This window comes from Schistocerca serialis, chromosome 6 (assembly GCF_023864345.2).
Source record: "Schistocerca serialis cubense isolate TAMUIC-IGC-003099 chromosome 6, iqSchSeri2.2, whole genome shotgun sequence".
NCBI classification, from domain to species: domain Eukaryota; kingdom Metazoa; phylum Arthropoda; class Insecta; order Orthoptera; family Acrididae; genus Schistocerca; species Schistocerca serialis.
The window spans coordinates 523,947,252-524,091,430 of NC_064643.1; the positions used below are offsets into that span (position 1 = coordinate 523,947,252).

Here is a 144,179-nt window from a genome sequence, read left to right on the forward strand (position 1 = left end):
TCTACTAAAACTGCTTCGTTCAGTCTCAGACATTTTTTGTTATAAATATAACTTGAATAAACTTGCCTCTGCTAAACTTTTATTGCACTGCAGGTAATCAAAGAAATCAGTCATCTTTCGTGTCAACAATTCTGTGCCAACTGGTATACTTTGGGCATGGTGACCAATCGGGTGTAACCCCCCTTTCTTTCAGTAGTGGAATTGTGCTTATAGTTGATTTGTGAAACTTTGAGATATTCAGAAAGGTACTATAATCAAGAGATTTTGATCATAAAACGCAATTCATTATTTCACGTTGTTCCGTTCATTTTTAAAGATGTTTTTTCTTCATTCCCACAACTACCCTTTTCCCGACGGTTACACTTATTCCGAATACTGTTATTATTTAAAACTAAAAATACAGAAGTTTCGCACAGATCCCTGGTCATTAAAATAATAATCATTTTATTGTTTCAGATTTTAATTTAAGCTGAAAAGATATTAGTTGTTTTGACTTGATACTCTCACAGATAGATATTGAGTAAATTTGTAGAATGAATTACATGTGTTAAAGGGAAACGAATCAATAATGATGAACCAGCATATAATGAATAATTTGTGACTTTTGAAATTCTGGACGACTTCCCCACTGACCAGTCATTTAATTTCAGGGAATTTCATATATTTCATACACATATACACAGCTTATGACAGGATAAGTATCTACCATTGATCTAGTCTGGTACTTCTGTGGTGCAGTTGTGATATTCGTGACTGTGAGCGCCAGTATTTTCTTTCGCTAGAAGCTCTCCTTGTTGCAGCTTGATACGTGTGAAATACCATATTGTACGGAAATGGTGTACCGTACTAGCGACAGATGGTACAGTATGTACCAGTCCCGTGGGAGAGTCCGTCAATTGTAGCGAACTTGCTCCTGATTGGTCGGCACGTTCGGGATTTAGGCGCTAAGATGCCTAACTTCTCTTGTCAAATATTTATATACTTTTCATTGCTTTTAACCCAGATTGTAGTATTACAATCTCTCATGGTATGTTTATTAATTTCACTAGTTCTGAGAAACATAAGAGTACGATATTGCAACCGAAGTGCTTCGGACACCTTACAGTCGCTTTGGCGCTCCTGGGAGACGAAGCACTTCGGCTGCGCTAGTCACTCTGTTTCGAGTGTTCTGGAGGATCGGAAACGTATGTTTCGGGCGTTGTGAAGGGCAACACAAAGATGTGAATATGTAATAGTCACTCCGTTTCGGGCGTTCTTCAGAGCCGGACATGTTGTACTCTATATCGGGCGTAACTTAGCTGTGAATATGTAATACTCACCGTGTCTAGTGTGTACAGGAGAGCCGGACATGAGTATCATATTTCGGAAGTTGGATGGATAAGTTACCTTCCAATTAAGAAAGCTATGCCGAGTGTTGTAAAAGAGTGTAAATGTGTCAATATTTGAATAACAACCAAACAGGATAAATTAATGAGAAGTGTCGCCTACCATCATAGTCAGTACTACAGATCTTGCCCTCTGTAGATCAAGAGACTAACCTGGGCAAGTGGCATCCAGCATCACAGTTTCGAATTGACAGCGTAGCAGCCTCCGTCGAAGAAGATCCCACGACCGAGGAGCTGTGTTCTGCGCTGCGGACACAACTTCAGAAGACGACAGGTTGGTGGAAAGAATGGCCACAGAACCCTTCTTCAGTCTCTCCAGATATCTCCAGCTTCCATATCTGACTTCCAAAGGAGCACGTAATTGTACAGTTCTCACAAGCCTCGTCGGAGAAACTCTGGCGGTAATGTTCATGTAGTTTTCTAGCTGGTGACTGTTATCGAAGTATATGCACTTCCGTCGTATCTCACACATGCTCTATCGGTGAGATATCATGAGGCAAGGCAGGCAAGTTAGGGGTTCGTACATGCCTCAAGGCATTTGTATGATGACCTATCATTATCTCGATGGAATATGCTATTTGGAACACTGGTCATGATAGGCTTACCATTCTTGACACATATTGGCGCGTATTCAGCTTCCGTTGAACACTTACCGAATCAGTTTTGTCGCCATATCCAGTAGTGTTTCCAAGAGTTGGAAAGACATGTGTCACAACAACTACAGCTACGTGTGACCATTCACTACGTTGCCTACGGAGACGTTGACGTCGAACTGGACGCCATAAACATAAGAAAATCCATCACGCAATTTCACAAAATGTCACCTAATGTGCCAGGTAACTCTCTCTCCACACACTGTGGTGTGGTGCCAGCAATAAATGACGTATGGGAACTTGAGATCTCAATCCTGCTACCATTAACCTGTTCGCGACGATTCGTACTGACCTGACTGTAACCTGTTCTGGGATTTCAGCAGTTGTCATCCGTTTATTGAGCTGAGCCTTTTGAATAATCCTATTATCCCTTCGTGGTGCAGTCCTATGACAAGGATGTCTGTCTGCTCCTCGCATCACTACTCAGCATCACACGACAGACACGTGTCTGTAAGATTCTCTGGCATGATTTTCTCACGTCTTTGATGCCACTGATTCAGCCTTCCTTGAAGGCCGACTGACGGCAATAAGGTGGGAGAGCTTTGTTGGGGTCTCCGTCTGCAAATACCGCTAAAGTTAGACAAACCTAATGTGGGACAGATGCTCACAGTACTCCATATTGACTTCAGGGAGGGGTTTCCACCGTCCAGAACGTCTGGCTAGTGGAAAAAAAAAAAAAAAAAAAAAAAAAAGGAGCTTACCGAGTATCAAACCATTATTCCGACTGGATTCGTGACATCCTTGAAGACAGAACTCAACTCGTCGCTCTTAAAGAAACAAAACCTACTGATGTGGAGGTAAATGACGGAGTGTCCTAAGGAAGTACGATTGAACCGTTACTATTTACAATGACTAAACATGATGTAGCAGAAAGCGTCAGAAGATCTTTTAGGCTGTTCGTATATGGTGCGGCTGTCTATAACAAACTAACAACGCCTCAAGACAGTATTGATTTGCAAAGTGATTTGAGGAAAATTGATGAATATTCAGATTTTGGCAGTTGAATCAGGGTGTAAATAAATGCAACACGTTTCACGTACATAGGAAAAGAGATCAACTACTGTACAACTACAATATCGATGACAAATGGCTGGAAACAATATCCACCGGAACATATCTAGGAGTGGCAATGCAGAGCGATCTTCAGTGGAATGACCACAGAAAACAAACAATGGGAAAACCTGACGCCTGACAGATTCGTAATAGAATGTTAAAGAAATGTAAGTCAACGAGGAAAGAAGTGTATTGCAAGGCGCTTGTTCAACCGATTCTTGATTGTTGTTCATAAATTACGAACGCTTGCCAGGTAGGACTGACAGAAGAGACAGAGGAGGTCCAACCAAGAATGGTGCGATGGTTCAACTGCACGAGAGAGTTACAGAGATGCTGAACCAACTCCATTTGTAGACGCTACAAGAGAGGCATTGCGCGTCACGGAGAGGTGTGCTACTGGAATTTCGAGAGAGCACTTTCCGGGTAGAGTTGTACAACATATTACTTTCTCCCACATACATCCCGCGAAATGACACCAATGAAAAAATTCCAAAAATTGGAACTAATAAAGAGGCTTACAGACAGTCATTCATGCCACGTGCCATTCGGTAGTTGAGTAGGGAAGCGGGTATCGATTAGGGGGTTCTACGAATAGCCTCCACCACACTTTGTATGGTGACTTGTGGACTACTGATGTAGATCTACATGTAAGAACGGCCTTTTTTCTGTTCTGAAATGCTGGAAATAAGTTCGCATAAAGATTAAATTCAGTCGCCCAGCAGGAATATAAAGCCTGACGTATCAATTTGGTTTCGGTCAATCTGTTCATGGCATAACACCTGTTTCCGTTAGTGTGTTATGCACTTGTTAATCGACCGCCGGCTTTTGTGACCGAGCGGCTCTAGGCGCTTCAGTCTGGAACCGCGCGACAGCTACTGTCGCAGGTTCGAATCCTGCCTCGGGCATGGATGTGTGTGATGTCCTTAGGTCAATTAGGTTAAGAGTTCTAAGTTCTTAGGGGACTGATGACCTCAGACGTTAAGTCCCATAGTGCTCAGAGCCATTTGAAACATTTTTGTTAATCGACCACAATGTTATAGTACATGGGACTGAGGGAGATTCGGGCCGCTTATAATGAGTCAGCGAGTAATCGGGTTTCATCTGAATACACTGACAGTGCGATACGTTTTCCTGGTCTTCACTGTAATGTCACCGTATGTTTCCGTTAGAGGCCAAGTGCAATAAAATCGTGGCTAAGTAGTGCACACATGCAACTGGCGCATCAAAATCTCATATTTTATTTGTGTCACATGTCAAACAAAAGCGAATAGTTTTTGAGCCGTGGTAAAATTTGCTGTTTTGAAGAGCGCGCCGCAGCGCGTTGCGTGAAGCAGTCGCCCTCCGTATCTTGCGGTGGCGCCGCTGTGGCAATCGCAGCTTGGGTGTCTCCCTCTGGTGGGAAAGGGGGAAGGTAGCCTGTTCACGTGCATTTAAGGGGCGCTATGAGTATGTCGGTCTCGGCGAGTCTGGTCAGTTAGTCAGCCGCATCAGTGTGGGGCTGTCAGTGTCTGTCGTCTGCAGTGCTAGTATGTGTTAGGCCGCCATTCTGCTCGAGTTCAGGCAATGGTCATTAGTGGTTGGATCGAGCGGTTGGTTGGTCGGCGTGAGGCTGGGTCAGCCTCGCGTCACCAGTTGCTGGTCTGTCTCCCGTTCGCATTTGTGCGGCAGTTAGTCTGTCGTCGGAGTGCTAGTATGTCTGTCGTTTGGATCAAACTTTAAAGCCATAAAATGAGAGCCTTGCCACTCTGCCAGTAACAGAACTCAGCGAGTGGTCGCCCAGACGGGGGCTTAGTTCCTGCATATGAGTCTGCGCGTTAGGGCACCAGTCTGCTCGAGTTTGTTCAGGCAATGGTCATTGGCGGTTGGATCGATCGGTTGGTCGGTCGCGCACTGAAACACAAGATGATTTGTCCGCCTTGAGAGTCGCCGCATGTGAGGTCCCCACGTGAGTCCAGTGGGCCGCGCCGTATAGAAAGGGGTAGTGGCTTCGCGGTCGGCACTAGACATCGGTCTGGCCGGTGCGAGCGGCGACGCCGTGAGACGGGAGATCGGCGCGCCTTCCTGCGTCCGTTGAAGCGGCAGGCAGCGGACCGTTCGGGAAAGCGTTGGGGGTGCTCCGCCAGGTCTTCGCTAGACATCGCAGTTTATTAGAAGTTAAGTGATTCGTGGTATGTTGTTCAATTTACTTGTTAAATTCTACTTGTTTTCTTGGTCAGTCTCTCGTCCCCAGCTTGCTCGTCTGTCACCCGTCCACATTTGTTAGGTAGTTAGTGTCTGTCTTTTTTTTTTTTTTTTAAAGGCAAGGGTTTTTAGGTATAAATTTTCCATTTGTTGAAAGAAATTTGTTTTCATCAGTTACCCACTGGCAACTGCTTCCACGGTCACATAGTGTGATTAAATGTGTTAACGTTCTTGATGAATCGCTAGTAAATAAAGTAAATTCTTTAAGAAAAGATTTTGAAAGTAAACCTACGGTTCAGTTTTAAATGCTCTGATAGGTTGATCAGAATTTGACGCGTATAATAGTATTACTTATTATCTTAGATTGTAATTACCGTCAGTTAGTTTTACAAGCTGGGTAACAACGAATAATTCGTCTTTAAACAAAGTAGCATCAGACTGTTCACCACGAAATATATGTTGTGGCAGAAACGAGTCATTGACGTGGAGCTGTGGTGCGTCGGCTCGGTGGTCCTTGGCCGCGGCCCTCAGCTTGTCGTCTGCGGCGGCGCCACGCGGCCAGCAGCAGCTCCGCGGCAAAGACGGCGCCAGCGGCGCTGAGCCCGGCGGCAGCCAGCAGGAAGGCGCTCTGCAGGCCCAGCAGCGTCTGAGGCCGCGGCGCCGCCGTCGTCGTCTCGGTGCCCCTCAGCGCATGCGCCGTCGCTCTGCTCTGCCACAGCTCCACCAGCCCGGAGGACAGCATGCGCAGCACCAGCGAGCTGTAACAAATCGACACACACCCGCATTACTCGCCGGCGGCGGCAGAAACACAACGCACAGACTGCTCGCGTATTTGCCAGACTACACTACTGTGCCTTAAAACTGCAACAACCAGAAGGGTAGCATATAATGGAGTTTTGTTGGATGTGAGGTCCGACAGTTATGGAAAACGCCGTTTTTCTCAGTACCCAAACATGTTTCAGCACCACTGTGCCATCATCAGTGGGTGTTGTTTTTATTTATTCTTCAATGTGAACATTTTTGTTAAATGATAATAAAATTATGTGAATTTTTAGTTCGAACAACAGATCGTTTATTTTTGTAAATACCTTTAGGTTTGGTGTGCATGTATTTTCTGGGTCACTTATGTGTTAATTACTACAGGTAGCTCGTCATCTGCAACCAAATGATGTTGCTGAGATTTTTTTTCTGGGAGTTAACCTATCTTCTAGAATGTAATTATGTTTTTAGCGATGTTTTCGTGCCTATATTCGTTTTTACTTACGTTTTCTTGTGGCAAGTACTTCCATTCTCTGCATAATGCTGAGGTGTTGTGATGTACACGTAACTATAACAAGTATTATTCGCAAATAACGTAGTTAAACACTTCTCACTTCACCAGAACACAGTGTGATTGTGATTTGTTATGTGTCCCAGCCCAGTCAGTGTTCATTTGTTCACCAGAGAGTTCGGCGCCTAAATTTGAAGTTTGTACAAAAAAAAGGAAAGAAAGTCTCATCATTTGGTTGCAGATGACGAGCTACCTGTAGTAATTAACACACAAGTGATCCAGAAAATTCATGCACACCAAATCTAAAGGTATTTACAAAAAGAAACGATCTGTTGCTCGAACTAAAAGTTCACATAATTTTATAATCATTTAACAAAAATGTTCACATTGCAGAATAAATAAAAACGAAAACCCTCTGATGATGGCACAGGGGTGCCGAAACATGTTTGGGTACTGAGAAAAACTGTGTTTTGCATAACTGGTGGACCTCACATCCAACAATTTTAACTGCAAAAACGGCCAATACAAGGAGCTGCAAATCAAAATGATGGATAATGGAATTTTGCTGATGGGTGACGGGCGTAATGAAACGCAGCGAAGAATGAGTCCCATCATGAAAAGTTAGGCGCTTTCCGTCCAGACGCAAGTGAGTGTAGTGACGTCTAGTGACAGCTTCCGCAAGCTAACCGTAGCTAAGTCTTGAGCTGCTTCGGTGAGAGACATTTTCCCACTTAATAAAACAGTCAACATCGCAAATAGTCGTTTATTTAAGAAGGAAGACCTGTTTCGGCCTTTTGTGCTGGTCATCGTCACATGTACGGCACCATAAGGCCGAACTGGGCTGTGAACAGAGCACGTGCGTGATGACACGATCGCTTACTACTCGCAAGGGACACTCCGCATCGCACTCTCCTCAGATTTAGTATTAAATTGGCCCAGTGGACGGCGCCTCAAAAACTGAACACAGATCGAGCATGAAAACAGGAATAAGGTGTAGTGAACAGTGAGCAAAGCAAAATAGGAACACAGAACGATCCACGCTCAACATGTGAAACATCGAACACCGTGCAAGAACCACGCCCTCGTGGCTGTGTGGTCACGGCGTTGGACTGCAAAATCAAGAATGTGTGTTTCAGTCTCCCTCTTGCCCCCTTTTTTCATCAGATTATGAACTTTCCGTCCGGTCATTGATGTGTCTCTTCTCCTTCTGTATTACTGCCAATTATGATACTGCACATCGGTTGTAGAACGTGAGTCATGTTGTAAGAACATATTACTACCACGAGTAGATGTGATGAACAGAGAGTGCAGGCGAGACCCGGCCGCTGTGGCCGAGCGGTTCTAGGCGTTTCAGTCCGGAACCGCGATGCTGCTACCGTCGCAGGTTCGAATCCTGCCTCGGGCATGGGTGTGTCCTTAGGTTAGTTAGGTTTAAGTAGTTCTAAGTTCTAGGGGACTGGCGTGACAGAAGAAGTACACAGCCGTTTTTATTTTAAAAGATAAAATATATATACATGCCTTTAGCATCTTAGAATGCGTAAACTAATCTCTGCATTACAATTTCTCTACATGTTTTTCAATGATTCATGAAATAAAGAAAAATTTAAACTTATACACTGCAAGCCATCCCGACACTCCATCACATTAATTTTGAGCTGTACATTGAGAGAAGGAGAACAAGGGGAAGGAGGAAGATGGGGAGGAAGAGGAGGACGAAGAGAAGGAGGAGGAGCAGAAGTTGGAAGAGGAAGACGACGAAGGCGTCGAAGAAGAGAAAGAGGAAGAGAGGATGAGTAGGAAGAGAAGAAAGAGAAGGAAAAGGAGAAGAAGAAGGAGAAGGAGAAGGAAATGGAGAAGTAGAAGGAGAAGAAGAAGAAGGAGAAGAAATAGGAGAAAGAGAAAGAGAAAATGCCTGAAGAACGTTACCTGCTATCATCCGCAGTGCCAACAGTGTACAGAGGGGCAGTGTTATGGTACGAGGTTGTTTTTCATATTTGTGGTGTCGTCCCATTTTTGCGTTTAAGGAAACTCTAAATGCGGAAAGATATGAACACTTTTTACAGCTCAGTGTACTGCGTACAATGCAAGAACAGTCCGGAGATGATAACTGTATCAGCACAACGTACCCTTTCATAAAGCATCATCGATGCTTTTCCGTCTGACGTCTCTGTCGACAAAGCTAACGTTCAACGAATGAAGCTGTTTTAGGAATCGGCTTAGTTAAAATGTCATGAGTAAGTGAATCAGAAACTAAGCTGACAGATTCTAGGGAACAGTAACCATTTACTGTTACCAACATTTATGTATTCCAACACTGGTTTCGAGCGGAAAAGATAATTTAGAGATGTTGAACCATTTTTTGGAGACGAGATGCCGCATAGGTCTCTCACACAAATGAAAACAATAAAGGGTGTGAACTATGTTACAACAAGGGAATTCAGCAGTCAAAACCTGTAGAACAAATAGGAGATACATACGTCTGGAGGCTCCTTCGTTAAACATCGCTGGTCGGCTTGGTTGTCCGAGCAGTTCTAGGCGCTACAGTCTGGAACCGGGCGACCGCTACGGTCGCAGGATCGGATCCTGCCTCGGGCATGGATGTTTATAATGTCCTTTGGTTAGTTACGTTTGAGCAGTTCTAAATTCTAGGGGGTCTGATGACCCCAGAAGTTAAGTCCCATAGTGCTCAGAGCCCTTTCGACCATTTATTGAACACCTCGGTGTTGCAAACGGACGTTACATCACGATATAGACGCAAATTTGAATACAGTGAACGGACATGTTGTAATAGGTCCATGATTAAGGAATTTGTTGCTAGCGCACTCGAGCAGATGTAATTTCGATGGATTGCTCACGCGCTGCCTGCGATATGTAAGCTATAAGAGAATCTGAGACCAAAGAGCAGTGTTGACGACAGTAGGAACTGTGTGTTAGTAGCAGTAAGTTGTTGCTAGCGAGCAGTCGTGTGTGTGGAGTTGGCTGGACCGGTCGTGGGAGCGATGGCGGTGCCTGTGCGTTTCAGATGGTTCAAATGGCTCTGAGCACTATTCGACTTAACTTCGGAGGTCACCAGTCGCCTAGAACTTAGAACTAATTAGACCTAACTAACCTAAGGACATCACACACATCCATGCCCGAGGCAGGATTCGAACCTGCGACCGTAGCGGTCGCTCGGCTCCAGACTGTAGCGCCTAGAACCGCACGGCCACTCCGGCCGGCGCCTGAGCGGTATAATATAAGGTAAAAGCAGCCTCACGCATATGTAGTATTGTTATCTCAAGTCCCATGTAAATGTTTAAAAAAAATCTCTTAATAATAATCTTTCTCATAAAAAGTAACTTTTGACGATCATTCATTTCAATTTAAAGAATTTACTAATTTCTCCAATCCTTGGTCATCCCGATTATTGAAAAGAAAAATCAGTTGTTTCCTTTTATAAATGACAGCATTGCACAGGGCTGTGCCAGAATAATTTGTTATAGGAGCAGATATATATGCATTATCCGGCGACCTAATTGAGGTAAGATTTTTCAATTTCTTCAGAATGAATTTTCAGGGCCATGACGCAGCACTGCTTACGTTCTAAATTTACCAGTTTAAATTGACAGTCATTATTGAAAGGTTATAAGTGAGCGACAATTTTTTATTGAGAGATTGGTCACATTGTATTATTGGTAGGCTACGGAAGTTTTCTGTTGGGAGGTGACGCTAAATGTCAATAATGTAACTAATTGTATTTTTTACTGTTGGGAGGTTTATGAATGAATATTGTGGGAAGGCTACACTTGTCGACAACCGGCCAGGATCGTATTTTTGTGAATTTCTGAGAAGTAGTCAGTTATATATCTGCTCTTATTTACCTAATATTAAATGTAGTTTACATCTGGCGCGACGCATTTACTAACTTGTCACTCTTTCTTTCACAGATCATCGGCAATTTATTGCTCTTTATTGTTATTGTATTTGTTCCAAGTTTGCTTTGTCTTTGTTTCATTTTGTGTTTAACTTTGATTTAGGATAATGCCGCCAAAAATTGCTAACAGTACATCGCGATGGGCAATGAGTGAAAGAGCTGACTCGAATAATTTGACCGATCATACTAGCGACAGTCAGTGTAATAGTGATAATCCTCTAATTACAGATAACCAGTGCGTGCCGATCACTAGTAATGATTTTAATGCTAATGATGAGCAAACAAATTCAACTGTGTCCTCTGTTAATTTAACGACAACTGATGACGCGGCACGTTCCGTTACAATGAACGCTGCCCAGTTTAACACACCTGATTTGCAAAATTTACACAGTGAACAGACAAATGTTTCTAACGAAGATGAACAATATACACAAAACGCGTCAGATTTATTTGATTCCAATGTAGTGACCTACAGAGCACATCTGATTTGCAAACCTTTTCCTGAATCAGACAATGACCAAATGGTTATTCAAAACGTGTCACATGCAGATACACCAACACACAGAATAGAAAATAGATTCGCTAATTTTGGCGTGGATCAAATTATGGCAGTATTGCTACAATTTAATGAAAATCTCAAACAGTCGAAGAAAGAACAAGACGACAATTTCAAACGACTTAATGAATCGTACAAACAACTTAATGAAAAACTGGACAAACTTAATGAATCGTACAGACAACGTAATGAAAATCTCAAACAATGGAATGAAAAACTAAACAACAGTTTCAAACAATTTAATGACAAACAAGACAACAATTTCAAACAACTTAGTGAACAGATTGCAGCCGTTGCCGTGCAATGTCATGATACTAAAGAACAATTACGTGAGGAAATTAAGGCTTGTGCTAGGAATAGTAGTGAAGAAATTATATCTGTTGCACAGGAATTAAGTAATACACATGCAGCCACAACAAAATTACTTAGAGATGAAATTAGTGCAGTCGCTAAACAATGTCCTGAAAATGCAACACAGTTACGCGACGAGTTTAAATTAATGTCAGCAGAACTTTCACGCACTCTGGAAGCGAAAGTCGATAAGAAATGTGAACAACAGAACAGCCAAATTGACGAACGTTTTAAAGTGACAGAATTGAAAACTGTTTCAGCCTCTAACACGTCACAGCATACGCCACATTGTGAACATTTGTCACATTCACACAGCCAGAGTAATTTAGGTAATTTACAGAGTGTACGTGACAGATTCCGAACAGTCACAGATAAACAGATTATCATACAATCCTGAACCAGTTCACACATTCAGAGACGTTGATTATAAGCAATTTTTATCCGTGAAAAAATCTAAGGTACTTAATAATGACAGAACACAGATACACTCTTTGGACGGGATACAACGATTTACTTTTGAATTTTCACCGGCATTGCCTGTAATGCAGAAACTAAAATTTATTTGCAGCGTATAAGTGACTTCAGGGGATTCATTGCACTTCGATGAATACGTGCCGTAGCGTGCACAGGGCCCCGAGCCGTAGTACTGCTATTTCACCTTTAGTTTTCAGCACTGCTGCCTTCTCTTTTACTATCCTTTATATCTATCAAAACAACTCTTCAACTATCGATCTATCTAGGATTAGAAACGTGTAAAGAAAACCAGATAAGGCAAGTTTTACCGAAAGTGAGTTTTCAGTAGACACTCGCGAAATAAAAAGAAATACCAGCATAATTTTAATAACAGACAAAATTTTAATCATCAGTATGTACAAAATTTTCAACAATCGCAGACACATTTTGGCTACAATAGAGGGTTTTCTCCGCAACAGTATCAAAACCAGCCGGTAGCATACCTAACCAACAATGTAGTCTGCAAGGTCAACCAAGCTTTAATGTTTCGCCGCCTACACGTATAGAGTCAGCTCCACCAAATAGTAAAGCACAGCAACAGGGAAATCACTATGTACAGAAGACATATCATTTCAACTCGTATCGCAACGCGCCGTATAGCAATGATTATTGTGACAGACGTAAAAAAGTGATGAGCACAGTTTTCAGCGTAACAGTCGGTCCTATCAGCAGCAGAATCATCCGCAACAACAGATTATCATGAATGAACCGGACTGTCGGTATCATCCCGTACCTAATACGTCAGGAAGAAATAACAGAACAGTACAAATAGTTGAAATGCCACAGCATCCTCCCGCAAATAACAGCACGTAAGAAATAATTTGACTAGATATAGTACAGGTTGCATCTTCTAGCAACGTAAGCAATGCTTTTGACACACAGAATCTTGTTCACGAAAATTTTATTACTTTTGACGACATCCGAGACACACTTTTGCATGAAAAACCAGTAATTCAAAAAACCATTTCGCACCCTGTCATTGAAGTAAAGATTAGATCATCCACATTTTCAGCAGTAATTGATTCTGGATCACCTATGTCAGTTATAAATGAAGAAACCTTCAACGAATGCAACAAAGAGAACACCTATCTTACGTTACCATTAGGCAAAACTAAAGTAAAAGGAGCAGTATCTGGTAAAGGAGTAGATGTAAAATTACAGACACACTTATCATTTTGTATTGCAGGTTATACGTTTCACTCAAATTTTTGGATTGTTCCCTTATTGACAACAGACGTTATTTTAGGTATGAATTTTCTGGTACAACACGACGCAATTATTGACTTTCAAAATTCGTATTTAATGTTAAAGGATGAAAATGTACAACTGGCATTAGAATTTCAGCACGCTTTATCTGCAGACGAACAGGAAATTAATCGAACTGAGGTCATTTCTACATCGCGTAACATAGATTGTCATTCGACATTGTTCATCGATACGTGCGTACACAATTATAATACACCAGATGAAGCCGACTATGACGTTATACAGACAATTTCTGATAAAGTAAAACAAAGCAGTGCAAATACAGACGACGAACGTACTCAACTACGCAATATTCTTTTACAGCAAGCTCCAGTTTTTGACAACGTCTCTGGTACTATGTCCGGTTTCATGTATGAATTTCAAGTTAAACAGCACGACACATTTAAAGCCAAACATTATCCAATTCCGTATATTCACAGTGAACAAGTTAAGAAGGAATTGCAAGCTATGCGTGACCAAGGAATTATTGAACCGGCAGTTAGTCCGTACATAAACCCGCTCCATATTGTTAAGAAAAACGATAGCTCACTTCGCCTCGTACTTGATTCGCGCCATGCCAACGACATTATTATTAATGAAACAGATCGCCCACAGACACTAGAAGAAGTTCTACAGAAATTTCATGGTACTGCTGTTTATTCCACATTACATTTGAAATCGGGATTTTGGCAATTTCAGCTCCATCCGAACTGCAGAAAGTACCCAGCATTTCTCTGTTTTGGTGATTTATCAATTTTGTAAATTACCGTAAGGTTTAACAATTTCTTCAGCAGCGTTTATTCGCGGTTTGAATACTATACTTCCGACAGAATTAAAAGACAGAATCACAACGTATGTAGACGACATTCTTATTGTAGAAGCTAACTGGTCGGAACACAATCTGATTCTTTAACAACTGTTGCAAACTTTTCGTGCACAAGGACTCACAATTAATCTTAGCAATTCACACTTTGGCAAGACTTCTGTAAGATTTCTTGGACATGTAATTTCAGCAGAAGGCATTGCGCCTGACCTGGAAAAACTTAAAGCTTTACGTGACATTACTGTTCCAACGACAAAGAAACAACTACGCAGCTTTCTGGGATTAATTAACTTTTTCCGTAAATTTATTCATTACTCTGCTTTCGATATACCTAGATTATGCCAGTTGATGGGTAAAAACACTATTTGGTCGTGGGATAGCCAAGCACAGTCTGAATTTGTCAATCTAAAACAAGCTTTGTTGAACGCGCCACTTTTATCACACCTTGATCCTACCAGATATTTTTCCATTGCCACCGACAGTTCTAACACAGCTTTAGGCGGACACATTTTTCAGCAAATTGAAGAAGACGGTAATACAGTAATTAAAAACATCGCCTTTGCAAGTCGCATTCTGTCGCCTGCTGAACGCAATTATTCTGTTACAGAACTTGAGACATTATGTGTTTCATGGGCATTTACCAGATTTAAGCATTTTCTTTATGGAAGACATACTACCGTTTACACACACCATAGAGCTATACAGTTTCTACTTTCCGCTAAATTTACACATGACAGATTAAGCAGATGGAAACTTTATTTACAGGAATTTAATTTTACAATTGTTCACATTCCCGGTACACAAAATGTTTTAGCAGACGCACTATCGCGTTCTCTCAGCAACAATCAGCAAGACATTGCAATCAACTTCTGCCAAGCAAATTTTAGCGTCATGCATATCCAACAAGTTGCATTTGAAAATTTCATTTCGTCGTCATTACGAGACATAGCACAGGAGCAGTGCAAAGACAACGTTTGGAAAGAAATTAAACGCCTTTGGCAAGATAATAATAACGTTACCATTAGAAACCATTACACTCTACGCAATAACATTGTTTCGCCGCTCTCACCCTGACAGCAACAGTTGGTTATTATGCATTCCTGACGAACTTGTTAACAAATTAATTTGGTATACTCATTTAAGTTACGCACATTATGGAGCCAGAAAATGATTTCTTATACTGAGACAGAACTGTTATTTTGCTAACATGGAGAAACGTATTCGACGTATTTTAGCGTCATGTAAAATCTGCCAGAAAGCTAAATCAGACACGACTTCACATATTCCTCCGTTACATCGCATTGTACCCATTAAATTGAGACACATGGCCGCAGTAGACATTTTTGGTCCGATTCCCAGATCTAATAGAGGTTTTTGCTACATCTTTGTCGCTGTTGAACTCACTTCGAAATTTGTTACCTTCACTCCGTTATGCAAAGCTACTGCTAAAACTATTTCGAATGCATTTGTAAAAGATTTTTTATTTCATGTAGGGCATGTATTGGAAGTAATTTCTGACAATGGATCACAATTTCGATCTGCTATATGGGCACGTATGTTACGAGCAAGAAACATTTCTCCGATCTATATATCCAGGTATCACGCTTCTTCGAATCCTTGTGAACGAAGAATGAAAGAAATTGGTAAACTATGTAGAATATACTGCCATAAAAAACATATTGATTGGGATACATACATTCTCTCATTCCAGGATGTAATTAACTCCATACCAAATGAATCTACTATGCTATCTCCGACTGTTATATTGAAAAAATGTTGAACCACCTAACAAAATTAAAGAATTAGTATCCTTTCCTAAATCTCGTCGACTACGCCACCATGAAATAATTGACATTGCGCTCAACAACATCAAACGTGCCGCAGAGTGCCGGAGACGACAACAGAAATAGGTTTGTACACACCGTGACTTTCACACTGGACAGAAGATATTAGTACGCACGCATTATTTATCCAACAGAGGAAAGAGTAGATGCAGTAAATTTGAGCTTATATACGTAGGTCCATATAGAATACGAAGCATTCCTCACTCTAATGTAGTACATGTCGAAACTTTGAGAACCAGAAAAGCAAAGGCGATCACCATATTTCCAATATTAAACCCTTTATTGATTGAACATTTTTATTATTTATCACACTGTAATGCCATTTCCAGATATTTATATGACCACTTACTGATAATGATCGTATTTTTTCTTGGCAAGTGCCCAGCAAGGTAAGGTTAGCAGGTCGCTTTTCTTGTCGTTAGACATCGGACCGTGCACATTTTTCATTTTTTGTGTATGTATGATTGTTTTCCTGTTTTGTCTGTATGTACTACGTAATCTTTAAGATATAACAAACACCAGATGACTTTGGCATTTTTCCTTCTATCTCAATATCTTGACTATTCTACATTTTTTTCTACTGCATTATGAGACTGTGTGTACATTTTTTGCACCTGAACACTATGTTTTTGACCTAATACATTTTCTGTCATGCTATGCTGTATGCTTAATTATATCACTAGAAACAAGTTTTTATTTAATGAGTATATGATTTAGATGCAAGATATTAATCCTTATTCATCATTTTCTGAAAGCAATACTGTGAAAAAGAAATAAATGAAACAACCACAGTGGTTTACTATGAAATGGAAATTTCACCATCGGAATGAACGAAAGAAAATGCAATACCTTGTCATGAAGAGTAAATGGATCATAATTAACAAGCATTAACCAGAATATACTATACACATCGTATGATAGCAGTCTTGACTAATTATTTTTCTTTCAGAATACGAGGCGATTGATGCAAGCTGTCAGACAGAACTACACATGTTAATTTTAGTGATGAAATATGCTAGAAGTAAGAAACTCTATACTATGAATAGTTGTATGAAGTAAATGGTAATATGAATATGAATAATGAAGTGTCTATTTTTTTGCAGACGATAATAAATGATGGTGAATGGTTGTATGAAGAATATGGTAATGTGAATAATGAAGTTTTTCTTTGCAGATGATGATAATGATGAAGTTTATATATTTTCTATTAGTTAAGGAATGCTATGTAGTTATTTAAGTAATTGTTGCAGTTCCTTTTGACAGTATGTCTTATGTCGCATAGTATAATGATTGAATGTTTTGGGAAAAACAGCTAGAGTACATACATATTAAGTACACGTTTCATTACCTGTTAATTCGAAGTTTACTACTTTTCAGCATAATATACATTTTTTCTTTCAGGGCAATAATCCACTTTGTATTTTTTCCAGGAGAAGCTTTTCATGATACTAATATGCTATAAGCACTTCATTATTAAATCTGTTCTAGTACTTGCATTTTCTTTACCCAGTTGTGTCTATCATTTATGAATGCGATCACATATACTGCCTTTGTTTCATAACCTTGCTACAGCTGAGTCATGACGAATGACGTTATTAATCCTTATTTGCAGCAATAAGTCAAAAGCATATCTTTTCATGCCCCAGCAACTATCGATCCCAACGCAATGCATTGCTAGCACAAAAAAAAAAAAAACTTATTGCCAGTCCCAACTATTACCAGTATACAACCAAATAATGCTACCAGTTTAACATATATTTCTAGTCCTAAATGTAACGCAAATTTTTATGAAGTATTGATTCGCTTATGTCTATGTATTATTGGACTACAGACCTTGACTAATAGTTCCAATGTCTTATATTTTAAATATGTCTTATGTCACTTACATGATATCATATATAGTCACTAGCAGCTTGTTGCTACACTCAATAACTCCTGTTTTGAATGATGACTTGTGAATAATACTGAATAATGTTTTGTAAAACTATATGAATACTTTGTAAATGGCCAATGAGTGCCAATAATTACTGCGATCAGATGAGTTATGAATAGTGTTTTGTAATGCTCAATACTTGCTACATGTTTAGTAACTGGCCTATGAATGCCACTGTTTACTGTTATATGACGACTTATGCATAAATGCTATGCCATTAATTAATTCTTGCTTTGAATGATGACTTCTGAATAATGCATAAAAATGGTTTGTAACTGGCCAATGAGTGCCAATAATTATTGTAATTAGATGACTTATGAATAATGTTTGTAATAATTATTGTAACGAGATGACTTATGAATAATGTTCTGTAATACTCCATACATAGTACAGAAATGTTTAGTAACTAACCAATGAGTGGCAATAATTATTCAAATCGGTTGATATACTAGTGTAATTCTGAATGACGACTAGCGTAAGACTTAATTTCCTTCACCTTCTGACCTAATTACCAGAAATTACTGCAATATCCGTTAGTCCTGTCCATCCTCATGATCATGGAGCACTATATTTGGTTTTTGCACTAATTCTACGTTGATGTAAGAGTATGGATTCTACAAGAATGTGGTGTTGACGTAAAAAGCTGTCGACCACCTTGCACGATGGAGATGTTGTTATGGTCCTACTGTTTGGTGTACCTAATGTACTACCAAAATGATAACATTAAATATTAATACAACATTTCAGTGTCTTGGCTACACTGATAAATACTTCAGGGAAGAGAACTTCAGGTTGTCTCACTTGGTGTTGCGCTTCTGTAGAAAGATATGGACTTTCAGTGCAGCTAGGTGCAACCTACTGTGCTACAACCATGATGCAACCTTCCCATTTCTTTCCTAGTGCTTATAAAATGATAAAGACTTATACAGTGCATTTAAATTCTTGTAAAATTATAAAGACATATACAGTGCGTGTGCCCTTCATTTCATTTGTTAATAAGATCAGTTGTCCTAAATATGCTAAAGACTTCTACAGTGCGTGTGCGCTTTATTTCACTCCCTGATATATTTAATTATTGTAAAAATGCTAAACTTATACAGTGCGTGTGCACTTTATGTCATTTGTTAATATATTTTGTACTCACTGCATATACATTTTGTCATGTTCTGAACAGTGCTTGTGCACTCTATTTCATTTTTTATTATGTTCCACACTTATCAATAATGTATATATTCTGTGACTGTAGACTTAGTTAACTAAATAAATTATAGAAAAATTTGTTGCTCATGGCAAGTCCAATTGACTCACCATCGCTATCTGGGTGGTCAAACCATTCGCTAGAACTGTCCAGAATGTTCTTCAAACCAATCACGAGCAACTGTGGTTCGGTGACATAGCGCATTATCAGCCACAAAAGTTCCGTCGTTGTTTGGGAACATGAAGTCGATGAACGACTTCAAATGGTCAATGATCTGTTCATTTGGACGAGAGGACCCGGTAGATTCCATGTAAACACTGCCCACATCATTGTGGATTCACCACCAGCTTGCAGAGTTGCAGTGTTTGGGCTTTTTGTAATTACCTGACGTATGCGCAAACCATCACCATTATATTAATGGCTATTATGTATCCGCCGTATAGCGGTAACTTGTCTTTGCCTATGCTTCAGACACCACTCCATGCTAGTGTGCACTTAGTCTACATCATCTCACGTATTCAATTAATTTGGACTTTCTGTAATTGTTAGATTTTAAGGATCTAATTGTTTTTCTGTGTCGTGTATTCATCTCTTACTAAATTTCGTGTTGTATAGGACATAGTGATGCCAATGGCCTTGACACAGTCATAACCCACCGAAGTTAAGCGCTGTTATGCTTCGCTAGCACATAAATGGGTGACCATCCAAGCCTGTTGGCAAGTGGGCTGCACTCAGCCCTTCTGAGGTCAAGTGAGGATCTATTTGACTGAGAAGTAGCGGCTCCGGTCATGAAAGCTGACAACGGCTAGGAGTGCGGTGTGCTGACCACATGCCCCTTCATGTCCGCATCCAGTGACGCGTTTCGATGAGGATGATACGGCGGTCGGTCGGTAACGTTGGGCCTTCCGAGGCATGTTCGGACGGAGTTTAGTTTAGTATTAGAATATAGTGGTGATTCATATCCTTTGATTGCACCAAGAACCTGAACTTTGTTACTAGACCACGTGAAATCTAAAAAAATAAACCATTTCTTTCAAGACATTTCTGAGTATTATTGAGTGTTGAATCAAAGCTTTTTTGCCAGATCTCCTATAGATTTTGCAATGCAACACAAGTAAATTTCTGTAGGAAACTGCTTGTCTACTGAATTGATGGATTTGGATGAAACTGGTCATTTCATAATTTTTAGGTAGTAAGGTGACAGTGCGCTCATTTTTATTTGTTACTTTCTGATGTTTTCCTTTCTTAAATGTCAGACACGTGTTTCAGGTGTACGGTGGCGCTGACAAATCCATTTTCATGCATTCTATGTAGAAAGTGGCTCCGTTTTCTTCATTTGCTCCCGTTAAGTTTGCTTCGATTCCAATGTGCTCTCATAAGAACACATCTCACCGAATCTAACGAAGACAATTAGGACTGACGTCGAAATCTGGTGCAGGAAAGGAAGACAAACTAGAAAGACATCAGCCGGCCGCGGTGGTCTAGCAGTTCTGGCGCTGCAGTCCGGAACCGCGGGACTGCTACGGTCGCAGGTTCGAATCCTGCCTCGGGCATGGGTGTGTGTGATGTCCTTAGGTTAGTTAGGTTTAAGTAGTTCTAAGTTCTAGGGGACTTATGACCTAAGATGTTGAGTCCCATAGTGCTCAGAGCCATTTGAACCATTAGAAAGACATCATTACCATTAGTAATGAATCCGATCCTATAGACCTATTTTGAGTCAACAGTCTTCTGATTAGTTTGATGCGGCTCGCTTTGAATTCCTCTGGTGTACCGACCTCTTCACCTCATTTAGCACATGCACCCAAGGTCCTCGACAGTTTACTGGATATATTGCAGTCTCTATATTCGTCTACGATTTTATTCTCTACAGCTCCCCATAGCGCCATGAACTTTATTCCCTGATGTCTTAACACATTCTCTATCATTTGTTCTCTTTTCTTTTCAATGTGTTCCACACTTTTGTCTCCTCGTTGAGTCTGCGGAGTAGCTTCACATTTCTTGTCATATCACTCCATTCTCCACAATCATTTTCACACAATGCTTTATTCCAAACACACATTCACAGAAATGTATTCCTCAAATTTATTGACAATAGTAGACATATTTCGGCCATGAACGCCTTCTACGCCTGTACTGGTCTGCTTTTTATGTCCTCCTAGATTCGTCCATCATGTGTTATTTTGCTTCCAAGGTACCAGAAATCCTTCACTTCGAATATTTCGTTATCCCAAATTTGATGATAATTTTCTCTATAATCCCGTTATGCTACTACTCATTAGTTTCACGTTTCTTTGATTTACTGAGAACCCATATTCTGTGCTCATTAGACTTCTCTTTCCATTCATTATGTCCTATAATTCTTCATTTTAACTGAGGATAGCAATGTCGTCAGCGAATCTCATAATCGATATCTTTTCATCCCGAATTTTAATCCTCTTCATCATTTATTTTTTCCGTCATTGCTTTCTCCATGTATAGACTGAAGAGTAGGAACAGAGGATTGCATCCCTGTGGTACAAACTTTTTAATCCGAGTACTTCGTTCTTGGTCATCCATTCATATTGTTCAGTCTCGGTTGTTTGGTTGTGATACATATTGCATATGATCCGTCTCTTCGTATGATATGTTCATTTTTTTCTCTGAATTTAGAACATCTTACACAAGTTTACATACCGAAAGCTTCTTACAGGTCGACAGAACATATCGAGGTACCTAGTGTTTCGTAACTCTTGACACCACTGACGAGTTTTACATCAGAACTGCGTCTCCGGTGCATTCATCTTCCCTAAAGCCAAACTGTATGTCATCTAAAAGATCCACAACTTTTTCCATTCTTCTGTACAGCACTATTCAAGACGATCCAGACTTCTTCTAGTGACTGTAAAAAATGGTTGCGTTGGGGTAACGGGTTATATGATTATATGTATGGATATAAACAAGAAGTCAAGAAGTCATTTTCTCTTTTTGTCACAGTGGTCAGCAGCTCAGCCGCATGGCTGCTAGACCAACAGAAATGCGTTTTAAGTTACAGAGTTCTGCGAGTCCGCTGCTGCAGTGCGTCGGAACTTCAGGACTATATTTAACGAGGTTCCACCCGCTACACAGTCCATTTAAAGTGAGTACAGAAGTTTAAAGAAACAGGATCTCTCCGTAAAGGCGCACGTATCAGGGCAGCTGTGACTGACGTCAGTGCGAACACTTTAGGGCGAGTGCGGGCCGAATCTAACTTCAGACTTGACGCGTGACATGTGACAAACGGTTCACACCTTGAACATTTGTGAACATGACGCAAAAAATTAGTTGTTTCATATAATAATCATATAATACCTCACCTCAATATAAACATTTTGACAATCACTTGAAAGTATCTAAATCATTGTAAATAACCCCGCATATTGTTCTTGCCACCAACTTGTACGTATGGTATGTTAAGTTGATTGTGCGGCAAATGTCGCCCTCGTCTGCCAATGCTATCTGCTGGACTGTTTGGATGATATTTTTCTGAAAGTCTGATGACATGTCTCCAACCTCCCAGATTCTACATACGAACTTGAATAGTCGTTTGTCTGCCACTTTCGCCAACGATTTTAGGAATTTCACCTGTGCAGCCCCGCCTTGTTTCATCGTAATTCTTCCAAAGCTACTACTGACTCTAATATTAGATCTCCGAAGTCTTCCATTACGTCTTCCATTTCGACCCCATTTACTCTAGTGCCACTTCATCAGACAGTCCTCACACTCGCAGAATCTTTCAATGCACTTTTTCCACCTATCCGCTCTCTTCTGTGGGTTTAACAGTGGAGTTTAGCTCTTGATATTGGCGGCCTCTGCTTTTAATTTCACCGAAGGTTGTTCTGACTTTTCTATATGCCTAACCGTGTCTTCCGACAGCCACTTGTTTTTCGATATCGTTACGTTTTTCTCTCCAAAATTTCACCTTGGCTTCCTATTTATTTCATTCCTAAATGACTTGTATTGTTACATACCTCTCTTTTCCTGACTTTTTTTGGACATCTGCATCTACATCTACATGTATATGGATACACTGCAGATCACATTTAAGTGCCTGGCAGAAAGTTCATCGAATCACCTTCTCAATTCTCTATTATGCCAATCTCGTATAGAGCGTGGAAAGAATGAACACCTATATCTTTCCGTACGAGCTCCGATTTCCCTTATTTTATCTTGGTGGTCGTTCCTCCCTATGTAAGTCTGTGTCAAAAAAATATTTTCGCATTCGGAGGAGAAAGTTGGTGATTGGAATTTCGTGAGAAGATTCCGTCGCAACGAGAAACGCTTTTCTTTTAATGACGTCCATCACAAATCCTGTATCATTTCTGTGACACTCTCTCCCATATTTCGCGATAATACAAAATGTACTGCCCATCTTTGAACTTTTTCGTTGTACTCCGTCAGTCCTACCTGGTAAGGCTCCCACACCGCGCAGCAGTATTCTAGAAGAGGACGGACAAGCGTAGTGTAGGCAGTCTCCGTAGTAGGTCTGCTTCATTGTCTAAGTGTCCTGCCAATAAAGCGCAGTCTTTGGTTAGCCTTCCCCTTAACATTTTCTATGTGTTACTTCCAATTTTGTTCGTAATTGTAATACCTACGTACTTAGTTGAATTTACGGCTTTTAGATTAGACTGATTTATTGTGTAACCGAAGTTTAACGAATTCCTTTTAGAACTCATGTGGTTGATCTCACACCTTTCGTTATTTAAGGTCAACTGCCACTTTTCGCACCATTCCGATATTTCTTCTAAGTCGTTTTGCAGTCTGTTTTGATCTTCTGATGACTTTATTAGTCGATAAACGACAGTGTCATCTGCAAACAATCGAAGACGGCTGCTCAGATTGTCTCCCAAATCGTTTATGTAGATAAGGAACAGCAAAGGGCCTATAACACTACCTTGGGGAACGCCAGAAATCACTTCTGTTTTGCTCGATGACTTTCCGTCAATTATTACGAACTGTGACCTCTCTGACAGGAAATTACTTCTTTCATATACTGTGCTGTAGTTGATTTACTTGACAAGGTTCAAGGAAATAAAGGTGCTATCACGATTAATTCAAGAGCGTCATGGAAGCAGGCGAGACCAGGCCTGCCAGGTGAAGGTACATCAGGAGCGATCTCCTGATACAAAAGTACTGTCTCAGTGGCGTCGGGCAGCTGCCATATCACCGTGCCCGCCTGGGCACCAGAGTAATGATATCATCGACGCAACAGATAAGTCCGAGCTGCTGTGGCGTTGGTGAACAATTTGCTTCACGTCCGAACATTGATTCTGTTGTGGCCTACTTGAGGGGTACCCAAACAGGGAGGAACAAAGCCCATATAAATACTGCACATTTCTATATTTAGTATGCAATCCGACAGCCACTAGCTCCAAGGAGGCGGCTCTTGTGTTGGCTTACGAATCTTCATGGGTCAACTAGCTACCACTGCTAGCTGCAGCCCTCTATAGCCACTTCATACTCTGAACATCATCGGTTGGAATAGTTGTGCAGAGTGTATATGCAATACTATGAGATCCAGTATTTCGACAAATTTTATCACATTTGATCTCGGTATTACTGCGTATAACAAGACATGAACGATTCAAATGGTGGAGGATGGAATTCGGTCTAAAGGCAGTCGGTTGTGTGCGGTGTTATCGTGCGAGTACGTAGCTTCGCTGCAGATAGGAAACAGACACCATTAGTGGCAGAGCATATTGTGTATTCAAACCACAACTCTGATATAGCCACGTGGAAAACAGTTATCATGTCATGATAAAGCAAAAAGCGGTGAGTAGATGGAAATGGGACTCTCTTATCATCAAATCGCTAAGAAACTGAACTGTTCAGGTACAGTGATTTATAATTTCGTTTGATTCGGAGCACAATATGGACACAACGAAAGATGTGGGCAAAACCGAAAATTATCTGAGACAACGAAATCATTACTTTTGAGCAAAGGAAGATAACAACCTGTTATTCTTTTCAACTCGTTGCTGGTACACAGTTTCCAGTAACTGCCAGATATGTACGACAAATTTTGCAAATGACAACATCTTGCACTCAAGAAACGACTGCAGAAACCTGTTCTAACAGACCAATTGCTGTTTGCTGGAAAACGTTATTACAGATTTGACAATGGGATAAAGTGATCTTCAGTGATGATAAGAATTTTAATTTGGATGGTTCGGATGGTTTTCAATATGATTGGCGTGATCCGAGAACAGAGCAGCAGGTAGGAATGAGCAGAAATTTCGGTGGTGGAAGTGCTACGATTTGGACAGCATTTTGCACTAAAACTAAACCACGCATTGCTTCGGTGAACACTAGATTGAATTCAGATATAGATACTGAGATGCTAGAGACAGTATGCATTACAGACAGTATGCATTAGAATGTAGGAGGACCCAGGAGACGAAACATTAAGTTTTCAACAAGATAATGCATCTCTGCAGGTATCCGCACAACAAGAAAGTGGATTAAAGATAAAGTTACCGACGTATTGGCCTGGCCCGCACGTAGCCTAGATCTGAACACCGCAGAAGGCTTTTGGGGCATACCTGCGAGGCGTGTTTATTGACATGGAAGACAATCTGAGGTACTAACTACGCAATAACACAAAGGACAGTGAGTGCCTTTACACCATTGTCTATCCACGAAATGTAAACACCTTATTTTGCTACTCGTGTTATGAAGGAAACAATGTAACCCCGTCATAACTGTTTCTGTGACACGCATCTACCAGTTTCGTAATAAATTCGATGCCTGTATGCTTCAGACAATAGAGGAGTGTATTATTTCAGTGGGAACCATGCCCTTATACTGATTTCGAGGAGCCTTGAAGAAAGACATCAGTGACCTTTGATTTGCTGACGACGAAGAGTTGTACACCTGGGACGATCGTGGTTCCTTAGACAGTAGCAAACACTGCAGATAATAGTATTAGGAAACGTTTTGTGACCAAGAATTATGACGGTTTCGAAAAATGAAAATCTCCTCTATAAAAATCAACATGGATTCCGCAAGCAGAGAACCTGCGAAACTCAGCTCGCTCTGTCCGTCCATGAGATCCACGACGCAGTGGACAACGGTGGTCAGGTTGACGCCATGTTCCTTGGTTTCGGTAAGACATTTGACACCGTCCCGCACTGCCGTTTAATGAAAAAAATTTACGAGCTTACGGAGTATTGGAGCACATCCGTGATTGTATTAAAAAATTTCTTGCAGGTAGAACTCAACACGCCGCTCTTAACGGAACAAAATTGACAGATGTAAAGGTAACATCCGGAGTACCACAGGAATGTGTGATAGGACCGTTGCTGTTTACAATATACATAAATGATCTAGTAGAAAACGTCGGATGCTCTTTAAGGCTATTCACTGATGATGCAGTTGTGTATACCAAAGTAGCAACGTCAGAAGAAAGTAAGAACTTGCAGAACAACCTGCAGAGAATTGATGAATGGTGCAGACTGGCATCTTGACACTGGACATAAATAAATGTAACGTATTGCGCATACATACGAAAAGAAATACGCTACTGTACAGCTACACTATTGATGTCAAACAGCTGGAGACAGCGTCTACCGTATAATATCTAGGCGTAAATATCCAGAGCGACCTTAAGTGGAATGACCACATGAAACATAGTGGGAAATGCAGACACAGACTCACATTCATCGGAAGAATCTTAAGGGAATGTAACTCATCCACGAAAGAAGATGCTTATAAGGCGCTTATTGGCCCGACTCTTGAGTATTATTCATCTATTTGGGATCCCTTTCAGCTAGGACTGATAAAGGAGATAGAGAAGATCCAACGAAGAGCAGCGCGTTTCATCACGGGATCGTTTAGCTGGCGAAAGAGCGTTACGGAGATGCTAAACAAACTGGAAGACGTTACAAGAGAGGCGCCGTGCATTACGGAAACATTTACTATTGAAATTTCGGGACAGCACTTTTCAGGAGGAGTCGGACAACATATTACTTCCCACCACATACATCTCGCGTATTGACCACGAGGAGAAAATTCCAGAAATTGGAGCCAATACAGAGGCTTACCAACAATCATTCTTCCCACGCACTATTGGCGAGGGGAACGGGGTTGGAGGGATCAGATAGTGATACCGAAAGTACTCTCCGCCACACACCATTAGGTGGCTTGCAGAGTATGATGTAGACGTAGATGTAGATCATACTGCGTAGAATCCAACAAATACCTGTCCATCGATTAAATTTCTTTCATCCCTCCTATTTTTGGATTTATTGGAGATTAGGTGAGTCTGGGGTTCCGGGCTTTCAGCTTGCCACGTGTATCAAGTCCTGTCATTTTGGGTTGTGTCTCCAGTCAACTTACAAGGCACTTCATTACGATCAAAATGGCTACTTATTTGTACGGAAAGGTCCTTCCAGTTGCCGATTTATGTGTTTTTATCCCCTTCTTTTTTTGGTAACTGGAATAGCTCCCCAAGCCGGTGCGCACCTCAGACACACTCAATTGCTCTCTGGTCCCTCGAGTAATAGTTGATTACAGACGTTGCTGGGTTTCTACATGTGTTCATATGTGAGTGGTCTGAGTGTTATCCATTTTCTTTGTTATGCAGTTCTTATTTTCTAAAGTCGGGATGAAATAGTTTACATGTCGTCATTTGTTTTATCAATTCACTTTAGCCAAGTGGTTGATAAGGGAACATCTGTGAGAAGTTTGACCATATAATTCAGACAACTTTTAATCAATGAACTTTTCAGTCCAGTCAGTGCAATATGGTAATGATACATAGAGGTGCTTCTAGTTTTACCATGTAGAGAAATTCGTATTCTGATTATCAAAGCGTGTTCTATTCATAACGTACACCAAGTTGCACCGCCCCAGTATCTAATCCTCGTCCTATGATGCCCCAAAATATTAATATGCACGCTGTCCAATTGAGATTTCGAAACTGAGAAAGAGACAATGATTAGGCAGCGACTGAGTATTTGAAAGCCACTCATCGCTCTTGTTCCTGCCTGTAGCAGAAAAAGTCAGTTCAGTTCTTGTTATCCGTTGCATGCAGCAGTAACAGAATTACTTAAATTACAAAGCTGGTTCTATAAATAGAACCTAACTGATCGTGATGGACATGCAGAGGAATGAACGTGACTTAGACTAATGCGAATGCAATCCTAGACGACCCAACAGTCTAAGTATAGTCCAGGAAATAACCGCTATCAATGAAAGATTTTTGAAAGAAAGATATAGAAGACACATTCATTTTTAAGAACAAAACACCTCCTATCAACCTGTCTGCTTACTTAATATGCTTAAGGATTAATTTTGCATTAAACTCATGGACATTAAAGCAACAGCGCGCGATCGCCGCCTCTGACAACAACGAGTTAAGCCTACAAATTAGGTCATGCATTGTCCACTCAGAGAGTGGCCTGAAAAACTGCCGGTGCACTCGTAAGAGATTTCATCGGAAGCGAAAGTAGCGTTCAGCTTGTCTGAACACAATCATAAAAGGCAGGTAATGTATACGTTATATACAAAGAATAGCGTTGAAAACATCTGTAGCCTTATGAGGCTGTTCGCAAAAGACGCAGATGTGTGCAAGAAGGTGAAATTATTACGAAGTGCAAAGACACTTGTTGATTATTAGCAGTTAATATAAAAGATTGGCGCTGACTGTCAACAAAAATAAAGTTTAATGAAACGCAAGTACATAAATGAAGATATCTCATCTCGTTGGATTTCGGCATTAGTGATCAGTCACTAACCCGAGTCACAATCCGTTAAGTATCAAGGAATATCTATTCGGAGTGATCCGAGGCGAAACTGTAACCTTTGTGTAGCTTGTGGAAGGCAGACGCGAGGTTCTGGTATGCTGGAAAAATCCTAAGCCAGAGCAGCCTAAAAAAGATTCGTTCGGTCAGTTCTTGAGTACTGTTCATCAGGGTGAAGCCGTTGCCAGTTTGGATTAACGGGAGGAGAGAAAATATTCAAACGAGAGCAGCTGAACTCGTCACTGCTCTTTCTGTTCAGCGCGAGAGTTTCACAGAGACGTTGAGCAAACTGAGAAGGGAGACGCTCCAATAAAGGTGTTTTTCACAATCATTTGCAAGAATAAAGTTTGGTCTTCTGCGCTTCTATGTAGAATCCTTACGTTTTAGGTTGATTACGCTGCCAAAAACACATGTTGTTTGTTTATCTCCGCTTCTTTCATTGCTACGGTTGGCAGGTATCACGTACAAGAGAAGCTTTGTTACAAAATGCTTTAAAAATTGGGAAAAGACAGATCTTGTGAAAGAGGTTTCTTAAGAGAGTTAACGATGCACGGTTATGGAGCAATTTTAACAAAGAAATGCTCAAAGTAAGGAATGTAATTTTCTGTATTTGCAAATACAACTGTGGCCGAGCAATTCTAGGCGCTTCAGTCCGGAACCGCACTGCTGCTACGGTCGCAGGTTCGAATCCTGCCTCGGGCATGGATGTGTGTGATGTCCTTAGGCTTAAGTGGTTCTAAGTCTAGGGGACTGATGACCTCAGATGTTAAGTCCAATAGTGCTCAGAGCCATTTGTATTTGCAAGTGGACCACAGATGCTCACTGGCGAGCATTGTCGTCGCTCGAGGGATGTTGGAATGACTGCGGCCGCAGGCGATAAGCGGGAAAATCCGTGTTCTAGTCCCGGTCCGGCACAAATTTTCATTATCATCCCATTATACGGCTGATGGTTGTCCATATTCATGTACAGAAATTAGAGCTGTCCACAGTTACGATTACATCCATCCGTGACCGTTATATACACTGGTGTGAGAAATTAAAGGGCGAAAGTAACTTTCGCATGATGTGTCACTACCAAATAACGTAGCTCCCTATGACTTCATGAACAGACGGTTTCCTGATGTAGCCACTTAAAACTGAAGATAATCCAGGTGATCAAAAGATGTCATTTAATTACAACATTAAAAGCTAAACAATGAGCAACTGGGACTGAACAATAAGTGAGTGTTATTTTAAATATCAATGAAGTTGCTGATTCTCTCGAGACAAATATGTCGGCTGTAGTCAACTCGATATAACCTGGACGAAACATAGAAAGAACTGCTGTAGCGTAGTACAATAGGTAACAAAGAAATATGCAGTGAGACGAACTGAAATGACACTTTCATGGTGGTCCCCTGGACATTACATGTTTCTTAATAGAGTGTGAGATTCAACATGGACAGCAGTGCATGCTTTGCAACGCGCTCAGACGCTGACCACAAGGTTGGTAAGACGTTCCTGTAGCAGGGTGTTCCCTTCCTCCACCAGCGCACTTCACGACTACTGGCTGGTCGTTGGTTCATAAGGACGTGCTGCAATACGCCTCCCCAACGCATCTCACACGTGCTCCATGGGATTTAAATCAGGAGGAAATGGCAGACCAGTATATTTACTGAATAATCTCTCGTTGCAGGAGCTCCTCCACCTGCACAGTTTTAGAGCTGGTTGCTCGTCGTCATTCATGAAAATGAAATGAGTGAAACATGCATCCCTGAAAAATTGGACATGGGGAAGCAGTAAAGTGCCACAACGCTGACGGTGAGCGTACAGTGTTCAGAGATCTGGAGCTCAGTTCAACCACGCAACCTTATGCCTCCCCACACCACAACCCCAGGACAACAAAAACGATCGTGTGCGAGGATGTTCCTGGGTGCATTACGTTTTCACACCTTTCGCAATATGAAGGTACATCTAGCATGGTCGAACATATTCGTTTTGGTGGTGCAGGTGTTATGGTTTGAGGAGGAATAACGTTGTAAGGATATGTTGAGCTCGAAATCGTTCAGCACGGTACGCTCACCACTCAACGTTGTTGGGACACTACTATTTCTCCGTGTGGCTCTTTTCAGAGGTGCAATCAGCCCTTACTACATTTTTATGGATCGCAATGCGTGACTGCGTCGAAATGCCCAGATGGAGCGGCACTTGGATCGAGAGGATATTCGGCAAATGCACCTGTCTACCCGTTCCCTCGACTTAAATACCACAGACCTCGTGTGAGGTCCGTTGGGGAGACACGACAATCCAGCAGTCTTCAACCTCATTGGTAGAGGAATGTAACGCCTTACTACAAGAGCTCCTTACCAATAGCGTCGCCATTTTTGGAGCACATTGCAGACAACCCACTGCAATCTGCGGTGATCACACACCTTGTTAAGAACCATGCCCAGCTTTTATAATGTTCAGGGCAACATCATGAATCACGGTGATTTTAGTGCAGTTACTGTCTTTGAATAAAAGTGTCGTTTCTGTTGGTCTCGCTGTATATTTCTTTCAGTTGCCTTCTCCAATATACTGTACCAGTTCTTTCTGTATATGGTCCAAGTTATATCGGGCTGTGTTACTTGGTAGTTACACATCATGCGAAAGTTACTTTCGTCATTATGTTTGTACACCAGTGCATTTTGCCCGCAACTCTATACGAAGAGATCCTTACTCTCATAATTCTGAGAGTCAATACGTGTAAGCGGTATACAGCACTTTAATTTTCCAACATACCTATCGCGTAAGGGATACAACGCTAAGATTAAAGATACTGACTGAGGCTCTTAAAGAATGAAACCGACTGACCCTCGTCCTACGTACCATCCTGGAAGGGGACAGAGAAGTCGCATTGCATACTACGAGGGCTATTCGGAAAATAAGGAACGATACGTCGCGAAATGGAAACCACAGTGAAAATCAAAACTGTTTTAATTGCAACAGTTAGCTACAACTTCCAGCTACTTATCTCCATAGTCGCAGATCCGACTTAGTCGTTTGTCGTAGCGTTGTACCAACTTTACAATAGCCTCGTTATAGAAGACAGCCGCCAGCGCTTTCCGCTAATTTTCTATGATGGCCTACAGATCGTTGTCTGTGCCAAAATGTTGTCTTCATAGCCAGCGGTTCATGTGAGCAGAGACGGAATTCATAGGGAGAAAATTACGGGTTGTATTGTGGATAATCAAACATTTAAACATTTCCAACCGAAAACGCTGCAGGAGCATCTTCATTGCCCCTGCAGAATACCGCTGAGAATTCTCTTGAAGAAGGAAACGCACAACCGTTATGTAACGTTTGCTGCGTAGCTTCAGGCGAAATTTGTCACCAGGTCCTCGTACTTGGCTGGAGACACTATTGTTCTAGGTATCTTTACGTGCTCCCTGTGTGCCCAGAACTAAAAAGAACGACGTAACGCGATCGACGGGCATACTAGAGACACTGCCCAACACACCTGTGCGAAAGTTCATCGGATTTTCACTATGGTTTCCATTTCGCCACCGATCGTTCCTTTCTTTCCAAATAACCGTCGTACATACCTGATATGCACAGTTCAGGTATTCGTGCAGCTGCACAGTAAAACTGTTTAAATATGATACGAATTATGGAAAGGTAGGCGAAGAGCGATGTGGTCTGAGACCAAGAAACGAATTTTTAGACGACCCTATCACAGTCAACTAGATAACTAACAACAAGAGTTCAACATCAAACGCATCTGGCTATCATGGGTTATTCACAGTGTAAGAAGGAAACATGTGTAGAGAACATTAAAGGCAATGATACATCTCAGACCGAGTCATATTTTTAGAAGCTTAATCGGCCCGCATCTCATGGTCGTGCGGTAGCGTTCTCGCTTCCCACGCCCGGGTTCCCGGGTTCGATTCCCGGCGGGGTCAGGGATTTTCTCTGCCTCGTGATGGCTGGGAGTTGTGTGATGTCCTTAGGTTAGTTAGGTTTAAGTAGTTCTAAGTTCTAGGGGACTGATGACCATAGATGTTAAGTCCCATAGTGCTCAGAGCCATTTGAACCATTTTTTTAGAAGCTTAATCACCTAACCCGAATTTGTACAAAAATATAATGGATCAGGACACACGACACGCTGTAAACTGACAGCACTTTGATATCGACTACATCATAGGATAATCAAGGGATAAATATGATGTTTTTCAAACTGGGCTTAAGTGAAATTTATCTGCCCTTTTCTTTTTGCGGACGACGAAAAAGCAAAAAAATGGCTCTGAGCACTATGGGACTCAACTGCTGAGGTCATTAGTCCCCTAGAACTTAGAACTAGTTAAACCTAACTAACCTAAGGACATCACACACATCCATGCCCGAGGCAGGATTCGAACCTGCGACCGTAGCGGTCTCGCGGTTCCAGACTGCAGCGCCAGAACCGCGCGGCCACTTCGGCCGGCGACGAAAAAGCATTGGCAATATAGAACTCAAATAATGCTCTCTTGTCTTCCGTTTCAAACCCTCTCTCTCTCTCTCTCTCTCTCTCTCTCTCTCTCTCTCACACACATTTAGAGGCCAAGAATCTATTAGTAACAGATTGGTATGGACGGAAATTTTATAGGACAAGTAGCCTTTAACGTTTCAGTTACCGGGGGAAGGAAACAGTTATGACAGACGCAATATAGCTAAAAATAAAGTACAGAAATAAAAAATACTTCTCGAAACAATAAGAAAACTTCTGTGTAAAAAATTCGAAATAGAAACATGTTTGAAGTTCTATAGAATAACGTCAGTACCAGTGATGCTATGTATCAGTGAAGGTTAGCAATTAGTAAAGAAGGAAAAGCCATGAAAGCAAACGGCAGAAGTTTGTGTTTTCGAAAAGTCTGCTGTTGAAGAAACGTGATAAGGATCGAAAACATTCAAGAGTTGAATGGTCATACTACTAATAACAAACAACTACGATGTAAATTGCATACAGGAGTTAAATCTGCTGGAGTATTGCCGAATGTCATAGATAATGCACAACGCAGGCCACAGCAAGGAGAAAAGTTCGATAATGGCAAAGAGTAGATTAGAAGTGGAACAGGTGGAATGGATAGGATCTGCAATAATACATTTCTGGGTACCTGACCAGGCCACCATGTTCTTATACAGACCAAAGTGTTGGCCTTCATCGGAGTGGAATAATAACGCGAAATACTCCATAGTAATACAGAGTACTTGCAACATTATTCAAAACGTGTTTGTTAACGTTGTTAACGTTGTCAACGTTGGAGACAAGTGATCTGTCGTAATTTTTACATTAAGGGTTGAAAATCTTCGAACGAAATATAGCAAATATTATATTTATTTTCAATATTAGTTTCCGCTACACACGAGCCATCTTTAGATCATAAAAAACATGATTGATTAGTGTAATTGCCATGACGGCTCTACACACCGTTAAAATGTGTTTTTTCTTCCTTTTTTAAACTGACAACATCCATACAGAATGCAGTGTAGGTAAAATGACTTTACATCGTTCATAACCAATCGAGTAGAACGAAGGGCATAAAACGAAGGCGTTACGCCCTAAATCCTAGTAATTGACAGTCCCCTCTTCACTGCAGTACTGCCGAACATGTTTACGACGAGCAAGTCACATGTTCTGTTTCTCGATGGTTGTAATGGTCATCAACTGCAATACGGAGCTATACTCATATACCACGTTTAAATAACGTACTATTAATTATCTCTGCTATGAGATAATACAAATACTAATTAAGTTGGATCAGTTTCTATGTTTTGACGGCAAAACATCTCAATTTTCTGACCTGTGTTCTACTTGATTGGCTATGAACGATGTAAAGTTATTTTACCTACACGTTTTGAAAACAAAATACTAAATTTGCAAGGCTTTCAAAGCGGAAGAAATAAAAAATCCGGAACAACATGGACAGAAGAAAGGAAGAGAGTTCATGGGGAGAAAATGAGGGAATACTGGAAAATAGGAAACAAAAACAAAGGAAGAAGAGGAACTGAAGTTGTTAGCGTGATACTTGTTGGTCAATACGATTGAAAAAAAAAAAAAAAAAGCTTGCGATCTTGACTTCGCGTTGGTCAGTACAACAACATGCCGGCGGAGTTAATTTAGGATGTCAATAGTGCCGGATGCCTGCGGTCGCCTGAGGAGTGGAGCCGTTGGCTGCTGACCTACCTAAAGGGCGCGAACAGCGGCGAGTCCCTGGGGAAGACGTGCGCCACGTATGCGGTGCAGGTGCACTCGTGAATGCGGCGCAAGCCGGCGACAGTGGCTGCCTCCACGGACTCGCCCTCCACGAAGACGAATGCGCCCAGCGCGCCAGCCGGCACGGCGTACCGACCTGTCTCCACCAAGCGGGCGCGGGCGCCGCGCCGCTCTTGGCGCCAGCGAGAGGCCCACTGCGCGTGCGCCGGCTTCTGCACAGTTAAACAATTGTCGTCTCGATGGTTATAATGGTCAGTTTGTAAGAGCGGGTGCCAGGTTGAGATCCATTGGGAGAGTCCTCAGAAAATGTAGTTCATCAACAAAAGGAGGTAGCTTACAAAACACTTGTTCGACCTATACTTGAGTATTGCTCATCAGTGTGGGATCCGTGCCAGGTCGGGTTGACAGAGCAGATAAGATCCAAAGAAGAGCGGCGCGTTTCGTCACAGCCGGCCGGTGTGGCCGAGTGGTTCTAGGCGCTTCAGTCTCGAACCGCACGACCTCTACGGTCGCAGGTTCGACTCCTGCCTCGGGCATGACTGTGTGTGATGTCCTTAGGTTAGTTAGGTTTAAGTAGTTCTAAGTTCTAGGGGACTGATGACCTCAGATGTTAACTCCCATAGTGATAGTGCTCAGAGCCTTTTTTTTTTTTTTAGTTTCGCCACAGGGATATTTGGGAAGCGTGATAGTGTTACGGAGATGTTTAGCAAACTCAAGTGGCAGACTCTGCAAGAGAGGCGCCATGTCCATATGAGAACGATGTCCATATCTACAACAGTAGAGGGAAAGATGACCTTTATTATCCATTGTTAAAGCTGTCAGTGGCTGAGAAACGAGTTCAAAATGCAACAAAAATTTTTTTTCATCATTTGCCCAAAACATAAAATGTCTGATAGACAGCGAAGCAGGTTTTAAATCTGGCTTCAAATCACATTTGCTGGATTACTACTTCTATTCTATTGACGAATTTCTACTTAAAGACTGGTAGCTAATAAAAAACTTGTAGTGACATGACGAGGACTAAACATAATTATGTGTTTATTACTGTTAACACTAATTATGTATACATGTCTTGTAAGCTGACTTGTTCCACATTATTTGGCGAAAAGAATTGTTCAAATGACCTTGGAACTTATAACTAACTAATTCGCCATAGTGACAATGAATTGAAAGACTTGTAGCAGGCCATTGAACCCCATGGGAATTATTCTCTTAGCAGAGAAAGGTAAATTCCATCAAACGCCATATTCAACCACCTAATTCCATCAAACGTTATGTTCTCCCACCTATTTACAAATTTCTTCAATTGGACGTCATTTCGGAGACATCCACACTTCACCCATACCAGTAATCCTCCTGGGAAACAGTGGCCTACGGTTTATAATGGAATTCGGATCACGCATCAATCGTGCGTACAGTAGCTGATCAACATCATCCGGACACCTGTTAGTGAACAATAATGTGTGGTGTGTCCAGCCGTCGCCTTCGTGATGTCTTGACCTCTGCTGGGGACATTTTCACTGAGATATCTAAATACCTGTGGGCGAGTAGCAGCGTATGCTTCCTCAAGAGCAGAGACCAGAGAGAGTAATGACGTTGAACCCAGTGGTATGAAGCGTAGTCGACGTTCAAACCCATCCCAAAGGTGTTCCATTGGGTTCAGGTCACGGCTGGGCAGGCCAGTCCATTTCAGGAACATTATTGTCCACAAATCCACAAGCCATTGCCTCACGTATGCTGCTTTACGGAAGGGTGCACCGTCAGGCTGATACGAACAGACACCTTCAGTGAACTATTTCTCTACTGTACACGGTACACAATGCCTGAAAATGTGTTCGTATTCTTCCACACCTAGCGTTTTCTAGGGTGGAAGAAGAGACGACACTCAATCACCTTACAGCAACATCTCTTCCTATGTACACCACCGTTGACATTACAAGTGGTTCAAATGGCTCTGAGCACTATGGGACTTAACAGCTGCGGTCATCAGTCCCCTAGAACTTAGAACTACTTAAACCTAACTAACCTAAGGACATCACACACATCCATGCCCGAGGCAGGATTCGAACCTGCGAACGTAGCAGTCACGCGGTTCCGGACTGCGCGCCTAGAACCGCGAGACCACCGCGGCCGGCTGTTGACATTACACATTACGGAACTTTCTACAGGTATTCGCCAAACCCACGCCCTTCCATCAAGTGTGTAACGTGATTCATCATTGCAAATCACTAGGTAAGCGGAGAAGTGGACGACGCGCACTTAACCCATGCCGTAATAAAGGGCGACGGATTGTCAACGCTAATCGTGTACGATGTGTTACACTGTTCCACTGTTGCGCCAGAGTCAAGGACGACGCAGATCTGTCCTGCAATGCCATCCGGATGAGGTGTCGATCTTCTCGGGGAGTGGTCTGGGTGGTGCGACCTGACCCATCCCGTCGTGTTCTATGACCTTCCATGAACCATCTGAACACACCCGTTGCACTGCCGAAACACGAGCAGCAATTTCCCGGGTAGTTGTATCACATTCTCTCGTGCCAATAATGCGCCCGCTTTCAGACTCACTTGTTTGACGGTACGGTTCGCGCGTATATCTGCAAGGCATACCGGACGTCTGCTCAAGTCACACCAATCCATTATCTTCGGATTACAGCGGCAACAAGAGCCGCAGTCACATTTTACCGAAAGGTGGTGTCGTTATCTATTATTGCCAGTTTGTTTACGCAATATTTCGAGAAATGTGCCTTCGAGTCGGCGGCTTGAAACCTGTGTTTTGTCTCAGATACGTAGCCGATACTGAAAGACTTTTTAGAACACCTGATTTCGTTCCAACCGAATATTCGTTGACGATGGGGATGGAAAAGGATGGCCGTCTTCCCTTCTTTGATGGTTGGTCAGGAGGAAGTTGGATGGAACGTTGGCACAAGCTGTTTATAGGAAGACAACTCAGACTGACTTGTATCTGCAGGCTGACTCAACATTAAGGGGTGATTCGTACCTTTGTTCGCAGGGTCCATATCATCTCGAACACTGAGAGTTTCTCAGCTGAGTTAGCCCATCTTGAAGTCACCTTTCATCAGAATGCTTATAGTGAAAGGAAGATTAGATGTGTGTTGCGCTGACGACCAGCTGTGCACCGGGTGAGTGGTTATAATTACCGAGGTGACACCAAAGTCTGCGGCCTTTTTGACCAATGCCCACCACGACATTGGATGCCGTCTGGTGGCGTTCCGGGCACGTGAAGCGGTAACTAAAGTATGTGTGTGAGCGGAGCAGACATGGACGGGGGGAGGGGGTTACCCTAGAGAGTGTATGGGGTGAAAATGGGGTAATCCATTGAGATAAGCCACTTTGACAAAGGTTAGATCATTATTACGCAGTGCCTGTAAGCGAGAATCTCGAAAACGGCGGAGCTGGTAGAGTGGTCACGTGCTACTGTCGTGAGCATCTACGAAAACAGGTAGAACCGTGAAACTACCACTAGGCTTTTAATAGTTGGACGTTCTTCACAGAACGTGGTGTTCAGAGGCTTGTCTGCTCTGTAAAGTAGATTACATGATGATCTGTGGCTTCTCTGCCAAAAGAGCACAATGCTCTTTTACGGACAAGTGTTTTGGAGCACACCGTCCATCGTACATTCTTGAACATCGAGCTCTGCAGCACACCTCCACTAAGTTTGCACATGTTAACGTAACGACAGAGTTAATTACCATTGAAATGAGCACGGAACCATCGAGATTCCGACGGTCGATCAATGGAAACGTGTCGGCTCTTTGGTTGAATTACATTTTTTTCCCTAGGTCGAATGTTATCTCCACAAACACCATCATCGAGGTGAACGGCGACTCTAAATCGGGCAGCGCGCCACGGACGCAGGCTGGTGAGAGCCGTATTATGCTATGGGAGACACTCTCCTGCGCTTACATGGGACCTGTGGTAGTAATCGAAGACACGCTGCCAACTTTGAACCACCTGCTTCCATTCATGCTTGATGTCCTCCCTGACGACACTGTCAGGGTCTAGCAGTATATTCGTCAGTGTCTCGGGCCCAGAACCGTGCTACATTGATTCGAGAGCAATATAGCGAAATCACGTTGAGGCCTCGCCGACCAGATTCACCTGACGTAAATCCTATGGAGCCCATCTGGGTCGCTGTCGTGCGTCATCACCGAGTACGCAAATCAGAGGCCAACTATTTACGCCAATTACATGATATGTGTGTAGACATTTAATGCTACATAGCTCCACAGAGGTACCAACAAACTGTAGGATCAACGATACGCAGAATCAGTGATGTATTTGGTTCCAAAGTCGATTAGACAAGCTATTAATGTTTAGGTTCATCAGTTTACGTTCCGTAAAGGATGATCATGGTTTGCGTAAAGCGAGTGTCTTACCCCATTCCTTGCAGCTGTGGCATGTCATACATTGGTCAGACTATCAGGAGTGAGGAGTTCCAAGGTCCTGAGCATAAGAAGCACACGGGCTTAGAACAGCATAGCAAATCCGCCATTGCAGAACATTGCCTTGGCACCGTTTACCCTACGGTATGTAACAACACGGAGACTATAGCAGCTCATGAGATAGTGTTATTAAGGAAGCTGTTGAAATTAAATTAGCAAGTATCCTTGTAACTAGCGATGTTTCAACTTCTGCATGGAATCCTTCTTTCGCACTCGTCAAAAGACCGAGGGACAGAATTTATGCAGTTTATTGTCCCCCACACCCCCCACCCTCCAGCCGGCCGAAGTGGCCGTGCGGTTAAAGGCGCTGCAGTCTGGAACCGCAAGACCGCTACGGTCGCAGGTTCGAATCCTGCCTCGGGCATGGATGTTTGTGATGTCCTTAGGTTAGTTAGGTTTAACTAGTTCTAAGATCTAGGGGACTAATGACCTCAGCAGTTGAGTCCCATAGTGCTCAGAGCCATTTGAACCATTTGAACCCCACCCTCCCAGTTAATTTTTAATTTCACTGTCAACAACTTGTGACGTCGGTCATCTTCGGTTTGTGATGGCTCTAGTGTTTACAGTGCTCGTGCATGTGTGTGTTTCTCTCTCTCTCTTTCTCTCTCTCTCTCTCTCTCTGTGTGTGTGTGTGTGTGTGTGTGTGTGTGTGTGTGTGTGTGTGTTTTAGCGTTTATGTTTGTGTTTGTATTATCTTTACTTGAAACTGGCAGGGTGTGCTCCTTTCGAAATATCGGCGGTTGTAGACGTCGTAACCTGGTTGCACTCCCGTAAGTTATTTGAACATTGGCTACGCCGGGAGAAACTAAGGTCTCACAGGGACAACGTTATATCAGTATACACTGGAAAACATTGGTGTAGTAATCCTCTACGGGCATGGGTAGATAAATGAGAAACAAAAATAGACATAACAATCGAGCTTCGAACACGTACGCAGAAGTGTAAAGATCGGTACGTCAGCCACTGTGCAACCGGTTCCGTTTAACTACTTACTCACTAAAAGGTACATGGAGTATCTCGAAAACTTCGTCATTTTTTCAGAAACGGTCGAACAGCTACGAGTAATCGAGACACAGTACTCGCCTGTGAGTATATTAGTCCCTCTTCTACTGAGCGAAGTTTCTGGGAAATCGGCTTTTGGCACTTCTCGTGTTCTCTTCGTCAGTTTAAACGGGCCAGATATCTCAAGCACAAAAACATGCAATTAATGGGAAATATTATGTTACAGGGAATATGTAACCTCTGGAGTCACCCTGTAAGATCAATTTGCATATCAAAACAAGGGCGTACCCAGGATCTCTGGGGGGCGGGGGGGGGGGGGGGGGGGCGGGTCATACTAGTCTCAGGAAACAAGGACTCGAGACAACATACAGTACTTCTTATTAAATAAAACAGTAAACAAGTGAAAAACTGCTTTTAATAAGCATTTTAAATACAAGAATGCACTTCTACAATCCCAGAAAACATGCAGCATTTCTTATTAAATAAAACAGTAAACTAGAGAAAAACTGTGAATATCTTCTAGGGGTGGGGTGGGGGGGCAGCTGCCCCCCCCCCCCCTGCCCCTCGCTGGGTACGCCCATGTATCAAACCCTACATTGCGCTAACACAAAAACAGGGAAAAACATATCTTGACCGAGTAACTAGCACTCTCAAGATACATGAAACCGAAGCGGAGGCTCCAGCCTGATGCATTTCAGCATTTAGCTGTATTTTTAATGGGGATATGTATTATACTCGTGAATCTGATGACACATTCAGTATCATAATGAGATACTGCAGACGCGATCCATGGGTAGTCAAGTAACTAGATTAAATTAAACTAATTAAAGGTGTGTATTTAAAATACACGTTAAGTCCTACCATGGTGCTCAGTATTCATTCATCGGAATGATGTATTACGGCGTACAGTGCGCCGTAAATTGAGAGATTCATCCTCAGGTTATGTCATGTCTGAAAAACTGCAGAAGATATGTAGTTTCGCTGCACACGATAGTCGAGTGGGACAATAAGTTGTCCGCACATTCTGCCAGGTACCATTGGCAACTCTGCTATCAGTCAGCACTTCCCATATAACTACAGGATTTTTCTTATGTTACGTGCCGCAGGAGTTAGTCAACAAGTAATACAATCATTGTGTTTTATACCTAACTCATATTAAAGAATCGTGACTACTAATTTATTGACTTAAATACTTGCATATCCAGAACATTTAAAATAGGTAAAGTTATAAAGTATAAATTGTGACTTGAAGCGCCCTCCCTTTTCACGTGAGAGCTTCCCTCGGCCGGATGCAAACTGCTCAAACACGTACTTTGCACTACCTATCTGACTTGCATAGCTAGTGATTTCTTAATCTCTTTCTCAGTACTGTTTTGATCACAGGTATTCGCTGTGTACAGTGACCTATGCTATGGAAGTGAGAGTAAATCCTAATTTTCTGTGGATTTCAGTAGCCCCTGTGCCTGCAGTCGCTGACTAGGCCGTGATATTCGTGAACACACCTCACACTCAATACGCCCCAAAGCCCCATTTCGAGCTTAGACCGTGAGGGCATTCTTACTTTACAGCGGGAAGTGTTGTCTGCACAGACGTTATCTGCCGTAGCGACGTCATACGAACGCCTTGCACTGCTATAGAGACAGGTAAAATAAATAAATAAGAGGTAAAAATGTTAAAGATAGACATAGTGGCTCGCAGATATACAGAGGAAAATGCAAGTGTGAGCAGTCGTCACTATACTACCTATATGCCCTCTAGTAACTAGTAGATAGTGTGGGAAGTTCCATGCGGCTTTTCGCGGATGATGCTGTAGTATACAGAGAAGTTGCAGCATTAGAAAATTGTAGCGAAATGCAGGAAGGTCTGCAGCGGATAGGCACTTGGTGCAGGGAGTGGCAACTGACCCTTAACATAGACAAATGTAATGTATTGCGAATACATAGAAAGAAGGATCCTTTATTGTATGATTATATGATAGCGGAACAAACCCTGGTAGCAGTTACTTCTGTAAAATATCTGGGAGTATGCGTACGGAGCGATTTGAAGTGGAATGATCATATAAAATTAATTGTTGGTAAGGCGGGTACCAGGTTGAGGTTCATTGGGAGAGTGCTTGGAAAATGTGGTCCATCAACAAAGGAGGTGGCTTACAAAACACTCGTTCGACCTATACTTGAGTATTGCTCATCAGTGTGGGATCCGTACCAGATCGGTTTGACGGAGGAGATAGAGAAGATCCAAAGAAGAGCGGCGCGTTTCGTCACAGGGTTATTTGGTAACCGTGATAGCGTTACGGAGATGTTTAATAAACTCAAGTGGCAGACTCTGCAAGAGAGGCGCTCTGCATCGCGGTGTAGATTGCTCGCCAGGTTTCGAGAGGGTGCGTTTCTGGATGAGGTATAGAATATATTGCCCCCCCCCCCCCCCCCCCCACTTATACCTCCCGAGGAGATCACGAATGTAAAATTAGAGAGATTAGAGCGCGCACGGAGGCTTTCAGACAGTCGTTCTTCCCGCGAACCATACGCGACTGGAACAGAAAACGGAGGTAATGACAGTGGCACGTAAAGTGCCCTCCGCCACACACCGTTGGGTGGCTTGCGGAGTATAAATGTAGATGTAGATGTAACGTATTACGAAAAACAGTACAAACACCAAAGCAGTATGGCGTGCGAAGAAGGTAGCGAGGGAACACGAGAATAGAAGTTTGAATTACTGGCAGCGAACAGAAGACTGGCAAGGGAACATAAGAAATGAAACTAGGATCAGTGGCATCGCAAAGAAGTTTGGGAAGGCAACACCAGAAATCAGACTTGGATCATTGGCAGTGTGTTGACTTAACTGACGAGTCCTTGATTATCATGACTCCTGATGATCATTGTAATAGAGCGTGCGCATTTCGCGCGTGCTGTCCCACTCGATCAGCATCGAGCTGGATGTTTTGTTACTTTATTTCGAAGTACGAACGGATGCTGTCCGCCATTAACGTGTTTGGCACTCAGCCAGTTAGGCCGCAGCAGATTTTCAGGTGACTACCACTGGTACAATATGTAAACACCATATTATATTTCTTTCTGAGAACTTATCTAATCGGGAAGTTATTCTACTTTCGAAATTTATGAAGTACTAGTACATTCAAAGCGATGAGTGATATTAAATTTTTTAATTAATTCAGATGAGCTTACGGGCTGGACTGTAATTATCACAAAGAGAAATTAGTAAACAATTCCATAAAATTATTTACTAAGTGGTAGTATACCACAGCCACGTTTTCTTAATTTAAAACATTGCTTTCCGGAAACAAGAAGAAGTATCGTACACTAGAGGCTAGGTTTGTAGGATGTGTGCACACATAAATGTAAACGAGAGGCTATCTTATTAAACAGCTATGTCTTGATAGATATTAATAATTTATTCTAATCCATTGTGGCGCGGTTGTACAGCAATCTTCTGTTGTAATTAATATTAAAAGAGAGCCCTAGGTTGCAGAAAGCTCTTTATTGGTTCAAAAATGACATGTTTCACCCGGATAGGTCATCAAGCGTTGATCGGCCACCAGCATTTTTGTCCGGGGCTATGTTTACAGTTTTTGAACGAGACCTTACTCTGTGCTGCTATGTCTGACGGCCCACGTTGCAAGACATAGTCTGATGACTCACTGCCAGGGTGAAACACGTCGTTTTTGAGCCAATAAAGAGCTTGAGTTAATAAAGACCTTTCTGCAATCTAGCACTGTTTTTAATATCAATCGATGATAATAATGCCTCCACCCTAATTCATCATTCAGGTGACAAAAATCTGTAATTTTTACCTAAAACAGGAAATTGTAGGAAAAAGATACATATTATATACAGTTAGAAATAGCTAAGTAATCAATGTATCAGCAGGAGTTGGAGGAAATATTTCCACTGAAAAGTTATTAATAAATTTTAACGTAAGCCTACATATTTATTAAGGAAAGATGTTTTGAATCATAGTGAGACACAAACATTACATACGCCAACGTATTAGGAAGTCAAGTTAAAATACAGAAAAATGTTAACAAATATGAAATAAGTGAAAAGTATTTACCTGTAACAAACCTTTTGAAAAATGTTACATTTTCGGTAACAGCTAACATGTTATGAATAATTACGAAGCTGTGGCTGCTGGGTCACGGTCAATCTGTGCCATTCATCGTTTAAATATCGTCTTTATCTATTTCATACAGTTAGCTGGTGTGCTAGTCCAATAAATTACCTCCATATTATTCTTTAAGTGCCTGATTTTTGCAAATCTAAACCCATGGAACAATGAAATACACTCCTGGAAATTGAAATAAGAACACCGTGAATTCATTGTCCCAGGAAGGGGAAACTTTATTGACACATTCCTGGGGTCAGATACATCACATGATCACACTGACAGAACCACAGGCACATAGACACAGGCAACAGAGCATGCACAATGTCGGCACTAGTACAGTGTATATCCACCTTTCGCAGCAATGCAGGCTGCTATTCTCCCATGGAGACGATCGTAGAGATGCTGGATGTAGTCCTGTGGAACGGCTTGCCATGCCATTTCCACCTGGCGCCTCAGCTGGACCAGCGTTCGTGCTGGACGTGCAGAACGCGTGAGAAGACGCTTCATCCAGTCCCAAACATGCTCAATGGGGGACAGATCCGGAGATCTTGCTGGCCAGGGTAGTTGACTTACACCTTCTAGAGCACGTTGGGTGGCACGGGATACATGCGGACGTGCATTGTCCTGTTGGAACAGCAAGTTCCCTTGCCGGTCTAGGAATGGTAGAACGATGGGTTCGATGACGGTTTGGATGTACCGTGCACTATTCAGTGTCCCCTCGACGATCACCAGTGGTGTAGGGCCAGTGTAGGAGATCGCTCCCCACACCATGATGCCGGGTGTTGGCCCTGTGTGCCTCGGTCGTATGCAGTCCTGATTGTGGCGCTCACCTGCACGGCGCCAAACACGCATACGACCATCATTGGCACCAAGGCAGAAGCGACTCTCATCGCTGAAGACGACACGTCTCCATTCGTCCCTCCATTCACGCCTGTCGCGACACCACTGGAGGCGGGCTGCACAATGTTGGGGCGTGAGCAGAAGACGGCCTAACGGTGTGCGGGACCGTAGCCCAGCTTCATGGAGACGGTTGCGAATGGTCCTCGCCGATACCCCAGGAGCAACAGTGTCCCTAATTTGCTGGGAAGTGGCGGTGCGGTCCCCTACGGCACTGCGTAGGATCCTACGGTCTTGGCGTGCATCCGTGCGTCGCTGCGGTCCGGTCCCAGGTCGACGGGCACGTGCACCTTCCGCCGACCACTGGCGACAACATCGATGTACTGTGGAGACCTCACGCCCCACGTGTTGAGCAATTCGGCGGTACGTCCACCCGGCCTCCCGCATGCCCACTATACGCCCTCGCTCAAAGTCCGTCAACTGCACATACGGTTCACGTCCACGCTGTCTCGGTATGCTACCAGTGTTAAAGACTGCGATGGAGCTCCGTATGCCACGGCAAACTGGCTGACACTGACGGCGGCGGTGCACAAATGCTGCGCAGCTAGCGCCATTCGACGGCCAACACCGCGGTTCCTGGTGTGACCGCTGTGCCGTGCGTGTGATCATTGCTTGTACAGCCCTCTCGCAGTGTCCGGAGCAAGTATGGTGGGTCTGACACACCGGTGTCAATGTGTTCTTTTTTCCATTTCCAGGAGTGTATTTATTGAGTTAAATATTGAATGTAATATGGATTTAGAAATGAGCAATAATATGAAAATTACAAATATAATGTTCTTATGGTGTCAGTAGCATTTCGCAATATGAGCGAAACTTACACAACTCTCACTGTTTTCTTGGTTTTATTTGTATCCATAGGCAAGAGCTTACTTATTAGCAACAACTCTCCAAAGATTCGTGACCGATTTACAAGATCTTAACATGATACTCTAATCACGCAAGTTTTCACACAATAAAACACTGATTGTCTGTTAAAACGGATTACGAAAAAGAATATGTTGTGCTGTATTGAGAAAATTTGCGTTTCTGTCTTGTCTCTGGCAACCGACTATAGCAGAGAACCTATGTATTAAGTAAGTTGTGTATATTACTGACAATGCTTGCGTTTGCTCTCTTTTCGCACCGTTCTTCTTGTACGAAAATACGGTGTAACGAAAATACAATGTTGTCATACGCTGACTACTGTTTAACACGTTGTGACTTCTAATTCAACAGTCTGCATCGAATCCTAAGCGTCTCTACTGACAGTAGAGTCAGTGTCGTCGTAACTGCCGTCTGCTTCACGTCTGCTGTGCAGCGAGCTACCTTAATTTAAGTATTAACTGTATTTTTCTTACTTGTCACTTCTTCTTCCGTGTGTATTTGCTTTTAGGAAGCTTTAATTGTCGGGTGCTATTAATAGTGTTCCATAGATTTCGTGTTTGTTTTGAATACAGTCAGAGAGAGTCCCTTTAGTCAGCCATAGTGCCAGTAGAGTCAGTGTCGTCGTAACTGCCGTCTGCTTCACGTCTGCTGTGCAGCGAGCTACCTTAATTTAAGTATTAACTGTATTTTTCTTACTTGTCACTTCTTCTTCCGTGTGTATTTGCTTTTAGGAAGCTTTAATTGTCGGGTGCCATTAATAGTGTTCCATAGATTTCGTGTTTGTTTTGAATACAGTCAGAGAGAGTCCCATTAGTCAGCCATAGTGCCAGTAGTGCTAGTGTTTGTTTTCAATACAGTCCAGAGACAGGTAGTGCTATTTTCATTGTTTTCTACAAGAAGTGCCTAGCAACCACAGTTTAGTGAATAAACAGCCGCCTTTAGTGAATTAGCAGTCTAGTTAAAGGTTGATTAACTCTCTTCAGTAAATTGATTCCTTAGGATGGATAGGATGTGTGACTGCTGTGTACGGACGCAGGAGGAGCTGGCCACTGTTCGCGAACAGCTGAGCGTGTTGATGGCCGCGGTCAGCCGTCTTCAGGCTGCTGCCTCGGAGTGTAGCAGCAGTGGGGAGTCTGGTGCGTCGCAAGGTACACCCCAGGTGTTACATGCTTCACCCACTGTCCCTGCTGTCGAGACATCTTCGCGTGTACTGGGCGCGGTTGGGTCACCCTCTCCCCAAGGGGAGTGGCGGGTTCAGCGGCGTTCGCGGCGCACGAGGCGGAGGGTCAATGTGGAGGCTGGCCGTGTGGCATCGCCCGCTCTGCCTGTGAGTGGACATGTGGCTGCTCCTTCAGCAAGGTCCGAGCAGGCACACGGGGGGAGGGGCTTATTAGTTATTGGAAGCTCCAACGTTAGGCGGGTGATGGAGCCCCTTAGGGAAATAGCGGGAAGGTCGGGGAAGAAGGCCAGTGTTCACTCTGTCTGCTTGCCAGGGGGTCTCATCCGAGATGTGGAGGAGGCTCTGCCGGCGGCGATAGAGAGCACTGGGTGCACCCGACTGCAAATTGTTGCTCATGTCGGCACCAATGACTCCTGCCGTCTGGGTTCAGAGGTCATCCTCAGTTCGTACAGGCGGTTGACGGAATTGGTGAAGGCGGAAAGCCTCGCTCGCGGGGTGAAATCAGAGCTAACTATTTGTAGTATCGTTCCCAGAACCGGTCGCGGTCCTCTGGTTTGGAGCCGAGTGGAAGGCTTAAACCAGAGGCTCAGACGATTCTGCGGAGATCTGGGGTGCAAATTTCTCGACCTCCGCTATCGGGTGGAGAAATGTAGGGTCCCCCTGAATAGGTCAGGCGTGCACTACACGCCGGAAGCGGCTACAAGGGTAGCGGAGTACGTGTGGAGTGCACATGGGGGTTTTTTAGGTTAGAGAATCCCCTCCCTAGGCCCGACAAGACGCCTCCTGAGACGCAGCAAGGTAGGAGTAGGCAAAATGCAACAAGGAATAACAATATTAATGTGCTAATAGTAAACTGCAGGAGCGTCTACAGAAAGGTCCCAGAACTGCTCTCATTAATAAACGGTCACAACGCCCATATAGTACTAGGGACAGAAAGTTGGCTGAAACCAGATGTAAATAGTAATGAAATCCTAAACTCAGATTGGAATGTATACCGCAGAGACAGACTGGACAGTGAAGGGGGAGGCGTGTTTATAGCGATAAGAAGTGCAATAGTATCGAAGGAAATTGACGGAGATCCGAAATGTGAAATGATTTGGGTGAAGGTCACCGTTAAAGCAGGCTCAGACATGGTAATTGGATGTCTCTGTAGGCCCCCTGGCTCAGCAGCTGTTGTGGCTGAGCACCTGAAGGATAATTTGGAAAATATTTCGAGTAGATTTCCCCACCATGTTATAGTTCTGGGTGGAGATTTTAATTTGCCGGATATAGACTGGGTGACTCAGACGTTCATAACGGGTGGCAGGGACAAAGAATCCAGTGAAATTTTTTTAAGTGCTTTATCTGAAAACTACCTTGAGCAGTTAAACAGAGAACCGACTCGTGGCGATAACATATTAGACCTTCTGGTGACAAACAGACCCGAACTATTTGAAAAAGTTAACGCAGAAAAGGGAATCAGCGATCATAAAGCGGGTACGGCATCGATGATTTCAGCCGTAAATAGGATTATTAAAAAGGGTAGGAAGATTTTTCTGTTTAGAAAAAGTGACAAAAAGCAGATTTCAGAGTACCTGTTGGCTCAACACAAAAGTTTTGTCTCAAGTACAGATAGTGTTGAGGATCAGTGGACAAAGTTCAAAACCGTCGTACACAATGCGTTAGATGAGTATGTGCCAAGCAAGATCGTAAGAGATGGAAAAGAGCCACCGTGGTACAACAACCGAGTTAGAAAACTGCTGCGGAAGCAAAGGGAACTTCACAGCAAACATAAACATAGCCAAAGCCTTGCAGACAAACAAAAATTACGTGAAGCGAAATGTAGTGTGAGGAGGGCTATGCGAGAGGCGTTCAATGAGTTCGAAAGTAAAGTTCTATGTACTGACTTGGCAGAAAATCCTAAGAAATTTTGGTCTTATGTCAAAGCGGTAGGTTGTTCAAAACAAAATGTCCAGACACTGAAACAGAGAATGACAGACTAAAGGCCGAAATACTAAATGTCTTTTTCCAAAGTTGTTTCACAGAGGAAGATTGCACTGTAGTTCCTTCTCTAGATTGTCGCACAGATGACAAAATGGTAGATATCGAAATAGACGACAGAGGGATAGAGAAACAATTAAAATCGCTCAAAAGAGGAAAGGCCTCTGGACCTGATGGGATACCAGTTCAATTTTACACAGAGTACGCGAAGGAACTTGCCCCCCTTCTTGCAGCGGTGTACCGTAGGTCGCTAGAAGAGCGTAGCGTTCCAAAGGATTGGAAAAGGGCACAGGTCATCCCCGTTTTCAAGAAGGGACGTCGAGCAGATGTGCAGAACTATAGACCTATATCTCTAACGTCAATCAGTTGTAGAATTTTGGAACACGTATTGTGTTCGAGTATAATGACTTTTCTGGAGACTAGAAATCTACTCTGTAGGAATCAGCATGGGTTTCGAAAAAGACGGTCATGTGAAACCCAGCTAGCGCTATTCGTCCACGAGACTCAGAGGGCCATAGATACGGGTTCACAGGTAGATGCCGTGTTTCTTGCCTTCCGCAAGGCGTTCGATACAGTTCCCCACAGTCGTTTGATGATCAAAGTAAGAGCATATGGACTATCAGACCAATTGTGTGATTGGATTGAGGAGTTCCTAAATAACAGGACGCAGCATGTCATTCTCAATGGAGAGAAGTCTTCCCAAGTAAGAGTGATTTCAGGTGTGCCGCAGGGGAGTGTCATAGGACCGTTGCTATTCACAATATACATAAATGACCTTGTGGATGACATCGAAAGTTCACTGAGGCTTTTTGCGGATGATGCTGTGGTGTATCGAGAGGTTGTAACAATGGTAAATTGTACTGAAATGCAGGAGGATCTGCAGCGAATTGACGCATGGTGCAGGGAATGGCAATTGAATCTCAATGTAGACAAGTCTAATGTGCTGCGAATACACAGAAAGATAGATCCTTTATCATTTAGCTACAAGATAGCAGGTCAGCAACTGGAAGCAGTTAATACCATAAATTATCTGAGAGTACGCATTAGGAGTGATTTAAAATGGAATGATCATATAATGTTGATCGTCGGTAAAGCAGATGCCAGACTGAGATTCATTGGAAGAATCCTAAGGAAATGCAATCCGAAAACAACGGAAGTAGGTTACAGTACGCTTGTTCGCCCACTGCTTGAATACTGCTTAGCAGTGTGGGATCCGTACCAGGTAGGGTTGATAGAAGAAATAGAGAAGATCCAACGGAGAGCAGCGCGCTTCGTTACAGGATCATTTAGTAATCGCGAAAGCGTTACGGAGATGATAGATAAACTCCAGTGGAAGACTCTGCAGGAGAGACGCTCAGTAGCTCGGTACGGGCTTTTGTCAAAGTTTCGAGAACATACCTTCACCGAAGAGTCAAGCAGTATATTGCTCCCTCCTACGTATATCTCGCGAAGAGACCATGAGGATAAAATCAGAGAGATTAGAGCCCACACAGAGGCATACCGACAATCCTTCTTTCCACGAACAATACGAGAATGGAATAGAAGGGAGAACCGATAGAGGTACTCAAGGTACCCTCTGCCACACACCGTCAGGTGGCTTGCGGAGTATGGATGTAGATGTAGATGTAGATGGAAGGAATATATTGTGAGATAAAATAATTTATTCAAATAGTTAAAAGAGCCGAAAATTTAGTTGTCATAGGGAACTGAAATTCTATAGTAGGAAAAGGAAGAGAATGAAAAATAGTACGTGAAAATAGACTGAGAGAAAGGAATGAAAGAGGACGCCGCCTGGAAGAAATTTTGCAAAAGGCATGATTTAATCATTGCTAATCCTTGGTTTAAGAACCATAAAAGAGGGTCGTATATCTGAAAGGGTCCTGGAGACACCGGAAGGTTTTAGATTGCTTATATACTGGTTAGACAGAGATCTAGGAACCGGACTTGAAATTGTAAGATGTTTCCAGGGAAAGAGTAAACTCTGAGGACGATTTATTGGTTACGAACTGTAGATTAAAACCGAAGAAATTGGAAAATGGTAGGAAATTACGGAGATTGGACCTGGATAAGTTGAAAGATCGAGAGGTTAAGAGAGTTTCGGAAGGACCGTTTGGCTAGAACAGGGGAAAGGAATACAGCAGAAGACGAATGGGTAGCTTTAAGAGACAATTAGTGAATGCAGCAGAGGATCATACTGATAAATAGACAAGACCTAGTAGAAATCCTTGAATAACACAAGATATAATCAATTTAGTTGATGAAAGAAGAAAATTTAAAACTGCGACAGACGAAGCAGGCGAAAGGGAATACACACGCTTAAAAAATGAGACGGACAAAAAATGCAAAATAGCTTAGCAGAAATGGCCAGAGGAGAATACTAATGATTTGGAAGCATATTTCACACGAGAAAAGGTAGATATCGCCTACAGGAAAATTAAAGACGTCGTTGCAGAAAAGAGAAGCAGCTGTGTTAACTACAAGAGCTCAGATGTAAAACCAGCTGAAGAAAATCTTACAGGGGGAAGGAGTATATAGAGGGTCTATACAAGAGATATGAACCTGAAGGCAACATCATAGAAAGGGAAATTGACGTAGATGAAGATGAGATGGGGGATATAATACTGCGATATTCTTTCAGACCTAGTAACAGCCTGGGGAGAGCCAGCCACGACAAAACTCTTCCAACTGTTGTGCAAGATATATGAGACAGGCGAAATACCATCATACTTCCAGAAGAATGTAGCAACTCCAATTCCAAAGAAAGCAATTCCTGATAGGTGAGAAAATTACCGAAAGATCGGTTTAATAAGCCATGGTTGCAAAATACTAACACGAATTCGTTACAGAAGAATGGAAAAATACACGCGCGACAATACTGACCCTGCGAATTATCTTAGAACATAGATTAACAGAAGGCAAATCTACATTTATTGCGTTTGTAGACTTAGAGAAAGTTTTTGCCGATGTTGACTGGAATATCCTCTTTGAAATTCTCAAGGTAGCAATGGTGAAATACAGGGAAAGGAAGGCTATTTACAACTTGAACAGAAACCGGATCTTCCCTCAAGTGATATTCACTCAACGGTCATCTTGTAGGTAAGCGCTTCAGCACCGACGATGATCCCACATCAGCTTGAACAGTTGTTTACGAGTGCAGGTTCCTAATCGGTATAACAGTGCTCTGGAAGAACTTGTGTCACATTACCAAAAATGCTTGGGAAAATGTGGCAGCTTTGTAGAAAAGTAACAGAAGGATTGTACAAAGTCAACAAAATTATGTCGATATGATAAATTGTATGTTATGTTTTATATGTATTATTTATAAGACTCCACGCTTCATTAAAGAAGACGAGCCGACCGGAGTGGCCGTGCGATTCTAGGCGCTACAGTCTGGAGCCGAGCGACCGCTACGGTCGCAGGTTCGAATCCTGCCTCGGGCATGGATGTGTGTGACGTCTATAGGTTAGTTTGGTTTAATTAGTTCTAAGTTCTAAGCGACTGATGACCTCAGAAGTTAAGTCGCATAGTGCTCAGAGCCATTTGAACCATTTAAAGAAGACGAAGCAAATATTGCAGAATGCGAATAAAGAAAAGCTGTCAATATAGGTAACTTAGAAGTAAATATCCTCGGAGTAGTGAACCGACTTAAATCAAGTAGTAAAGTCTTCCGGTCGAGACAATATACCAATTAGGTTCCTTTCAGAGTATGCTGATGCGGTTGCTCCTTACCTAACAATCATATGCCACCGCTCTCTCGGCTGGAAAGTTGGACAGGTCACACCAGTATTCAAGAAAGGCAATAGGAGTAATCCACTAAATTACAGGCCCATATCATTAACGTCGATATGCAGTAGGAGTTTGGAACACAGATAGTGGTCGAACATTATGAAGCACCTCGAAAAGAACGGTCTATTGTCACACAGTCAACACGGATTTAGAAAATATTGTTCTTCTGAAATACAACAAGCTGTTTACTCACACGAAGTGTTGAATGGTGTAGGCAAGGGATTTCAAATTGAATCGGTATTTCTAGATTTCCAGAAAGCTTTTGACACCGTAACTCAAAATCGGCTTGTAATGAAATTGCGTGCTTATGGAAGTTGTCCGACTGTAGTCGTGATTTCTTATCAGAAGGACCACAGTTGGTTGTAATTGAAGGAGAGTCATCGTGTGAAACAAAAGTGATTTATGACGTTCCCCAAGGTAGTGTTATAGCTTTCTGCAGTTCCTGCTAGGACACAACATGAGCAGCCGTCTTAGCTTGTTTGTAGATGATGCTGTCTATTATCGTCTAGTAAAGTAATCAGAAGATCAAAAACAATCGCAAAATGATTTACCTAAGATATCTGTATGGCGGGAAAATTGACAGTTGACCCTAAGTAATGAAGAGTGTGAGGTAATCCGCATGATTGCTAAGAGGAATCCGTTAAACATCGGTTACACGATAAGTCAATCAAACATAAAGGCCGCCAATTCAACTCAGTATCTAGGAATTACAATTAGGAAGAACCTAAATTGGAGAGAATACACAAAAAATGTGAGTAAGGTGAACCAAAGACTGCGTTTTTTCGGCAGAACAAATCTACTAGAGAGACTGCCTACGTTACGCTTGTCTGTCCTCTTTTAAAATACCGCTTCGCGGTGTGGGATCCTTACCAGATAGTATTAACAAAGTATGTCGGGAAGTTCAAAAGAGGTTAGCACGTTTTTTACTATCGAGAAATAGGGAAGAGAGTTTCAAGGACATGATACAGGATTTGGGGTGCAAACCATTGAAACAAAGGCATATATCATTGCGGCGGGCTCTTCTCACTAAACTTCAATCCCCAACATACTCTCCAGAATGTTTTGTTGACGCCAGACCTACCTAGGGAGAAGCAATCATCATAATAAAATAAGGGAAATCAGAGCTCTTACAGATGGATACAGGAGTTTATTTCTCCCGCGCGCTGTTGGAGTTTTGTGAAAGAGTTCCACTGAGCCGTAGTTGTGTCCGGCTCTTCGAAAAGCGCGCCAGGCGGAGTGCTTTCGCTTCGCGTCTAGTGTTTGCGGTGGCGATTTCGGATTGGCGCGTTGTCTAGATCGCTACCGCCCTCTGGCGGGAGGTGGAGCAAGTGTACGGTCGCGTGACGACCTAGGCAGTACGTACTGGGCGGTGACCGATGGAGGTGGTGGCGCGAGCGGGGCCCTGCTGTTGGGGGTCGTCAACTGCTCGACATGGGCTTAGCCCGATCTCTTGGCTGTCAGGGGCTAAGTCTACCTTAGCTGCATGTACGTGGCATATAAAGCTTAGAAGCCGTGGTGCAGGAGATCAGCGCGTGGGACCGTATGTCTTCTTATCGGCCGTTGAAAGCAATGGCTGTGGTGGAGTGTGAGAAGTTGAGTACTGTTTTTAAGTAACAGAGTTTTCAGGTTCTGGTGAAGTGTATGAGTTTCTTCACCAGTGGTTTTGTTGGGGTCTTCCCACCACAGTTTTCGTTTGCCTGTTCGCGGGAATGTGGTAATTGCTTCTTGGTCGGGCCGTTTCATTCACACCACGATTGGGTGATTTATGGTCGGTGTAGCGTGTCTTTATGGTTCGGAGTCTGTGTAGGCACCGCCCTTGCTACATCTTCTGGTTTTGGGTAGCTCGGGGAGGTGGTGGCTTGTAATGGATGTTTTGGGGCTGATCTGCTGTGGCCCTGTAGACCACCAATAACTATTTCGCCTATTGTGATTTGGGCCCCTTTACACGTGTCACTCCCTCATCGAGCTAAGGAATTTTTTTTTTTTTTGGAACTGCCTTCAATGTGAAGGTTTGTGTGCTGGCTTATTCACATTTATCTAGTAACAACTGACAAGTGTAATATAAGTTATTTAACTGGCGAGAGACAACTATTGTAGCTCTAGTACAAACTAACTACTTAAAAGTTTTTTTTTTTGTGGGAATTGTTCTCTTATAGATATAACAAGTTATATATATATGACAAATTTTCTTTATCAACAGGAGATATACCTGGCAATCTCCTGTTGATAAAGAAAATTTGTCAGCTATTCGAAATTATTTTTTAAATTTTTCCTTTGAAATGCGACTTAAAAATTTATTATTGAGAAAGCCGTTTAAAATAAAAAGATAACCTTAGCAGTGTGTGTTATTTCACAAGCACCTCCTGGCCTCTACTTCCACGATAATGTTTTTGGAATAACACGTGTACTTGTTGTTTGTGAATCGCCCTAATTGACGGTTCATCCATGAACATTCTGCCAGACACTTGCGTGTGATTTGCGGATTATACATATAGATGTAGATGTAGCTGTAGATCAACTCATGACGTACAAAGAAAGTACTGACTGCACAAAAGCGAGCAGTAAGTGTGGGGTGTTCACCTTACAGACGTAGACTACGTAGAAAAGCGTTATACAACTCAAAGTGAATTATTTCAACATGATAAATCGTGTGTAATTTTTTCTATACAACAGGTAACTCACATATTAGGAGCCAGTGGTGTGGATAGTTTAAAGGCAACTCAGATTACCGCTACATGTACAACGTGTTACCGAGTGCACGTACCTGCAGGTCCAGGAAGATGTTTAGCGGCTGTCGGTACACGTTGCCCCAGGAGAGGCCGTGCCGCAGCATGTCGGCCACGGAGTCGAGGGGCGCCTCGTAGGCGGGCGCGGCCAGCGACCCCACGAGGGCGCTGCAGAAGGCGGTGGACAGCAGCAACGCCGGCAGCCGCCACGCCGCCGTCAGCGCGCGCCGCGCCGCGCCCCGAGCGTGCGGCGTCGGCTGCCCCAGCAGGGCCGCCACCGACCCCAGCAGCGCCGCAGCCAGCGCCCACGGTGAGCGCCGCACTGCGGCGTCGACCAGCCGTCTGCACGTCTCTCGCCTGGGCCGTCGCTCGTCTCCTCTCCAGCTCACAACGGAACCTTGCAGACCAGACAAGCCCTCATCGATATCTTCAGACTTACAGCATTTGAAGGTCAGTAATCGAAAATCTCCTTCAGGACGCAGTACGACGTAATAATATACACAGACTGTCCGTAGAAAACAACGAAAATAAATATAGTGAAATGGGGTCTAAAATGCCTACTTTATAAGAGCTATGAGTACTTGTTCGCCTTTGCTTGCATGCGACACATCTCCTCTACTAAATAAGTGCTCACAGCTTTTATGATGCATTTTAAAGCCCATGTTTACTACTTTTTTTCCCTTCCTCTTCCCAAAATATGGAACGCGCAGTCCTTGCAGTATGTATGTGTGTGTGTGTGTGTGTGTGTGTGTGTGTGTGTGTGTGTGTGTGTGTGTGCTTGTGCATTTGTGTGCTGCTCTAAAATTCCCCCTAGTCACTTCTAGTTGAGTCGACTACGTAGACAATATTTTGAATAGAAAAGCATGTCTGGAAATGTACTGTGCTACTGCCGTTTGGAAACATGTTTGCTAGGTAGGTATCCAACACGATACTCATACCCGGGGGTGTTTACGTGGATTGGCTCATGTCATTTGATGTCTATCCTACCTCTCTTGTATGGTTCGAGTCTCATTCGTGTACCTGTGAGCGATACAGCAACATGATCGAGTACACGTTAGCACAATATATCGACATAATCCTCTGTAAAAGTTGAAACGGTACAGTAGTTTCCGCTCTATAAGCAGCAGGTTTCGCTGCTCGCTCGCACCGGGAAATACAAACATAGGCGGCTCCGCCGCCAGTTTTATTGCACGACGCGGCCGGCCGCCGGTGTAACAGAACCCATGTGGACGAGTGGAAAGAAAGGTGTCGGGCTTCATAATACGTATTTATATGTGTCGTGTATTATGCATTTCTTGTACGTGAAAGTGAATCTGCACATGAACTTTCCTAATCCTCCTCACACCTTTCCGTAAAGCGTGGCCAAATCTAAGTTGGGAAGTAGTTCTGTACTATAGTAGTGCCAACCTTACTCCTGGGCAGGGGATCAGAGAGACAGCACAGGCAGGTAAAAGTCAAAGACTTTCCAGTGTCACAAGATTTGGGGTAGAGAGGTTGGTCACGTCCAATTGGTTCGACCACCCCCTCCACCGGGGCCCAGGAAGAACTCCGGGTGCCCGCCATATGCTGGGAGTGTTACAGAAGACCTGTAAGTGAGCAGACGTGCCCTCAGTGCGTCTGTCTCAATATTCACGCACGGAAGAGACGTATTTGAATATTTGTACTAATTCTTTTATTTCCAGCTTCGGATTGTGTAAGGAAATGAATGTGCTCGTTTAATTTCGGAAATTTCACCCACTGTGTTAATGTATCTGGTCCCAGTTTGACTGCTATCCTCCTCACAAGGTGAATGTCCTATGTAAAATATTGGGACAGTTTGGTGGTATACATTTGGCCAACGCAATTCAATCTTACCCGTAGAAATGTGCGTACAGATTAATATATAATATACCCGAGCTATAAGTTGTAAAATTGTAATATCTGTAAACTTAAACATTGCTGCAATCGCTGTAAAGTCGAGTGATAATGTTTAAAATAAATAGGTAATCAACTGCCCTCAATCTTTAACATACCTTAAAAATCACAAAGAAATCAAGTTAAGGGAATTGATTTAAAATAGAAGATGCAGAATGGAGGGACCCACACATTAGCGTGTGAGCCCTCCAGCCCCTTGCCTAGTATCGTACAAAAAGGGCACGCTCTCTAGGTAGCGCTCTCAAGCTCCCCTCCCCAGTTGTCCGTTGTGCAACTTTCATTCAGGACTTGACGACATCAACTTACATCTGGCGTCCCTAGGCAAGGAGGTTTGACGGTAATCTTTCAAAGTAGTCGCGTTAACAAGATGCTGTCAAATGGTTATAGTGCGGAAACAGCACGTTTCCCGACTTGGGTTCCAGTTCAAAATATTACTAGGGCTATTCATAAAGTAAGGCCCGACGGGGTGTGAAATAGAAACCAGACTGAAAATCGGATAAAGCTTTACACAGATGCGTTGGGCGGTAACCCCGCCGACCGCGTCACGTCGCTCCTATCAGTTTTGAGCACTCAGTGAGTACATAAAGAAGCTTAGAACAATTCTCCCGCCAGGTATGAAAGCGTGGTGTGACATTTCGCCTGATGTCATGCAGCCCACATAACAAAGCTGTCATGTGTTTCCTTCTGCATAACAATGCTCGCCGCGCTCTGCTAAGGCAATGAAAATGCTCCTGCATCGCTTTCAATGGGAAGTGTTTGATCACCCACAACATAACCCGTAATTGTCTCTCCCAGAGTTTTATTTCTGCTCACATGAACCGCTGGCTATGAAGACAATGTTCTGGCACTGACAACGACCTGTAAACGACCGTACAGAACTGGCAAGAAGCACAGGCGGCTGCCTTCTATGACGAGGGTACTGGGAAGTTGGTGTAACGCTCCGATAAATCTCTAAATCGGAGCCGCGACTATGTAGAGAAGTGGCTGGAAGGTGTAGCTCACTGTTGCAAATAAATCATTTTTGATTTTCGCAATGGTTTCCATTTTACGACCGATCGGACCTTACTTTCTGAATAGGCCTCGTAGCTACTCAGTCCTCTTCGAAGTCCTAGAAGTTTGTAAGGGGAGTTTTAGAGCACCCTAGATGTACACTGAAAGGCCAAAGACACTGGTATACTGGCATATCTAAGTACAGAGATATGTAAACAGGCAGAGTACTGCGAAGCGGTCGGCAACGCCTATTTAAGACAAATAGTCTCTGGCGCAGTCGTTAGATCGATGACTACTGGTAGAGTGGCACGTTATCAAGATTTAAGTGAGTTTGAACGTGATGTTATAGCTGATGAACGAGCGATGGGACATAGCACCTCTTAGGTAGCGATGAAGTGGGGATTTTCCCATACGACCATTTCAAGTATGTACCATGAGTAACATCAATTCTCCGACATCGCTGCTGCCGGAAAAAGATCCTGCAAGAACGGGACCAACGTGATAGAAGTGTAACTCTTCCGAAAATTGCTACAGATTTCCGAGCTGGAAAATCAACGAGTGTCAGCTTGCAAACCATTCAACGAATCAGCGATATGGACTGTCTGAGCCGAAGGCCCACTTGTGTACCCTTTATGAGTGCACGACACAAGGCTTTAAGCTTTGCCTGTGCAACTCCGACATTGGACTGTTGATGACTGTAAACATGTAGCCTGGTCCGACGAGTCTCGTATCGAGTGGATGGACGGTTAAGAAGACAACCTCAGGAATCCATGGATCCCGCATTTCAGAATGGGACTGTTCAAGCTGGTGGAGGCTCTTTAGTGATGTGGGGCTTGTGCAGTTGGATTGATATAGGACCCTTGATTCGTCCAGATACGACTCAGACGTGTGACACGTACTTGAGCATCATGTCTGATCACCTGAATCCATTCGTGTCCATTGTGAATTCCGACGGACTTGGACAATTCCAGCAGAACAAGGAGACAGCCCACACGTCCAGGATTGCCCTGAGTGGCTCCAGAAACAATCTTCTGAGTTTAAACATTTCCGCTTGTCACCAAACTCTCCAGACATGAACATTATTGAACATATGTGGGATACCATGCAATGTGCTGTTAAGAAGAGATCTCCACCCCTTCGTACTCCTACGGATTTATAACAGCCCAGCAGGATTCAAGGTGTCATTACCTCCAGCATTACTTCAGACATTAATAGAGTAAATGCCAATTCGTGTTGCAGCATTCTTCATGCTCACGGGGACTCTACACGATATTAGGCAGGTGTACGAGTTTCTTTGGCTCTCCAGTGTGTATAACCTCAAGGGTTATAACCTCGTAAATAGCCGTCTTTGAGGATTAGGAGATTCCCGAGTACTGTTAAACTCAAAGCATGAACTCGGTATAGCGAAATCACTGATAGATGAATCATTAGTTTATTGGTCTAAGACCAGTAAACACTAGATTCTTTAAAGAATCGAACTCTCATGTACCAAACAGCTGTAAACGTCTGATTACGTTATGTGAGGGCTATTCAGGTCCGATCGAGCGTCAAATGGAAACTACAGTGAAAATCCGATGAAGCTTCATAGTGATGTGTTGTACAGTGTCTGTAGTATGACCATCGACCGCATCACGTGGCTCTTTTGAATTCTGATCGCACAGTGAGCGCCCTAGACGCCTGGAAAACTTGTGTACCGCCATGTATGAGCGCCTGTGGGAGATTTCGCCTGATTTCATGAAGCTCACACAAGTAACAGTCATGCATTTCCTTCTTCATGAAAATTCTCGGCCCCACACTGCAGGGGCAATGAGGTGGCTCCTACAGCGTTTTCAATGGGAAGTGTTTCGTCTCCCACTATCCAGACCTGACTTGGTACCCTCAGAGTTCCTATCTGCTCACATAAACTACTGTATATGAAGGCAACATTTTGGCACAGACAACAAGCTGTAGACCAACTAGACAGTTGAGGGCAAGTATGGGCGGTTACATTCTGTGACTAGGTTACTGGAAAGTTTGTACAATGCTATGACAAATGTCTCAGTCAGAGATGAGACTATGTATAAAAGTAGTTGGAAGGTGTAGCTATTGTATTGTGTGGAACTGGGGAACTAGAAACGATGGAGAGGCTTCGTCCCTGCCGTAGCCCGCAGTAGTTCACAACCTTACTACAGGCTACAGCAATCCACTCACCTCACCACCGCCTCACACTGAACCTAGGGTTATTGTGCGGTTCGCCCCAAGTGGACTCCCCGGGAACGTCTAACACCAGACGAGTCTGACCCCAATGTTTGCGTGGCAGAATACTCATGGTGTACGCGTACGTCGAGATAGTGTTTGCGCAGCAATCGCCGACGTAGTGTAGCTGAGGCGGAGTAAGGGGAACCAGCCAGCATTCGCCGAGGCAGATGGAAAACCGCCTTAAAAACCATTCACAGACTGACCGACACACCGGACCTCGACACTAATCCTCCGGGCGGATTCGTACCGGGGACCGGCACGCCTTCCCGCCTGGAAAGCAGTGCGTTAGACCGCATGGCTAACCGGGCGGGCAACTTGTAGGTAACTCTAGCAAATAAAACATTTTTGATTTTCACTGTGATTTCCATTTCGCGATCAATCGGACCTTACTTTCCTAACAGCCCTCGTAAATAAGTTATTGTTTGTAATACGCTGTCAATCAGATTAATGTTTGACTGTTGAAAGCGAATAGGTTATCTACTATTGGCTTGCTTGGCGTATCGCGGCTCCACCAGAGACCTTGCACCTTCACTTTCCAGGGTTTCTGTAGGGCCTTTTCGGAGTTTCTGTAGGGCCTTCACAGCTACCGCAGGGGCCCCTGGGCACAGATAGTCCACACTGTACTTCGCCGTTCTCCCACGACGTAGACGAGGGTTTGGACTCGCAGCAGTTAACCTAAATTGTTTTGCCACATCGGAGATCCCTACAGAGGGGGGCGGCAACCAGTGAGGTACTTCGGGCACATGTGCAATCTACATGGGACATGCGTGCCTCAGTATCACGAGTTCTTCATGCCTCACACACGGCCTGACACCAAGCAACAGTATCAGCGTTGGCAGAGGCCGTCACTTCCGAGGGACCTATTCGTTTCCGCACACCACGTGACATTAGAATAGTATTACAAGTATTCCGCCGCTGGCAGCTATAAAGACCGGTGCAAGAACTACACTGACCTTTTCTTCCAGCCTCGAGAGGCTCTCCTGGCATCTGAGCGGGTGCTACTCACCTCATAGTCTCAGAAGCCCATCGTAGGGAACGACGCCGATGTTCTCAGAGTGCATCGTTGCTTCGGCTATGGACTTAGGCACAGAAAAGTCTGTCGTTAATGCAGTCTATGTTGGGATTAATCAGGACGGCATTTTCGAACTTCGATTGTTTCCTTGCAAGTGTATTTTCCTGCGAAGCTCCTAGTGGTGTTACTACGTGCTAGAAACCACCGGGCAATGTTAGATAGTAGCTCTGTCGAGCCACTGCACCAGAACCCAGTAAGACGCTGTATTTTGTGCCTTTTGTTCTGCTGTCGAAGCAGACGTGTTTCATTGTCAATAAACTTGTTAAAAGTTGGTCACTGTGTTCCCTGTGTCCCCGTGAAGGACACTTCAGATCTGGTCACATTAAAAGAATGGCAACACAAAGATTCCGAACAGAATCCTAGATTGGACCGAATCTGGATGAAGACCTATTGGAAGACAACGAGCAAGATGGAGAGACCAGATGAAGGATAATGTGAACTGAAGAGGGCTGTTCTGCGAGAAGATGCCAAATGATAGACTGTGGTGCAACAGAGAAGCTTGTAAGAGGCTCTGTGAACGACCTGCTTAAGGAGAAACGTTTCAGGAATAAGAAGAATGTCACCACATATGAAAACCCTGAATAACCACCTTTGGCAGTGCGGACCGCATCGTGTTCTGGAATGTATAGGCAGAAATGTGGAGCCATGCCGATTATAGCCCCATCGATGTGGTCCCGCAGATTCTCGATTGAGCTTAAATCCGGGAAGTATGATGGACAAGGAAGTATGATAAATTCATTCTGGTGCTCTTAGAACCTCGAACATATACTGTGTGCTGTGTGATACGTTGCGCTATCCTGCTCGTAGATGCGACCATACCTAGGAACAATAAATTGCGTGTAGGGATAGACATGGTCCCCGAGGACAGATTTATACTTTACTTGTCCATTGTGCCTTCCGGAATGACAAAATCATCCACGGAATGCCACGAGAATGTTACCCAGAGCGTAATGCACTCTCCTCGGACCGGGACCCTTCCGAAATTTGTTGCAGGTTATTTTCTTTCTGTTAGATGGAGCACAAAGCGTAATACATCCAAAAACGCCACCTGTCGGCACTCAGCGACCTTACTCATAGCATGTTGCAACGTCTGTGTGTCCACAAAAAATCTTACAGTGTGACTAACCATCTAAGAGGGCAGCAGCCGCAGCATGCAGCAACAAACAGACGGCAACGGCGTCCCAGACGGCGGGCTGCAGCGGCCTCCAGAGGGCGGAAAGCTGACCCACCAGTGGACGGGGACGCGGCACCAGGAACGTCACACACACCTGCGCCCACACCGGCGCTGGATCCGTCACATTCATCGTCATCTGAAGACAACACCAACACGAGGGCTGAGCACATTCTACTTCAAAAATGGTTCAAATGGCTCTGAGTGCTATGGGACTTAACTTCTTAGGTCATCAGTCCCCTAGAACTTAAAACTACTTAAACCTAACTAACCTAAGGACATCAAAAACATCCATGCCCGAGGTAGGATTCGAACCCGCGACCGTAGCTGTCACGCGGTTCCACACTGTAGCGCCTAGAACCGCAAAGCCACTCCGGCCGGCACCTGCTACTTACTGCAGTGGATGGGAACATTACTTGAAAAAAGTTTTTGTATTCCGCAGCCTTCCATCATCACAAAATCAAATGCCGAATATAGCTTCACGTCAGATGCATCCTTCAAAGTGAAGAGTGTGTTTTATTTCAGCTAGCCTTCATTTCGACCATGTATTCTTTCTACATCGATTGTGGGAGAGCTTTTTGCTTTTACTTTCTGATCGCATTTTCATCGGTTTCAATATTTTTCTCTGCTACGTGGGACGTACTTTACTTATGCACGGGACGAGAACAGTTAACGTTGACATGCATGCAGACGAGATATCAAGCGTCACGTGACACAGCGCCGTCAGCACATGGGGAACGTAATTTTGGGCCTTCAGAGCTCTCCACTGGTAACTGTCGACTTATTTGTTCACGAAAATGGACGCGCTAGATGTCCCATGTTTAACTCTATTAAAACACAGATTTCCTCTATTGAATATAAGATAGTCGTGTTGTTCTGTCTGTGATATACATAAATAAAGACTTCAGTATCCGTGAACACATAATTAAGTGGAAAGAAAAAATTCATGCTTCAGCTTATAAAAGTTGGAAAAATCTAACAAACTCACTTCTGACGGGGAGCACACTTGTATTTACGTGACATGAGATGTTACAGAAATTATTCCTATTAATTTCGTAATAAAGTCCCACAAAGTTTTAGAAAAAGCGAATGTGAAAAAAAAAAAAAAAAAAGAAACCAATGGTATAGAGCGGGCAGCGAAAACATTGAAAACTCATTCGTCGGTTTGGTACGTGGCGCTTCAACCAACTATGCTATGTTGGAACTCTTGTGTTAAACTAGGTTAAACTCCGTCCGAACAAGCCTTGGAACGCCCCAGGGTACCGACCGGCTGCCGTGTCATCCTCAGACCACCGGCGTCACTGCATGCGGATATGGAGGGGCACGTGGTCAGTACGCCGCTCTCCCGGCCGTATCAGCTTACGAGACCAGAGCCACTAATTCTCAGTCAAGTTGAAAGGTCTCTGTTGGATTCCTTTCATGTTAATGTTTTAAATCTGTTGTCATTCACGGCATAAATTTCTCTTGTAAATTTACTGTGGTGTTTCTGACTATCTGGGAGGAGACTGAGCAGTGAAACGTGTTACTTTTACACATAAACAAGAACGATCTGTCACACTACTACACTTTAAAACACGGGTTATATGTAATTCATGTCACACAGTCTCATACGGAACCTTGTAACCTCCCAACAAAATAAATTCCGTAACCTTCCAACAGTCAAAAACAATATAATTATTTATTTCATTCACATTCAGCGTAACCTCCCTCAGATAAATTCCGTAATCTTGCAATAATACAATGTGACTAATCTCTCAATAATAAATGTGACTCAGTTACAACCTTTGAATAATTGACTGTTAATTTAACCTGGTAAATTGTGGACGTCAGCAGTGCTGCGTCATGGCCCTGAAATATCATTCTGAATATAAAAGAAAAATTCTTACCTCAATGAAGTCGTCGGATAACGTATATGTATCTGCTCTTACAATACATTTTTCTGGCATAAGCCTGTGCAATGCTGGCCGATAGATTTGTCATTTATAAAAAGAAACAACTGATTTTTCTTTTGCAATAATCGGGATGATCATGGATTGGAGAAATTAGTAAATTCTTTAAATTGAAATGAATGGTTGTTAAAAGTTACTTTTTATGAGAAAGATTATTATTAGGACATTTTTAAAACATTTACATGGGACTTGAGATAACAATACTGCATATGCGCGAGGCTGCTTTTACCTTATACAATAATGCTCGGGCTCTGGCATCGCTGCACCACGACCGGCCCAGCCAACACGATACACCAGACCAGACCACACTGCTCGCTAGCAACAATTTACTGCTACTGCTACACAGTTCCTACTGCAGTCAACACTGCTCTCTGGTCTGAGCTTCTCTTATATCTTACATATCGAAGCAGCGCGTGAGCAATACATCGAAATTATATCTACCCGGACCTCTTACATAACGCTCCACTGGGGGGGCAAAAATTTGGCAGCGATGGTGAGTCCATTGGACTTGCCATGAGCAACAAATGTTTCTAAAATCTATTTAGTTACTAAGTCTACAGTCACAGAGTATATACATTATTGATAAGAGCAGAACTTAATAAAAATGAAATAGAGTGCACACGTACTGAGCACAGAATATGTCAAGAAATGACAGAAAGTATACGCAATGAGTACAAAAGATATTAACAAGTGACAAAGAGCACACGCACTTTGTAAGTCTTTAGCATTTTTACGTAACATATCATGAAGTGAAATAAAGTGCACACGCACTGAATACAAAATATATTAACAAATTACATAAAGTGCACACGCACTGTAGAATTCTATAGCATATTTAGGAACTGGGAAAGGAATCGGAAGGATTGCATCATGGTTATAGCACAGTAGGTTGCACATAGTTGCACCGAAAGTCCATATCTTTTACAGAAGCACAACACCAAGTGAGACAATCTGAAATTCTCTTCCCTGAAGTATTTATCAGTGTAGCCAGGACACTGAAATGTTGTATTAATATTGTATGTTATCATTTTGGTAGTACATTAGGTACATCAAACAGTAGGACCATAATAACATCTCCATCGTTCAAGGTGGTGGACAGCTTGATATGTCAACACCACATTCTTGTAAAATCCATACTCTCACATCAACAGAGAATTAGTGCAAAAACCAAATATAGTACTCCATGATCATGGTATGGACAGGACAAACGGATATTGAAGTAATTTCTGGTAATTAGGTCAGAAGGTGAAGAACATTACGTCTTATGCTAGTCATCATTGAGAATTACACTAGTCTATCAACCGATTTGAGTAATTATTGGCATTCATTGGCTATTTACACAGCATTTAAGTAGTATGTATGGAGTATTACAGAATATTATTCATAAGTCGTCTCAATATAGTAATTATTGGCACTCATTGGCCAGTTACAAAGCATTGTTTTATGCATTATTCAGAAGTCATCATTCAAAATGAGTTAGTTATTGGCATAGCATTTATACATAATTCATCTAATTATAGTAATCATTGGCATTCATTGGCCAGTTACTAAACATGTAGCAAGTATTGAATATTACAAAACACTATTCATAACTCAGCTGATTGCGGTAATTATTGGCACTCATTGGCCAGTTACAAACTATTCATATAGTTTTACAAAACATGCTTTTAACTTATTGCTGGAAAAAGGATTAATAACGTCATTCGTCATGAGTCAGCTGTAGCAAGGTTATGAAACAAGTAGAGTATATGTGATCACATTCATGAATGATACACACAAATGGATTAAAAAAATGCAAGTACTAGAACAGGTTTAATGACTAACTGCTTATAGCACATTAATTTCATGGGATAGCTTCTCATGGAAAAAATACAAAATGGATAACTGAGCTGAAAGAAGAAACGCAAATTATGCTGAAAAGTAGTGAACTTCGAATTAACAGGTAATGAAACAAGTACTCAATATGTATGTACTCTAGCTGTCTTTTCCAAAACATTCAGTCATTATACCATGTGACATATGACATACTGTCAAAAGGAACTGCAACAAACACTTAAATAACTACATAGCATTTCTTAACTAACAGTAAATATATAAACATCATTATTCTCATCTGCAAAGAAAACCTTCATTATTCATATTATCATATTCTTCATATAACTATTCATCATCATTTATTATCATCTGCAAAAAAGGACACTTCATTATTCATTTTTCCATTTACTTCATACGACTATTCATACTACAGAGTTTATTTCTAGCATATTTCATCACTAAAACTAAGATGTGTAGTTCTGTCTGACAGCTTGCACCAATCGCCTGTCTTCTGAAAGAAAAATATTTAGTCAAGACTGCTATCATACGATGTGTATAGTATATTCTGGTTAATGCTTGTTAATTCTGATCCATTTACTCTTCATGACAAGTTATTGCATTTTCTTTTGTTCAATCCGAAGGTGAAATTCCCATTTCATAGTAAACCACTCTGGTATGTTTAATTTACTTCTTTTACACGTCATTGTTTTCTGAAAATGATATATATGGATTAATATTTTGCATTTAATTCATATACCCATTAGATAAAAACATGTTTCTAGTGATACAACTAAGCATACAGCATAGAATTACAGAAAACGTATTATGTCAAAAACATACAGTTTTCAAGTGCAAAAAATGTATACACAGTATCATAATGCAGTAGCAAAAAATGTAGAATAGTCAAGATATTGAGATATCTTAAGAAAAAAATGTCAAAGTCAACTGGTGTTTGCTATATCTTAAAGATTACATACTGCATACAGACAAAAATTTTACTTTCGATAGGAAAACAATCATACATACACAAAAAATGGAAAATGTGCACGGTCTGATATATAACGACAAGAAAAGCAACCTGCTAACCTTACCTTGCCAGGCGCTTGCCAAGAAAAAATATGATAATCATCAGTAAGTGTTCATATAAATATAATTGCATAAGTGGTCATATAAAATTCAGGAAATGGCATTACAGTGTGATAAATCATAAAGTATATTCATTCAAAAAAGGGTTTAATAATGGAGACATGGTGATTGCCTTTGCTTTTTCTGGTTCTCAAAGTTTCGACGTGTACTACATTGGGATGAGGAATGCTGCGAATTCCGTATGGACCTGCGTATAGAAGCTCAAATTTACTGCATCTACTCTTTCCTCTGTTGGATAAATGGTGCGTACGTACTAATATCTTCTGTCCTATATGAAAGTCACGGCGTGTACAAACCTGTCTTTGCTGTCTTCTCCGGCGCTCTGCAGCACGTTTGGTGTTGTTGAGCGCAATGTCAATTACTTCATGGTGGCGTAGTCGACGAGATGTAGGAAACGATACTAATTCTTTAATTTTGTTAGGTGGTTCAACATTTTTCAATATAACAGTCGGAGTTAGCATAGGAGATTCATTTGGTATGGAGTTAATTACATCCTGGAATGAGAGTATGTGTGTATCCCAATCAATATGTCTTTTATGGCAGTATATTCTACATACTTTACCAATTTCTTTCATTAGTCGTTCACAAGGGTTCGAAGAAGCGTGATATTTGGATATATAGATCGGAGAAATGTTTCTAGCTCGTAACATACGTGTCCATATAGCAGATCGAAATTGCGGTCCATTGTCGGAAATAGCTTTCAATACATGCCCTACATGAAATAAAAAATCTTTTACAAATGCATTCGAAATAGTTTTAGCAGCAGCTTTGCGTAACGGAGTGAAGATAACAAATTTCGAAGTGAGTTCAACAGCGACAAAGATGCAACAAAAACCTCTATTAGTTCTGGGAATCGGACCAAAAATGTCTACAGCGGCCATGTATCTCAATTTAACGGGTACAATGGGATGTAACGGAGGAATATGTGAAGTCGTGTCTGATTTAACTTTCTGGCAGATTTTACATGACGCTAAAACTCGTGGAATAAGTTTCTCCATGTTAGCAAAATAACAGTTCTGTCTCAGTATAAGAAAACATTTTCTGGCTCCATAATGTGCGTAACTTAAATGAGTATACCAAATTAATTTGTTAACGAGCTCGTCAGGAATACATAATAACCAATTGTTGCTGTCAGGGTGAGAGCGGCGAAACAATGTTATTGCGTACAGTGTAATGGTTTCTAATGGTAACATTATTCTTATCTTGCCAAAGGCGTTTAATTTCTTTCCACACGTTGTCTTTGCTCTGCTCCTGTGCTATGTCTCGTAATGGTGACGAAATGAAATTTTCATATGCAACTTGTTGAATGTACATAACGCTAAAATTTGCTTGGCAGAAGTTGGTTGCGATGTCCTGCTGATTGTTGCTGAAAGAACGGGATAGTGCATCTGCTACAATATTTTGTGTACCGGGAATGTGAACAATTGTAAAATTAAATTCCTGTAAATAAAGTTTCCATCTGCTTAACCTGTCATGTGTAAATTTTGCGGAAAGTAAAAACTGTATCGCTCTATGATCTGTGTAAAAAGTAGTATGTCTTCCATAAAGAAAGTGCCTAAATCTCGTAAATGCCCAGACAACACATAATGTTTCAAGTTCTGTAACATAATAATTGCGTTCAGCAGGTGACAGAATGCGACTCGCAAAGGCAATGTTTTTAATTACTGTAATACCGTCTTTTTCAATTTCCTGAAAAATGTGTACGCCTAAAGCGGTGTTAGAACTGTCGGTGACAATGGAAAAATTTCTAGTAAGACCTGGGTGTGATAAAAGTGGTGCATTCAACAAAGCTTGTTTCAGGTTGACAAATTCAGACTGTGCTTGGCTATCCCAGGACCAAATAGTGTTTTTACACGTCAACTGCCATAATCTAGGGGTGTCTAAAGCAGCGTAATAAATAAATTTACGGAAAAAGTTAATTAATCCCAGAAAGCTGCGTAGTTGTTTCTTCGTCGTTGGAACAGTAATGTCAGGTAAAGCTCGAAGTTTTTCCGGGTCAGGCGCAATACCTTCTGCTGATATTACATGTCCAAGAAATTTTATGGAAGTTTTACCAAAGTGCGATTTGCTAAGATTAACTGTGAGTCCTTGTGCACGAAAAGTTCGTAACAGTTGTTCAAGAATCAGATTGTGTTCAGACCAGTTAGCTTCTGCAAATAGTATGTCGTCTACATACGTTGTGATTCTGTCTTTCATGCAAAAGTGTGTATCGAATGTCGTCAAAACTAATAACATTTTCGTGAACAAGATTCTGTGTGTCAAAAGTATGGCTTACGTTGCTGGAAGATGCAACCTGTACTGTATCTAGTCAAATTCCTTCTAACGTGCTATTACTTGCGGGAGGATGCTGTGGCATTTCAACTATTTGTACTGTTCTGGTATTTCTTCCTGACGTATTACGTTCGGGATGATACCTACTGTCTGGTTCATACGTGATAATCTGTTGTTGCGGATGATTCTGCTGTTGGGGAGACCGACTGTTAAACTGAAAACTGTGCTCATTACTCTTACGTCAGTCATGATAATCATTGCCATACAGCGCGTTGCATTAGGAATTGAAATGATGTGTTTTCTGTACGTAGTGATTTCCTTTTTGCGGTGCGTTACTATTTGGTGGGGCTGACGCTATACGTGTAGGCGGCGAAACATTAAAGCTTGGTTGACCTTTCACGTTACATTGTTGATCGCCAAGTGTAATCTCCCAACAAAATAAATTCCGTAACCTTCCAACAGTCAAAAACAATATAATTATTTACTTCATTCACATTCAGCGTAACCGCCCTCAGATAAATTCCGTAATCTTGCAATAATACAATGTGACTAATCTCTCAATAATAAATGTGACTCAGTTACAACCTTTGAATAATTGACTGTTAATTTAACCTGGTAAATTGTGGACGTCAGCAGTGCTGCGTCATGGCCCTGAAATATCATTCTGAATAAAAAAGAAAAATTCTTACCTCAATGAAGTCGTCGGATAACATATATATGTCTGCTCTTACAATAAATTTTTCTGGCACAGCCCTGTGCAATGCTGGCCTATAGATTTGTCATTTATAAAAAGAAACAACTGATTTTTCTTTTGCAATAATCGGGATGATCATGGATTGGAGAAATTAGTAAATTCTTTAAATTGCAATGAATGGTTGTTAAAAGTTACTTTTTATGAGAAAGATTATTATTAGGACATTTTTAAAACATTTACATGGGTCTTGAGATAACAATACTGCATATGCGCGAGGCTGCTTTTACCTTATACAACAATGCTCAGGCTCCGGCATCGCTGCACCACGACCGTCCCAGTCAACACGATACACCAGACCAGACCACACTGCTCGCTATCAACAACTTACTGCTACTGGTACACAGTTCCTACTGCAGTCAACACTGCTCTCTGGTCCGAGATTCTCTTATACCTTACATATCGCAGGCAGCGCGTGAGCAATACATCGAAATTACATCTACTCGGACCTCGACTGCGAGTCTCTTACAACCTACATCCGCTTTCTTTTATATACTCTATATGATAAGATACTGTCATCCCCCCCCCCCCTTCTGTGTGAGGACGAATGAGCAAATGTATTTCTAGTTGCATGCTTGATGGTAGCAGACAAGCCTGTCTGCTAGAGAACAGTAGGACCAACGTCGGAACAGGTAGCTATGCTTTCTAGAAGCAGAGAGGTTTCTATTTTTAGTATGGTCCTGTCTGTCCCTTGTCATGTTGGTATAGGAAGTTGCCTCTCTGGTCACTTCCGTTTGTATTTGGGAGGCACCCCTCAGGACGGACCCACGGCAGTCTGTCCGCGGCGAGCGTCTGAAGTAGTAAGATCTCCGGCTAAGCGCGTGTCTGCTAAGTCCGTAGGACAATGGATTTCTTAAGTTCAGCCTAACTGAAAATTTAATTACCTTTATTTCAGGTTTAGCTCTAAAATACACTCCTGGAAATGGAAAAAAGAACACATTGACACCGGTGTGTCAGACCCATCATACTTGCTCCGGACACTGCGAGAGGGCTGTACAAGCAATGATCACACGCACGGCACAGCGGACACACCAGGAACCGCGGTGTTGGCCGTCGAGTGGCGCTAGCTGCGCAGCATTTGTGCACCGCTGCCGTCAGTGTCAGCCAGTTTGCCGTGGCATACGGAGCTCCATCGCAGTCTTTAACACTGGTAGCATGCCGCGACAGCGTGGACGTGAACCGTATGTGCAGTTGACGGACTTTGAGCGAGGGCGTATAGTGGGCATGCGGGAGGCCGGGTGGACGTACCGCCGAATTGCTCAACACGTGGGGCGTGAGGTCTCCACAGTACATCGATGTTGTCGCCAGTGGTCGGCGGAAGGTGCACGTGCCCGTCGACCTGGGACCGGACCGCAGCGACGCACGGATGCACGCCAAGACCGTAGGATCCTACACAGTGCTGTAGGGGACCGCACCGCCACTTCCCAGCAAATTAGGGACACTGTTGCTCCTGGGGTATCGGCGAGGACCATTCGCAACCGTCTCCATGAAGCTGGGCTACGGTCCCGCACACCGTTAGGCCGTCTTCCGCTCACGCCCCAACATCGTGCAGCCCGCCTCCAGTGGTGTCGCGACAGGCGTGAATGGAGGGACGAATGGAGACGTGTCGTCTTCAGCGATGAGAGTCGCTTCTGCCTTGGTGCCAATGATGGTCGTATGCGTGTTTGGCGCCGTGCATGTGAGCGCCACAATCAGGACTGCATACGACCGAGGCACACAGGGCCAACACCCGGCATCATGGTGTGGGGAGCGATCTCCTACACTGGCCGTACACCACTGGTGATCGTCGAGGGGACACTGAATAGTGCACGGTACATCCAAACCGTCATCGAACCCATCGTTCTACCATTCCTAGACCGGCAAGGGAACTTGCTGTTCCAACAGGACAATGCACGTCCGCATGTATCCCGTGCCACCCAACGTGCTCTAGAAGGTGTAAGTCAACTACCCTGGCCAGCAAGATCTCCGGATCTGTCCCCCATTGAGCATGTTTGGGACTGGATGAAGCGTCGTCTCACACGGTCTGTACGTCCAGCACGAACGCTGGTCCAACTGAGGCGCCAGGTGGAAATGGCATGGCAAGCCGTTCCACAGGACTACATCCAGCATCTCTACGATCGTCTCCATGGGAGAATAGCAGCCTGCATTGCTGCGAAAGGTGGATATACACTGTACTAGTGCCGACATTGTGCATGCTCTGTTGCCTGTGTCTATGTGCCTGTGGTTCTGTCAGTGTGATCATATGATGTATCTGACCCCAGGAATGTGTCAATAAAGTTTCCCCTTCCTGGGACACTGAATTCACGGTGTTCTTATTTCAATTTCCAGGAGTGTATCTAATGTTATCTTAAATTGCAACGCAGTGTAATTCGAGTGTGAGGTTCAGAATATCTTCGGGTAGTTGCTTTGTCACTACTTTGTGAGTAAAGTGGAACCACTTGTTGATCAGTAACTCTAGCTAAGATCATCAATCTTAAATGCGAATGTGCGTGAGATTATAACGTCTCGTCTTGACAATATTTTTCAATATAGCAACTTCTCTTTATGTTCAACCCACGGGGGGTGTACTTTATGAGACCAGTACCACGTGCTTATACAATTGTTTGATCCATCAGGTTAATAGTAAGACGATAGTAACCAGTTCGAGGTTTTTCTTTTGTAAATTGCGTTTCGATGTAATTTATTTTAATTATCAAAATTATTGTGGAGTGTAAACCAAGTTGACCACGTGAGGCATGTGGTGTAAGCATCAAAGTAGCCCTCAGCTATTATTTTCGGGAAGATTTGACAGACAGTTAGTATGAATTTAGTATACCAGTATGTGGTAATTACATGACGGACAGGATTGCGCTACGAACGTACCTTCTTTGGGTGAAAATTGAATCGGTTGGTTGTGGTTAATTTCCTCTTGCATATGTTTCGACGTTCTTCGTGTGTTATCTTATGAATGCATTGTTGTATGCAGTCTCCCAATCTTGGCTCCATATTTGATGTGTTCTGTAAGATTACAATCTCACATTTTCACAGTCCTAAATAAGGCACCAGTTTAGTTATGAATCAAGTTTAATATGCTGAAATTTCAATGATCAATGTTAAAATAAATTTCCAAATATAAACTGATTTATTTTTATTTAAATTCTCTTTTATATATATATATATGTATGTATCACCGGTTGTCGTATGATTATTAAAAGATTATAATTAATGTTAGTCTGGTTGGGAATTTGGTAAGCTAGACTGGATACCTGGCGAAACAGTTGCTCAGTAATGCAAGGTAAACTTCCCCAGACAGCTCACAGCTTTTAACCCACTTTTATGGTCTTGAATATCAGCACCGCTTACACCTCAAATTACTGCAACAACATTACAAAGTACATCCTCAGTTTGCCTCACAAGAGCTGAGTGCAACCCGCTTGCCAACAGCGCTCTGCACACCAGATGGTCACCTGTCCAAGTGCTAGTCCAGCTCGACAGCGCTTAACTTTGGTGATCTGACGGGAACCGGTGTTACTACTGCACCAAGGCCCTTGACTGAACTCTGTTACTAGCCTATATTTTACGCTATAGTCTTTGAAGACTTTAATCGCCGAAATGTTATTAACTATCATTTAATTATAATAAATCCTAATAAGAACGGCACGTTTTTCATTGATTTTCAACGGGCCGTTGCCTCAAAACGGCATGCTCGGCTTACTATCATAACACGCGAGTTCATAAAGTATAAATAAATAAATACGAAATTTATTTAACCACTAATATGACGTGTCTCGTCACTTTATTACAACAAATCGTACCAATAACGATTCGCTCTCTATACACTCAATGTGCTGGTTGCTGGTGCTTAGAAACATCATGTATTCACATAGCGTGTAACGTATAACATCAGAGCTGTCGAATATGGACTTCTACTGAACACGACAAATACAATACGGCGTCTTGGTTTCTGCCTGTGACGTAGGGAGCATTCTTGGTTTCTATTGGTTCTGCCTTACGGTGCTCGTTCCCGAAACATCGCAGAACCTAGTTTACGTTTTACGTGACGAAAGGGATCCTCAACGTTAAATAGCAGGAAGGGACGTCACAGAACTCGTAGAGAGTGAATGTTAGCTAACTCGTCCCGTGTGCCGACGGCTTAAGGCGTCGTTGCGCAGTAGCAGAAGGTAGAATTTAAAAGGATGAAGGAGAGGCGGTTTGACAGCATCAGTGAGTCTGTTGTGGTCAGGCGTGGGCAGACCCAAGTCGTTTCGCCATATAATGCAGTATATATTATTGAGTGTTAGTCGGCGCTGATTGATTCAAATGGCTCTGAGCACTACGGGACTTAACAGCTGTGGTCATAAGTCCCCTAGAACTTACAACTACTTGAACCTAACTAACCTAAGGACATTACACACATCCATGCCCGAGGCAGGATTCGAACCTGCGACCGTAGCAGTCGCGTGGTTCCGGCGCTGAGAATTTTTACGTATGTAGTGCCTGTTATTGTGAGCTTGTGCAGGCAGATGACTGACCCGAAAGAGGCCGTTTGAAAGATGTTTGTATAAGGCAAACAGTGGTCTGATAGTTCTGCCGTCACTCAGGTGAAGAGGAGTGCACAATTCTGGAATTGGCATTGCGAGTGGCACCACTGTGATATCTTTAGAGAGCGAGCTACATTTTTTGACAAACACATGTCACTCACGTATTTTTATTGTTCTTAGCGCAAGGCGTTATTGTTTTCTTCACGGTTTGGTGCGTTATATAGAAGCAGTGTGACCGATTAGACTTTCCTACGACCCGTGTAGCAGAGATCAATATACAGCACTTTCATTACGTTCACGTCTCATGTTTAAACCGTGATCGACAATTCGTAAGACTTTTCATTCACCAAACAGATTGGTAATGTTTCTGTCCTTTTTTTAATGATGCCCATTAGGAATAGAGGAGAATGTGACAGAAATTAACGGTAATAGATGGTCTGAGTTGTATTAATCTACGTGAAATTATATCATAGTAATTATACTAATAAACCACAACTTCATTTGAAATTTCCGTTTTTCATTATCTTAGTCACACGAATGTTCCCATCTCATGCCTTTCTGAGGTAATAACAAACAAACAATTTATAACTGACGGTAGTCCACGTTTTTAACTTTTTCTGTCTAAGCAAAATGTCTATGACATTGTATAAGAAGATCAATTTTGAAAATGTGTGGTAAGTCACTCTGCAAAACAACAAACCTGTGCCTACCGAGTTCTTATGTTATTCTTTTCAGGAGGTGTGGCGTTGTCAGTCCCGGTCTGAGTAAACGTATCTTTAATTCAGTTTATTTTGTATGTAAGGATAGGAACTGCGCGTTAGTGGGTTGCGGTGGTTGTGTATTGGTTGACCCACAGCAGAATATTTTAAAAGTTTATTATATCCTTGCGCCACAGTATCTGTTTAAACGCGCTTGGATATAGTCAAATGCGCATCGAATTGATTACTAGACGAGTGCCGGCCGGGGTGGCGGAGCGGTTCTAGGCGCTACTTGTAACGTGCGCGTGGGGCACACAATACTCATTAAAGCCTGTACTATGGTAAGTGAGCGGGGTTCACTTTACGAGACAGGATTTTCGTATAGATATTGACCGCGTGTACCTGAATGGTGGCAAATCAGATTTACACCCACTCTGTAATAACAATGATCCGTCAAGTAAGTTCAAAATGCAATTACACGTCAGTATGTACCAAAAGCAACACAGAAGATGCTACCAATTTGATAATAATACGGTCGCCTGCTTAATTAGGCATTAACTGAGTTTCTTCACTGTACAAGTTGATGTATATTCATGCAAAACAACACGTAGTAACACTGCATAGCCGGCCGAAGTGGCCGTGCGGTTAAAGGCGCTGCAGGCTGGAACCGCAAGACCTCTACGGTCGCAGGTTCGAATCCTGCCTCGGGCATGGATGTTTGTGATGTCCTTAGGTTAGTTAGGTTTAACTAGTTCTAAGTTCTAGGGGACTAATGACCTCAGCAGTTGAGTCCCATAGTGCTCAGAACCATTTTTTTTAACACTGCATAATATAGTTAAATTTTAGAACCAGAAAATCTATTGAACTGATCGTTTCACGTTCTGTACTGATATGGAAAAACCATGAATTCATAACACTACACTATAATGTATACTACAAAGCTTCGTACTGTCTATTGATCTGATTAAAATCGGGCATAGGTTACCCTAGAAATAACACTTTCGAGCCACACACAAAATGTCAATTTTGATAAAGATAGAACACTGATAAATTTTGACTTATATATTGACTTTAACTTTTGCTGGTCAAACCAATGTGGAACACTTCAGAATTCAAATGAATAAAGGGGGGGGGGGGGGGACCTGAAACTGTTATGATCACTATATTAAAAATTTGATTACTGAAATTATCATGCGTTCAAGATTTCCAGTATATGAGTTACTACTCTTTTTATCTTATTTACTTCTCATTTAAATACCTTTATATCTGTCTCGAAATAATTAAAAAATAATTAAACTTCATTACTATATCAATATTAAAGTTACCTTTCAACTTCGTTAGGCCTTCGTTATTCATTTACTGGTTCATTAACAAAACAGTTCTTTAAACACCATTCTAACATAACTAGGTCTACAAGTAATTACTATTAACACAAAATTTAATTTTTCATTTCGGGATACTCGGATTGCACAACATTTGGAAAGGACCCTGTCTAGGTTAGTTGTGAGGATAATTAAATGAAGGGAAAGTTCTGGTAAAATTTAGGTTATTATTGAACAGTTCACTCTATGGTCCATACGAATACAGTACTAAAAGTTTCAACCTGCTTGTATCGATGCGGCGGTTGGCAGGCGGCGAGATGGCGAGGCACAGAGCACATATACAACCACAGCTATGGCTCTTGACGTATCGGAACTTTAATTCTTCTTAGCGTCGCAATACTTTTCCATTTAGTGCCTATGGAATTTTGCCATGCTGTGTGGGCGTTGGAACAGCATACCCGAGGCTCAGTGAAACTACGTCTTCCAGGAGAGCCTCCTCGCTACAGAATGTGTTGCTCAGACCAATGCCAAACTCCAACTATAACAGCTGAGCCCATTGTGCCGTACAGTGCCTTGCGCATTTTCCCGCGCTCGCCTGCCATCCACCTTTTACCGCTCCCTTACAGACAGGGTATTCACCCGAGGTTTTGCATTCTACATATCGTAACACATTGCCTACGTATGGACCAGACGCACAGTTACAATTTTCAACATCTTACAATAGTTTCAACATTTGTTACATTTCTATTCTATTACAATATTGCTTGACATTTGACATAAACATTAATATTCACATTGAAACTTGTTTACAGTTTTCTTAACACAATGGCATGAAGCAAAAACCAAAGAAAATCAGAACATCAATTACACTAGTTTATCGAAAAATCAGAAAAAAATTTAGTACAGCGTCGTTGTTCTTACATACTGTGTGGAACCGCACGACCGCTACGGTCGCAGGTTCGAATCCTGCCTCGGGCTTCGATGTGTGTGATGTCCTTAGGTTAGTTAGGTTTAAGTAGCTCTACGTTCTAGGGGACTGATGACCTCAGAAGTTAAGTCCCATAGTCCTCAGAGCCATTTGAACCATTTTGAACTAGACGAGTACACTTGACGAATAACAGCGCCACACATGTCGATACCCAACCTTCTAGTCACCGAGTGAGGTGGCGCAATGATTAGCACACTGGACTCTCATTCGGGAAGACAACAGTTCAATCCCGCGTCCGGCCATTCTGATTTAGCTTTTCCGTGATTTCCGTAGATCACTTCAGGCAAATGCCGGAGTGGTTCCTTTGAAAGGGCACGACCAATTTCCTCCCCCGTCCTTCCCTAATCCGAGCTTGTGCTCCGTCTCTAATGACCTCGTTGTCGACGGGTCGTTAAACGTTGGGAGTATTAATACTTGTTTACAATACTCAAAATTGCCTTTTGCAGCTTTACGTACTGCAAAAGTTGTTGACTGATATACCTTGTTATAAGTTATAGATTTCTGAGATAATTAGGAGATGATTACTTGTTTGCTCTTTGGTGAGATTTTTAATCAGTTTAAGATGAAACAGATCAAAAGTTCATCTGAATGAGACAACTGAGTTCAGTTTCAAGAACGCAGAGGTGGTTATAGATCACTCTCAGGCTTTTCCAGGAATTAACGATCAGTCAGGTGCGTTGCGACTAATGGTCATTCCAGTGAGTCACAGGTACCAGTAGCGTAGAAAAAGATAATAATCTAAGTAGTGGTGAAGTGTTTCTACCTCTGGAAATTAGAAAAAAAAACTGCATTGCGATCAGTCTATATCTCATAGAGCAACTAAAAGAAGAATGCAGCGCAATGACAGTCATTTTGAAAAGGTTATAGGGAACAGTTAAAAGTAATGGAAGCTTTGAGCGAGAGTAGTAGTAGGGTTTTAAGACATTGGATGAGAAACTAGGAGAGAAAATTAAGGACATGGAAATATACTTCAGCGTAGTATACAAATGTAGAGAGTAAAATTTGATATACGTCCTACTTTTACTGTGAATAATTTTAATTACATGGAACAAAAAATGGTTCGAATGGCTCTGAGCACTATGGGACTTAACATCTGAGGTCATCAGTGCCCTAAACTTAGAACTTCTTAAACCTAATTAACCTAAGGACATCACACATATCCATGCCCGAGGCAGGATTCGAACCTGCGACCGTAGCAGTAGCGCGGATCAGGCCTGAAGCACCTAGAAACACTCGGCCACAGAGGCCGGCACGTGGAACACAAACCATATCCAGTTCGAGAAGATATACGCAAGTTTCAGTTGGTGAGTTGTTAATCTAACTTTACTTCACTCCTAAAGAAACTGTCTGCGGCCACCGATGAAATTGAGCAGTATCAGCGAAGGAACAGCTTGCGCTTGTTCGGGGTAGCTGAAAACGATCGAGAAAACACCGACGACCTGGCCATTAGCTTCGTGCGTGAGAAACTTGGCGTGCAGATCGACGTGGCCGATATTGACAGAAGCCACCGTGTTGGGCGCAGGATACCAGGTGCGATGAAACCCAGGCCCATAATAATTAAATTTGTGTCATACCGGAAAAGAGCTGAAGTGTTTGCTCAGAAAAGAAAACTCGCCAAGAGTGGGGTTACCCTAAGGGAAGATCTGACGCGCGAAAGACTAAAAGTTTTGAACACTGCGATCACACAGTTCGGCCTTAAAAATGTATGGACCCAGGATGGCAGGATCGTAGTCAAGACGGAAGGAGGGAGGAAAACGGTGACGAACATGTCCGAACTGAAAGACTGAGCGAAATCTCGCGAGACACAAAGTCTCATATTGTACTCTGTCTAATATAAGTTAATTTTTATTCTTTATTTTCATTTTTTTACGTAAATATTGCTTCGTTATTTCTATATGTACCATAAGTACTCCATTTAAAATCAGTCAATTGTTTCACATACATATTGCTTCTTTATTTGTCTATCACAAGTGCTCATGTATATTCATATTGTCGGTCAAACGGGAATTAACATTCTCCATTAACAGGAACCTCCTTAAAACCGCCTTTCTATATCTGTTATTTTCATCCTCGTCACTACCACTACTACTACTATTATCTTTTTCGTAACCACTACTGCCACTTTCCCTCTTTCTTTTCGCTCCCTTCTCCGATACCTCCAGCTTGTCTTTCACCTTTAGCCCACAGACGTTTGAGTCAGTCACGACCTTGGACACACCTGTAAATATGTCTTCCCCCGCGAAATCCAGCTTTTGTCCCTCTTCCGGACAGCAGGTAGACGGAGCGCGCTCGGTCCTACAGGCGGCCACAATGGGACGGACCGGTTCCGGCGGCGGGCTCTTTGTGAGTCGTGTGAAGTTAGCACCCCTTTTTCGAGAAATATACATTTTTTTCAGAGTTCTTGATAGATATGGCATAGTTCTAGAGTTCTTTGTACAAAATTTCAATAGTTCTACAGAATTTAGCGAAGAAAACAACAATATTCGAAAAAATTTTCGTATCGAAAACGTTCTTTGGCAATTTCCGCAAAATGTAAATAAGTACAAGAGTTCTGAGCACAGTTCTGAACAGAACTCCAAGAGTTCTATCGAAAACCCTATTAACATTTTTTTGTGCAGCTAATAGTTTACGAGATAATTGCAATTTAAGGAGAAAATCTTTTCACTTACTGTGAAGTTGGCACCCTTTTTTTCAGAAATGTATACTTTTTTCAGATTTCTTGATAGATATGCCATAGTTCTAGAGTTCTTTGTACAAAATTTCAATAGTTCTGCAAAATTTAGCGACGTAAACAATATTCGAAAAAATTTTCGTATCGAAAACATTTTTCGTCTATTTTCGCAAATTGTAAATAAGTACAACAGTTCTGAGCACAGTTCTGAACAGAACTCCAAGAGTTCTATCGAAAACCCAATTAACATTTTTTTGTGCAGCTAATAGTTTACGAAATAATTGCAATTTAAGGAGAAAATCTTTTCATTTACTGTGAAGTTGGCACCCTTTTCTTCAGAAATGTATATTTCTTTCACAGTTCTTGACAGGTATGCCATAGTTCTAGAGTTCTTTGTACAAAATTTCAATAGTTCTGCAGAATTTAGGGAAGAAAACAACAATACTCGAAAAAATTTTTCTATCGAAATCATTTTTTGTCAATTTTCGCAAAAATTAAACTGGTACAACAGTTCTGAGGACAGTTCTGAACAGAACCCCAAGAGCTCTATCGAAAATCCTAATAACATTTTTCTATGGCGATAATAGTTTGTGATAAATTGATTTAATGTGGGACACACTTTCTCTACAGAAAATATAAATATATTCGTACAACAGTTCTGATGACAGTTCTGGACACCACGTGAAGAGTTCTATCGAAATTCCTAGTAGAATTTTTTAGTGCAGGTAATAGTTTAAGAGGTAATCGCAACTTAATTAAGAACCCCATAAGAGCTCCTACTGTGAAGCTGGGGCCCTTTTTTTCAGAAATATATATTTTTTTCAGAGTTCTTGATAGATAAGTCATAGTTATAGAGTTCTCGGTACAAAATTTCAATAGTTATGCAGAATTTAGCGAAGAAAACAACATTGTATAACAAAGCTGATTCAGGAACCCTTTCCTTTTGATACAATTCTTCCTGTTGCCACAATAAATCACTTGTGCATAGATTCCAACTGTACTGATCATTACAAAAATACAACCATTGACCAGCGGCGCACATTTCTTGCAGCGTTGTACAAAGCATTCGGCTTATCCGCTGTGAAAATACTACACTTAACGCTATTTTAAAATTTACGGTGGATGGCTTCCGTTTATCAATAATGTCAGCATCTATCGAATTATCTTCATGCAAACGTGATGCCTGGATCACTCACTTCCCCTTTTAGGTACGGAGGAAACTAGAGTTCAGTCTTGTGGAAGTCAAAAAAGGAAATGTGGGCAGCCCTTCTTTTACTGATAGCAAACTCTAGAGAAATCTCCACACTTGTTTTTCTTCATCATGCCAACAAAAGAAAAACTCTCCCTTCATAGCTCTATTATCATTCCAGTACTAGTAAACCAGTTGTCCGCTTTCACATTTCGACCTGACTGATATATAGGTTTACACAGTCACAGAACAACATCAAATTGTTTATTGCTCAGTTGGTAAATCCTTCTGGTTGTAACACAGCGTATATTTCCAAATTGTACAGGTAAAATACTTAAGAATCCACACTTAAGAATCCATACTCGTTTGTTTTGATTGATACATATTGGCGAAAACTGTACCTTCCACAGAATCCTTCCAGCTTCTTGCCTACTGTAACATTTTCTCCAAGGGTGTAAGATTTGTGGTAGTTGCGTACAAACACAGTAAATATTTCCCGAATAGCTGTTAGCTTGTCTAATTGTCTCCTTTCATCACGAATAGCGCGACTGTAAAATCTAAGGCTCTCCAGAATAAATTTGAAACGTTTTATGTTCGTTTGCGAGGTGAAATTTTTCAATGCCATCACCATCAGTTCCACACAGATCTTCCAGGCTTTATCTGTTACTTTTGTTAACAACAATTAAAAACAAGAGACTGATGAAGGCTTTCAATTCAATATCATATATTGATTTCACCCCTCTCTCACGCTGAAATGAGGCTTTGATGCTCTCAAAATTCTGATTGGAATACAAAACTACAATAGACAAATATCGTTATCTATGAGGTAATTACAGCATCACAAATGCTGCTTTGGCTGCACCTATTGGTACAGGTAAATTTCGAATAATATTATGCTCTTCGAACAATATGCTTCGAATTTCTTCAACATTATCTAGTACTTCCCACTTAAAATAATAAAATTCCTATAAAATAACGCAACCAGGCGCAGTGTATTAATCTGATATTTGACGTTCAGACAGCGGACACTGACTATTAAACAGTTCAAACAGAATTTAAGTGCAGTTTACATTCTGGATTAGCTTTGTACTACTTACTACGTTGATAAACAAATAAACTAATCGCTGAAATGAAATACAAAAGGGCACAGTGGATAAAAACGAGCAATCGGCTCATATCTCATCAAGAGAGCATTAGCGTCGATACTGAATCATACATACAACAATGAAAGGCACACATGAAGTGTATATTTTTAGAATCAGGAAGAACCAGATGAATTTTATCACGTAAAACAGTAATTGTTTTGAACTCTCATGACATCCAGGACCCACTAACAGCTAAAAATATGCCCAGGACCCTCATGGATGAAAGTTATATTGCAACATCACCAGCCGCTAGGATACATAAAAACATGTGCTGTGTGTAACGAATTAATTTGAAATTGATGTCGTTAATATTGTTGCAAACATTTGTTCTAGTTAGAAAGGAAGTGTGGAAGTTTGATGAGTTACACTACAGCGAGAGTTAAAAGTCTTTACAATATATAGAAATGTAAGTATATTTACTGAATATATCGTACAAATGAACTAAGTATTATGTTTAAATCCTAAATCAATGCATGACTGATAGAGGTGTTATAATGTTGAGGGGATACAGTATTAAAGTTAATAAGAAGTTCGAAATTTGTAAATAAGAACCTGTTTATTTGGTCCTCAATAATCCGGATTTCCGGTTTATCCGGATTCATATTTTGTGTCCCTTGGTATTTTTCTCTTTTTTTTTCTTATAACACGAAGATGTGTAGTCGGTGAGGTACATAGGCTGCTTATCACCAGGCCGGTAATTTAGTCTAGTACTGAGTGATAAGGAACTCGGAGTGTGTGAATGACATTGTTTCTCAAGTATTGTACATTAATATAACGGTGTATTGATGCCCATCAAGTAAGTTGCATAGTAACCACGCCAATAGCACTCCACCACAGCTCATTGTACCTCTGGTGCGATTCTCGACAGGTGTGACACCATCTGGTTAGTGGCGCGTGTGAATGTATCTGCTCTCTCAGCCATCTGTTTGTTTTGCACTGACGAGCCTTCTCTCCTTGAATCATCTAAGCGTGCACATCCCACGCTTCCACCTACAGTTACCACAGTCAGTCTTAAGAAGGTGTACTGGCATTTGTATAGTGCTGAACATTTAGACTTTTTGTATTTAGTAGAATATACATCCGGTTTTCGATTTTCGGTTTTCCAAAATAAAAGTGAGAATTTACGATCGTACTCATAGCTGTACTTCCAGCAGTACTTCATCTCCTGCGTTCCCAATTTCGTAGAAGTTGTCCTACGAAAATTGCAGAAGAAGCACTCCTGGACGAAAGGATATTGTGACGATATTCTTTGGTCACAGCCTGGGGTTAGAGACCCGGTCCGGCACACAGTTTTTATCTGCCAGTAAGTTTCACATCGGCGCACACCCACTGCAGAGTGAACACACAATCAATTTCATAATCTACTGGCACCATAAAAATGTTATGAGGGTTTTTAAAAGAACTCTTTCGGTGCTATCCAGAACTGGCAGCAAAAGGGTTGTGCCAATTTATTATAATGTAGACCAAGTGGGTCTCTCGAAAATGCTATTATCTCATTAACTGTTATCCCCACAAAAAATGTTATTACAGTTGTCGGTAGAACTCTTAGGGTCGTATTAAGAAATGCCGTCAGATCTTTTGTACGAATTTATTACTTTTACATGACAAAAGTGAGTCCCACATTAATTATATCATATAATGTCATCGTCACAAATAATGTTATTATAGTTTTTGGTAGAACTCTGTGGGTGATATTCAGAACTGTCATCAGAACTATTCTACGAATTTTGCTATATTAGATAAAGTGAGTATCAGATTAAAACAATTATTGTATAAACTATTATCGCCACAAAAATGTTCTTATCATTTTCAATGCAACTCTTCCAGTGCTATCCAGAACTGCCAACAGAACTGTTATACAAATTTATTTTTTCCAAACTGACAAATAATTTTTTACCATACCAAAATTTTGCCGTGTTATTGTTTTCTTCCCGAAATTCTGTAGAACTATTCGTGTTTTGAGCAGGGAAATCTAGAACTATTGCATATATATCAAGAACTGTGAAAAAAATTTATATTTATCGTAAAAGGGGTTCAAACTTCACGGGAAATGCTCATAAGCATTCCTTAATTATGGCAGTTACTACGTAAACAATTACCTGCACAGAATATGTTACTAGTTTTTTCGATAGAACTCTTACAATGCTATCCAGAGCTGGCATCAGAGCATACGAACAGACATAATTTTTTTTTTTGAGTAAGAGTGCCCCACAATTAATCAATTACCATACAAACTATTACAACCACAAAAAATGTTATTATGATTATAGATAGAAGTCTTGACGTGTTAACCAGAACTGTTCATCAAAACTGTTGAACGAATTTACTTTTTCTGTGGAGAAAGTGGGTCTAACATCAAAGCAGTTACCGTATAAACTATCATCGCCACAAAAAGATGTTATTAGGATTTCCGATAGAGCTCTTGGTGTTCTGTTCAGAACTGTTGTACGAATTTACTTTTTGCGAAAATTGACAAAGAATGTATTCGATACGAAAAATTTTTCGAGTATTGTTGTCTTTTTCGCTAAATTATGCAGGACTATTCAAATTTTGTACAAATAACTCTAGAACTATGACATTTATATCAAGAACTCTGAAAATATATATATATTTCTGAAGAAAAGGATTCCAACTTCACAGTAAGTGAAGAGGTTCCCTAATTAAATTGCAATTATATCGTAAGTGTTAGCTGCACAAAAAATTGTAATTAGGATATTCTATAGAACTATTGGGGTTCTGTTCAGAACTGCCCTCAGAACTGTTGTCCGAATTTACTTTTTGCGAAAATTAATAACGAATGTTTGCTATACGAAATTTTTTTCGAGTATTGTTGTTTTCTTCGTTAAATTCTGCAGAACTATTGAAATTTTGTACATAAACTCTAGAACTATGCCATATCTATCAAGAACTCTGAAAATAATATACATTTCTGAAAAAAAGGGTGCCAACTTCACAGTAAGTGAAAAGATTTTCTCATTAAAATGCAATTATCTCGTAAACTATTAGCTGCACAAAAAAATGTTACTTGGCTTTTCGATAGAACTCTTGGAGTTCTGTTCAGAACTGTGCTCAGAACTGTCGTACTTATTTACAATTTGCGAAAATTGACGAAGAATGTTTTCGATACGAAAATTTTTTCGAATATTGTTTTCGTCGCTAAATTCTGTAGAACTATTGAAATTTTGTACAAAGAACTCTAGAACTATGCCATATCTATCAAGAAATCTGAAAAAAGTATACATTTGTGAAAAAAAGGGTGCCAACTTCACAGTAAGTGAAAAGATTTTCTCCTTAAATTGCAATTATCTCGTAAACTATTAGCTGCGCAAAAAAATGTTACTTGGGTTTTCGATAGAACTCTTGGAGTTCTGTTCAGAACTGTGCTCAGAACTGTTGTACTTATTTACAATTTGCAAAAATTGACAAAGAATATTTTCGATACGAAAATTTTTTCGAATATTGTTTTCGTCGCTAAATTCTGCAGAACTATTGAAATTTTGTACAAAGAACTCTAGAACTATGGCATATCTATCAAGAAATCTGAAAAAAGTATACATTTCTGAAAAAAAGGGTGCCAGCTTCACAGTAGGAGCTCTTATGGAATTCTTAATTAAGTTGCAATTACCCCTTAAACTATTACCTGCACAAAAAAATTTCACTAGGATTTTCGATAGAACTCTTCACGTGGTGTCCAGAACTGTCATCAGAACTGTTGTACGAATATATTTATATTTTCCGTAAAGAAAGTGTGTCCCATATTAAATCAATTTATCTCAAACCATTATCGCCATAGAAAAATGTTGTTGGGATTTTCGATAGAGCTCTTCGGGTTCTGTTCAGAACTGTGCTCAGAACTGTTGTACAAGTTTAATTTTTACGAAAATTGACAAAAAATGTTTTCGATACGAAAATTTTTTCGAATTTTGTTGTTTTCTTCGCTAAATTCTGCAGAACTATTGAAATTTTGTACAAAGAACTCCAGAACTATGCCATATCTGTCAAGAGCTCTGAAAAAATATATATTTCTAAAAAAAAGGTTGCCAACTTCACAGTAAGTGAAAAGATTTTCTCCTTAAATTGCAATTATCTCGTAAACTATTAGCTGCACAAAAAAATGTTACTTGGATTTTCGAAAGAACTCTTGGAGCTCTGTTCTGAACTGTGCTCAGAACTCTTGTACTTATTTACATTTTGCGGAAATTGCCAAAGAACGTTTGCGATACGAAAATTTTTTCGAATTTTGTTGTTTTCTTCGCTAAATTCTGCAGAACTATTGAAATTTTGTACAAAGAACTCTAGAACTATGGCATATCTATCAAGAACTCTGAAAAAAATATATATTTCTGAAAAAAAGGGTGCCAACTTCACAGTAAGTGAAAAGATTTTCTCATTAAAATGCAATTATCTCGTAAACTATTAGCTGCACAAAAAAATGTTACTTGGATTTTCGAAAGAACTCTTGGAGCTCTATTCAGAACTGTGCTCAGAACTCTTGTACTTATTTACATTTTGCGGAAATTGCCAAAGAACGTTTTCGATACGAAATTTTTTTCGAATATTGTTGTTTTCTTCGCTAAATTCTGCAGAACTATTGAAATTTTGTACAAAGAACTCTAGAACTATGCCATATCTATCAAGAACTCTGAAAAAAATGTATATTTCTCGAAAAAGGGGTGCTAACTTCACACGACTCTCTTTGTGGCCCACGCGAACGCTCAGTCGCTAACGGCTCACTTCGACGAGTTCTGTGACCTGTTCTGCCAATCGCTGTTCCATATTATCCTCGTCTCTGAAACTTGGTTGAAACCAAACATTTCTTCCGACGCTATCCGAATCACTGGTTACTCTCTCCTAAGGGCAGATCGTGAAACACGACCGGGGGTGGTGTGGGTGCCTATGTTCGCTCTGATCTGAGACCTACTATACTATGCACATCGGATGCAAAGGGCGAAGGAGAAGCAGAGTTCTTGTTTTTCGAAATAGATACATCAAATCAGAAACTGCTAATTGGAGTAATCTATAAACCTCCAAACGTCGGTGCTATGTCCTCCTTTCAGTCTGCCCTGTCCTCGCTCGTGACAATGTATGAACACATAATCATTATGGGCGACACAAACATCGACTTACAGTTAAAATCTCCCTCTGCAGAAAAACTAAGGAGATTGTTCCACTCCAATGATATGAGTTTAACACCGCTGGACCCAACTCATCACACGCCACACAGCCATACACTCATAGATATAATAGCAACAAAGCGACCAGATAAAATAATTCGCGCCAATCAGACATCCGCTCCAGGAGTCTCTGCTCATGACGTGATATTCTTAAATTACTCAGTATATACTACCAAAGAAAAATCTCACCTGGTAACCTACAGAAACCTAAAAAATGTTAACCATGACGCTCTTCAAAAGGATTGCTCAGACATCCCTTGGCATGATATAAGCAATGAACCGACTTTAGACGGAAAAATTCGGGAATTATGTCGCAAAATTATTGCACTGTATGATAAACATGCTCCTCAACGCACTGTCAAGGTGAAGAGAGATCCCGCTCCGTGGCTCACCACTGCATTACGCCAGTTAATGAATAAACGTGATGCTGCACATAGGGCCTTCAAGCGTAACCCAACTCCCGAGGCGTACGAAGCTTATAGGAAACTCCGAAATAGAACCAAGCAAAGCGTGAGGAATGCCAAAATCAGACACGCCCGCTCTGTCGTATGCGGCATATCAAAACCTGCTGCACTGTGGAAAAAGCTGCGCAGTTTCGGTATAGGGAAGCGAAGATCTGACGCTGTTTATCAAGCGTCTGCTGAAGAATTAAACGATTTCTTCTCAACAGCTGTAAACTGCCACGCAGCGACAAATTACCAGCCCCAAGATATCAATCTCTCGAGAGACAAGTTTTTCCTAAAACATGTCACTACCGGCACAGTACACAAGGCAATTATGAGAATCTCTTCCGAGGCAGTAGGAAATGATGGAGTGAGCATTGGCATGATTAAGAACGTCGTAAACACTATTACTCCAGTTCTCACAGACATCTTCAACCTGTCTCTTGTCAGTAGTACATATCCTACTGAGTGGAAGCAAAGTTTAATTCAACCTATACCCAAGACTGACAACCCTAAGTCGCCAGGTGACTACAGGCCGATCAGCATACTTCCTGCAATATCTAAAGCCCTAGAATACATCGTCCATGAACAGCTGACGGATTACCTCAAAACTCATAACATCCACGACAAATATCAGTCAGGCTTTCGAAAGCACCATAGTACAGCAACTGCATTACTCAAAGTAACTGATGACATTAAACATGCTATGGACAGACGTGAAGCTACCATCCTAACACTGCTTGACTTTAGCAAGGCTTTTGATACAGTTGACTTTGATATATTACTAATTAAAATGAAGCAGCTGAATTTCTCAAACAGCGCAATACACTGGTTCGACAGCTACCTCAAAAACAGAAGTCAACAAGTCATTTGTGGGTCGGAAAAGTCATCATGGAAAAACGTGCGCTCTGGAGTTCCCCAAGGCTCCGTCCTTGGTCCATTACTCTTCTCACTTTACATTAATGATATTTCTTCAGTGATTCACTCCTGCAGCTACCATCTATATGCCGACGACATCCAACTGTACATAAGCGCAAGCCCCAAGAACATTGCTGACGCAGTAGCGAGTATGAACGCAGATCTTTGCTCTGTTTCTCGATGGGCACAGAACCTAGGTCTGAAACTAAACCCCAAGAAATCCCAGGTCATACTTATATCTCATCCAAAGTTAATCAGTCGGTACTTTCGCGAAACAGTCCCTCAAATACTCCTCAATGGTACCCAACTACCATACCAAAAAACAGTAAAAGACCTTGGAATAATCTTGGATGAACACCTAAACTGGGAAGAACAAACAGTCGCAGCTTGCCGGAAATCGCTCTCCTCCCTACATGCAATTCAAAAATTTAGAAAAATATTTCCAACCCATGTTAAACAAAAATTAGTCCAAACACTAGTCTTGCCTAATCTTTACTACTGTGATGTAGTTCAACACGGCACAAAGAGTGAAAATTCGAGATGCTTCGAGCTAGTGATGAATGCTTGCGTTAGATACGTATGCAATATACGGTTGTATGATCATATCAGTCCTTCATACTCCCAGCTAGGTTGGATACGCCCACATAAGGCACGCGATCTCCACACGATGTGCTTACTTCATCGATTTCTTAGCCACTGGTGCCCCCAATACTTATCTTCTCATATTAAACAGCTATCATCATTCCACAACCGCAATACCAGATCGGATACGTCTAGCATCTTGGCTGTACCTTTACATAACACAAAATCTTTCTCCGTGTCATTTTCCATCTCAGCCATACGACTATGGAACGCGCTCCCCTGTGATCTGCGTCTTATCCAAAACCACTCAACATTCAAGAGGGAACTCAAGACTTACATATTAGGGACGGTATAGCCACCATTGTTGTGCCCCTCTCATCTTTTTCTTTCTCCTCTCCATCATAGCTTCGAATCTTACCATTCTATTTCTCTTCCTCTAACCTATCTACCTCTTCTATATCTCTTTCACCCCACTCCATCGTCTTATGTCTCTGCTTGATGAGAATAACTCACAAGCTGCAAGAATATAACGAGAAAAATCCCAACTAGCAATAGGACTGACATTCATAAAAGAAAAATATGTTTACTTTCATATACATAGTCATTATTATTATTATTATTATTATTATTCTTGATTGTTATAATTATTTTTTGATTGTTATAATTATCATTGTACTACTTTTATAATATCTATTTTTTTCTTTAACATTAATACTGTATAACATGTTATATGTCCTCAATGTTCTGTAGAAACTGAAATTTGTTGAATCTGAGTATGCCTGGTTAGGTGTAAGAGAGGGCCTGAAGGCCCTAATCTTGCCAGGTAAAATAAATGCATAAATAAATAAATAAATGCATAATTATCTGAATAGTGATAAACATTGTCCAAAATATTTTTACACTTCAATATACAATAATGTGCAAAACTTAAGGTCGAAAGTAACATAGTTCGATGAAAACTGGATCATGCGTAGAAAGAACTTCAGTATAATACAATGGGTAACTGAAACAAACCCACAAAGCAACAGAAATAATACTTTATTCAAAGACAGTAATTGCACAGACGGTTCACTGGTCATTTAAAAAGGCGGGACGTGGTTCTAAATAAGGTGTGCGATCACCATGGACTGTAATGCATACTCTGCAAGGTGTTCCCATGCTAGTCTCAAGGTCCACGTGCATCAGTGATCACCCAGCAATTGTCAACTGCTGGTGTAGGACGGAACCCTCTACCGCAAGAACTCTTGACCAACGTTGTGGTCAGGACGGGATCACGTTGCAGAACATGGGTTACCGTCCGAGGTGACCACACACCCTGTTGATAGTCAAGTCTCTCCTTTTGTAATGTTCAAGGGGACGTTATAAATCGTGGTGACTTCAGTGTAGTTATTGGCTTTGAATAAAAAAGTCAGTGCGCATTTCTTTCAGTTACCTTCCATACTATATTGTTAGCAGTTCCTTCTGTGTAAGGTCCAAGATGCAATTCTAAAATTGTTACTTAAGCCCTTAATTTCCACAGTAGTGTACTATAGAAACACTGAAATTTCAAGTGAAACTTTACTGTTTTTGAAAGTTGTCCATGACTGTTTATTAGTCCTCATAAAGCACCAGTACTAGCTCTTAGTTTCTCAGAACCAAAGAAACTGGAACACCTGCCTAACGTAGTGTAGGGCCCCTGTGAGCAAGGAGAAGTACTGCAACATGAAGTGACATGGACGCGACTAATGTCTGAAGTAGTGCTGGAAGGAACTGACACAATGAATCCAGCAGGGCTGTCCATAAATCCGTAAGATTACGAGGAGGTGGAGATCTCTCCTGAACAGCACGTTGCAAGGCATCCCAGGTATGCTCAATAATGTTCATGTCTGGGAGTTTGGTGGCCAGCGGGAGTGTTTGAATTCAGAAGTTTCTGGAGCCACTCTGTATCAATTCTGGACGTGTGAGGTGTCGTTTTGTCGTGCTGCAATGGTCCAATCCTTCGGAATGCACAATGGACCTGAATTGATGCAGGGTTTGGCCAGGACGAGGACAAGCTTTAGAAACCCTAGCCATGTGCGGGGCGGACATTATCTCGCTGAAAATGTAAGCCTGGGATGGCTTGCCATGAATGGTAACAAGGCGGGTGCAGAATACGTCGACGTATCACTTGCTGTGACAGTGCGGCAGATGACAACCAATGGGTCCTGCCATGAAATGAAATGTCATCCCACGCCGGCGGTCCTGGTGGTGAGGCTGTATGGCGGGCGGCGGTGAAGTTGGTATCCCACCGCAGTCTTTGGCGTCGCAAGACGCGTCTTCGCTGGTCATCGAGACTCAATTCGAAGGTTCGCTGAAGACAATTCTACTTCAGTCAATGAGATTCCAGCATGAATGTGCCCGACACCACTGCAAATGGGTTTTTCGGCGTTCAGAGTTCAATAGCAGTCGGCGCAAGAGGCGCTATGAACTCTAGCCTCTTTCTCTGAACCACCTATTAATGGTTCTTGTGATCACTGAAGCACCAATTGCACGTAATATCGATGACAATGATGAAACCGGCATTCTGAGTGCCTCTGACGATTGCTCGCTGCTTGCATTCTGTCGTCTCTTTAGGTCGACTGCTCCCTTCTTAATGCTGTGTTGATACATGGTTGACCCATTCCAGCCAACATCCATCGAATAATGGCATCGCTCCTTTTTAAATGTCGAGTGATCCGCCGATTAGTCCAGCCACTTTCTAGGCGCTTCAGTCTGGAACCGCGCTACCGCTGTGGTCGCAGGTTCGAATCCTGCCTCGGGCATGGATGTGTGTGATGTCCTTAGGTTAGTTAGGTTTAAGTAGTTCTTAGTTCTAGGGGACTGATAACCTCAGATGTTAAGTCCCAAAGTGCTCAGAGCCATTTTAGTCAGCCACTTTCTTTGAGCCAGCTACACGACCTGTCTCGAACACTGACATCTGCATATATTGTTCACGTGCTTGTCTGCGAAGCATAGCTACTGTCCAGCTGAGTACACGGAATGAAATTCGTAAAGATTTTGTTCCCTAATATCGACATCTCCCCTGTTTGCTATCCTTGCCACCTGCAGGGTAAAACCGCTTAGGTGTGTCACACGTTCATCCACAGGCTTTCAGAGCCTACAGTTTTGAAATTTCCGCCCATAGTTGTATGAATATCAATTTTTGATGTCCTTAGGTTAGTTAGGTTTAAGTAGTTCTTAGTTCTAGGGGACTGATGACCATAGATGTTAAGTCCCATAGTGCTCAGAGCCATTTGAACAATCAATTTTTGACCATTTCTCGTAGCTCCTTCGTGGCGCGTCTGTAATTTGTTTCGTGCAGTGTATACTAAGTGTAAGGTGCTATGAGTTTCAGCGAAGGTTCGGTACTATCGTCCGCAACTAAAAAGGCAGATGACGAATCGACAGACACAGCTGAGGATGACAGCACTATCTGCGTGTAAGATATTTAATTCCTTGGCATTTGTAGACATTTGTGTCCGAGCTACATTTGTAGGACCACTGAATTGTAAGTTATTACCACTATCCCCATGCCAGGCGAAGTCTTAACAACTTATAAGTACAAATACCTTAAGGGTACGTCGTCGACAACCGCCGATATTTCTACAGGCGCACGCTCTTTCATTTTCAAGGAAAAAAACAGTTTGTGAGCGCAAAAGGTACTTTTGCCTTTAAAATGGCGAGGTGTGCACCAGTCGAAATATCGCAGGTAATCAACACCGTCACACTGCTGCACTCCCGTATAGTATTTGAATGTTGTATACGCCGGAAGAAATACAAGTCTCTGCTCGTATGTATACTAACTGGCAATGGCACTGCAGCCTGCACACCTATATTTCCCCAGTTACCACTCTAAATATGAGTCGGCTGATGGTTACCACTAGGTCTTCCCTAATTGAGTTGTGCTTACTTACAAGGTACATTGAATTATTTAGTTAGTTGGTTACATGTTCCGTAGATCATTTGAATGATTCTGAGCAGTGCTCCGGCTCGCCTTCAAGCCATTGACAGGTTGGCGTCGTGTATTGGGATTGTCACCTCTCGTTTTCTTAGTCTGTCCACTGGCGCCGCTAAGTTGGCTCGCTTTCTCTGTCTGTGAGTGGCAGCAGCAGCGTTTATCGATAGCGAGCACTGTGGTACTATCTTTGGAGCGACCTCTAGTTTTCCGTGTCGTGGTGGATCAGGGCAGTTCAGTTGGGACGGGGCAACAGTGAGGTCTGCAGAGCGCCAGCACTCGAAGAGACAGCTGGCGATACATGCACTGCCCGATGGAAGGATGTGGTCGCGAGAGTTCACGACGACGTCCAGGTCCGGAGTCAGCGAGTTTAAGTTGAATGGATCGTTATATTCGAGTAGTGCAACCTTCACTGGTGTGTGTGTGTGTGTGTGTGTGTCCGTCCGTCGAATTGACCTCATGCAATAAGCTGTCAGTCGACGATTCATACTGGGACGTTTGCCTTGCCTGACTTCATCGAGAGCGACCGTTGGTTGGTCGCTCGGTCGGTCGTCTCAACGAACGACGTTTATTTGGTCTTCCGACCGCTTCTGGGTTCTCCGTGTATGTGTCGACTTGTAACTCGTCCTTGTTGCTCCACAGTGACTGGTTTTAGTACTGTTTGAACTTTTTGTGGTATCGTTTCCGCGGATCCGTGTGTATGTAGTGCAGCCGTTTTAACGCTGTCTGCGTACTGGATTCGTGGAGGCAACTTCTTGTGATTACCTCGGATTACTCTTGCGTTTGATCATGTTCTCTTGGGTTGTTCGAGCATTGTATTGGGCATCGGACGTCAGGTAGATTTTGCGACGGTGTTGGTCTTGCGTTTAGCTGTGATTGCTTTGAGTTGACATCCTGTTAAGTGAATATAACACTGGGCTGCCTGTCTCACCTTACTTACGTTTGAGGAACTTTCCCAGGTCGATCCTTGGAGCACTGTATGTGGATCACTCCCTTCTTTATTTGGTCTGAGTGTGTGAATCGTTTAAAAATAATATTTTGCTTAAATTATTCCTATTGCTTGTGGCCTTTAGCCGACAAATAATTTGGATTCTTCTTAATAAGGCCTTCGGCCATCATTTTAGTTTGTGTTACAATCATTTTTTAAATGATTGTTTTAAAAATTGATCTTGGTATTTCCAACGTGTAATTGTCTTCCTCATTTGTAATTTAGGCCTTCAGCCGTTAATTGTTCTGAAGTACTGCTCTTGACCTTCAGCCGACAAATAATTTGAATTCTTTCTTAATAAGGCCTTCAGCCGTGAGTGTAGCTTGTGTTACAGTCAATTTTTTTAAATGGTTGTTTTTAAAAAATTATTTTCTTAAAGTGTATGTGTTTACTGCCAACCAACGGTAACTGATTAAGCGCCGTCCACACCTGTTCTTGCTTTCCCTAAGTCCCATGTCTCAGATTCTTTTATCGAAATGATATGAAACGAGTCATGTTACAGGCTGTGTATACATGATCAATGTTAATATTAATGAACCGATTATCATTTTATTCCTACCTATGCAACTATGCTTTACAAAGCTTTTTTCTGGATAACAGAAGTTGTCTATGGAACAGAAGGAATTGTCCAAGTCAAATGATTGTAAGTTAGATTTAAAACCTGCTTCGCTATCTATCAGACATTTTATGTTACTGGGCAAATGATCAAAACGCTTTATTGCTGCACATTGAACTCTTCCCCGAGACACTGACAGACTTGACAGTGTGTAAAAAAGGTAATTTTTGTCTCTAGTGTTGCAGGTACATCACTGTACTTCTCAAATTGCAATGGATCACTTATGAGAGCCGGCCGGGGTGGCCGAGCGGTTCTAGGCGCTACAGTCTGGAACCGCGCGACCGCTACGGTCGCAGGTTCGAATCCTGCCTCGGGCATGGATGTGTGTTCTGTTCTTAGGTTAGTTACGTTTAAGTAGCTCTAAGTTCCAGGGGACTGATGACCCCAGAAGCTAAGTCCCATAGTGCTCAGAGCCATTTGAACCATTCTGAACTTACAAGATCGCAAAAAATACCAACAGGCGATAAATTATTTAAGGCTTGTGCTATTTGATGAGTGAATGCGTAAATAGCATTCTCAGTCGAGCAACCATTTTGTAATCCAAATTGTGCTTTGCGAAGTAAATTGTTTCCAATTACCTATGTGACTACACTTTCACACACACACACACACACACACACACACACACACACACACACAAAAAAAAGAAAAAATAATCGCTATCAGCTCTGAAAGATTGAAAACAACCGCCAGGAGCTCCTTCAACTGTTCCACTGTCAGCCATCTTGTTTTTACACCTTCAATTGTTCCACTGCCCGCCATGTTTGCTTTTACAGCTGGTAAAGCAGTGAAACAGTTGCAGTGACAGTGACAACTGAATATATAGTGTTCAACAGTGATGATGATAAAAAGGAAAACTTAAGTGAAACATTATGTAAATAGACACACACATAATTAAATAATTTCAGACATAGAAATAACAAGTTTTCATATCGTAATTTTGGCTTAAACAATTTGCCTACTTTAAGGTATAAGTGGTTTCAGATGACAAACTGTGCAAAAAAACGGTCACTGTAGAAACCAAACACATGAGAAAAACCACACAGTGTGGTAAAAAGGTATGAATTCGTAATTTATGTGTTTTTTCAAATATCTGTAACTACGATTTAAATACTAATAGCTACATGTATACAAACGGTAAAGAACAGTCTTTAACAGATGGAAAATAAAAGCCCACTGAATATGCTGCAACTGCAGTGAAACATGTTTGGGTTAAAAAACAAAAATGTGTTTTGCTAAAGGCGGACCTTATCCAAAAACATACATATTTACCTCGTCTTTTACACCTGTAATGTCAGCTGTAACGTAATGTGACAACACCACCTCATCTTGTATGCGGTGCGTTAACACGACAGAGCTGCTACTCCGGCCGGGTCACTTTATCGGCTAATGATGTTGTGGAACGGTAGGGCGGTACCGGTACTTACGGTGCTGAGCCATACAGAGGCGAAGCCCACGTCGGCGGTACCGTCCATGAGGAACTGGAAGATGCCGCCGCTGACGCTGCCGTTGCCGGAGAAGTTGCCGTAGCGGTTGTCGACGTCGGGCTCCCGCACGCTGAACGTGCAGCGCAGCCTGCGCGCCGCCTCCAGCCAGATGAGCATCTCGACGCCGCCCAGAGCGCCCGTTGCTGCCATTCAGACAGAAACAAACGCCTGTAGATCAGGAACCTCCGGGGGCGTCTTCGGAGACTACACAGTCTCCAGTAAGGGAAGTGTCTCTCGAGAACCTAGAGGGAGCAGTAAGAATGAAACACCAACAGAGAAATATTTCTTGATGCAATAATTTACCAACAGCCTTATGTATCGCTATACACGGAGTCGATTTTACGACTATGACCTGTGGGGCCTGAATATGGCATCAGTGTAATGCCGAAACAGGTAGCACATAAGAAGTTCATAAAATAAATTTCTACAATATATACGGCTGTTGGTAAATTATTGTATCAAGACATACTTGCCAGCCGTTGTCCCATGGTCCATAATGGATCAACGAAGAGCAGAGAAATAGTCGGATTAAAAAGGGAGTAACATTGACAGAAACAGAAGAAAGGTCCTCGAGTGGGACTAAAGTTCAAGGTGAAATGATATGCGTGACATGATTCGCTTATGACACTGGATTCCTCAGTGAAACCGAGGAATAGTTGCAGGAGCTGTCGAATGTAATCAGTAGTATAATGAGTACAGAATATCGACTGAGTGTAAACCAAAAAAAGACGAAACTGATGAAGAGGATCATAAGTAAGAGTAGCGATAAAATAACGTTATGACTGTTTACTAGGTAGTAGACGAAGAGAAGAAATTCCCATATCTTGAAAGCAAAATAACGTATTGCCAGTAGAGCAAAGGCGATATAGGAAGCAGACCAATACATAGAGAACATTTCTTGCTAAAAGAAGGCTATCAGTGTCTAATACACGCTATAATTTGAGGAAGAAGTTTATGAGAATCTACGTCAGGAATTGTGGCGTGTGGCAAAAACGGGAAAGAATAGAATCTAAGCACCTGAGATGCAATGCTGTAGAAAAACGTTGAAAATTAAGTTGGATGATAAAATTCTAAATGCAGACATTCTCCACAGACTCTTCGAAGAAAGAAGTATGTGGAGAACATTGATTTGGAGAAGAGACAGGATAATAAGACATGTGGTAAAACATCAAGGAAGAACTTTCATGGTACTGAAGGAAGCAGCAGAATGTAATAACTGTAGGGAGAGACAAAGACTGGCGCACGTCCAATAAATAACTGAGGTTGTAGGATGCAGCCGGCCGCGGTGGTCTAGTGGTTCTAGGCGCTCAGTCCGGAACCGCGCGACGGCTACGGTCGCAGGTTCGAATCCTGCCTCGGGCATGGATGTGTGTGATGTCCTTAGGTTAGTTAGGTTTAAGTAGTTCTAAGTTCTAGGGGACTAATGACCTCAGAAGTTGAGTCCCATAGTGCTCAGAGCCATTTGAACCATTTTTTTGTAGGATGCATATGTTACTGAGATGTGCGGGTCGCATCAAGCCACAGAATTCATGCATAAATAAAGCCTATCCCATTTGTCATTCAAGCATACAAAATCCTAGATTAGTGACAACTAGTTGTGATGTGGAGCGTGTCAGCAGGTTTATAGAATTTCGGAGCGAAAACCTGGCTACATGCCAGAAATTTGCATTACTGTGCTGTCTAATGTTAATCTACATTAAACCTCCATAAATACTTCTATTTTCATACTGATAAGATCTACATCTATCTCTATATCTTAATTCTACAAACCACTTCTCTGTGTGTGGCGGAGTGCACATCTGAAAGTAAAATTACTTCCCCATTTCCTTTCTCAGTCGTGGGTGGTGTGTGGGAAGAATGGCTGTTGCTAAGCGTGTATGTAAGCTCGATTCTCTCTGACTCTCGCCGTGGTGATTTCGAGTCGTGTATATTGGAGGAAGTAGTATGTTGCCTGAATCTTTCTGTAGCGTTCACTCTATGATTGTTCACAGTAAATTTCTCCATAAAGCATACAACACCTCTCTTGTAGCGTATGCACTGGAGTTTGATTAGTTGCTCTGAAACGCTTTCACTGATAGCAAGCGAATTTATGACGAAACACATCGCTCTTCATTCGATCCTCTCTATTTCTTCTGTTAATTATACCTGGTAAGAATACGAGGTCTTGTGTATTCACTTAGGGTGTAGGTGAAGCTCTCAAGCAGAGATGATTTCAATTTGTGTTCGCCAATGCTTTTGTGTAGTCAGTTGTTATGATGCCTACACATTTCGTGCCCCTCTGTACAACAATAAAGTTAACTAGTGAAAAATAGTGGCAATTTTGGTACGTAATGTTATGGTCTGAACGCTAATATTATTTACTAGTAGTTCTTCGAACCTAACTGGAGGCTGCCAGTGGTATTACTGGCTTTTCTAGCAGTTGCACAAAGTTGAGGACTGACTCCGCGCATCATCCTTGCAGCACGTTTCTCTGCAGTGATTACTCTGGATTTGGTTGTTAAGCTGAGACATCAAATTATTCAGTATGACAACTGAAGAATGAAAGTATCAAAAGTAAGACACTCTCTGATGCAGTCACACTTTGGGCAAAAATTGTTGAACTCTAAAGTTCAAGAAGATCTACAATATAAAACTTCAAGTTAAAGTTTTGATCAATACTGAAAGTTCCCTATTTGATTAGATATAACCTAATTCTGAAATTTAGCATTATTCTTGTGGTGTCACCGCCAGACACCACACTTGCTAGGTGGTAGCCTTTAAATCGGCCGCGGTCCGTTAGTATACGTCGGACCCGCGTGTCGCCACTATCAGTGATTGCAAACCGAGCACCGCCACACGGCAGGTCTAGAGAGACTTCGTAGCACTCGCCCCAGTTGTACAACCGACTTTGCTAGCGATGGTTTACTGCCTACTTACGTTCTCATTTGCCGAGACGATAGTTTAGCCTAGCCTTCAGCTACGTCATTTGCTACGACCTAGCACGGCGCCATTATCAGTTACTATTGATATTGTGAATCATGTACCGTCAAGACCGACGTTCATCATTAATGGGTTAAAGTTGAGTATTCCACCAGCTACGTCCGTTCTTCTAAAGTCTAATTTCCTTGACCTGTTCCAGACCTCACGCCAGTCCGCGTGAGCTAAAACGCGTGCCTTCGGCCTCCTTTAGTAAAACGGTGTTGGCTCTCCTGCCAACCACAACAATTCTAAATACGGGATGCGCATTTTGCGATGTATAATGGACTTGGTGGAGCTATTGTGTTTCCTATCATGAGAAGGTAGTGGCTCTCCATTCGTGAAAACGAAGCGGACGTTCCAACGCTTCCACAACAGACAACATCACTAAGCGAACCGTGATTAGGTTACGGGTAAAGATAACATAGGATGCTGATACGAGATAAAATGAAATAAAATCAATTAAAGTTGGTTTCTTCTGACAGACATTGTTATATGACAAGCGAATAGCAGGAAAGCAGCCCGCTGGACTAGGTGGAGTCAAGTTAAACGTCTGTAATAATGATTTCAAGAAAGATGATGAGACAGGACACTCACAGTATGAACACCTACACATTTTAATGCATTCTTTCTCTTGTGTATGCTGGAAGAAAGGTTCATTACGAATATCAGCTGAAATAGACACTCGCTGCCAAAGAAATGTGACTGCTTGTAGCACACTGATTTATACACAGCATCAAAATGAGTAGGAACTTTTACCAAAATATGGATTATGCACTGAGGTGACAAAAGGAACGGGATAGCGATATGCACATATGAAAGCGTAGGGCATTGGCAGAGCTGCCTTTTGTAGTCGGGTGATTGATGTGAAAAGATTTACAACGTGATTATGGCCGCACGAGAGACTCTGAACGCGGAATGGTAGTTGGAGCTAGACGCATGGGGCATTTCATTTCGGAAACCGTTAGGGAATTCAATTTTCAGAGACCCACTGTGTCGAGAATACCAAATTTCGGGCACTAGCCCGCACCATGGACAACGCAGTGGCCGATGGCCTTCACTTAACGACCGAGAGCAGCGGCGTTAGCGTAGAGCTGTCGGCGCTAACAGACAAGCAACATGGCTTGCAATAACAGCAGGAATCAGTGTGGGGTTTACGTATAATGTATGCGTTAGGACAGTGCGACTAACTTTGGCGTTAATGGGCTATGGCAGCAGAGGACCGATGCGAGTGCCTTTGCTGACACACGACATCGCCTGCAGCGCCTCTGATGGCCTCGTGGCCATATCTGTTGGACCCTAGACGACTGGCTTGATCACATCAGTCCCAATTTCAGTTGGTAAGGGCTTGGTGGTAGGGTTCTAGTGTAGCGCAGACCCCATAAAGCCATGGACTCTAGTGATAAAAAAGGCACTGTGCAAGCTGGTGGTGGCTCGACAATGGTGTGTGTTGTATCCTTCCTACTCGTCGAGTATGGGATGCCTACGAAACCTGCTTTGCGGATCGATAAACAACAATTCAAGGAAATCGTATTAAAGAGTGTTAATTACAATAAGGTAAATGACAGTACTTAACTTTGTGTTAAACAGTTGTGTCACAAGCAAAGGGGTGACAGGTAAAATAAGAAAACTCTTCAGTATAGACAATGCTACGTAGTAGAAGTGAAATGACTAAAATAATAATTAAATCAAGACCTTAAGCTGTCGACAGGCTTTGACATACATCAACGGGAACAGTTGAAAATGTGTGCCCCGACCGGGACTCGAACCCGGGATGTCCTGCTTACATGGCAGACGCTCTATCTATCTGAGACACTAAGGGCACAGAGGATAGTGCGACTGCAGGGATTTATTCCTTGCACGCTCCCCGTGAGACCCACATTCCCGACTTAATGTCCACACACTACATCCGTAGTGCCCCTGCCCATTACACTCATTACTCGCGGCAGACAATCTTACGGAGTCCTGTAAGAGTTCGGGCAATGCGTGTGCATCCAGCACAGAACAAGCAGGTCAATGGCTGGTTACCCGCAACCATATGGAGACGGTGTCTGTTAGCGAAATGACTAGTCGTGATGCTATTCCTGTACTCGCCGCTGTAGAACTCGCCGCACTCGCTGGTCTTGAACAGGGCCGCGGTCAGGCGGCGTGGCACTTATATCCTCTTGGTGTCGAGGGCGCTGCCGTCGGGTTGTAGTCTTAGAGAGGGGCCAATCGCTTGCAGTGGGCTACTGTCTTCTTCATAGCCCTCTCTGCTGTAACCTTCCTGACCGGAGTGCCAGCGGTTGACTTTATGCCGGAACTGTGTGCGCTTTATCTACACTCCTGGCAATTGAAATAAGAACACCGTGAATTCATTGTCCCAGGAAGGGGAAACTTTATTGACACATTCCTGGGGTCAGATACATCACATGATCACACTGACAGAACCACAGGCACATAGACACAGGCAACAGAGCATGCACAATGTCGGCACTAGCACAGTGTATATCCACCTTTCGCAGCAATGCAGGCTGCTATTCTCCCATGGAGACGATCGTAGAGATGCTGGATGTAGTCCTGTGGAACGGCTTGCCATGCCATTTCCACCTGGCGCCTCAGTTGGACCAGCGTTCGTGCTGGACGTGCAGACCGCGTGAGACGACGCTTCCTCCAGTCCCAAACATGCTCAATGGGAGACAGATCCGGAGATCTTGCTGGCCAGGGTAGTTGACTTACACCTTCTAGAGCACGTTGGGTGGCACGGGATACATGCGGACGTGCATTGTCCTGTTGGAACAGCAAGTTCCCTTGCCGGTCTAGGAATAGTAGAACGATGGGTTCGATGACGGTTTGGATGTACCGTGCACTATTCAGTGTCCCCTCGACGATCACCAGTGGTGTACGGGCAGTGTAGGACATCGCTCCCCACACCATGATGCCGGGTGTTGGCCCTGTGTGCCTCGGTCGTATGCAGTCCTGATTGTGGCGCTCACCTGCACGGCGCCAAACACGCATATGACCATCATTGGCACCAAGGCAGAAGCGACTCTCATCGCTGAAGACGACACGTCTCCATTCGTCCCTCCATTCACGCCTGTCGCGACACCACTGGAGGCGGGCTGCACGATGTTGGGGCGTGAGCGGAAGACGGCCTAACGGTGTGCGGGACCGTAGCCCAGCTTCATGGAGACGGTTGCGAATGGTCCTCGCCGATACCCCAGGAGCAACAGTGTCCCTAATTTGCTGGGAAGTGGCGGTGCGGTCCCCTACGGCACTGCGTAGGATCCTACGGTCTTGGCGTGCTTCCGTGCGTCGCTGCGGTCCGGTCCCAGGTCGACGGGCACGTGCACCTTCCGCCGACCACTGGCGGCAACATCGATGTACTGTGGAGACGTCACGCCCCACGTGTTGAGCAATTCGGCGGTACGTCCACCCGTCCTCCCGCATGCCCACTATACGCCCTCGCTCAAAGTCCGTCAGCTACACATACGGTTCACGTCCACGCTGTCGCGGCATGCTACCAGTGTTGAAGACTGCGATGGAGCTCCGTATGCCATGGCAAACTGGCTGACACTGACGGCGGCGGTGCACAAATGTTGCGCAGCTAGCGCCATTCGACGGCCAACACCGCGGTTCCTGGTGTGTCCGCTGTGCCGTGCGTGTGATCATTGCTTGTACAGCCCTCTCGCAGTGTCCGGAGCAAGTATGGTGGGTCTGACACACCGGTGTCAATGTGTTCTTTTTTCCATTTCCAGGAGTGTATATGTAATGGGTTCTCTGGTCCTACTGAATAAATCATTGACTGTGAGTAGTTACGTTCGCATACTTGGAGACCGTTTGCAGCCACTCATGGACTTCTTGTTCCAAAACAACGATGGAACTGTTGTGGAAGACAGCGTCCATGCCAATGGGCAACAACTGCTCGCGATTGGTTTGAAGAAAATATGGAAAATTCGGGCGAGTGATTTGGCCGCGCAGATCACTTGACATGAATTCTATCTAACATTTATGGGACATAATCGAGAGATCACGTTGTGAGCAAAAACTCCCACCGACAACTCTTTCGCAATTACGGACGGCTATGGAGACAGCATGGCTGAATACTTCTGAACAGGACTTCCAACGACTGGTTGGGTCAGTGCCACGTCGAGCTACTGCACTGTCCCGGCCTAAAGGAAGTCCAACACTATATTAGGAGGTATCTCATAAGCTTTGTCACCTCAGTGTATAATGTTGAAATGGAAATATGAGACCATGACCACCGAATCTATTATCACATTCCATTTAAAGTGCAGTCCAAACTGTTGCATATCGCCTTGAGTGAGACACGACACTTCCCACCTTTGTAACATGTGATTACATTTTCACGCAATTTGGGTGCACAGATCCTGAGATATCAGTACCCTGAACAACCATCTCTGCCGGTAATAACGGCCCTGATACGCCTGGGCATGGAATGAAATAGAGCTTGGATGGCGCGTACAGGTACAGCTGCCCATGCGGCTTCAACACTATACCACAGTTCATCAAGAGTAGTGACTGGAGTATTGTGACGAGCCAGTTGCTCGGACACCATTGACCAGACGTTTTCAATTGGTGAGAGATCTGGAGAATGTGGTGACCAGAGCAGCAGTCGAACATTTTCTGTATCCAGAAAGGCCCCTACATGACCTGCAACATGCGGTCGTACATTATCCTGCTGAAATGTAGGGTTTCGCAGGGATCGAATGAAGGGTAGAGCCACGGGTCGTAACATCTGAAATGTAGCGTCCACTGTTCAAAATGCCGTCAATGCGAACAAGAGATGACTGAGACGTATAACCAATGACACCCCACACCATCACGCCGGGTGATACGCCAGTATGACGATGACAAATACACGCTTAAAATGTGCGTTCACCGCGATGTCGCCAAACACGGATGCGACCATAACGATCCTGTAAACAAAACCTGGATTCATCCGAAAAAATGACGTTTTGCCATTCGTGCACCCAGGTTCGTTGTTGAGTACACCATCGCAGACGCTCCTGTCTGTGATGCAGCGTCAAGGGTAACCGCAGCCGTGGTCTCCGAGCTGATAGTCCATGCTGCTGCAAACGTCGTCGAACTGTTCGTGCAGATGGTTGTTGTCTTGCAAACGTCCCCATCTGTTGACTCAGGGATCGAGACGTGGCTGCACGATCCGTTACAGCCAGGAGGAGAAGATGCCTGTCATCTCGACTGCTAGTGATACGAGGCCGTTGGGATCCAGCACGGCGTACCGCATTACCCTCCTGAACCCACCAATTCCATATTCTGCTAACAGTCATTGGATCTCGACCAACGAGAGCAGGAATGTCGCGATACGATAAACCGCAATCGCGGTAGGCTACACTCCGATCTTTATCAAAGTCGGAAACGTGATGGTACGCATTTCTCCTCCTTACATGAGGCATCACAACAACGTTTCACCAGGCAACGCCGGTCAACTGCTGTTTGTGTATGAGAAATCGGTTGAAAACTTTCCTCATGTCAGCACGTAGTAGGTGTCGCCACTAGCGCCAACTTTGTGTGAATGCTCTGAAAAGCTAATCATTTGAATATCACAGCATCTTCTTGCTGTCGGTTAATTTTCGCGTCTGTGGCACGTCATCTTCGTGGTGTAGGAATTTTAATGGCCAGTAGTGTATTAGCGTTGGTTGGAAAGTGACCAGTTCAGATCCTATCGGAGAAAATTATTTTATTTGTCTAACAAGAGACTTAAAACTGTGACAATGATTCATCGTCGTTCCACATCTGAACACTATCTAAGAGTCAAAACGTAGTACAGTAGAGCGTCGATTATCCGAACGTCGGTCAACCGAACGACCGCTTAACCGAAGTGTGTACTCGCTCGAACCTGTTACTCTCCCACCTTACCGTCCATCATCCCCATCACTCCCAAATCAAGTTTCCCACAGTAGTCGCCGCACTGGGCCACCGCTGGCGGAATATTCCGTCTAATGGGGCCTTCACAAGGCGCCAGTCGCTGTGTTTCAACGATCTGCACACTTCTGTCGGCTTGGCACTGGCAGTAGAAGTAGCGGCAGTATCGAAGCTGTTCACAGCAACAGCTGCACCAACTTAGAGTTGAGGCGTGCCGCTCCGCGCAGTTTGAAGGATTGCTCGCCCCCAAGAAGAGCTTCTCACGGTGCAAACAGTCACCTTCTGTTCTCTGTTACGACCACTTTTGTGCTGCTGCGTGAAGAAGTGAACTTGACGATACAAAACGCTTAAACGTAAACGTTTTGTCTTTTCTATGAGGGACAAGTACGGGGTTATTGCTTAGACAGACCAAAATAAAGGATTTTTTTAAACGTTAATTTTGTATACTGTGTATATTGTTCATGCAAAATGCGTATGTAATATGTATATATTTTTGTTTAATAAACTGTGCCACATACTATATATTCCTACTGAAGTTGCCTTTGTATGTTGCTTTGTAATACTAAAGGAGATGCCCGTTTTTATGAATAAATTTACTGTACAGCACTTGTTTTTGGCAAATAAACATGTGCAGTTCGATTATCCGAACAAACCAGTTTTCCGAACACCCATGTCCCCCAATTACCTCCGATAATCGACGCTCTACTGTACTTAGTATTTCGAAATGGCATTACGTTCAGTAATATAAGAATAGTAGTTGAATGGAAACTAACCGTTGTCGTAGGTGCTGAAAGGATGGTAGGGGAAAGTGGCGACGACCAAGGATGCGCCCTGCAGGTCCGGCGTGGGCGGCAGGCCGCTGCGCTGAGCTGCCAGAGGGCGCTGCCAGGGCCTGGCAGCGCGCTGGCTGGGGGGCGTCGCGAGCGGCCGCCACGCCAGCGGCTGACCGCCGCACGCCACCAGCAGCACCAGCGCGGCGCCGCGGCGCCACCCCCAGCGCAGGGGCGGGCAGCTGCCTCCCACCGCCAGCAGCAGCCGCTGCTCGGCGCGGAACCTGCGCGCGTGCCGCCTGGCGTTCAACCGGTACTGCCTGGCAGCTGCGTCTCAACCTATATTAAATACACACTCGTAACGGACAAACTGACATGTTTTTATACTGTTTTTCTCCTCTCCTTGACGCCTTATACGCTGACCACCACTTTCTGCAACAAGTTGAAATCGAGCATGTTCCACAACTGATCGAAGTGTTTCCGGGGTCACGTTCAGAATGTGTTGCGCAATGCGTGCCTTCAATGCAGCTAAGTTTGCTATCGGAACACTGAACTCAACATCTTTCAGATAGCCCAACAGCCAGATGTCACACGGATTAAGATCAGGTGATCAGGACGGCCAGACTGTAGGGAAGTAGTGGCTGATGATTCTAGCATTTCCGAAATGTCGTTTCAGCGGCTGCTTAACTGTATTTGCAACGTGCGGAGGAGCGCTATCTGGCATAAAAATGATCCCATCCACACATCCACGCTGTTGGAGAGCTGGATTGACATGGTTGCGCAAAAGACACTCGTCGCGCATACCGGTGACTGTACAGGTAACGGGACCGGAAGCACCTGACTCTTCGAAGAACTATGGCCCTATGATAAATGATGCCGCCCGGGGTGGCCGAGCGGTTCTAGGCGCTACACTCTGGAATCGCGCGACCGCCACGGTCGCAGGTTCGATTCCTGCTTCGGGCATGCATGTGTGTGATGTCCTTAGGTTGGTTACGTTTAAATAGTTTCAAGTTCTGGGGGACTGATGACCTCAGACGTTAAGTCCCATAGTGCTCAGAACCATCTGATAAATGATGCCGTAAACCTGCACCACACAGTGACCTTTTCAGGATGAACTTGTACTGGATTTTCCGTTGCCCATATTCGACAATTCTGTGTATTGACATAACCCGTCAGATGGAATCGGGCTTCGTCTGTCCACAAAATCTTCCACAGCCAATCATTGTCCACTTTCATGTGAGGAAGAGATTCTAAAGTAAAGGTATCTCTTGCTAGCAGGTCAACAGAAAGCAACTCGTGCACATGAGTAATTTTGAATGGATAGCAACTGAGGATGTTTCGTAGGATTTTAAGCAGCGTGATCGTGGGTATGTCCAGTGCTTGGGTAATTCTCCGTGCACTACACGTTTGCACACCCCCACTCGTCTCCTCCTGCAATGCTGTGGCAATTGCTTCCAGTGACGTCGAATCAATTCGTTTTCTCACTCTACCAGGTTGCACACAAAAGAACCCGTCTTTTAGAATTTCCGAATCATTTTCTCCAGACCCACGGCTGTCATCGGACCAACACTTCAGTGTCCGGAACTTCTGCAGAGCGACATGTGCACAGCCATCATTCTTGTAACACAGCTTTAGAAGCTGAGCGCGATCCTGCATTGAGACAGTCACATACGCGAAAGGAGGGAAACCCGTGTTCCCAGCGTGTTTACACCAACTTCAGTGGGCCGTGCGCCTGACAGGTGTTTCATTTACGTATTCTGGCACATACAGCGCCATGTATTGATCAAATTCCACACTTTTTTTGTCTTCTGCCATACGCTTTACCCCCTTCTCCAATAATGTTCCGTTGCAATTTGACGTCATTCTGACCAGTGCTGTTATTTCTACAGCGTTCTGAAAGTTTAACTTTAATCGTAATCACCCCGTAAATGCTACATGCAAGCGCGATGTACCACATACTGAACCCAGCACCCATGTTTCAGTTTAATGTAGCAGAGCAGCTCTTGAAGAATACAGCTCTCCCTTTCTACACTTGTAAGAAATAAGCAGACAAGGAAGAAAATCCACTAAGACTTCAAGCCAGAGACTAGAAACATTTTGTAGCGAAAATAACGCATCTGTTTGCGAATGTACAGGGTGGAAAATTTAGTCTATAATGAGGAATAACTCAAGATGGAGTGAGATACGTCAGAATGTTTTGGATAAAAGCTGTAGGAGGCAAAGAAGGTCACGCACTACAACTAATTGCCGTGACTTTGAACTTGATTTTAAGGTGATTCGGGGGTTAAGGTGATTTTTTTAAAGAGAGCTTTAATAATTAATTCGAGTTTAAAACAGCTGCAGATTTCACGTACAAAATGATATATTAATCGAGGTCAAGGCTAACCCGTTGAAGGTCAAACAAGCAAATTCGCATTCAGTTCTAATAGGGATTAACTTAAAATGCACAAAGGATACAGCAAAATACAATGTTAGATTCAAATTGGAAGGGGCATCCCTTGGAATGAGAGGCGAGGGGACTCATTCAGCAACTTTAAATCAATGATCTACGTTTTCTTTATGTTTGCCCTGTCTTACACGTATCACAGTAACATTTACACGCTGTGATGCGTTTATTTTTGTCAATAAACACCTCAAGTAAAACTTAAAGTTCCAATCCCTGTTTGCTCTTTTCAAATCCGAAGTCAGAAATAGCGATTTTTACATTAAACAAAACTCAACATTTGAATGACCTTTGACAATTACCTTTAAGATCATGGTTATTGTTATTGATACCTGACCCTTTGCACCCCTCCCAATCTGCTTCCAACATTGTATTTTGCTCTATCCGTCCTCTATTCCGAGTTAATCCCTACTAAACTAAAAACATATTTGCTTATTTGACTTTGACTTAACCTTGCCACGACCTTGAATATTGTGTCATTTTACACCCAAAATTTGTACTCTCTTCAGATCTTGAATCAAATATTAGGGTTTCCATTATAAAAATAAATAAATAAAAGAATAAAACAATAAAAAAGACAATTTAACCTCCGTATCACTTTGAAAATCACGTTCAAGATCACGGACATTAGTAACAGTGCGTGACCCTCTTTGTTATCTACAACTTTTACCCAAAACGATTTGCTGTATCTCGTCTCTATCCCGATTTATTCCCACTTATGGATTAAAATGGTCCACCCTGAATATGACCAACATGAAACGATTCTTGGTGTAACATGAACAATGGAAATGTGTGTGATTATGGTGTTGTAAGTCCTAAGTAAATTTCTCTATGTTCCGTAAATAATGAAGTATATGCGAGAAACAAAAATGTTTTTATTAAACAATCGTAGTTCTACGACAAATCTGTCCTCAAAAGATAGGTTAAGCTTTCTGGAAGCTGCAGCGTAGAGGTTTCTAGTCACTTCACGTACCCTCCTTTCACCTTAAAAAAAAGTTGTGTTGCGTAACACTGCTCCAGTGTTCATTTTCCATAAACGATCAAGTATGCAACGTAATCCGCCAAGACGATGATACTCCTTCCTCTGGCTTGATAAAGAAATTTTACAATAGTAAACTTTTTAATACGAACTGAAATTACTTGTATTATAATTTAGCAGTCGACATATGAGTTTAAACTCCAAGGTAGGAAGATTATCAGTTAGCCGGCCGGGGTGGCCGTGCGTTTCTAGGCGCTACAGTCAGGAACCGCGTGGCCGCTACGGTCGCAGGTTCGACTCCTGCCTCGGGCATGGATGTGTTAGGTGTCCTTAGGTTAGTTAGGTTTAAGTAGTTCTTAGGGGACTGATGACCTTAGAAGTTAAGTCCCATAGTGCTCAGAGCCATTTGAACCATTTTTGAGATTATCAGTTATATAACATTGTTTACAGAAAGCTCTCTGGAAACGTGGACACTGTTTACTCACAATCTTACAAACACAAGAAAGAAAGACACTCGTAGTTGCGTCAACAACGTATCAATAAATGAACTGTAAAGTACTTGTGGACCTGTGAAATACGGCATATGTCCTTACGTGCTCTGATAGGAACCGTTGCGAAATTTCAGTGTCTGTAATTATGATATCTATCAAAGGAGTACGTAGTGGGAACGAATGTCTCACTTAGCGGTGCAGTACACTGATACGGTACTTCTTAACAGAATAAAACTGGTATCTGACAGTAAATGGAACCAAATGGATCGACTCCATTAGGAAATGCTCTTTAGCAATGAGATACCCAAGCACGCCTCATGGCCTGAATTAAAGCCTGAACCTCTCCTCTTTTATTTTGCCGATTTTTCACCAGGCACCTTCCAGGAGATAGAAAATGAGCAGTCGGCATTACCATAGAAGACGACGTGCAGCTGGTAGCTGAGGCTTCTATCGTATCCGAGAACATACCACCTGATGACCGATAATTTCAACAGTTGTCAGCTTGCTAATGTGTCGCTTCTAGCTATGGTCAGCACTCTTACATCTATAGATCATTAGATCCAACTCAAGCTACGTAAAAACGCACCACAGCCAGCCACGACAAGCCGAAGTATCCGCCTGTAGCAGAGAGTATCGCAATACTACCATTGGAGGGCGAATAACATCGGTTGTGGCACTCTTCGATGTGTAACTGTCTTTCGATGTCAGATTTCTACAGGTAAGGCCTGAGGTGGTAACATTGTGGCTTCGACATTGTCTTATATATACATTGACGGAACAAACTACAACACCAAAAATAATTAATGCAGAGTGATGCAATTGCAACATCACAGGTTCATGTAAGCGAAAGATAAGCCATCGCAAATGTGAAATGCTGGAAAATTAAAAACGAGTGTAACTGTTAGAGTATTGTGTGCAAGTACACAAACGTTCATGAATTGTGTTGTACAGGTGCCGTATGTTGCTTCGTCATATGGAAATGTCCGTTGCACTTGGTCGCTCAGTACAGGAACGGATAATGCTGTTTGTGGATGAACTGTAGTTGTCGTCCGATGGTGTCCCATACGTGCTCGATTGGACACAGATGTGATGATTGAGCAGGTCAAGGCAACATGCCGACGCTCTGCAGAACATGTTGCCTTACAACAGCGGTATGTGGACGAGCGTTATCCTGTTGGAAAATACCCCTGGAATGCTGTTTATGGATGGCAGCAAAACACATCGAATTACGAGACTCAGATTAGGGTGCGTGGGATAACCACGAGAGTGCTTCTGCTGTCACAGGGAGTATCACACCAGACTATAGCTCCAACTGTAGATCTAGTGAGTCTAACACGCATTTAGATTTGTTGCAGGCCCTCAACTGGCCCCCTCCTAACCCACAAATCTACATCTACATTCATCTACATGTTTACTCTGCTATTCACAATGAAGTGCCTGGCACAAGCTTCATGAACCACCTTCAAGCTGTCTCTCTACCGTTCCACCCTAGAACACCGCGCGGGAAAAACAAGAGCTTAAATTTTTCTGTGCAAGCCCTGATTTCTCTTATTTTATCGTGATGGTCATTTCCATGTAGGTGGGTGCCAACAGAATGTTTTCGCAATCGGCGGAGGAAACTGGCGATTGAAATTTCATGAGAAGATCCCGTCGTAACGAAAAACGCCTTTGTTTTAATGATTGCCACTCCAATTCACGTATTATGTCTGTGGTACTATCTCCCCTATTTCGCGATAATGCAAAACGAGCCACCCTTCTTTTTACTTTTTCGATGTCATCCGTCAGTCCCACCTGATGCGGATCCCACACTGCACAGTAATACTCCAGAATAGGGCGGACAAGCGTGGTGTAAGCAGTCTCTTTAGTATAGCTGTTGCACCTTCTAAGTGTTTTGCCAATGAATCGCAGTCTTTGGTTTATTTATTTATTTATTTACATGTCAAGTTCCGTAGGACCAAATTGAGGAGCAAATCTCCAAGGTCATGGAACGTGTCAGTACATGAACTTACAACATGAAAGTAATAACAGATAAAAATAAATGTTCATGAACCTGAAAGAAAATCAGTCCATAAGTTTGAGCAACACTAATAGCAATACAATGAGAATCAGCTTAATTTTTCAAGGAACTCCTCGACAGAATAGAAGGAGTGACCCATGAGAAAACTCTTCAGTTTCCATTTGAAAGCGCGTGGATTACTGCTAAGATTTTTGAATTCGAGTGGCAGCTTATTGAAAATGGATGCAGCAGTATACTGCACACCTTTTTGCACAAGAGTTAAGTAAGTCCGATCCAAATGGAGGTTTAATTTCTGCCGAGTATTAACTGAGTGAAAGCTGCTTATTGTTGGAAATAAACTAATATTGGTAACAAGAAACGACAATAAGGAATATACGTATTGAGAGGCCAATGTCAAAATAACCAGACTCGTGAACAGAGGTCGACAAGATTTTTGCGAACTCACTCAACTTATTGCCCGAACCGCCCGTTTCTGAGCCAAAAATATCCTTCTAGAACGGGAAGAGTTACCCCAAAACGTAATACCATACGACATAAGTGAATGAAAATCAGCAAAGTAGACTAATTTACGTGTCGAAGTATCACTCACTTCCAATACCGTTCGAATAGTGAAAATGGCAGTATTAAGTCTTTGAACAAGATCCTGAACGTGGGCTTTCCACGACAGCTTACTATCTATCTGAACACCTAGGAATTTAAACTGTTCAGTTTCACTAATCATATGCCCGTTCTGTGAGATTAAAACGTCAGGTTTTGTTGAATTGTGTGTTAGAAACTGTAAAAACCGAGTCTTACTGTGATTTAACGTTAGTTTATTTTCTACAAGCTGTGAACTGAGGTCATGTACTGCATTACTTGAAGCCGAGTCAATGTTGCACACAACATCCTTTACTACCTAGCTAGTGTCATCAGCAAACAGAAATATTTTATAGTTACCCATAATACTAGAGGACATATCATTTATATAAATAAGGAACAGGAGCAGCCCCAACACTGATCCCTGGGGCACCCTCCACTTGACAGTACCCCAATCAGATCCCACATCACAGCCATTATCAACATTGTGAATAATGACCTTTTGCTGCCTGTTGCTAAAGTAAGAGGTGAACCAATTGTGAGCTACTCCCCTTACTCCGTAATGGTCCAACTTCTGGAGCAATATTGTGAAATCAACATAGTCAAATGCCTTTGTTAAATCAAAAAATACGCCAAGCGTTCGAAACTTTTTGTTTAGCCCATCCATTGCCTCACAGAGAAAAGAGAATATAGCATTTTCAGTTGTCAAACGACTTCTAAAGCCAAACTGTACATTTGACAGCAAATCATGTGATATAAAATGATCAATTAACCTTACATACACAGCCTTTTCGATACTTTTTGCAAACACTGATGGCATAGAAATACTACTGAGTACTTTAATCGCTCAGGAAACTGACCATTCCTAAAGGAAAAATTACAAATATGGCTAAATACATGGCTAACATGTGCAGCACAGTACTTTGATATTCTACTAGACACTCCATCATAACTGTGAGAGTCCTTAGTCTTCAGTGATTTAATTATTGACTCAATCTCCCTCTTGTCTGTATCACAGAGGAGTATTTCAGACGTCAATCTCGGAAAGGCATTTGCTAAGAAATTTACATGATTTCCTGTAGAAACTAAATTTTTATTTAATTCACCAGCAATGCTCAAAAATGGCTGTTAAATACTGTACATATATCATTTATCAGTAACAGAAATATTATTACTGCGAACTGACTTTATATCATCAACCTTGTGCTGCTGACCAGATACTTGCTTCACAACTGACCATATGGCTTTAATTTTATCCTATGAATTAGCTATTCTGTTTGCATACCACATACTTTTTGCCTTGCTAATAACATTTTTAAGCACCTTACAATACTGTTTGTAATGGGCTACTGTAGCTTGATTGTGACTACTAACATTTTGATATAATTCCTGCTTTGTTCTACATGATATCCTTATCCCACTAGTCAGCCAACCGGGCTGTCCATTACTGCTAGTACCCCGTTTAGAATGTTCTAATGGAAAGCAACTCTCAAAGAGCATGAGAAATGTGTTATGGAAAGCATTGTATTTATCACCTATATTATCGGCACTATAAACATCTTGCCACTCTTGTTCCTTGACAAGTTTTGAAAAACTCTCTATTGCTGTTGGATTAACTTTCCTACGTAGTTTGTAATTAAATACGACATTGTTTTGAGTACAAAATCCTTTTAGTGTTAAAATTTGTGCAGCATGGTCTGAAAGGCCATTCACCCTTTTACTAACAGAATGCCCATCTAGTAATGAAGAATGAATAAAAATATTGTCTATGACTGTGCTACTGTTCCCCTACACCCTAGTTGGAAAAAACACAGTTTGCATCAGATCATATGAATTTAGGAGATCTACCAACATCCTTTTTCTTGCACAATCATGTACAAAATTAATATTGAAGTCACCACATATAACTACTTTCTGGTACTTCCTACAAAGTGAATGAAGAACCCTCTCTAGCTTAAGCTAAAATGCTCTGAAGTCGGAGTTAGGGGACCTATAAACAACAGAAATTAGAAGTTTAGTTTCACTAAATTCAACTAATGCTGCACAGCTTTCAAATATCTGTTCAGTGCAGTGTCGTGACACGTCCATGGACTCAAATGAAATACTGTTTTTTACGTACAGAGCCACTCTCCCACCCCGCAAGGAACTCCTTGAGAAACAGCCAGCTAATCTGTAGCCTGGTAAAGGAAGTCTCTGAATTATCAAATTATTTAAGTGGTGCTCTGATATACCAATAATTTCAGAGTTATCATCTATTAGCAGTTCACTAAGTTTAACTCTAATACCTCTTGTAGGTGATGAAATATGCTAATTCCTTCTCTACTTGGAAACATTACATCCTCTGGAGGTGAACACTTACTTTAAGCAGGTATACCTATCTGCTGACTTCAGTTTAAAAAAGGTGCAGCTCTAACACCAACTACTACAGGAATTTTTCCATGAGTGATACCACTACAACCACCACCATCACCACCCACTACACTGTCACCTATAAGCTTAGCCAGCCTCCCCTTCCCATACCTATTGAGGTGCAGGCCCGCCTAGTGAAACCCCATCTACTGATAGACCCAACTGGCACCACTGAGATGTGATCCATGCCCTCCGCCATCAGTGCCCTCCCCAGCCCCACATTAACGCGCCTAACAGCCGCATTAAGGTGAGGCAGATCATGACGCTGAAACAGTTGCACGAAATGCACATTAGTGCCACCAGTTTCAGTAGCTATCTTAACCAAGTCACCACTGACATCATATTCCCCGCCCCTATCGAGACTGTTCCCTGCTCCACCCACTATCACTACCTGATCCTCTTTCGTAAAATTCTTACATAGTTCCCCTATGCTTTCAGTCACCTGAGCCAACCCTGCACTAGGCTTCACAATGCTGGTGACCTGGTACTCACTCCCCAACACTTCCTGCAACTGCTGGCCCACACCTCTACCGTGGGAACTACCTAGCAGCAGAACCTTCTTTCTGCTAGACTTTGGAACTAACCTAGGTCTCCTAATTGCTGAGGACTGCTGAAAGTTACCTACATCTACGGCTACACGAGGCTCCTCTCAACTCAACTCTGACAGTTGGTCGTATCTATTGCATGTATGCAAAGTAAAACTGTCTGAATACCCCGTCTTCCTAGCTACCTTCTTGCCAACTGCCAGTTCCCATTCCCCACCGCCCTTCACCCTCTTCAACCTATCTAGTTCCTCCTTTGCGCATTGTAACTGCATCTGAAGGGCGCAGATCTTACGCTCCTGTTCCTCTATTAACTTGTTTCTACTACAGACTCTACATTCCCAGGAGAGGATCTCCCTAAAATGACCACTGGCTTCCCCACTGCATTCCCCCCAATGAAAATACTTTGAACAAATCCCACACCGTAATCCACTACTCACAAACCTACGACAGAGGCCACACTTTTCACTCATGGTAAAATTTTACAGTAACTGAAAGTAACTATACGTCTACGTTACCAAAGTTCAGTTACACCAGTAGAACTATTTAAGAACTAACAATAATGGTCTCCAAATTCTCTGCCTAAGAAAGCAGCTACTTGTATTAAAACTACTACAGCACAGCCGATACCAATACCAGCAAAACTTCACTAAATTATTAGCTAAAATCAAAAAATTAAAACGACCACTGTAACACAGTTGAAGACTAAAGCACTAAATTTACTAAACGACTTCAACACACTGAAAACTCTATGAAACACAGCATGCGAACTATTACAAAAGTTTATTAAGTCGTTGTTTCGCCACAAACGGCACGCAACACCGCTGAAATCTATTAAATTTAATAACTGCATTACAGCGCACAAATAAGTTTGTCAGTACTTAGCTTATAACCGCTACAGCTGCAGTGCACGCCGCAAAATGTAAACACACTACCGAGGCGCAAGGTTTAGACGAACGACGAAAGCAGACTCACAAATAATGGACCACTCGAGTCAATAACACAGGATGAAAGACTGAGATTAATGAAAAACCACTAATAAGTTGCTTTTACGGCAAACATTAAAACAAATAAATTTTAAAATAAGTAAATGAAGTCTAAAATTTATAAAATATTAACGAGCTATTTCAACAGCAGTGCAGCACACGTGACGTCACCCACAGCATTATCTATGTGATCGTTCCAATTTAGGTTATTTCTAATTGTAATTCCTAAGTATTTAGTTGAATTTACAGCCTTCAGATATGTGTGGCTTATCGCGTAATCGAAATTTAGTGATTTTCTTTTTGTACTCATGGGAATAACTTCATAATTTTCTGTATTCAGGGTCAATTGCCAGTTTTCGCACCTTACAGATATCTTATCTAAATCATTTTACAGTTCTTTTTGATAATCTGATGACTTTACAAGACGGTAAATGACAGCATCATCTACAAACAATCTAAAAGCGATACTAAGATTGTCTCCTATATCGTTTATATAGATCAGGAACAATATTTTTTGAATCCATGCTGACTATGTGTCAATAAATCGTTTTCTTCGAAGTACTTCATAATGTTCGAATATAGTACACGTTCCCGAATCCTACTGTAAATCGACGTTTGTGATATGGACCTGTAATTCAACGGATTACTTCTACTTCCTTTTTTGGGCATTGGTGTAACTTGAGCAATTTTCCAGTCTTTAGGTAAGGATTTTTCTGTGAGTGAGTGGTTGTATATAATTGCTAAATGTGGAGCTATTGTATCAGCATACTCTGAAAGGGACCTGACTGGTATACCAATCTGGACCTGAAGCCTTGCCTTTATTAAGTGATTTAAGCTGCTTTGCGACACCAAGCATATCTACCTCCATGTTTATCATCTTGGCAGTTGTTCTTGATTGGAATTCAGGAATATTTACTTCGTTTTCTTCGGTGAAGGAATTTTGGAAAAACCATGAACTCTGCTTTAGTAGCACTGTCATCAGTGACTTCAGAGTTGTTATCGCGCAGCGAAGGTATTGATTACGTCTTGCCACTGGTGTGCTTTATGTATGACCGGAATGTCTTTGGGCTTTCTGGCAGATTTGGAGACAGAGTTTCGTTGTGGAAATTATTAAAAGCGTTTCGCATTGAAGTACGCGCTATATTTCGAACTTCTGTGAAATTTTGGCAGTCTTGGGGATTTTGCGCTCTTGCCATCACTGGCACTGAGGAAAACCAGCTTTCATCAGAAAACACAACTGACCTCCCTCCACCCTATCCTCCAATGAGCTCTCGCCTGACACCACTGAAGTCGTAAAAGGAGGTGGTTTGGGGTCAGCGGAGTGAACGCTATAGGGCAGGGCTTCCCAACGTGTGGTCCACGGACTCCTTAGGGCTCCGCCGGCTCTTTCTAGGGGGCCGCGGCCACCCTTCACCAAATCGTGTAAACTAATGAGTAAAACTATTGAATAAAAATGTGAAAATCAAATTCATCACTTTTTTCGTGTGAAAAACGTGTACATTTACTTCAGGTCGTATTCCCAAGCAGCCTTTGTGGTTCCTAAGTGAGAACGCATACACAGTTTAGTGCCGGAAAATGCGGCTTCTCTGATTGTTTCGCAACAATACGGGGGTCGTTTGTGCGCCGGCTCACGGCGGTAGATGCGCTGAAACCTTTTACGCATGTGCAGAGCGAACTTTGTCGACCAATCAGAGCGCTCGCTGGTACGTATGCGCCCCCAGGCATCATTAAACGCTAAACTTGCTTTTTCAGTGCACTACCTATTTCATAAGTCGATTTTTGACCTTCAAGTTGTTTTCATTCATCTCTAAACCAAACTTGGGGGGGGGGGGGGCAGGGAGGAGGGGGGGGGGTTATTGGGAACATGGAACTTGCATTAAAGAAGCTTTCAGTTCCCATGGGTTTCGCTCTGAAATTTAAAGTTGCTGTGCTCTTGACTGACTTGGGGTCGACCATGGGTTTTCGACTGAAGAAGGGGTCCGCCAGCTGAAAAGGTTGGGAAGCCCTGCTATAAGGTATCTGGCTCGGAGCTGTCCTTGAAGTAATCGATTTGTAAGAGTTCGATGTGTCACAACAGAGTCGACTGCCGCTCAAACTGCAGTACGATGCGTCAGAGCCGTATGGCGAACGCGATGGTCTTACCTCTCGGTGGTGCCACGTGACCGTATGCAGCCCGGTCTTGCTGCAATCGTACATTCTCGTGACCACTCCCGCCAGCAATCACGAACAATGGCTACGTTCCTGTCAAGTCTTTCTGTAGAATTGCAGAAGGAACATCCAACTTCTCGCAGCCCTATTACACGATCTCTTTCAAACTCAGTGAGCTGTTGATAATGGCATCTTTGCAGCTTAAAGGCGTTCTCCACTAACATCAACTCACCACTTCCAGTCTCAAGGTAACTAACGCTCACCAACGGTACAGCGTGTTATTTAATGCAAAGCTGTTTTGCTTCCTTGTAGTGGCGCTACTAGCGCAATAATAACGCGTGTGGTGTGAAATTTGAATAGACGTCGTCTTTCAGAAGCAGAAATACGCCTACCGTCTTCCTGCCGTCGCACTACTTTCCAAATGGATCACATCACTTTCATTGAGGATGACATGATGTCGGTCAAGAAAGGTGATCGTCCACAAGGTGCCAGCAGTGTCAAAGGCTGCCAAGAAAGCCCTTCTGTTGCTCATCGCACTGCGAACTGTCGGTTTCGATCGCGAAATGTGTGGAAATCAATGCCCCAAAGAAAGCGATGCTTCCTTTGTCGCCCTTATGCCACTGTCGGAGGCCTTTCCTCGTCGATGCTGTGAGCGTCGTGTGTCTGAAATGTCTTCTGCGGCCACTCGTAAGGAAACAGCGTATTTCAACGCTGGGTGTCGCGATTTTGTCTTCATCGCAGAGGCTTCAAAACAAGGGATAAAATGAAACTTCCTGGCAGATTAAAACTGTATGCCGGACCGAGACTCGAACTCGGCACCTCTGCCTTTCGCGGGCAAGTGCTTTACCAACTGAGCTACCCAAGCACGACTCACGTCCCGTCCTCACAGCTTTACTTCCGCCGGTACCTCGTCTCCTACCTTCCACCTTCCAAACTTTACAGAAGCTCTCCTGCGAACCTTGCGGGACTAGCACTCCTGAAAGAAAGGATATTGCGAAGACATGGCTTAGCTACAGCCTGGGGGATGTTTCCAGAATGAGATTTTTACTCAGCAGCGGCGTGTGCGCTGACATGAAACTTCCTGGCAGATTAAAACTGTGTGCCGGACCGAGACTCGAACTCGGGATGAAATGTTAGCGTAGGAGGGATATGACGACCTTCCCATCGTGCGACATGTTAACGGAGGCGTTGAGCAGAATTGTGGTTAAATTTGGTGCGAATGTGACGTCATTAATTCACTTTCACGTCACATACACTTCTGAATGCTGGCCTTGTTTCGCTTACTGTTTGAAGCGTTGTCGAGTGAAAACGGCGCCCTCTCAACTCGATTTTCATCTCTGAGCACAGGTAGCATCATGCTTGGTTATGTATTGTGGGAAGGGAGGCAGGGAGATCGATTCCATGTTTTTTTCTCGGGGATTCCTTCACAACCAGCGAGGCGTGCACGGTTGCGTTGTCTTGGTGTACCACCGAGGCTTTCTTTTTCAAACACACCAGCCGTTTGCCACAAACATTTTCCCTCAGTCGCCTCAAAACCTCGTAGTAAAACTGCCTGTTGACAGTCAGACCAGATGGAATAAACTCCTTAGCCACTATTCCCCGAACATCGAAAGAAATGATCAGCACTGATTTATGTTGCTGCGAACTTGTCGAGCTTTTTTCGGCCTTGGAGAAGGTGGTGTTTTCCGTTGTCATGATAGTTAATCGTTTCAGAGTCATAACCGTACACCCAAGGATAAGAATTCTGGACAATCTAGAACTGATTGTTGCAGCTCAGTGCACGTCTGCACCCTCAGATTTCGTTGGTCGATGCTGAGAAGGCGAGGGACAAACTTAGCTGCTATTCATCTCATGTTCAGTTCACAGGCTAAAATTTGGTGATATGTATCTTATGACAGCCCTAGTCTGCCTTCGGTTTTCGTGAATCACGTCACGTACTTTTATGATCATTTGTGGTGTTGCGCATGTTGACTGTCGACCAGAATGTTTGTCAACAAATTCTCGGCCTTCCTTGAAGCTTTTGAACCGCTCAAACGTTCTTGTTTGACTCGGTGCACCCTGACAGCACGTGGTGCGTTTTAGTCGCAGCTTTCTTCAGTGTGAAGCAGACCGTTGTTCCTTCACGTTACCAATTTCACAGTTCATAGTTCAGCAGTGAAATACGCCCTGACATGCACCACTGCAACTCACAAATCCATGCTCCAAAATGGCGCAACCTTTTACTGCACTGGCTAAGACGTGTAGCTCGAGACATCTAGCGGTTGAATGTTGTAGTGCTAGTGATTTGACCAGCACTATGAAGTTATCAGATATTTTGGGTAGCGTCTCATATATATATATGAGACATATATATGGTGAGCATTAATGAAATCGACAAACTCTAGGGACGGGTTCCTGACTGAAAGTGGAAAAAAAAGGTTCTATGAACATGTGTCCGAAAATGTATTGTGGCTACGGTAGATGGCGCTGACGAATTACAGGTCCTCTGACCACGTGTTGTGAGTTCCTTGTGTGTTGCAGGCTGTGTAATTGACGCATAATGCTGTAAGCAGAAGAATGGTCCGGTATTAATGTCGAGAACTAGCCGAGACGATGTTTACGTATGGGCAAGCCGATGAAAACGTCCAGGAGGCCCGGCAGTAGAAAAAAGAGTTCCTTCACAGACACCAACCGCTTCACACAACATTTCAAACCCTTCATGGGCGTTTGTTTGATCAAAGGTCCTTGCAGACAAACGAACGTGCAGGGAAGTGGCGGACTGTGCGTACACCAGACTTGGAGGACTAGATTCTACAGGATATTGAGACAAACCCTACTACAAGCTCCAGGCAAGTGGTCCACCAACGTGGTATAAGCCAAAGTACGATTATGCGTATTGTGCATGACATCCACTACTATCCCTATCACCTGCAATACCATGAAGGCCACTTGTGATGTGGATGCGATACAGTTCTGTGCTGCGTTTGGGAACGATTTATTTTCGTTGCGCGCACGCCGTCTATTTCTGGACACATCTTCATAGGACCACTTTTTCTCCATTTCCAATCAGTAATCCGTCCTTGCAGTTTGTCGGTTTTATTAATTTCCACCCTTTATATGTAAGTGCATTATCGTGTCCATTCAGCAGTAGGTTGTTCGTCTTCCTTCAACCAGCGCACAGTCATTTCTTTTCAGATTCTGCTCCGGCCATATCTCGAGTTCTTCGTACCAAAGACCGTAGTCAACCGAACGCTCTCTTCTTGCTATTTCAGTGATTTGAGAATGTGTATGAGGTAAATGAAAACTTTCGCAAAAACGTGGTTATGCGCTACCTGGTATTTCCTCTAATTATCAGTGACTTACTCCTTCATCTCGGATACCCTTAAGATGATTGGAAGCAGGATGCCATAGCTATGCATGAGAAGTTCAGTAAAAGAACTGAAGCAGATGAGAAAATGTGTCCGAGTGATGCAATAGTAGTAAGGCGTAAGATTAATCGGCACTTTCCCATCTAGAGACTCGTTGGAGACCACGTGAAGTACACTGAGATGGCAGCGATAAGCGGTGTTGCCTCCATTTTATCGTCGATGTGCAGCGTGTGTAATATTAATATGAGGACAGACGCTAAAAAATGGGTTCCCTGGCTGAAAATTATGATGTGGTCTTCGTACGAGTGTGAGTTAATTGAAATGTCAAATGCCGCTCTTTCATTTAAAGACATGGCCTAAATGTTACGAGGTCGTTCCGCTTTTGCAGACAAGATGAATGATATCTGCTAAGAACTTGTTTAGGCATGTACTTATAAATACGCGACACTAAAATATCGCGTTATTTGTTTAAAGCTTTCTACGTTTTGTGGGCCAGTCATGCACGAACGGCACTAGTTGAGTCCAGTGCGGCAAATCTATAATGGCAGCATGTTTTTACACGGATATAAAAGATGAACAGCTGCAGAAACACGAAATGTGAGTAACTCACAAAAGATTTAGCATCTTTCTAGCACACCCCGACATTTCGTGAGTAAAGAAAGCAGCGTAAAGCAACCAGATCCCGTTCACCTTGATTTGCCCTGTAATTGTATGGTAGTACGAATACATTGGAAACTGGTGCTAAGTGCCACTTTTATTTTCAGTATTGTATTTCATTTCGTTAAGCATCATGGATTCTGTGGTTGTCTAGTTTATGTAAATTACTATGCTGCTATTAACTGGAATATAATTATTTAATTACTGATTTTAAATCGCAATAAAATCTCAATAAGACATTGATTCCTTGAGGCTAACTTTTTGAAACCTGGAATAACTGACTTATCGTTGCAAGACTGATTTTTAACTACTTTGCATCAATGTAGTTTCATATTTACGCCACTTGCGTATCTTTAACTGGGAATTCAATCCTTTCCACTGTAAAATTAGACTCCGAACTCAGAATTAAGTTTGACTTTTCTTTACTAGAATCAAATTTTTATCTTCCATACAAATTTCAAATAAACGAGTGACATAAAAAAATATAAGCCCCACACAAATCGGGATAATACAGTCAAAACAAAAACTCAAGTAAAAATCATACGTGTCACCACAACTTTTGTACTAACTGCAATACAGCAAACAAGGCTCATCCATTTCAGGTGTTGTCAACTGCGTTCCCTCTGACAGTCCCTAAGTTAAATTAGCCACCTGTTACCCTACCAAACAATGGAATTGAATATCGCCGAATAACATCAGTTGGTTCCGTTAGCGCACGAAGTCAGTCTTCAAAGATTAGGGTCATAAAATATGAGGCCAACAATAACTGTTTCCTCTTTTACGTAAGTCCTGCAGATCCTTGTTCCAGGCTTTATAAAACAGCAATTGAGACTTGAACTGAATGGTATACAAGATCACAATTATTACGCCACTAACCCTAAAGTGCGTACTCAAAATGTACACCAACATAAACCGCTCAACACTCAACTACCTTAGAGTAGGAGTCCAAAATCACACAAATACCGCAACCACTCCATTACCTTAGAGTGGGCATGAATACAACATGCACCAACTTAAACCACAACAACGACTTCTAAAGTCTTGTGCCACAAGGTATACCACCAATCGCAGTCTAAGACCAGGCCAATGACTGATTACTACCTTGCCCAAATATGGAACACAATTTCAACGAAATTAGAGCGTAACTTTACAACAGCTCGCTAGCTCGCTAATTCCCACACAACGTGACCCCCAATAAAATTTATCCACGCTATTGCAGCGTCATCAACCATTTCCTCCACATATACAATAGCAGCAAAAATTCTCTCCAGCGCTACGACCCAAAATAAACTCAAATCAGTTTAATATACCCTACTTCCTCTCGCGGAACAATATAAATTGAACTCTGCTAAACACGTTTAACAACTCGATCACACAAAGTTCTGATCTACAACACCGACCGGATGCTAACTCAATAATTCAATAAAACTTGTTGACGATATTCTCAAAAGATTTATTAGTCGCGATCCCAGCTATATCCGCATTCTCTTGTTTTTTCCGGTGACTATTAGACGTGATAAAAGTGCTTGCACATACCAGCTCTAGCGTAGGCATCCCTAGCAAGACTCAAATCAGAAACTGAACATCCAAAAATCACAGTAACCACAGGGGAACCAATCTAGGCAATTTGACGATCACTTCGTAATTCCATTGCCTTTAACAATCAAATGTAAGTTCTTCGGCGGCCTTCGTCTCGTTGAATAGCGACCAGCTCGATGTGACGATATCTCTGGCTCCGACGGTCCACGTTTGCTGTTGTGGGCGTGAGGAGACTCTTTGCCGCAACTTGCTCATTCTGTCAAGCGCGGTAGAAAGCTTACTTTTCTACGACAGTTGCACACGTAGAAACTTAAGTTACAGGATATACATATATTTATAGCCATTTATCACGTAACTGATACTTGCCAACCGCTAAGTTAATATCTTGAAGAGAGTCGAAATCCGTGACGACACCCAAAAAATCTCTCCCGTCACAACTTTTACCTCCACTACAAAGACGGCTGCAAATGGCGATTTTCTCTGGTAAAAAGAGTACTGAGAAAAAGTTTTCCGATCGAGAAAACAAGAACTATTGACATCATGATATCCTTGCAATGGCAAGGAAAGCTTTTCTGAAGAAGAGGAATTTGTTAATATCGAGTATAGATTTAAGTGTCAGGAAGTCGTTTCTGAAAGTATTTGTATGGAGTGTAGCCATGTATGGAAGTGAAACATGGATGATAAATAGTTTGGACAAGAAACGAATAGAAGCTTTCGAAATGTGGTGCTACAGAAGAATGCTGAAGATTAGATGGGTAGATCACATAACTAATGAGGAAGTATTGAATAGAATTGGGGAGAAGAGGAGTTTGTGGCACAACTTGACAAAAAGAAGGGACCGGTTAGTAGGACATGTTCTGAGGAATCAAGGGATCACAAATTTAGCATTGGAGGGCAGCGTTGAGGGTAAAAATCGCAGAGGGAGACCAAGAGATGAATACACTAAGCAGATTCAGAAGGATGTAGGTTGCAGTAAGTACTGGGAGATGAAGAAGCTTGCACAGGATAGGGTAGCATGGAGAGCTGCATCAAACTAGTCTCAGGACTGAAGACCACAACAACAACAACGATGTTGATGTCACGGATTTTTCCTTATTAATCTATGTTGAAAGTCCGCGTGGTCGCAGTAGATGGCTAACATGTGATGGAGCCGGGTTCGATTGCCGATACTGCCAGGGTTATTTCCTTGGCGAGAGCACTGGTATGTGGTGCACTCAGCCTAGTGGAGCCAACTGAGGAGGTCCTTAAATGAAAAGTAGCGGCTCCAAGTTCTGGTAAGTCGGCAACACGGCCAGAAGAGCGGTGTGCTAACCACAAGCGCCTCCATAACGCATCCGCATGATGCCGAATGGCAGAAGACGACACGGCAGCCGGTCGACAGCTCTTGTGCCTTTAGGGCCTGGACGAGAAGCTCTGTTCATTGATAAATTCTTTGCTCCTCACATGATTTTACTTCAGTATCTCACGAACATTCACCGTCCACTGTAGCATAACCCATTCTGTAAACCTAAAGTCCTTCGATCAAATTATTCAACTGCGAAGATATGTTGTGGGATCATATCTTCATTGTTGTGCTAGAACTTCTTCCAAATGTGTGCAAAGTCCAGGTCTACGTATTCACTATGAACTGTTTACAACATATTCTGAATTACAAAACCATGCTATGATTCATACAAGTGGTTTCTCCTCGGTGCATAGTAATTCCATGAGAAAACAGAACTGCGGAGCGCCTATTTCCAGTTACGCAGGTGTATTGCGCGAAGGATCATCCATATGTATGAGCGGAGGAAGTGACTAATTCTCCAGCATATTCGCTTAAAAATGTAATAGGAACTCTGTCAGGAGATGGCGGCTCGTTCGCTTTTTGTTTTTCAGTAGCAGGGTCACTTGTTCCAAAATTTCTGTCTTCGATGGTTTTCAAAAATTTTCTATAGGTTTCTCCATGTGGGAATATATTTTTGAATGAGAAATTAAATATTTCGAGTTTCTCTCAGTCTCAGCACCAGACTGATCCAGGACGTAGTCCGCGCTTTTCATGACTAACCAATTAACAAGTAACACACTTTCGAACTGTACTTTCTACCGAAATAAATATATAACATTCTGATATTTTGTTTATATTTTACTTGATTAACTATTTTCATTTGCACTCTAATTAGCTTTCCTTTTACCATAAACTTGATTAAAGTGTTATGATACAAAATTCCCCGTCGTCTGCATTCACACTGTCTTAAAAATTTCTCCCGCTAGTTCGTACAGCTTTTATCAGAAGAACAATGATCTACATATTTACTTTAGACCACATTCAGACATCATTCACACTACTAAAAGCGTATACAAAACTATACAAACATAAATAAGGAAAAAGCCTCCAAGAAATAAACAGAACAATTCACAAAAACATTCTCTTGACCTGTTTCTTGAGGGTCTCTGAGCACTACTCTCCTCTAGCAGATGAAAATTAGAACTAGATACTGGACTGAACCCGCTTCAGACCATCTGTCACTGTGCAAGCATGAGTCATTCTCCCGATAGATAGTCTCTATACAGGGGCGATACAAGGCGCCGTGCCTCAAGGGCCACTGGCCACAATATGCGTTATGACGGAAAACAACATTCTGTGTTTCTAATTCGTTTCCAAGCAATTTCCTGTACAAGATATTACACTGTTGATGATTTATGTCGACAGGAATACAACTTCTTCATAGAAACTACCCGCCAGTAAATAGTGTTATACTTTCACAAAATTTTTGGTAGATTGATCGAGATAATCTACGAATTCTCAGAAACTGCGAATCCATGTTTGTAGAACTCATTATGTAGTACTATATCTGAAGGAGAGTAACCTGTAATGTGTTCACCGTTTAGTGGCGGATGTTAATAAACGGAGCAAGACCGCGTATTACGCTCTCTCAAAAAACTCTCAGTATTTAACTGAATCCATCATGTTCCGTGAGGCTATCTTAGTTTGAGGTACTTGGAAACGAAAACGGATCACTTCATACTTCACAGAACTCTGGTAACAAAATTTAAAAACGAAGGTTGAGGATTGAAAAAACGTAAATAATTGGAGACAGTGTTAAAATGATACGTGCATTAAATAATTCGTTACAGAGCAAGGCCCTTTAGATTTGAAAATCTGTATTTTTCTTTAATATTTTAGTCCAGCTGAAATCTCGTGGACCATTACTATGCTTTTTCATAGAGTACCCGTAAATTAGAGAGTAATCAATGCAGATATTATACATAAATATATTACTGTTTTCAAGTTCTCTAGTTCAGATGTTCCTTGCCTCCACCAAGTTTTGGAACTAAGATGGATCCGTTAATATTCTATTTCCTACAGAACTGTGGAACGGTATGAACTAAGAATATTGTATATTTGACTTCTACAACACAGATTTTGGGTCAGAGAAGTCATCCTAGCGAGACCTTGATACCACTGACACCGGCATTGGTGATAGCCTTCCGAAAACTGTTGTATTATTTGAGTAGGGCGAAGAGACTTCCAACTGGCCAAATTTATGAATCTATAGTGAGAATACGTGCAAGAGTTGAAAATCATGTGATTTATTCTAATGTGTTCTTTCAGAATTTGGAGTCTTCATCAACTGAACATATAGGAATTTTACATTCATTGATATTCATCTTATAATCTCTTTTTAAGGCTATATCCACTGCGTTCAACTCATCTTCCAGTCTATTTTCTGTCTATGACGGAATTACATGCCATTAGCAAAACCTTAAAGTGTTTATGTCAATAATTATTCTTTTGGATCTGTCTAATTATAACGGAATGAAACGAATTTTTCGTGCTACACGCGTTTGGCATTTAATATTTGAAAGGCATCTTCAGTGGCCTGAATTATATACACACTTCTGCTTTCAGTTTCCATTTTACATATAAAAATTGGACATTCAGGCTCTAAACAGTTCTAGCACTTTCTGAATTCTTGTGACGTCATAATTCTTTAAATTTCTTCTCACAAATTTCGTAGACACTCCTCTACATGTGTTTCTGTTTTGGCTTTATAGCGGTTCTTTTGCATTATTTCCGTATGAAGTTTCATTTGCGCGGCACTAGTAAATGAGCACTAATTTTCTTCGCGCTATGTTTGGATTCGGATGTTTTGACAACTACTGCATTTTATTGCCAACTATTGAGTATGTCTTTTTGAAATCCTTGAGCTGGGAGTTGTGTGTGTGTGTGTGTGTGTGTGTGTTTGTTTATAAAACAAAGACAAGAACATGTAAAGATCTGAATTTACTAAGATTGTAAATAAAAACTTAAACTTTCTTTTAGTTTCAGTGTTTTGTTGATATGGAACCAGCAACTTTATTAAATTTCTTAAACCGTTTATTAATAATCCTGTAAACAGTTGCAGTATTTATACTGAACTGTTGAGAGCACGGTTGATAAACGCTTTAAGAAATATAAACTATTATGACCTCATAGAAAAACAGAATCATTTAACCTCAAGGTACAATAAATATAATTTCAGGCCAGTGAAGATATCTTTCAATTAATAAAGGCGTAACGTGCATGGCACAAAGTATTAAGTTGTAATTAGATAGATCGAAAATGGTAATTATTAACATTTTATACGCAAATGAGGACAACAAAAGAACCAAAGATTAAAAATGCTCGACGTGTTTGTTTCTTCTGCCTGAACTTTAATTCCCTTTCCTAATTTCTCCTTGGTTTCCTTTACTGCTTTCCGAAAGTACAGACTGAATAACATCAGCTATGAGCTACAGCCATCACTCACTCCCTTATCACCGCCTCCTTTGCACGTTCTGCGGCTTTTGTAAGTGCCGTCTGGCTTCTGTATAAGTTACAGATAACCTTATCCTCCTTATATTTCATCCTTGCTACGTTCAGAATCTCAGAAAGCGTATTCCATTCGCAAAAGTGCATACGTATCTGAAATGAGATATCTATATTCCTGCAGTCAAGGAGCAAATATGAAAGGATACCGACATTATTTCTGTTAGACATACCAAATCGGACCTTTAAGAATAGGTAAATGGGGTTTCCTAGAAGGTCAGTTTTTGTGTTTGGATTAATTGCCGGGCTGCTGCCATCAATACAGAGCTGTTGTAGGTAATTCGTGCGGTACTGTGTGCTGAGTACAGAACTGTCAAACGGCTATTTTGCGATATCAGCTATTACAGCAACAGTTATGTTTTCGATACCAGTTACAATTAACCATTGCCGGCCGAAGTGGCCGTGCGGTTAAAGGCGCTGCAGTCTGGAACCGCAAGACCGCTACGCTCGCAGGTTCGAATCCTGCCTCGGGCATGGATGTTTGTGATGTCCTTAGGTTAGTTAGGTTTAACTAGTTCTAAGTCCTAGGGGACTAATGACCTCAGCAGTTGAGTCCCATAGTGCTTAGAGCCATTTGAACAATTAACCATTATTCAAAAGGCGCAGTTGTTTGTGCTCTGATTGGTTAATGAGAAAAGAAGAGCAGACACCATGTTTTATTAATGATTATGAATATTGAGATTTATAACGTGAGAAAAACGAATAACTGTTGATTTTAGCCATCGTTGTGTTAAGGACGGACACAAACACTGTTTTAATAACTTTTTTAGAATGTAGCAACCGAAAATGTGATGACAGTACGAAAAAACGTTTCTTCCGCAATCGTCAATTAACTTGTAGGCTACTTAATGCAGGTATGTTTTGGAAGTGTAATTTATGCAGCTGTAAACAATCTCCAGAAAGAGTGCACCTTTGAATCGCCGTTTAAGGCAAGTGACGTGACTTGATAGTAGCTTCGTTTAGTCGGAAGCGTGATATTTCGTTCGAGAAAAGCTGTAAATACGGTAATAAAGTTGTTAACGAACTTACAAAAACCGCACGGTTTCATGAGCTCAAGACTGAGTATTATGAGTATATTTTACACTGTGGTAATAAAGATTGATGTGTATATTATCTTCCTTAAGTCCTGCGAAGCGTTGTACTTACACTATAAGGCACTATAAGATGGTAGCTTTGGTCGTCAGTCTGCCTGTAGTAGCCGTTTGAGGATGTACTACGTTTATGTCCTGGTTGTGCAATAGTGGTCGAGTGAGACGAACACACCACTGGAAAGTACTGTGGCTAAGTTTTTAGGCGGCAACATCTGCAACTAAGCGGCTGCGATGTGACTGGTGGGATCGTGGAGCATTTTGTATGTTTTTCCATTATCAGTACCATTATTAATGATCAAGATTAACAGCTCGTTTCTAGTGGCTGTGATGTATCTGTCGTGCTAGAAGCTAGTGGGCATTACACATTTGCACCAACAGTTGGAGAATCCCAGGTAGACTGTGGTGCTTTCTAGACATTTCAGTGATTTCATTGAATGCTAGTGGTCAAGAGTGACGGCAGGGGTGCGATAGAGAAGTATAAGCAACACATTAGTTTTGAAGAATCGGTTTTTCGAAAGGGGTAAGAAATACTGGAGTCATGACAGAAATAGAATGGGCAAAGTAAATAATTCTGTGAAGCTCACTGCGGAGTACCGTGAGTTAGGAGCAGCTTGAAGATAGCAGAATGAGATGCGTATCGCTGCTGTTAGCAGCACAATGCAAATTATTTTCTTTTACTGGTTACGTATAGACTTCGGCTATCGTAAGAAGTCTTAAACGGTTTTGGGTGAAGAAAGATGAAAGAAACTGATTTACCCCATTCAGTCTTGAATTTTTCCTGGAGGAATGAAAATTTTTCTTTATGCCCTAATGCTCTTAGGTCAGTCTTTACAATGATTTTAGATGCATAATTTATGCAAATATATGTACCAATTTCAATACATACTTTGAACATTTGGCTTCTTTTTATCGACTACAATAAACAATCTTGAAATATTCCCTGTTGTAATAAATAAACTTGTAATTTAATACTAAGCAAAATAACACTGATAATGTTCATTTATACAATAGAGAACAACTAATCTTCGACTTCCCTGAATTCTGGTGGTCACAAGCTGCTGCGCCCTGCTACACGCTGTGCTTGAGGTTTCTATTGAGGAAAAATATTTCTGTTACAGCTAATACATACTAAATAGTAATGTAGACAGTTTTAGCCATAGAGTCTGAAAGAGTTATGTGGCTGAGTAAGATATGTGATAAGAGAGACTGATCGGGGCCCATACACTTGCTATATGTGAAATAAAACTGTGAAATGTATGATTGACAGAACCAAGATGACGTACGTTTTCTAAGAACGTGCGTTATTTAAAAAAAATATAAGCCCAAAAGAGTCACTACTAAAGGAATCGCAGATTTCAAGTTCTTCCGGTATATCTAGCTTCCTCTGCTTATCTTCTGTATGTAATATTTTAACTTTTCTTGTGGACATTCGACAGAGTGTTTACATTCGACCAAGTATGCACTGAAAGCTATCTTATTGCTTTGGAGATGTAAGTGCTCCTTAATTCACACACACAACATGCTGCATCCTCTAAATGCGTTGAAAGGTCGAAATGGCTCCTTAAAGAGTTCGTCTTTCAATGTTTTCGATTGGTCTGATCCTCCAGGGAAACGTACAACGACAGACCTGGAGTGAAGTAGCTGCTGGCGGTCGCAACTACCGAGCTTGCCGCATGCTACTGAAAACACGGAAGTAAAGACAGCTACGGTGTCGGTATAGCAATTCAGAAATACTGAACGACCCAGTAGAGGACATTCCTATCCTAATTTCATTTTAATTTATTTTACTTTCATTTTGACAATTTTCAATGAAAATGTTTGTACTCTTTTCATCACAGAGATATTCTACAATTTTTTTGGTTATGACTCTTTCGCACTAACATTTTACATTTTTTTGTTAATGACACATGTTCCTATCAAATGTTTTTCATCATAGTTCTGTCACTTATTTATACGTATGTAAGGGATTTAATGTGACACGGATTCCCATTTGGCGGTTAGAACCCCTCTTCCCCTTGGGAATAACAACAGCCTGAACTGCTTTCAAGATTGGAATCTCGATATGGAAAGGTTTCCAGCCATCGTAGTCTACATCATCACCATTTCATTAGACTTTGCTGGTCATCATCATCATCATCATCAGGACTGCTGCCACTCATCCAGTCATCACCTTTGGTGCCAATCTTCGCTGCCTGTCAAAGCGCCTTTCCTGCCAATCATCATCTTTGCTGTCAGTCCTCACTGCCCGTCATCGTCTTCATTCTAGTTCTCACTGCCTGTTACAATCGTCAACAGACCTCGCTCCCCGCCGCTGGTCATCCCATTGACTGCCAGCCCACATTTTCGCTGCTAGTCTTTGCCCCCATCAGCCAGACACCACCGTTTAATGACCTCCTTCTTACTATTGCAGCTGACATCATTCAACGATGTATGAACAACTATGACGTACTCGGTACTCCATTCTATCTCCACTTAGTCCTTTACCTCCTACTCACTGTCCCCTCCTGCTCTTCCCTCTTTTTTCCTCCTTATCTACTACTCAAATGACGCCATCCGCTTTCCTGTTCACACACACTGCATCCCCAGACTTAAGTGACTCCTCATTTGCAGATGACATCCATCCAGCATGCACTGCAGCTCCATTGCAAACGCCAACGCAACCACCACCACCACATCCGCCACCTATGTCATAACCACATCAGGAGCGCAATCACCCCTTACTGCTGCTCTGTTCCCATCTCCATCATCACTATATCAGGGTTCACAAGCAGATGCCCACGCCCCATCCACTCCAGCAACGACCAAATCTGCTCCAACATCCTATGCTGCAATTGTGATTGCATCATTAATATCTACATCAGCTCCAACCCAATCAGCCCCTTAGTCAATAATCTCAGACATCTCATTCTCCAATGGTGCGTACAGTCCCCTTGGTGCAGATACCCAACTTCTCTCTGACACGCCGCCCCTTCCCATCAGCCTCCCCCATCAGTCTCTCCCACCAGAACACAAAGTCCATACCCATCTCCTCCAACACATTCCTTCACCTTATCACATCCTCAAGTCAAATTAATCAAAAACATGGTTCAAATGGCTCTGAGCACTATGGGACTTAACTTCTGTGGTCATTAGTCCCCTAGAACTTAGAACTACTTAAACCTAACTAACCTAAGGACATCACACACATCCATGCCCGAGGTAGGATTCGAACCTGCGACCGTAGCAGTCCCGCGGTTCCGGACTGCGCGCCTAGAACCACTAGACCACCGCGGCCGGCCAAATTAATCAATCCAGAAACATTTTCCATATCCATCCCACCCCATACATCTCCTCCAACGCTTCCTTCACGCTGTCACAGCCGGCCGCGGTGGTCTAGCGGTTCTGGCACTGCAGTCCGGAACCGCAGGACTGCTACGGTCGCAGGTTCGAATCCTACCTTGGGCATGGGTGTGTGTTATGTCCTTGGGTTTGTTAGGTTTAAGTAGTTCTAAGTTCTAGGGGACTTATGACCTAAGATGTTGATTCCCATAGTGCTCAGAGCCATTTGGACCATTTTGAACCACCCTGTCACATCCTGATGTCAAATGACTCAATCCAAAAACGTTTTTAACACTCATCCAATCCACACATCTCGGACATATTTCTTCACCCTATCACATCGTGATGTCAAATTATTCAATTCAGAAACGTTTTCCCTAAAAAGAGTAACTTCCAAATATCAGTACATTATGACTCATACTCTGCAATGACTTCAAAGACATCAACTTCTCTAATCCTGATTTTCATATGAATCTATTGAAATGCCTACCTTCTATCACAGCTACACGGGATAGCCGCGCGGTCTAGGGTGCCTTGTCATGGATCGAGTGCCTGTCCTGTAGGAGGTTCAACTCCACCCTCTGGCGCGGGTGTGTGTGTTGTCTTTAGTGTAAGTTTCCTTCTATCGCCTTTGGTCCATGTGCCTTCCTCTGCCCACACAGCCACCATGACCCAGACAACCCAAACTACCCCACTGCTTGCCTGCTCTTACTGCTGTGATCAGGGGGGTGCTAAATTACAATCCTGACACCCAGATTCGAAAAGCCCTTCCAATTCACCCCTATTCTGCTCCTACATTCAACATTCGTGTATTTTACAAAGATCTCTCATCCGTAGACCAGGTCCTTCTGAATGGAGCCATCATCTACCCATAAACACAAAATAGAATCTTCCTGATCCCAAGCCCAAGCCTGCCAATGACACAAATGCCTCACCTAAAATGATAATTTAACTCCCAACTGCAAAATTTCTCCTACCTGTTCCCACTACAAAGCCAACAACCTGTATGAAAACTATCCCAACCTTCAGTACCCACCCACCTACAGCACTTGTAACCAATTCCATCCCGCTTACGCCTATAAGAGCACAACGAAACCTCCACCCACCAATCCTGAAATGACTGTCCCAATCTGCCCTATTGGCTCTCCACTTAACTCCATCAACTACACATGTTCTACTTCTACTGCTGAAGATATCATCCCTAAGTCACCACTGTCCTTCAAAACATCCACGCATTTGATCATCCACATATCCTCTATCAGGTCACCCTGTCAGCCTAGATCCCTTCCATCACTATACTCCCCTCACAAACACAAGCAACGTTTCTCGTTCTCCACAACTTCATTATCACCTCTCTATGCTCATCCACCTTTTAAACTCTCCTAATACCCACCATACTAAAGTGATCTCTTCCATCTACCTGTAACTGGAATAGGTCATCAAGCAGGCGCTACATCGCAATCATCTCCTACAATTCATCATCTCTGAGTAGCTCCACATCAAATGCCAACTCCACTGCACCAGCATCACCTGAAAATTTCAGTACCAATGTTTTGTTCACCTTTCTAAACTGAACACTGAAGAATGAATTACATTGCTGCTGCCAGTCCGCCCCCATATGGGGGAATGAAATGAAATGACAATAAAGAAAAATATATATATATATATATATATATATATATATATAAAGTTAATATGAGCATTTGAGTTAGTAAACACATTTTCAGAAACTTGAATTGTGCTCAGATGGAATCACTTCAGTCGTTTCAAAACAATCGTTAAACATGTGTCTCTGTAATATGAGACGTAGTGTGCAATATGTAAGAATACGATTACATGTAGCATTCCCTATGGTACGATGTACTGTAAATAGCCAATATTGATGAATGCCTTATTTCGAAATAAGATTTCATTGGATGTACAGGGTGTATAAAAGGTACGGCCAAACTTTCAGGAAACATTCCTCACACACAAATAAAGAAAAGATGTTATGTGGACATGTGTGCGGAAACGCTTAATTTCCATGTTAGAGCTCATTTTAGTTTCGTCAGTATGTACTGTACTTCCTCGATTCACCGCCAGTTGGCCCAATTGAAGGAAGGTAATGTTGACTTCGGTGCTTGTGTTGACATGCGACTCATTGCTCTACAGTACTAGCATCAAGCACATCAGTACGTAGCATCAACAGGTTAGTGTTCATTACGAACGTGGTTTTGCAGTCAGTGCAATGTTTACAAATGCAGAGTTGGCAGATGCCCATTTAATGTATGGATTAGCACGCGGCAATAGCCGTGGCGCGGTACTTTTGTATCGAGACAGATTTCCAGAACGAAGGTGTCCCGACAGGAAGACGTTCGAAGCAATTGATCGCAGTCTTAGGGAGCTCGGAACATTCCAACCAATGACTCGCGACTGGGGAAGACCTAGAACGACGACGACACCTGCGATGGACGAGACAATTCTTCGTGCACTTGACGATAACCCTAATGTCAGCGTCAGAGAAGTTGCTGCTGTGCAAGGTAACATTGACCACGTCACTGTATGGAGAGTGCTACGGGAGAACCAGTTGTTTCCGCACCATGTACAGCGTGTGCAGGCACTATCAGCAGCTGATTGGCCTCCACGGGTACACTTCTGCGAATGGTTCATCCAACAATGTGTCAATCTTCATTTCTGTGCAAATGTTCTCTTTACGAGTGAGGCTTCATTACAACGTGATCACATTGTAAATTTTCACAATCAGCATGTGTGGGCTGACGAGATCCTCACGCAATTGTGCAATCACGTCATCAACACAGATTTTCTGTGAACGTTTGGGCAGGCATTGTTGGCGATGTCTTGATTGGGCCCCATGTTCTTCCACCTACGCTCAATGGAGCACGTTATCATGATTTCATACGGGATACTCTACCTGTGCTGCTAGAACATGTGCCTTTACAATTACGACACAACATGTGGTTCATGCAAGATGGAGCTCCTGCACATTTCAGTCGAAGTGTTCGTACGCTTCTCAACAACAGATTCGGTGACCGATGGATTGTTAGAGGCGGACCAATTCCATGGCCTCCACGCTCTCCTGACCTCAACCCTCTTGACTTTCATTTATGGGGGCATTTGAAAGCTCTTGTCTACGCAACCCCGGTACCAAATGTAGAGACTCTTCGCGCTCGTATTGTGGACGGCTGTGATACACTACGCCATTCTCGAAAGATGCATCAGCGCATCAGGGATTCCATGTGACGGAGGGTGGATGCATGTATCCTCACTAACGGAGGACATTTTGAACATTTCCTGTAACAAAGTGTTTGAAGTCACGCTGGTACATTCTGTTGCTGAGTGTTTCCATTCCATGATTAATGTGATTTGAAGAGAAGTAATAAAATGAGCTTCAACATGGAAAGTAAGCGTTTCCGGCCACATGTCCACATAACATATTTTCTTTCTTTGTGTGTGAGGAATGTTTCCTGAAAGTTTGGCCGTACCTTTTTGTCACACCCTTTATATGACCTTAGTCTTGATTCTGACTGTGGTTGCTGACGTATTACCTGCTGGCTCCTGTATCAGGTTGTTCAGCCAACATTTGCTTAACGATTTTTCCTAAGTTTTGCCAGGACGAGTGGCTAACATTGTCAAAGCTTCACCCTCCTCTGTTGGCGATCGACTGGAATCGAGCTCGAGAGCGTTTTTCTTATTCATAACCGCTGTGGTTCTCCAGTTGCTACCTACAACAACCGCTCTCTGCAACACAGGAATCCAGAATCCTTTCGGCTTGAGGGTTCCACTTTCTTCAAAAAATGGTTCAAATGGCTCTGAGCAGTATGGGACTCAACTGCTGTGGTCATCAGTCCCCTAGAACTTAGAACTACTTAAACCTAACTAACCTAAGGACATCACACACATCCATGCCCGAAGCAGGATTCGAACCTGCGACCGTAGCAGTCGCACGGTTCCGGACTGCGCGCCTAGAACCGCGAGACCACCGCGGCCGGCTCCACTTTCTTGTTGGAGCTATTGTAACAGTTCTAGATTACTATGGATTCACTGAACAAGAAGGCGTGGTAGCTCTTTTCCAATGAAAGAACTTCCATGTCAGCACATTTTGCTGTGTGTTAGGTCCCACACAGCACATGCTCCACCACAATCTATTTCTCCAACTGCCTCAACTTGCTGTAGAACAGTGAAGCACTTCCCATCAGCTGTGGTAGCGTGTATTGACTTCGATTATATGAGCTGCAGTGTGATTGTCAATCAGAAGAATGGAACAGCAATAGATTCAGTGCTTACAGATAACACACTTATTAAACTCCTCTCTGTCCAACTCCAGCATCTCTTCAGGTCAGCGTATTTCCCACGAAAAAATTAAAGATAATACCTTCCTCTCCAGCCTTTCTCATTGCCGGCTCGTATGTGAAGGATTGGTTTGAAAGTGCCTGCTAGTTCCAAGTGGTATTGTCAATTTTTTTTCCCAGCAGGATAACAACAGTTGTACGCCATCGTCAATTTTTCAGCTATGTAACGATTTTGGCATCCCTTGTGTAGTACTATGCATGTAATTGTGTAATTAGGACCGCTCTTTATGAATAATTAGGTAATTAGCACCGATCGTTACTTCAGTTTTATAACCAAAATAAATAAAGTACCTCTCCTGCATCTGGATATCTTTACTTCTGTTTTATAACCAAAATAAATAATGTACGCTAACCTAACATTCCTCTGCTGCATCTGGACAGTTTTCATATGTTTGGGGATGCACTTGGACTTTCCATCCAGAAGGACCAGGATTCGAGTCCTGGAAAGGTCACCACGATTTTGAATTTTCCGCCAATTCCCGGGCGAAAAAAATTCCCATCATTTTTTAAATTCCCGCCGAAATTCGAAATTCTCGCCACAGTTCGAAATTCCCATCAAAATTCGAAATTCCAGCCAATAGGTGAGTGGATGGAAAGGGGTGGATAGGGGAAGGTGGTGTGGGCCCACATGCAGGCGAGGAATACCCGTGACGTCATCTGGGGGTGGGGATCGATGCGGTGGAGGTGGTGGGGGGGTTAATTAATTTGCATATCAATTTGAGATCAAACTTGGGTAATGCCCCCATCACCCTACCGCTATGGTGTATTTAAAACCGACACATACCGTCAAATCATAATCCGAGTCAGAAAAGAGGAATGATTACTGTGCTCGTAACACGTGCTAGACAAATATGTGAGCCGTAGCGACTCAGAAGCGAAGTGACGCATCGAAAGAAGAAATATTGGTTATGGCCTCTCTGCCATACACCCCCAGGGTGAAGGCCTGAATCGACTATATATTGTGCAAACACTGTGCAAAGACTATATACGAGGGGTGTTCAGTAAGTTAAGCCACACATTCTTTTCCTGAAAGCAGGTTGATTTCATTCAGGATTCCAATATGTCATATTATTTCCCATCCTTTTGGCTACAAAAACAAGTGTTTTAAGGCAACCTTCGTTTAATGATATGGCCTGCTTGCTCGCTAAGATGTACTAGGATGGCCTGGATGCGCGCATGGTACCACTCTACGGGTCGACATCGGAGCCAACGTTTTGCTGCGTCAATAACCTCAACATCATCCAAGTACTGTTTCCCGCGGAGTACATCCTTCACTGGGCCAAACAGATGGAAGTCAGAAGGTGCGAGATCCGGGCTGTAAGGTGGATGAGGAAGAAAAGTCCAATGAACTTTTTTGAGCTCCTCTCGGATGCGCAGATTTGCGTGAGGGTTTGCATTGTCATGTAGAAGGAGAAGTTCGTTTGCATATTTGTGGCGAAGTAGTTTCTACTATATAGGAGTTGGGTTGGGATGTCTTTCCGCACTCACCTTATTCAAGTGATCTTTCACACTCACTTTTTCACCTGATGTAGTTTCTTTAATTTCCTGACGGTGGCACAGTACGCTACTGAACTGATCGTTGTACTATGAGGGAGGACATCAAATAGCATAAACCCTTCAGCGCTTGTTTGAACTTTTAATCTGGAGGAGAGTTGAGACGCCACCCTATGGACTGCCGTTTTCTTTCCGGTTCGAAATGTTGGACCCATGTTTCATCGCCTATGACGATGGTCGACTAAATATTACCACTATCAGACTTATAACGTACAAGCAATTTCGCACAGATGGTTCTTCAGTGCTCTTTATGTCTTCTGATAGGCGGTGAGGAGCGTAACTGGCAAACATCTTTGAGGAGCCCAAATGGTGGACGAGTGAGTCAACATTACCGACAAAAAAGTTCCATTGTGCAGCGAGGTGTTTGATTATGATCCGTCTTTCATTTCGAATTAGAGTGTCCGCGGGTTCCAACACTGCAGCGGTCAGAGCTGTATGCGGACTGCCGGCACGCGGGTAAGCGAACAGGTTGGCGCGACCTTGTTGCGATGATGACAGACGCTTCGCCCAACGACTCACCGTGGTTTTGTTCACTGGCAGGTCTGCGTAGGCATTCTGCAAGCGCCTGAAAGCGATGCACCGGTTTTCCGCCAAAAGAAACTCAATGAGAATTGTATGCTTGGAATGCACCTCCGTTACAGACGACATGTTGAAGGCTACGTATAGTGCCGCCACCAATTGAAATTTTATGAAACTATAGAGACCGATCCGAGAATATTCCTCAATCACCCACAACAAATTCTTATTTTTTTAACCAAAATTGGCCGAGAAAAAAAAATGCGTTGCATAATTTATTGAACACGTCTCACAGAGGACGACCAAGAAGAGGAAACAATCTCACTTTGGAGAGGGACAAAAGGAACCCAACTGCAACGTCAGGAACGGACAGCTTACCCTTTACAGGTGGCGAACACTATACGAGACTGACTGGACGATCCATCAGCACCAGGGTCATCGAGCATAAACGTCATGGCCAGCTAGGACAGGTAAATAATCTGTCATGGCTCAGCACGCGCAGTGGAAGAGCCATAACGTAATGAAATTCGTCGATACGGAAGTTATTTCTGTGGAGAAGAGTTATCTTGCCAGCCCGCTTTTTGAGGGTAGATACAGAAATCCAAAAACATGAAAAAAGATCCAACAAGAAAGGAGCTAAACGCAGCCTAGATCTCCGTTTTGCTGTGAACTACCTTGACTAGGGAAAAGACCTGAGACGTTAGCGCGACAGGTACCGTACATATGATCAGCCGATGATCGCCTCCAATCCGCCACCACCAATGGAAGGTGGATGATTTATTTATCGTATCCAAGACATTACCATTTTACAAAAAAAATTATATTACAATGCAAGAGAAGCAGTTATAATACAATAATACATGGTTATAAGGTAAATTAACTACAATAATATAGAAAAGTATGTAACATATAATGATAAGCGCTAAGGATGCGAAACAGAGCGATTTTCATATCCCACGTGAAGCCCAATACACTGCAGCTTGAATAGCGTTGTCATTTGCTTCAAATAGGTCTTGAGTCGAACACGTGTTATTTAGTTTCCTGCAGACCAGTAGCTGTTGTGGGTCTTGCTGTTCTCCACACTCGCAGGGCTCGTCTGCACTGATGTAGCCCCACTTTTCCAAGTTTGCTCTGCAACTTGATACGCCTGTTCGTAGTCTATTCAGGGCTTTCCAGGTCGTATATGGGAGTTCAGAGCCAGCTGTGGGTTCTTCCCTGGGGTTATTCCCTGGTCTTCCTGGGTCCACATTGTACCACAGCTCTTCTCGTCGTTTTCTAGGCGATAAAAGAGTTGCTTCAGTTGTTCGTAGGAAACTCTTCCTTGATTTAAGTCGGCGAGGTTGAAGACTGTATCCGAACATTGGATGCCTGGGATCTGTCTCCCGTTTATGTTTCTCGATTTCTGCGGCAGTCCTTCTTCTGATGTCTGGCGGGGCTATCCCCATGAGGTGGTACAGCTGCTTTGTGGGAGTTGGCCGGAGGCACACTCTATCTACTTTATTGATCAGTTGGAAGATGCGAACCATCCTTATCTAACCCGTGAGATTTTTTTAAAAAAAGACTAGTTTATTAATCATTAAAATTCTTATCTTTTAGATCTATTAATTAATTGTTTAAAGATCATAATGTATCGAGGGTTGCAGGGGTTCCGACCCCTGGGGAGGTGGGTGCGTATTCATTCATGGCTGTGTGCGCCGCCATATTGGCGGGTGACCATGAACGGGACTTAGCCGCAGCACGAGTTGGCTGGCGGATCGCGCTAGAGTTTTAACTAAGCGCGATCCGCAGAAAAAAGATGTTTCCGGTGCCGCCATTGCGGTTTATCAGTGCGCTACTTCCCGCCGCGCCCAGCGAGCTTCTAATTATCTGCAGGAAGTGTGACGTATGGCGCTGCTCTTATCAGTACATGCAGGCAGCTACGGCTTGTTTGGAGGACTTCTAGTTCATTTATATAATGAAGCTGCTGCATTTAATTTAACACGAGGCAACTGCATGTTTTACACAGCCATGATTGACAAACGTCAAACAAACGTGGCCGAAGAACTCGAGAAAGAAGCCAACATACAGTAAGTCAACATGCTGCCAGGACAGTCCCATCAGTTTTGTAATGCAGTTTCTTTTAAAGTGTGCGCAGAACTAATACGAGTATATCAATGAATTATAAGAGTGGGTGACTTCGTCGTATCCTCAGGTGAAATCATTACAGTGTAAGTCTACCTGGCGGGATATGGATTACACAATGTTAGAATGCACAAATTTCTTTTTTGCCAGTTGAACGTATTGAAATGAAACTGATGGATTATGCTATCATCTCAAAATCAAGCACGACCAGTGGTTATGGGATGCCCTTTAAGTCTATAACAACGGATGGAGGCAAAACACACTATTCAATTATTATTTCCGCGTCAACTAATTTAGTTGTAAACGTTTTTCTACCAGATTTAGTTACGTTTCTTAATTTCTCTCTAGAAAGTTTGGAAAGGTTAAAACAGGGGACAAGTTATGCATCATCAGTCTTAAAGAGGACTCCCTCAGTCGTTGATGTCAGTTACAGGATACGTCTATACATGGATTCATTTTCCCTTATCTAAATGTTATTGGGTCCTGGACGAGGAAGAAATTGGCCTTCGTCACCAGAACAAGGGGCGCCTGATTCTCCAGCCAGATTAGCCCATGTTCCCAGACGAACAACAACGGTGGTATAGTTGCTTTGTGGCTCATTGCGTGCACCCTGCTCGATAACAATGGCCTCCAGACCTGTCGGACTTAGAAAAGTATCTAAAGCAACAACACTGAGTCACGCAAGAAAATCGCATATGAGAATACCATGAACTGTTCTAAGAGATTTTAGTAATTTCT

General features: G+C 42.5%; 1 protein-coding gene across 1 annotated transcript; it reads right to left on the bottom strand.

Moving 5' to 3' along the window:
• Positions 1–5,747: 5,747 nt before the first annotated feature.
• Positions 5,748–98,069, bottom strand: LOC126484962 (uncharacterized). The gene is made up of 6 exons (XM_050108563.1): positions 97,860–98,069; positions 63,250–63,433; positions 55,948–56,306; positions 34,858–35,099; positions 5,964–6,030; positions 5,748–5,918 (listed from the first exon to the last, which is right to left on the bottom strand). The coding sequence occupies exons 1-6, from the start codon at positions 98,067–98,069 to the stop codon at positions 5,748–5,750; spliced, it is 1,233 nt and encodes a 410-aa protein (XP_049964520.1).
• Between the last annotated feature and the right edge of the window lie 46,110 nt (positions 98,070–144,179).

What these genes read in the sequence shown, in the direction of transcription:
- LOC126484962 (XM_050108563.1), bottom strand. Translation starts at nt 98,069, where the DNA reads ATGGCAGCAACGGGCGCTCTGGGCGGCGTCGAGATGCTCATCTGGCTG. An exon ending in CCTCTGTATGGCTCAGCACC is followed by an intron (nt 63,434 to 97,859) that starts GTAAGTACCGGT and finishes TGTTGTCTTCAG; the next exon opens with ATGACGATGAATGTGACGGA. An exon ending in GGCTGCTGCCCTCTTAGATG is followed by an intron (nt 56,307 to 63,249) that starts GTTAGTCACACT and finishes CTGGTCTGCAAG; the next exon opens with GTTCCGTTGTGAGCTGGAGA.